We start from the raw sequence: 136,737 nt of genomic DNA, 5'->3' as shown, positions 1-136,737 counted from the left end.
CAAGCTAGAGTCATCTGCAGGCATGTGTTTATTTAAACATATTCAAGCGGAAATAAAAACCTTCTACTTCACTGTGTGCCAACTGCTTTTACTCAATGCCAGTAGCACTTCAAGTGATTGTGACTTTTTTGGGGGGGGAAAGTTCAGAATGTTACCTTTCAAAAGAGCACAAGACCATACTTGTTTGAGTCCATGGGAATGTGCTATGTTCAGTGTGTGTATGTGCGTGATGGTGGGAAGAGGGGGGAGCTAAGAAAGAATATTTAGTTTCATGTAGCGTTATCAGTTTAACGCGTTATTAACGGCGTTAACGCAAACCCATTTTAACGCCGTCAATTTTTTTATCGCGAGATTAACGCAGAGCTGCCAACTCTCACGCTTTCGCCGGGTGAAACACGCTTTTGCATGTTGGTGGTTGACTAAGTCACAATAATTTTTAAAAACATCATCGTATCAGGCCGTCATTAAGTACAAGGAGCGGACGAGTGTGTGTGTGAGTCTGTGTGTGTGTTTGTGTGGTTCCAGATAGCGCACCATAGCCACGCCCCCTGCCCCCACGCACTCGCTCAGAGAGACACAGTGAGGTCAGAGCTCAGTGACTGACTGCTTCTTAACTATGGAAACAGTGAAAACACAGAGTTTCTCTGGTCTCAGCTGATCAGAGATCAGCGCCTCAGCTTCTCGATCAGAGCAGAAGCTGCAGTTGGTTCCTACCGAGTTTCAGTATCTGTGCTCGCCTCCAGTCTGACCTGCTCTCGCTTTTATTTTAATATTTCGCCAACTAAAATACATATTTTTAAGCTACTAGGCTGCAGCTATATGTTTTTATTTATTTAAAAACAGGGTACTTCTTATTTCATACATTTTCCACAAATATGGGGAGGACTCAAATAGCCCTACACAGTTCTGTGTTTAATTTGTTCCAAAGTAGGCCGACACTTGCTAAATTTGCGATTAATTTTGAGTTAACTATGACATAAATGCGATTAATCACGATTAAATATTTTAATCTTTTGACAGCACTAGTTTAATGCTTTACCCTTGAAAACAAAGTGTTGTTGACCGAATGCTTTAACTTGTCCCTCTCATTTAAAAAGGTTAAAATAAAAGACTGACACAAACCCTGTAATCAATTCTATATTTAAAGTTGCTCATTCTGGTGCCAATAGTGCGTTTGATGTCTCGACAATCAGACTGCTTCATGTGGGTGTAAAGAATAAACCGACATCACCGTCTCTTAACCCACTGACTATCACAAAGAACGACTAATCAATTTCAACAGTCACCTGCCTTTTGAAATTACAGCCTGCTGCTCTTTCCCCATTTCACCAGTCAAATGATTTACAATATCTCGGCATCAATTTCCTTATTTTCTGCTCCTAACAAGCCGTTAGAAAAAAAGACCCGTGTGTGTGAAGATAACTTTTAGGGAATCGCCAGTTGTTTCTTTTCTTTGGGAACTGGTGTGGAAAAAAACTGCAATTAGAAACACGTTGAGGTAAAAGTGGTGAAAGGGATGAAAAGGAAAAGGAGACGCTGCCACACACTGAAACTTCCAATCTCCTGAGGTGTTTGTTAGTGACACGTTTTGACCTGTGTCAGGCGTAAACAACCATGTGAGCAAAAAGCTTCACTTGGTAGAAATGAATGATGACAGCTCTGTCCCTCTCTTTAAAGAAATGAAAAGTAATATGCTGGATCACGATGTTGTTTACACAATGTTAAAGTGAGAGAAGATGTTTAATGACCTTCGACAAGGTTTTGTTTTCTTCTGCATTCGTTTATTTGTTCACAGCAAAAAAGATATTTGACAGATTTCAATGACTTTAAGTGGAAAGATGTTATGAGTCAGAGAAAAAAACATTTAAAAAAAACGAATTCCGTGTCTTTAACATTGTGAGATTGAACACTTTTCAACAATTCCATTGATTCCTCAGTTAATTGTGTATGTATATTGATTTAGAAATTCAGACATATTATCAACTATCAATTAATCTGTGCAAATTCCATGCAGATCCAAATAAAAGTCTGGATCTAGTTTACATGGGGTTTCAGGTATGTTTACCGCTGTACGGTAACTAATCGTGTTTAAAATCACATAAAACAATATATTTTCTATATTAAGACAATGACAATATCTTTATGACGTTTCTGAAGTCCTAAAATTGAATCATAGGTTTAGATTAGTCAATTATTAATGAAGCTTGGTATATGAGTGCAGTTCCTTTTTTTTCTTTAACCTACAAGCAGATACAATAGAAATTTAGCAGGGAAGCTCAGCTTTTATCTTTTCACTCTCAGCTTCTCTATTAATTCTTTTGCAATCTTCTGCTGCTTCTTCTTCTCCTGATGCTTCTTGTCTTTCAGCTCCATCTCTCTTTTATCTTTCTCGATCTTCTCCTGCTTCTTCTGAACTTTTCTTTCTTCCTCCCTTCTTTTGGCTTTGTCGCTGTCTGACATGAGAGCCAGCTCCTGAAAAGACAGAGATGACATGTGTTTCATTATTTTCACTCCAAACCTCTAAATCTGAAACAAACTCACAAGCCAACAAGTTATTGTTCAAACAAAACTGAGCTGATGTCACTTACCTGAAGCTTAATAGACTTCACGATGAGGAACTTAATATCCTCCTCCATCTTCTGAACATTGGGTGGTTTCACTGTGGTTTCAACCAGACTCTCCAGCTCCTTGGTTCTTTGAAGGCAGGTCTCTTTCTCCACCTGCTCGCTCCTGAGCTGAGCCTCCAGAGTGTTGACTTTAAGGTCTGAGGTTTCAACCAGACTCTCAAGCTCCTTGACTCTTTCAGAGCAGACGGAAACCCGCAATACCAGACCTTTGATGTAGTCGGTGTTGAGGTTACAGGCAGCCTTGCAATCGTCGATCAGAGTCTGTGCGGTGCACATTTTTGCCCTGAGCTCAACATTCTTTTGCAAGTCCTCCTGCACGTTGAGCCACTTCTTCTCTGTGGTTTCAACCGGACTGTTCAGCTCTTTGATCTTTTGAAGGCAGGTCTCTTTCTCCACCTGCTCACTCCTGAGCTGATCCTCCAGAGTGTTGACTTTAAGGACTGTGTCAGACTCAAGCTGATGAATTTGAGTCTGCATGGCCCTCAGTTTTTCCGTGAGCTCAACATTATTTTGCAAGTTCTCCTGCACGTTGAGCCACTTCTTCTCTTTGGCTTCAACCAGGCTCTCCAGCTCCTTGGTTCTTTTAAAGCAGATGGAATTCTCCGACTGACCCTTCCATATCAGACCCTCAAGGTAGTCGACTCTGAGGTTACAGGCAGTCTTGCAATCACGGTTCTGATTCTGTGCGGTCTTCAGTTTTGCCATGAGCTCATCATTCTTATTGACCAGCGCAACCTTTTCACTTTGTAAAGTAGCGATTACTTTATCTCTTTCCCTGCCGTCATCCTCCTTCATTATCAACATGCTGTCCTTTTTCTGCAGCTTGGACTTAAGTCGTCTCTGTACCTGCTTGAGAGCTTGGTTCTCCAGCGACAGCTTCAAATTCTTTGACTTTGAGCCTTTGAATTGTTGCAGGAGGTCCGCCATTGCATTCACTGAGTTTGGCTGCAAGTTGCTTTTGGAGCGTTTGTCTAGAATCATGATTTGCTCAGCTGTTGACAGATGGAGTTGTTGTTGTGTTCCTGATGTCTGACTTGTAGAGCTGTCTTGACTTGTTGTCATGTTGAACTGTTTGAGTAAACTGAGAAGTGTCTCTTCAGTGGTCAGTTAAGTAACCTGCGGATTAAAGATGGCGCCAATGTCTCTGTTCTCTCTGGTCACCAAAGGAACTCAAAGGAAGTAGCTGCTGATTAAAGATGGCGCCAATGTCTCTGTTCTCTCTGGTCACCAAAGGAACTCAAAGGAAGTAGCTGCTGATTAAAGATGGCGCCAATGTCTCTGATCTCTCTGGTCACCAAAGGAACTGAAAGGAGGTGTTTCACTGTGTGGTTGTTTTGTTTCTTTTATATAAACGTTTGAGTGTAAAATTAGCCTATTTAGCCTGGTTGGTTACCATGGTTACAAAGGGTCCTTTGGAGTCTCCAAATGGCCTTTGTGGAAAACGCCTAGACATGCCCTTAGGAAAAGATCTGTCACATATACATTTTCTGTCGTATTGTTATCAAATTTGAACTTGGTCTATTCAAGGCTTCATGCTAGGGTTCCATTTTGTTTTCCAGCTCATAAGTCCAAGCTAGAGTCATCTGCATGCATGTGTTTATTTAAACATATTCAAGCGGAAATAAAAACCTTCTACTTCACTGCGTGCCAACTGCTTTTACTCAATGCCAGTAGCACTTCAAGTGATTGTGACTTTTTTGGGGGGGGAAAGTTCAGAATGTTACCTTTCAAAAGAGCACAAGACCATACTTGTTTGAGTCCATGGGAATGTGCTATGTTCAGTGTGTGTGTGTGCGTGATGGTGGGAAGAGGGGGGAGCTAAGAAAGAATATTTAGTTTAATGTAGCGCTGTCAGTTTAACGCGTTATTAACGGCGTTAACGCAAACCCATTTTAACGCCGTCAATTTTTTTATCGCGAGATTAACGCAGAGCTGCCAACTCTCACGCTTTCGCCGGTTGAAACACGCTTTTGCATGTTGGTGGTTGACTAAGTCACAATCATTTTTAAAAACATCATCGTATCAGGCCGTCATTAAGTACAAGGAGCGGGCGAGTGTGTGTGTGAGTCTGTGTGTGTGTTTGTGTGGTTCCAGATAGCGCACCATAGCCCCGCCCCCTGCCCCCACGCACTCGCTCAGAGAGACACAGTGAGGTCAGAGCTCAGTGACTGACTGCTTCTTAACTATGGAAACAGTGAAAACACAGAGTTTCTCTGGTCTCAGCTGATCAGAGATCAGCGCCTCAGCTTCTCGATCAGAGCAGAAGCTGCAGTTGGTTCCTACCGAGCTTCAGTATCTGTGCTCGCCTCCAGTCTGACCTGCTCTCGCTTTTGTTTTAATATTTCGCCAACTAAAATATATATTTTTAAGCTACTAGGCTGCAGCTATATGTTTTTATTTATTTAAAAACATTGTACTTCTTATTTCATACATTTTCCACAAATATGGGGAGGACTCAAATAGCCCTACACAGTTCTGTGTTTAATTTGTCTCAAAGTAGGCCGACACTTGCCAAATTTGCGATTAATTTTGAGTTAACTATGACATAAATGCGATTAATCACGATTAAATATTTTAATCTTTTGACAGCACTATTATAATGCTTCACCCTTGAAAACAAAGTGTTGTTGACCAAATGCTTTAACTTGTCCCTCTCATTTAAAAAGGTTAAAATAAAAGACTGACACAAACCCTGTAATCAATTCTATATTTAAAGTTGCTCATTCTGGTGCCAATAGTGCGTTTGATGTCTCGACAATAAGACTGCTTCATGTGGGTGTAAAGAATAAACCGACATCAACGTCTCTTAACCCACTGACTATCACAAAGAACGTCTAATCAATTTCAACAGTCACCTGCCTTCTGAAATTACAGCCTGCTGCTCTTTCACCATTTCACCAGTCAAATGATTTACAATACCTCGGCATCAATTTCCGTATTTTCTGCTCCTAACAAGCCGTTAGAAAAAAAGACCCGTGTGTGTGAAGATAACTTTTAGGGAATCGCCAGTTGTTTCTTTTCTTTGGGAACTGGTGTGGAAAAAAACTGCAATTAGAAACACGCTGAGGTAAAAGTGGTGAAAGGGATGAAAAGGAAAAGGAGACGCTGCCACACACTGAAACTTCCAATCTCCTGAGGTGTTTGTTAGTGACACGTTTTGACCTGTGTCAGGCGTAAACAACCATGTGAGCAAAAAGCTTCACTTGGTAGAAATGAATGATGACAGCTCTGTCCCTCTCTTTAAAGAAATGAAAAGTAATATGTTGGATCACGATGTTGTTTACACAATGTTAAAGTGAGAGAAGATGTTTAATGACCTTCGACAAGGTTTTGTTTTCTTCTGCATTTGTTTATTTGTTCACAGCAAAAAAGTTATTTGACAGATTTCAATGACTTTTAGTAGAAAGATGTTATGAGTCAGAGAAAAAAACATTTAAAAAAAACAAATTCCGTGTCTTTAACATTGTGAGATTGAACACTTTTCAACAATTCCATTGATTCCTCAGTTAATTGTGTATGTATATTGATTTAGAAATTCAGACATATTATCAACTATCAATTAATCTGTGCAAATTCCATGCAGATCCAAATAAAAGTCTGGATCTAGTTTACATGGGGTTTCAGGTATGTTTACCGCTGTACGGTAACTAATCGTGTTTAAAATCACATAAAACAATATATTTTCTATATTAAGACAATGACAATATCTTTATGACGTTTCTGAAGTCCTAAAATTGAATCATAGGTTTAGATTAGTCAATTATTAATGAAGCTTGGTATATGTGTGCAGTTCCTTTTTTTTCTTTAACCTACAAGCAGATACAATAGAAATTTAGCAGGGAAGCTCAGCTTTTATCTTCTCACTCTCAGCTTCTCTATTAATTCTTTTGCAATCTTCTGCTGCTTCTTCTTCTCCTGATGCTTCTTGTCTTTCAGCTCCATCTCTCTTTTATCTTTCTCGATCTTCTCCTGCTTCTTCTGAACTTTTCTTTCTTCCTCCCTTCTTTTGGCTTTGTCGCTGTCTGACATGAGAGCCAGCTCCTGAAAAGACAGAGATGACATGTGTTTCATTATTTTCACTCCAAACCTCTAAATCTGAAACAAACTCACAAGCCAACAAGTTATTGTTCAAACAAAACTGAGCTGATGTCACTTACCTGAAGCTTAATAGACTTCACGATGAGGAACTTAATATCCTCCTCCATCTTCTGAACATTGGGTGGTTTCACTGTGGTTTCAACCAGACTCTCCAGCTCCTTGGTTCTTTGAAGGCAGGTCTCTTTCTCCACCTGCTCGCTCCTGAGCTGAGCCTCCAGAGTGTTGACTTTAAGGTCTGAGGTTTCAACCAGACTCTCAAGCTCCTTGACTCTTTCAGAGCAGACGGAAACCCGCAATACCAGACCTTTGATGTAGTCGGTGTTGAGGTTACAGGCAGCCTTGCAATCGTCGATCAGAGTCTGTGCGGTGCACATTTTTGCCCTGAGCTCAACATTCTTTTGCAAGTCCTCCTGCACATTGAGCCACTTCTTCTCTGTGGTTTCAACCGGACTGTTCAGCTCTTTGATCTTTTGAAGGCAGGTCTCTTTCTCCACCTGCTCACTCCTGAGCTGATCCTCCAGAGTGTTGACTTTAAGGACTGTGTCAGACTCAAGCTGATGAATCTGAGTCTGCATGGCCCTCAGTTTTTCCGTGAGCTCAACATTATTTTGCAAGTTCTCCTGCATGTTGAGCCACTTCTTCTCTTTGGCTTCAACCAGGCTCTCCAGCTCCTTGGTTCTTTTAAAGCAGATGGAATTCTCCGACTGACCCTTCCATATCAGACCCTCAAGGTAGTCGACTCTGAGGTTACAGGCAGTCTTGCAATCACGGTTCTGATTCTGTGCGGTCTTCAGTTTTGCCATGAGCTCATCATTCTTATTGACCAGCGCAACCTTTTCACTTTGTAAAGTAGCGATTACTTTATCTCTTTCCCTGCCGACATCCTCCTTCATTATCAACATGCTGTCCTTTTTCTTCAGCTTGGACTTAAGTCGTCTCTGTACCTGCTTGAGAGCTTGGTTCTCCAGCGACAGCTTCAAATTCTTTGACTTTGAGCCTTTGAATTGTTGCAGGAGGTCCGCCATTGCATTCACTGAGTTTGGCTGCAAGTTGCTTTTGCTGCGGTTGTCTAGAATCATGATTCGCTCAGCTGTTGACAGATGGAGTTGTCGTTGTGTTCCTGATGTCTGACTTGTAGAGCTATCTTGACTTGTTGTCATGTTGAACTGTTTGAGTAAACTGAGAAGTGTCTCTTCAGTGGTCAGTTAAGTAACCTGCGGATTAAAGATGGCGCCAATGTCTCTGTTCTCTCTGGTCACCAAAGGAACTCAAAGGCAGTAGGCTGCTGATTAAAGATGGCGCCAATGTCTCTGATCTCTCTGGTCACCAAAGGAACTCAAAGGAGGTGTTTCACTGTGTGGCTGTTTTGTTTCTTTTATATAAACGTTTGAGTGTAAAATTAGCCTATTTAGCATGGTTGGCTACCATGGTTACAAAGGGTCCTTTGGAGTCTCCAAATGGCCTTTGTGGAAAACGCCTAGACATGCCCTTAGGAAAAGATCTGTCAAATATACATTTTCTGTGGTATTGTTATCAAATTTGAACGGGCTATTCAAGGCTTCATGCAAGGGTTCCAATGTGTTTTCCAGCTCATAAGTCCAAGCTAGAGTCATCTGCAGGCATCTGTTTATTAAAAAATATTCAAGCGGAAATAAAAACCTTCTACTTCACTGTGTGCCAACTGCTTTTACTCAATGCCAGTAGCACTTCAAGTGATTGTGACTTTTTTTGCGGGGGAAAGTTCAGAATGTTACCTTTCAAAAGAGCACAAGACCAAACTTGTTTGAGTCCATGGGGATGTGCTATGTTCAGTGTGTGTATGTGCGTGATGGTGGGAAGAGGGGGGAGCTAAGAAAGAATATTTAGTTTCATGTAGTGCTGTCAGTTTAACGCGTTATTAACGGCGTTAACGCAAACCCATTTTAACGCCGTTAATTTTTTTATCGCGAGATTAACGCAGAGCTGCCAACTCTCACGCTTTCGCCGGGTGAAACACGCTTTTGCATGTTGGTGGTTGACTAAGTCACAATAATTTTTAAAAACATCATCGTATCAGGCCGTCATTAAGTACAAGGAGCGGGCGAGTGTGTGTGTGAGTCTGTGTGTGTGTTTGTGTGGTTCCAGATAGCGCACCATAGCCCCGCCCCCTGCCCCCACGCACTCGCTCAGAGAGACACAGTGAGGTCAGAGCTCAGTGACTGACTGCTTCTTAACTATGGAAACAGTGAAAACAAAGAGTTTCTCTGGTCTCAGCTGATCAGAGATCAGTGCCTCAGCTTCTCGATCAGAGCAGAAGCTGCAGTTGGTTCCTACCGAGTTTCAGTATCTGTGCTCGCCTCCAGTCTGACCTGCTCTCGCTTTTGTTTTAATATTTCGCCAACTAAAATATATATTTTTAAGCTACTAGGCTGTAGCTATATGTTTTTATTTATTTAAAAACAGGGTACTTCTTATTTCATACATTTTCCACAAATATGGGGAGGACTCAAATAGCCCTACACAGTTCTGTGTTTAATTTGTTCCAAAGTAGACCGACACTTGCCAAATTTGCGATTAATTTTGAGTTAACTATGACATAAATGCGATTAATCACGATTAAATATTTTAATCTTTTGACAGCACTAGTTTAATGCTTTACCCTTGAAAACAAAGTGTTGTTGACCGAATGCTTTAACTTGTCCCTCTCATTTAAAAAGGTTAAAATAAAAGACTGACACAAACCCTGTAATCAATTCTATATTTAAAGTTGCTCATTCTGGAGCCAATAGTGCGTTTGATGTCTCGACAATCAGACTGCTTCATGTGGGTGTAAAGAATAAACCGACATCACCGTCTCTTAACCCACTGACTATCACAAAGAACGTCTAATCAATTTCAACAGTCACCTGCCTTCTGAAATTACAGCCTGCTGCTCTTTCCCCATTTCACCAGTCAAATGATTTACAATACCTCGGCATCAATTTCCTTATTTTCTGCTCCTAACAAGCCGTTAGAAAAAAAGACCCGTGTGTGTGAAGATAACTTTTAGGGAATCGCCAGTTGTTTCTTTTCTTTGGGAACTGGTGTGGAAAAAAACTGCAATTAGAAACACGCTGAGGTAAAAGTGGTGAAAGGGATGAAAAGGAAAAGGAGACGATGCCACACACTGAAACTTCCAATCTCCTGAGGTGTTTGTTAGTGACATGTTTTGACCTGTGTCAGGCGTAAACAACCATGTGAGCAAAAAGCTTTACTTGGTAGAAATGAATGATGACAGCTCTGTCCCTCTCTTTAAAGAAATGAAAAGTAATATGTTGGATCACGATGTTGTTTACACAATGTTAAAGTGAGAGAAGATGTTTAATGACCTTCGACAAGGTTTTGTTTTCTTCTGCATTTGTTTATTTGTTCACAGCAAAAAAGATATTTGACAGATTTCAATGACTTTAAGTGGAAAGATGTTATGAGTCAGACAAAAAAACATTTAAAAAAAAAGAATTCCGTGTCTTTAACATTGTGAGATTGAACACTTTTCAACAATTCCATTGATTCCTCAGTAAATTGTGTATGAATATTGATTTAGAAATTCAGACATATTATCAACTATCGATGAATGTGTGCAAATTCCATGCAGATCCAAATAAAAGTCTGGATCTAGTTTACATGGGGTTTCAGGTATGTTTACCGCTGTACGGTAACTAATAGTGTTTAAAATCACATAAAACCATATATTTTCTATATTAAGACAATGACAATATCTTTATGACGTTTCTGAAGTCCTAAAATTGAATCATAGGTTTAGATTAGTCAATTATTAATGAAGCTTGGTATATGTGTGCAGTTCCTTCTTTTTTCTTTAACCTACAAGCAGATACAATAGAAATTTAGCAGGGAAGCTCAGCTTTTATCTTTTCACTCTCAGCTTCTCTATTAATTCTTTTGCTATCTTCTGCTGCTTCTTCTTCTCCTGATGCTTCTTGTCTTTCAGCTCCATCTCTCTTTTATCTTTCTCGATCTTCTCCTGCTTCTTCTGAACTTTTCTTTCTTCCTCCCTTCTTTTGGCTTTGTCGCTGTCTGACATGAGAGCCAGCTCCTGAAAAGACAGAGATGACATGTGTTTCATTATTTTCACTCCAAACCTCTAAATCTGAAAAAAACTCACAAGCCAACAAGTTATTGTTCAAACAAAACTGAGCTGATGTCACTTACCTGAAGCTTAATAGACTTCACGATGAGGAACTTAATATCCTCCTCCATCTTCTGAACATTGGGTGGTTTCACTGTGGTTTCAACCAGACTCTCCAGCTCCTTGGTTCTTTGAAGGCAGGTCTCTTTCTCCACCTGCTCGCTCCTGAGCTGAGCCTCCAGAGTGTTGACTTTAAGGTCTGAGGTTTCAACCAGACTCTCAAGCTCCTTGACTCTTTCAGAGAAGACGGAAACCCGCAATACCAGACCTTTGATGTAGTCGGTGTTGAGGTTACAGGCAGCCTTGCAATCGTCGATCAGAGTCTGTGCGGTGCACATTTTTGCCCTGAGCTCAACATTCTTTTGCAAGTCCTCCTGCACGTTGAGCCACTTTTTCTCTGTGGTTTCAACCGGACTGTTCAGCTCTTTGATCTTTTGAAGGCAGGTCTCTTTCTCCACCTGCTCACTCCTGAGCTGATCCTCCAGAGTGTTGACTTTAAGGACTGTGTCAGACTCAGGCTGATGAATCTGAGTCTGCATGGCCCTCAGTTTTTCCGTGAGCTCAACATTATTTTGCAAGTTCTCCTGCACGTTGAGCCACTTCTTCTCTTTGGCTTCAACCAGGCTCTCCAGCTCCTTGGTTCTTTTAAAGCAGATGGAATTCTCCGACTGACCCTTCCATATCAGACCCTCAAGGTAGTCGACTCTGAGGTTACAGGCAGTCTTGCAATCACGGTTCTGATTCTGTGCGGTCTTCAGTTTTGCCGTGAGCTCATCATTCTTATTGACCAGCGCAACCTTTTCACTTTGTAAAGTAGCGATTACTTTATCTCTTTCCCTGCCGACATCCTCCTTCATTATCAACATGCTGTCCTTTTTCTGCAGCTTGGACTTAAGTCGTCTCTGTACCTGCTTTAGAGCTTGGTTCTCCAGCGACAGCTTCAAATTCTTTGACTTTGAGCCTTTGAATTGTTGCAGGAGGTCCGCCATTGCATTCACTGAGTTTGGCTGCAAGTTGCTTTTGGAGCGGTTGTCTAGAATCATGATTCGCTCAGCTGTTGTCAGATGGAGTTGTTGTTGTGTTCCTGATGTCTGACTTGTAGAGCTATCTTGACTTGTTGTCATGTTGAACTGTTTGAGTAAACTGAGAAGTGTCTCTTCAGTGGTCAGTTAAGTAACCTGCGGATTAAAGATGGCGCCAATGTCTCTGTTCTCTCTGGTCACCAAAGGAACTCAAAGGAAGTAGCTGCTGATTAAAGATGGCGCCAATTTCTCTGATCTCTCTGGTCACCAAAGGAACTCAAAGGAGGTGTTTCACTGTGTGGCTGTTTTGTTTCTTTTATATAAACGTTTGAGTGTAAAATTAGCCTATTTAGCCTGGTTGGTTACCATGGTTACAAAGGGTCCTTTGGAGTCTCCAAATGGCCTTTGTGGAAAAAGCCTAGACATGCCCCTAGGAAAAGATCTGTCAAATATACATTTTCTGTGGTTTTGTTATCAAATTTGAACTTGGGCTATTCAAGGCTTCATGCTAGGGTCCCATTGTGTTTTCCAGCTCATAAGTCCAAGCTAGAGTCATATGCAGGCATCTGTTTATTTAAACATATTCAAGTGATTGTGACTTTTTTGGGGGGGGAAAGTTCAGAATGTTACCTTTCAAAAGAGCACAAGACCATACTTGTTTGAGTCCATGGGAATGTGCTATGTTCAGTGTGTGTATGTGCGTGATGGTGGGAAGAGGGGGGAGCTAAGAAAGAATATTTAGTTTCATGTAGTGCTGTCAGTTTAACGCGTTATTAACGGCGTTAACGCAAACCCATTTTAACGCCGTCAGTTTTTTTATCGCGAGATTAACGCAGAGCTGCCAACTCTCACGCTTTCGCCGGGTGAAACACGCTTTTGCATGTTGGTGGTTGACTAAGTCACAATAATTTTTAAAAACATCATCGTATCAGGCCGTCATTAAGTACAAGGAGCGGGCGAGTGTGTGTGTGAGTCTGAATGTGTGTTTGTGTGGTTCCAGATAGCGCACCATAGCCCCGCCCCCTGCCCCCACGCACTCGCTCAGAGAGACACAGTGAGGTCAGAGCTCAGTGACTGACTGCTTCTTAACTATGGAAACAGTGAAAACAAAGAGTTTCTCTGGTCTCAGCTGATCAGAGATCAGCGCCTCAGTTTTGATCAGAGCAGAAGCTGCAGTTGGTTCCTACCGAGTTTCAGTATCTGTGCTCGCCTCCAGTCTGACCTGCTCTCGCTTTTGTTTTAATATTTCGCCAACTAAAATATATATTTTTAAGCTACTAGGCTGCAGCTATATGTCTTTATTTATTTAAAAACAGGGTACTTCTTATTTCATACATTTTCCACAAATATGGGGAGGACTCAAATAGCCCTACACAGTTCTGTGTTTAATTTGTTCAAAAGTAGACCGACACTTGCCAAATTTGCGATTAATTTTGAGTTAACTATGACATAAATGCGATTAATCACAATTAAATGTTTTAATCTTTTGACAGCACTAGTTTAATGCTTTACCCTTGAAAACAAAGTGTTGTTGACCGAATGCTTTAACTTGTCCCTCTCATTTAAAAAGGTTAAAATAAAAGACTGACACAAACCCTGTAATCAATTCTATAATATTTAAAGTTGCTCATTCTGGTGCCAATAGTGTGTTTGATGTCTCGACAATCAGACTGCTTCATGTGGGTGTAAAGAATAAACCGACATCACCGTCTCTTAACCCACTGACTATCACAAAGAACGTCTAATCAATTTCAACAGTCACCTGCCTTCTGAAATTACAGCCTGCTGCTCTTTCCCCATTTCACCAGTCAAATGATTTACAATACCTCGGCATCAATTTCCTTATTTTCTGCTCCTAACAAGCCGTTAGAAAAAAAGACCCGTGTGTGTGAAGATAACTTTCAGGGAATCGCCAGTTGTTTCTTTTCTTTGGGAACTGGTGTGGAAAAAAACTGCAATTAGAAACACGTTGAGGTAAAAGTGGTGAAAGGGATGAAAAGGAAAAGGAGACGCTGCCACACACTGAAACTTCCAATCTCCTGAGGTGTTTGTAAGTGACACGTTTTGACCTGTGTCAGGCGTAAACAACCATGTGAGCAAAAAGCTTCACTTGGTAGAAATGAATGATGACAGCTCTGTCCCTCTCTTTAAAGAAATGAAAAGTAATATGTTGGATCACGATGTTGTTTACACAATGTTAAAGTGAGAGAAGATGTTTAATGACCTTCGACAAGGTTTTGTTTTCTTCTGCATTCGTTTATTTGTTCACAGCAAAAAAGATATTTGACAGATTTCAATGACTTTAAGTGGAAAGATGTTATGAGTCAGAGAAAAAAACATTTAAAAAAAACGAATTCCGTGTCTTTAACATTGTGAGATTGAACACTTTTCAACAATTCCATTGATTCCTCAGTTAATTGTGTATGAATATTGATTTAGAAATTCAGACATATTATTAACTATCAAAGAATCTATGCAAATTCCATGCAGATCCAAATAAAAGTCTGGATCTAGTTTACATGGGGTTTCAGGTATGTTTACCGCTGTACGGTAACTAATAGTGTTTAAAATCACATAAAACAATATATTTTCTATATTAAGACAATGACAATATCTTTATGACGTTTCTGAAGTCCTAAAATTGAATCATAGGTTTAGATTAGTCAATTATTAATGAAGCTTGGTATATGTGTGCAGTTCCTTTTTTTTCTTTAACCTACAAGCAGATACAATAGAAATTTAGCAGGGAAGCTCAGCTTTTATCTTCTCACTCTCAGCTTCTCTATTAATTCTTTTGCAATCTTCTGCTGCTTCTTCTTCTCCTGATGCTTCTTGTCTTTCTGCTCCATCTCTCTTTTATCTTTCTCGATCTTCTCCTGCTTCTTCTGAACTTTTCTTTCTTCCTCCCTTCTTTTGGCTTTGTCGCTGTCTGACATGAGAGCCAGCTCCTGAAAAGACAGAGATGACATGTGTTTCATTATTTTCACTCCAAACCTCTAAATCTGAAACAAACTCACAAGCCAACAAGTTATTGTTCAAACAAAACTGAGCTGATGTCACTTACCTGAAGCTTAATAGACTTCACGATGAGGAACTTAATATCCTCCTCCATCTTCTGAACATTGGGTGGTTTCACTGTGGTTTCAACCAGACTCTCCAGCTCCTTGGTTCTTTGAAGGCAGGTCTCTTTCTCCACCTGCTCACTCCTGAGCTGAGCCTCCAGAGTGTTGACTTTAAGGTCTGAGGTTTCAACCAGACTCTCAAGCTCCTTGACTCTTTCAGAGAAGACGGAAACCCGCAATACCAGACCTTTGATGTAGTCGGTGTTGAGGTTACAGGCAGCCTTGCAATCGTCGATCAGAGTCTGTGCGGTGCACATTTTTGCCCTGAGCTCAACATTCTTTTGCAAGTCCTCCTGCACGTTGAGCCACTTTTTCTCTGTGGTTTCAACCGGACTGTTCAGCTCTTTGATCTTTTGAAGGCAGGTCTCTTTCTCCACCTGCTCACTCCTGAGCTGATCCTCCAGAGTGTTGACTTTAAGGACTGTGTCAGACTCAAGCTGATGAATCTGAGTCTGCATGGCCCTCAGTTTTTCCGTGAGCTCAACATTATTTTGCAAGTTCTCCTGCACGTTGAGCCACTTCTTCTCTTTGGCTTCAACCAGGCTCTCCAGCTCCTTGGTTCTTTTAAAGCAGATGGAATTCTCCGACTGACCCTTCCATATCAGACCCTCAAGGTAGTCGACTCTGAGGTTACAGGCAGTCTTGCAATCACGGTTCTGATTCTGTGCGGTCTTCAGTTTTGCCGTGAGCTCATCATTCTTATTGACCAGCGCAACCTTTTCACTTTGTAAAGTAGCGATTACTTTATCTCTTTCCCTGCCGACATCCTCCTTCATTATCAACATGCTGTCCTTTTTCTGCAGCTTGGACTTAAGTCGTCTCTGTACCTGCTTGAGAGCTTGGTTCTCCAGCGACAGCTTCAAATTCTTTGACTTTGAGCCTTTGAATTGTTGCAGGAGGTCCGCCATTGCATTCACTGAGTTTGGCTGCAAGTTGCTTTTGGAGCGTTTGTCTAGAATCATGATTCGCTCAGCTGTTGACAGATGGAGTTGTTGTTGTGTTCCTGATGTCTGACTTGTAGAGCTATCTTGACTTGTTGTCATGTTGAACTGTTTGAGTAAACTGAGAAGTGTCTCTTCAGTGGTCAGTTAAGTAACCTGCGGATTAAAGATGGCGCCAATGTCTCTGTTCTCTCTGGTCACCAAAGGAACTCAAAGGAAGTAGCTGCTGATTAAAGATGGCGCCAATGTCTCTGATCTCTCTGGTCACCAAAGGAACTCAAAGGAGGTGTTTCACTGTGTGGCTGTTTTGTTTCTTTTATATAAACGTTTGAGTGTAAAATTAGCCTATTTAGCATGGTTGGCTACCATGGTTACAAAGGGTCCTTTGGAGTCTCCAAATGGCCTTTGTGGAAAAACGCCTAGACATGCCCTTAGGAAAAGATCTGTCAAATATACATTTTCTGTGGTATTGTTATCAAATTTGAACTTGGGCTATTCAAGGCTTCATGCTAGGGTCCCATTGTGTTTTCCAGCTCATAAGTCCAAGCTAGAGTCATCTGCAGGCATCTGTTTATTAAAAAATATTCAAGCGGAAATAAAAACCTTCTACTCCACTGTGTGCCAACTGCTTTTACTCAATGCCAGTAGCACTTCAAGTGATTGTGACTTTTTTTGCGGGGGAAAGTTCAGAATGTCACCTTTCAAAAGAGCACAAGACCGAACTTGTTTGAGTCCATGGGGATGTGCTATGTTCAGTGTGTGTATGTGCGTGATGGTGGGAAGAGGGGGGAGCTAAGAAAGAATATTTAGTTTAATGTAGTGCTGTCAGTTTAACGCGTTATTAACGGCGTTAACGCAAACCCATTTTAACGCCGTTAATTTTTTTATCGCGAGATTAACGCAGAGCTGCCAACTCTCACGCTTTCGCCGGGTGAAACACGCTTTTGCATGTTGGTGGTTGACTAAGTCACAATAATTTTTAAAAACATCATCGTATCAGGCCGTCATTAAGTACAAAGAGCGGGCGAGTGTGTGTGTGAGTCTGTGTGTGTGTTTGTGTGGTTCCAGATAGCGCACCATAGCCCCGCCCCCTGCCCCCACGCACTCGCTCAGAGAGACACAGTGAGGTCAGAGCTCAGTGACTGACTGCTTCTTAACTATGGAAACAGTGAAAACAAAGAGTTTCTCTGGTCTCAGCTGATCAGAGATCAGCGCCTCAGCTTCTCGATCAGAGCAGAAGCTGCAGTTGGTTCCTACCGAGTTTCAGTATCTGTGCTCGCCTCCAGTCTGACCTGCTCTCGCTTTTGTTTTAATATTTCGCCAACTAAAATATATATTTTTAAGCTACTAGGCTGCAGCTATATGTTTTTATTTATTTAAAAACAGGGTACTTCTTATTTCATACATTTTCCACAAATATGGGGAGGACTCAAATAGCCCTACACAGTTCTGTGTTTAATTTGTTCCAAAGTAGGCCGACACTTGCCAAATTTGCGATTAATTTTGAGTTAACTATGACATAAATGCGATTAATCACGATTAAATATTTTAATCTTTTGACAGCACTAGTTTAATGCTTTACCCTTGAAAACAAAGTGTTGTTGACCGAATGCTTTAACTTGTCCCTCTCATTTAAAAAGGTTAAAATAAAAGACTGACACAAACCCTGTAATCAATTCTATATTTAAAGTTGCTCATTCTGGAGCCAATAGTGCGTTTGATGTCTCGACAATCAGACTGCTTCATGTGGGTGTAAAGAATAAACCGACATCACCGTCTCTTAACCCACTGACTATCACAAAGAACGTCTAATCAATTTCAACAGTCACCTGCCTTCTGAAATTACAGCCTGCTGCTCTTTCCCCATTTCACCAGTCAAATGATTTACAATACCTCGGCATCAATTTCCGTATTTTCTGCTCCTAACAAGCCGTTAGAAAAAAAGACCCGTGTGTGTGAAGATAACTTTCAGGGAATCGCCAGTTGTTTCTTTTCTTTGGGAACTGGTGTGGAAAAAAACTGCAATTAGAAACACGCTGTGGTAAAAGTGGTGAAAGGGATGAAAAGGAAAAGGAGACGCTGCCACACACTGAAACTTCCAATCTCCTGAGGTGTTTGTTAGTGACATGTTTTGACCTGTGTCAGGCGTAAACAACCATGTGAGCAAAAAGCTTCACTTGGTAGAAATGAATGATGACAGCTCTGACATCACATGAAACTCTGTCCCTCTCTTTAAAGAAATGAAAAGTAATATGTTGAACGGAACCGAGTTCCTGCACGAGCACCTGGATAATTCTAAAGGGAATACATGGGGAATGTGCTCACGTTGATTAAGTCCCTGCCCTTTGTACAAACATCTCTACTTTAGTGAGGTACTCGGATCGGCCCCGCCAGAGTTGGTCACGGCCCTGGCGGAGCGCCGAGAAGACGATCAAACTGTACTCTCTACAAGAAGTGAAACTCCTCTTAAGAAAGTTTCTGAAGGTGAACCTGCGGAGGGATCATCACCGGTACAGCCTGCTCGACCCCGGTCGACCAAGGCAGTCGGACAGACCTCCGGACGCTGAGGGTCTCGCACTCAGGAGAAAAAACACTCAACTAAAGTACAGGTATTTGAAAAATATTGTTTCTGGGTCCAGTCGAAACACAAGCAGGTGAACAAAATACCTACTTCTCCATGAAATGCTGCAGGCACACTCTAGTAAACGGCTTTTTTCGTATTCTTCATTTGTATCTGACATGTGCACCTAAATAACTAAACTCTAGATGCCTCCTGACATTAATGTGTTTCTGCAGAAGCTTACCTTGACTGGCTCTAGGAGAACAGATCATCAGCAGCAGGATCAGGCTCCGCTTCATGTTGCAGGTGTCTCGTTCCTCCCTGACATCTCACATTCTGATGGAACTTCCTTTACAACACAAGGCAATCATGGCCTATGATTCAATGACAACCTCGAAAACACTGCAGAGCATCGTGTGTCTGAGATTCTAACATGACTCACTGCTTCCACCTATAGACCAAAGATGATAATCACAGCACGAGCCCCTGACTGAGGTGGATGCAATTTGATTGATTGTTTACAGTCATGCTATTCACACTTATATAGCAAGGGAATAAAACAAAATTATCAATCAAGTCATAAACGTTACATCAATATTATTTTAAAGGAAATACTGAAAAATGCAGAAGCAATGTCTTCAAATTAAAACTATGAGAGAAAGTTATAGTGATGGAAAAAAGAGAAAAGTTGGAAGCAGAGGATGTTTAACATTTAGGTGAATAAAGACTAGAGATAAATAAAAGGAATGATGTTGCACCTTGTTCTGAGACAAATTGAGATTTGTGAAAGTGGGCTGTACAGATAAAACATAATAGATTGATGCTGTCTCCACACCTTTATGAAACTTTGAGACGCTTAACACCTAAATATTAATGTCAATATTGATGCATTATGGCCTAGGAAGTTGGTTAAACAAATTGTCTTTACAAAATATCTTGCAATGTTACACAGAGTAGAAAAAAATAATCCATGTTTCCACCTTTGTTCAGACCCAAACTTTTATGGGTTCTTTCTTTGCCCATGTGTCTACCTTACTCCAAGTTATGTGGAAATTCACTCATGCGCTTTTATGTAATCCTACTGACAAACGTAGGTGAAAGCATAACCTCCTTCACAGAGGTAAAAATACCCTTTAGACAGAGGGAGACACTGAAGATCAAGATATTCACTTGACTGTCTTTCTAGAGTCTCTGTGACAAAGTAACAGATCAATATCTGAGAAGACAAAAACAGGAATTGACGTTTATTTTTCTTCAAATGTGACAACATTTCTAAAATTTCTTCGGAGCCACTAATCAATTAATCCTCTAACTATTCCATTCACTATTAGCCATCGAAACTGAGTAAATGATCTGTTGTTCAATAATCAATAACTCTGCTGTCACAGGACGTGGTACAGTGTCCAGGTCGAGTCGGTGCAGAGCTCGGGCCTTTGTGCCCAGAGGGCGTCTCTCTGCTGGAGCCGCGTGGTTGCACCAGATGTTCAACATCTCTGGACTGATTGATGTAGAGTTCACTGCCTCCATGAATTCAATATTCTATATTTTCATGTGTGGAGTCAGAAAAGTCACAGGTTTTTAGAGAGGTGATGGGCAGCTCCACTTGTTACAGCACTGCCATCTAGTGGGGAAATAAACAGGATTCATATTGTTCCTGTTGGTTTCGAGCACTGAAATGTTTAGTGGACCATTAGTATTAGATCATAGTCACTGGAACACCAGTGCAACTGATCATTATTAGTCAGTTTAAGTGTTTTTGCACCAGCTGCCTATTTTTTTTGAAGATGTTATTGAGGACCTTTAAAATCCTGCACCACCGTCTTTTTCAGGTCTTAAACTGTAAATGAATTAATACCCCCTCTTGTCATTTCCTAATTACCTCGGTTCCAGCAGGAATTGTTAGAAACGCCCTTGTCAGTGCCTCCAGCTTAATCCAACTTTACTGTGAGCTCATTGGTTCATCAGACAGGAAGTGAAAACACACCGCTCTCGTGCTGATGAGGTGAGGCGGCGACGACATAATATAAAAATGGCTCCTTCATCTTTTTGTCTTTGTTGCCGAAGCCGACACTTGAAACTTTTTCTTGAAAGCTAAATACTAATAACTGTCAGTTATTTGTCGGCTGAACTCTGATCTCAGTGTTTTGTTTTTAAGAGAAGGAAATGAAACCTAATCAGAGACTTGAAGTTCTGAGGAAAAACGTCACAGAAACAGTAGCGATTCAAATGAGCACTTTATTATTAATCATTGTTTAATTAAGGGTGAGGGAGGAGGGGCGGACCATGCTGCTCACCTGTCAATCACAGGTGAGCGGACCATGCTGCTAACCTGTCAATCACTGTCGATAAATAAAACATAAAGCACAAATTCAGAAACAGCGTCACAGGTTTATGAACAAAACAACATTTGAATAAAGGCACAAACGTCCTTCAGCTGTTAAACCAAACTGAGCTTTTATCTGGATTCCATTTACAAGTTTTATAACATTGGCAGAGGTAATTACTTTGAGTCTCAGCTCTTTATGGACTTTAATTTAATTACCTTCTGGGCTCTTGCACAGCAACGGAAGCGCACGTCGTTTAGGGCGGTGTCATCCTCTTCCCCCTGGAGTTCCTCCACCTTGGTCTCGATGCCGCAGATTCCTCCGTTGACACAATCCTGGCTCCACCTGCCGTACCCCCCCCAGTCCAGGCCGCTGCCCTCCAGCTCATGGCCGTTGCTGCAGCGGAACTTGATGTTGTTGACGGCGGTGTCGTCATCGTTGCCCTGAAGGGTCGCCACGCGGAGCTGGAAACAGGTGAGCACGCCACCCGGGCAGTACTGAGGGTTGGACCATTCACCCCAGCTGGAGACGAGAGCAGGAAACACAGCAGAGTGAATCAAATCTGAATAAGAGCCAAGGTTTGGTTTGGAAACACGAAGACGAGACGTTTCAACATCTGAACCCTGAACTTGAAATCCTGGAAAAATAATGTTTTGATTTCCATGATGTGGAAACTGTCTCCAGCTTCCTGCTGCTTCCATAACACCTTTTTTGAAAACCTTATTCTTATTAAACCTTCACAGGACCGACAGGTTAGTTCCACCGAGACAGACGATCTGACCAGCTGAATAATTAAAGACATTGATAAAAAACACCTCAGTGACTCAAAGAAATAAAGAGTTTCTACTGATAAGTTCATTTCTGTCCAACATCAGATTCTCTGCTGCTAAATACCAGCTCTCCACAGGGACAGCTGTATTTTAAAGAAGTTAAAGTAAGAAAACCATAATGTGACAGAGCAGTTTACATAATGTTGTTTCATGCTACAACTGAAAATCAAGTGGATTTACATCTGGGTCACATGAGTTTTTATATATTTCACAACTACTCCCTGTGAAAAGGCAAATTTAATTGGTTCTATGTAAATTTTTCTAATAACTTGACTGGTTGTCATAATTTCTCGGAATCTGTCACATCTTTGTAAATAACTATTTTATGATCATTGTTATCAGCACCAATGTTTGGTTTTATTTACTTACAAGCCAGGGTGAGACTCCACAATGTGCGTCCGGTCCCCGTCTTTGCCGCAGATGAGGCGGATGCCGTTCATGGCCGTGTCGTCACCTCCGCCCTGTTTGGGCTCCACCTGAGGAAACAGAGTTCAGTTCCCTGAAGTAGATCAGATTAAAACAGTTTTTATTTGTTTAATTGCTGAACCAGCAACAAGTGCACATGATGTCACAGGTCAGAGCTGGTGAAGAAGTGTGTTGTGTATTCTGCGTAAGCACACAGAGAGCCACTTTTTAATATGTCAAATTCCTTGTTTTTGAAAATTTACTTGGCCAATAAAACTGATTCTGATTCTGAAAATCATCTCCGGTTGTTGTAAATTGTTGTCAGTGCATAATCAGGATTATTATGATCATTCGTAAGGAACCAGTTAATCCTCATGACTGCAAACACAATAAAACAAACTTTTACCTTTTTTATTTACTTATTATATTGATTTTTGTCCCATTATGTTGGAATAATAGAAATGAAGGTGTCTCTTCACAGCCAGTTTGAGTCAGAGGGACAATTCCATTACTTACTGTGACTTTGTGAAACAACTTGAACAACAACAACAATGAAAAGCTGCACAGTCGGAACTCTGATGTATTCATATTTTTAAAAGTTTCCTAGTTTACCTTCAGGATAAGAAAAACAAAAGCCACGAAAATGATAAAAACACAAACAAAGCTTAATTTCTACATTTAAGGTAAAAATTTGTTGAATAACTAAATTAATAATTATATATATAAGTTATGATTTCGCAAAAGTGATTTAAGTAGCTTTATTTGCATCAGTAGATTTAAGTTAAATAAGAAATAACTCTGATAAATGTTAGAAATCAGTGTCTTTACCCTGGTGCTGAAGCCAACTGCAAAGTACTGGTCAGGACACATCTCAGGCCTCCTCCATGTTCCAAACTGCTGTCCATTTGGCACAGTCAGCACAGATGTGTACGGCCGGTCGGCCACAACAGCTCCCTGCTGGAACAACCCCAAGAACAACACGGCCAGCACGGCCATGGCGCGGAGCAGACTCTCCATGTTGACAGGAGTGAGTGGAAGGTTTCAACGAGAAAAGCCAGCTGATGAGTTCTGGAGGGGGTTCGGCCTCAAAAAGCTCTTATATAGTTTACGTGTTGATCGAGGAACAGACAACTCGTATCAGCGTGAATCATTTACAGAGATGCAGACGAAGTGGATCTGATGTGGATTTAACATTTCCACATCTCCAGAGAGCTGAGAATCAATGGGTCAATAGGACATTTCTCCACCAAGGACCAACAGCCTCCCGTAAATTACATGTATTAAAGTCTATACAAAGATTAAATGAGCAGGGCCAGGAAAGAGATAAAGAGGAATTTTGGAAAAACACGTTTGTTTTTCATGGACATGCAGAGATCAACTTTACCGTCAGATAAGAAGTGAAAGTCACTCGAGGTGAACAGCCTCTGAAAGGTATCAAAACAGGAGAGTAAGGTTATGACTGACAGCTGAGACTCACTCACGATTGGTCGAACACGTGTTTCATCGGCCTCAGCTTCTCCCAGGAAACGAGAACCGGCCTCCTCTACCGAGCCATCTTCGGCTAATGTGCAGTCCCCTGACAACAAGCTGGACGAACTTCATAGCAGGATGGCTCTTCAACGGGACATCAAGTTTTGTAACGTGTTGGTTTTCACGGAGACTTAGTTCGATCCCTTGATCCCGGACTCCACTGTTCCAGAGGGGGTCTCCATTCATCGCAAGGACCGGACAACAAACTCAGGTAAGAGCAAGGGAGTCTGCTACATGGTGAATAATCTGTGGTGCTCTGATGTGAGGATTATTTCTTCAGGCTGCACTCCGGACCTGGAGCACCTCATGATCAGATGCTGACCTTATACATCCCTAGGGAGTTTACGTTGTTCATTATAACAGCGGTGTACATTCCGCCCAGCGCTGACGCTAACCAGGCACTGGACGAGCTGCATGCGGTGATCGACAGGACAGAGACATCACGGCCCGAGGCTGTGTTTATCGTGGCCGGGGATTTTAACAAGGCCAAGACGAGGAAAGTCCTGCCGAGATACTACCAGCACATCAGCTGTCCGACGCGCGAGACGAACACGCTGGACCGTGTTTACACTCCCTTCCGGCGTGCGTATAAGGCCCTCCCCCGCCCCCCATTCGGCATATCAGACCACGTTTCCGTTCTGCTGCTGCCTTCCTATAGGTGACAGACCGGTGACTCGGACCATTCAGCGGTGGACCGGCTCTTCAGGACTGCTTCAGCACAACGGACTGGTGCGTGTTCCAGGATGATGACATCAACACGTACACAGACGCGGTCATCTCCTACATCCGCAAATGCATCGATGACGTCGTACCCAGGATTACTGTGCGAACATTTCCAAACCAGAAGCCCTGGATTAATGGTGACGTCCATGCTAAACTCAAAGCATGGACTGTTGCCTACATCTCAGGGGAGCTGGAGGAATACAGGAAATCTAGGTACGCGCTCCGGAGTGCTTTTAGCAGTGCTCAGACACTCTGCAGGGACAAAGTGGAGTCCCATTACAAGGACTCAAACATGTGGACCGGACTGAGAACCATCACAGACTACAAAGCTAAAACCAGCAGTGCTGATGTAGTGTCTGCATCTCTCCCAGAGGATCTGAACACTTTTTATGCACGCTTTGAGTGTAACTCCCCGTCTGCTGAGATCGAAGAGGCCCAGGAGGACCGCTGCCCCCCCCGTCATATCCAGGGCAGACGTGTGGAAATCTCTCAACCGGATCAACACACGAAAGGCACCTGGACCTGATGGGATCCCTGGCCGAGCTCTCAAGGTTTGTGCAAATCAGCTGGCAGATGTGTTCACAGAATCTTCAACATGTCACTGCTCCAGTCTGTTGTCCCTGCAAAAATCCTCTGCCTGAACGACTACCGCCCAGTAGCACTCACTTCCATCATCATGAAGTGCTTTGAGCGGCTGGTCCAACCATTCATCACCTCTTCCCTCCCTGACTCTCTGGACCCTCTTCAGTTTGCCTACAAGTCAAATAGGTCGACTGCAGATGCCATCTCCCTCACCCTCCACACTGCCCTCTCCCACCTGTTCCAGAGGGACACATATATGAGAATGCTGTTCATACAGATTACTGAACTTTCTGACGGGCAGACCACAAGCGGTGCAGATCGGCAGCACCACATCCTTCACCCTGACTCTCAACACCGGTGCCCCCCAGGGCTGCGTGCTCAGTCCTCTCCTGTACTCCCTGTCAACACCATCGTTAAGTTTGCTGATGACACCACTGTCATAGGGCTGATCACCGGCGACGATGAGAAGGCCTACAGAGAGGAGGTCAGAGCCTTGACATCTTGGTGCCAGGACAACTACCTCCATCTGAGGGTCAGTAAAACGAAGGAGCTGATCGTGGACTACAGGAAGAGACAAGGAGTGGAAAACGCCCCCCTCTCCATCAACGGGACCACGGTGGAGATAGTCAGCAGCTTCAAGTTCCTTGGGGTCCACATCACTGATGACCTGACCTGGACCCATCTCACAGACTCCGTCAGGAAGACGGCCAGACAGCGGCTCTTCTTCCTACGCAGGCTGCGGAGGCTCCACATGAACTCCAGGATTCTCTGCAATTTCTACAGGTGCACAATAGAGAGCATCCTGACTGGCTGCATCACCGCCTGATTTGGCAGCTGCACCGCCCTGAGCCGTAAGGCTCTACAGCGGATGGTGAAGTCTGCCCAGCACATCATCAGGATGGCGCTACCATCCATAGAGGACCTCTACACCCAGCGGTGCAGGAAGAAGAGCAGTCGGATTATTAAAGACCCCTTTCACCCCAGCCATAAACATTGTTGCCTGCTTCTGTCTGGCCAAAGGTACCGCAGCATCCGGGCCCGCACCACCAGACTCAAAGACAGTTTCATCCCCCAGGCCATAAGACTTTTAAACTCCTCTGAAATGCAATAACTCCACCAAACTAGCACCGTAACATATTTGCACAATTGCACCATTGCACAAGTTGCACTATTGTTGTCTTTAGCTGTTTTTATATATATTTATACTTTATTTTCTAATTTAAATTTTGATATTCTATTTCATTCTATTTTATACTATTTCTATTTTATTTTTTAGGTTGTAATTATTTGAGCATTGCTAGAAGAGAGCCTGTGACCCAAGCATTCCACTGCCACTGACTGCTTAATGTTATTGTTGTGCATTTGATAATAAAAATCTTGAATCTTGAATCTTGAATCTCGTGCTGATGAGGCGAGGAGGCGACGACAAGGTGTAAAAATGGCTCCTTCATCTTTTTGTCTTTGTTGCCGAAGCCGACACTTGAAACTTTCTCTTGAAAGCTTATTATTAATAACTATCAGTTAATTTTCGGCTGAACTCTGATCTCAGTGTTTGTGTTTTTAATAAAAGGGAATGAAACCTAATCAGAGACTTGAAGTTCTGAGAAAAAACGTCACAGAAACAGCAGCAATTCAAATGAGCACTTTATTATTTGTCATTGTTTAATTAAGGGTAAGGGAGGAGGGACGGACCATACTGATCACCTGTCAATCACTGTCGAAAAAAACAAAACATAAAGCACAAATTCAGAAACTGCAAAGAACAGAGTTACAGTATTATGAACAAAACAACATTTGAATAAAGGCAAAAACGTCCTTCAGCTGTTAAACCAAACTGAGCTTTTATCTCGATTCCATTTACAAGTTTTATAACATTGGCAGAGGTAATTACTTTGAGTCTCAGCTCTTCCCGGGCTTTAATTTAATTACCTTCTGGGATCTGCCACAGCAAATGAAGCGCACGTCGTTGAGGGCGGTGTCGTCCCCTTTCCCCTGTCGGGCCTCCATCTTGGTCTCGATGCCGCAGATTCCTCCATGGCCACAATCCTGGCTCCACCTGCCGTACCCCCCCCAGTCCAGGCCGCTGCCCTCCAGCTCATGGCCGTTGCTGCAGCGGAACTTGATGTTGTTGACGGCAGTGTCGTCAGCAAAAATGCCCCGAAGGGTCGCCACGCGGAGCTGGAAAGAGGTGAGCACGCCACCCGGGCAGTACTGAGGGTTGGACCATTCACCCCAGCTGGAGACGAGAGCAGGAAACACAGCAGAGTGAATCAAATCTGAATAAGAGCCAAGGTTTGGTTCGGAAACACGAAGACGAGACGTTTCAACATCTGAACCCTGAACTCGAAATCCTGGGAAAATAATGTTATGATTTCCATGATGTGGAAACTGTCTCCAGCTTCCTGCTGCTTCCAAAACAACTATTTTGAAAACCTTATTCTTATTTAACCTTCACAGGACCGACAGGTTAGATCCACTGAGACAGACGATCTGACCAGCTGAATAATTAAATACAATGATAAAAAACACCTAAGTGACTCAAAGAAATAAAGAGTTTCTCCTGATAAGTTCATTTCTGTCCAACATCAGATTCCCTGCTTCTAAATACACTGCTCAAAAAAATTAAAGGAACACTTTGAAAACACATCAGATCTCATTGTGAAAAAAAAGTATGTTAGAATTTATACTGATATACACAGTTTAATGTCTTAGGAACAAAAGGATGCCACATCTTTGATGGAAATGAAAGTTTTCAGCCTACAGAGGGCTAAATTTTATAGACACCCCGAAAATCATAGTGAAAAAGTGATGTGGCAGACTTGTCCATTTTGCCACAATTAAATTTCTGCAACTCAAAATGCTTCTCAATATCTTGTGTGGCCCCCACGTGCTTGTTTGCATGCTTGACAACGTCGCAGCATCATCCTAATGAGACAATGGATGGTGTTTTGTGGGATGTCCTCCCAGATCTGTCTAAGGGCATCAGTGAGCTCCTGTAAAGTCTGAGGAGCAACCTGACGGCGTCTGATGGACCAAAACATAATGTCCCAGAGGTGTTCTATCGGGTTTAGGTCAGGCGATCGTGAGGGCCATTCAATTGCATCAATTTCTTCATCCTCCAGGTACTGCCTGCATACCCTTGCCAAATGAGGCCGGGCATTACCGTGCATCAGGAGGAACCCAGGACCTACTGCACCAGCGTAGGGTCTGACCATGGGTTCAAGGATTTCATCCCGATACCTAATGGCAGTAAGACTGCCGTTCTCTAGCCTGTAGAGGTCTGTGCGTCCCTCCATGGATATGCCTCCCCAGACCATCACTGACCCACCACCCAACCGGTCATGCTGAACGATGTTGCAGGCAGCATAGCGTTCTCCTTGGCTTCTCCAGACCCTTTCACGTCTATCACAGGTGCTCAGGGTGAACCTGCTCTCATCTGTGAAAAGCACAGGGCGCCAGTGGCGGACATGCCAATTCTGGTGTTCTATAGCAAATGCCAATCGAGCTCCACGGTGCTGGGCAGTGAGCACAGGGCACACTACAGGACGTCGCGCCCTGAGGCCATCCTCATGAAGTCTGTTTCTGACTGTTTGGGCAGAGACATTCACACCAGTGGCCTGCTGGAGGTCATTCTGTAGGGCTCGCGCAGTGCTCAACCTGTTCCTCCTTGCACAAAGCAGCAGATATCGGTCCTGCTGATGGGTTGAGGACCTTCTACGGCCCTGTCCAGCTCTCCTAGAGTAACTGCCTGTCTCCTGGAATCTCCTCCATGTTCTGGAGATTATGCTAGGAGACACATCAAATCTCCTTGCAACGGCATGCATGGATGTGCCATCCTGGAGGATTGGACAATCTGTGCAACTTCTGTAGGGTTAAGAAATTGCAAAACCACTCCTGTATTGGGGGTCGTCTCATTGTTGCCCCTCTAGTGCACCTGTTGTTAATTCCATCAACACCAATGCAGCTGAAACTGATTAACAACCCCCTCTGCTACTTAAAGGACCAGATAATTTTCAAAAAGGTGCAATTGAATTCATGCCATACCCTGATAAAAAAGTGTTCCTTTAATTTTTTTGAGCAGTGTACCAGCTCTCCACAAAGGGACAGCTGTATTTTAAAGAAATTAAAGTAAGAAAACCAAAATGTGACAGAGCAGTTTACATAATGTTGTTTCATGCTACAACTGAAAATCAAGTGGATTTACATCTGGGTCACATGAGATTTTATATATTTCACAACTACTCCCTGTGAAAAGGCAAATTTAATTAGTTCTATGTAGAGTTTTCAAATAACTTGACTGGTTGTCATAATTTCTCGAAATCTGTCACATCTTTGTAAATAACTTCTCTTTTTTATGATCATTATTATCAGCACCAATGTTTGGTTTTATTTACTTACAAGCCAGGGTGAGACTCCACAATGTGCGTCCGGTGCCCGTATAAGGTGCAGATGAGACGGATCCCGTTCATGGCCGTGTCGTCACCTCCGCTCTGTTTGGCCTCCACCTGAGGAAACAGAGTTCAGTTCCCTGAAGTAGATCGGATTAAAACAGTTTTTATTTGTTTAATTGCTGAACCAGCAACAAGCGCACATGATGTCACAGGTCAGAGCTGGTGAAGAAGTGTGTTGTGTATTCTGCGTAAGCACACAGAGAGCCACTTTTTAATATGTCAAATTCCTTGTTTTTGAAAATTTACTTGGCCAATAAAACTGATTCTGATTCTGATTCTGAAAAGCATCTCCGGTTGTTGTAAATTGTTCTCAGTACATAATCCGGATTATTATGATCATTCGTTAGGAACCAGTTAATCCTCATGACTGCAAACACATAAAACAAACTTTTACCTTTTTTATTTACTTATTATATTGATTTTTGTCCCATTATGTTGGAATAATAGAAATGAAGGTGTCTCTTCGCAGCCAGTTTGAGTCAGAGGGACAATTCCATTACTTACTGTGACTTTGTGAAACAACTTGAACAACAACAACAATGAAAAGCTGCACAGTCGGAACTCTGATGTATTCATATTTTTAAAAGTTTCCTAGTTTACCTTCAGGATAAGAAAAACAAAAGCCACGAAAATGACAAAGACACAAACAAAGCTTCAGTTCTACATTTAAGGTAAAAATTTTTGAATAACTAAATTAATAATTATATATATAAGTTATGATTTGGCAAAAGTGATTTAAGTAGCTTTATTTGCATCAGTAGATTTAAGTTAAATAAGAAATAACTCTGATAAATGTTAGAAATCAGTGTCTTTACCCTGGTAATGAAGCCAACTGCAAAGTACTGGTCAGGACACATCTCGGGCCCCCTCCATGTTCCCCACCGCTGTCCGTTTGTCACAGTCAGCACAGATGTGTACGGCCAGTCGGCCACAACAGCTCCCTGCTGGAACAACCCCAAGAACAACATGGCCAGCACGCCGCGGAGCAGACTCTCCATGTTGACAGCACTGAGTGGAAGGTTTCAACGAGAAAAGCCAGCTGATGAGTTCTGGAGGGGGTTCTGCCTCAAAAAGCTCTTATATAGTTTACGTGTTGATGGCGGAACAGAAAACTCGTATCAGCGTGAATCATTTACAGAGATGCAGACGAAGTGGATCTGATGTGGATTTAACATTTCCACATCTCCAGAGAGCTGAGAATCAATGGTTCAATAGGACATTTCTCCACCAAGGACCAACAGCCTCCCGTAAATTACATGTATTAAAGTCTATACAAAGATTAAATGAGCAGGGCCAGGAAAGAGATAGTGAGGAATTTTGGAAACACACTTTTTCATGGACATGCAGAGATCAACTTTACCGTCAGATAAGAAGTGAAAGTCACTCGAGGTGAACAGCCTCTGAAAGCTATCAAAACAGGAGAGTAAGGTCATGACTGACAGCTGAGACTCACTCACGATTGGTCGAACACGTGTTTCATCGGCCTCGGCTTCTTCCCCCGACTGCTCCTGCTCAGACTCTGGCTCCAGATGACGTCATCAGTGTAAGATGGCTGCATTCCTATCCTGGATACTTACTCTGAGGGAAGACTTTTTCACCCTCTCCCCCCTCCTGGGCGTCAGCTCCAGGTAGGATTGGACCTGGAAGCTCCAGTCCTCGTTGGCCAGGACGTCAGTGGACGATACGTCGCTGGAGACCTCCACCCCGTCCCTCAGCCAGCTCATCTGCACTTTCTGAGGGTAGAAGCCAAAGACGCTGCAGTGGAGGATGGTCCGCACCCCGTAGTCAGCCGGCTCGGTGTGATGGACCCTGACAACCGGCGACACTGGAGTGTGGAGAAGATCAGAGCAAAACATTAGCAGCTAAATGACCTGCAGAAGACTGAGACACTTTTATTTAATCCATTGAATTAAACCACAGGGAGAGAGACCTAGAAGCAAATGAAGCCAAGGAAGTGTGAACTAAGTATGGTTGACAAACTATTTTGTATTAGGATAGTAAGTTTTTGCAGCCTTGTCTAAAATACTTTTATGACCTTTATCTACATATATCAAATTATTCCAGCTCTTTACTAACTATCAAAACTGAGTCAATTATCTGTTGTTCAATAATCAATAACTCTGCTGTCACAGGACGTGGTACATTGTCCAGATCGATCGGTGCAGAGCTCGGGCCTTTGTGCCCAGAGGGCGTCTCTCTGCTGGAGCCGTGTGGTTGCACCATATATTTTCATATGCGGAATCATAAAAGTCACAGGTTATTAGAGAGTTGATGGGCAGCTCCATTGGTTGTTACATCACTGCCATCTAGTGGGGAAATAAACAGGATTGAGATTGTTCCTGATGGTTTCCAGTAAATTCTCCTCCTGCTGATATGAGCGTGTCCGTGATCCTGGCAGATCACCAAGTGCACTTGAGCTTCAAACCCCAGATAAGAGGTCAGCTGAGTGTATTTCTTACCGGAGCGGAGAGAAACTCTGCGGTTGTGTGTATCAAACTCGAATCGCTTTGCCTCGACTTGCAAAATCATCTGAAAACCATTAAGGCAAAGTTTGATCATATCACTTTCGACCAGCCGCACCCACTCCGCCTGCAGATTAACTGTAAAGCGATTAATTAATACAATTACCTCTGTGTGTGCCAATCTGTGTCTTATCAAGCATTGTCAGGCCTTAAACTGTAAATTAATGAACACCCCCTCTCGTCATTTCCTAATTACCTCTGTTCCAACAGGAATTGTGGGAAACGCCCGGGTCAATGCCTCCAGCTTAATCTGAATTTACCGTGAGCTCATTGGTTCATCAGACAGGAAGTGAAAACACGCCGCTCTCTTAACATGTGGAGGACGGCGCAGAGGAAGGCTGCTGTGTCTCACGCTCTCCCACAGCTCTGCTCTTTTTTTCTCTTTTTTTCTATCTTGTTGTTATTTATTCTATTTTATTTTGTATTGTGCACTCCGGTAAAGCGAGCCCTGTCATCATATATGATAGAGAACAACTTCTGTCCATCGGGCTGACGCTAAAAAATACTTTTTCACCGCCACCAACAACAAACAAAGGAGACTTGTCATGGCGCTGTTTACCTGCCGTACCTGGAACACGGAGGAGATGATGAAGGAAACGAGGGTCGTTGGCCGGCGTCCTGGTCCGGCTGAGGAAACGTGAGAACCGGCCTCCTCTACCGAGCCATCTTCGGCTAATGTGCAGTCCCCTGACGACAAGCTGGACGAACTTCATAGCAGGATGGCTTTTCAACGAGACATCGAGTTTTGTAACGTGTTGGTTTTCACGGAGACTTAGTTCGATCCCTTGATCCCGGACTCCACTGTTCCAGAGGGGGTCTCCATTCATCGTAAGGACCGGACAACAAACTCAGGTAAGAGCAAGGGAGTCTGCTCCATGGTGAATAATCTGTGGTGCTCTGATGTGAGGATTATTTCTTCAGGCTGTACTCCGGACCTGGAGCACCTCATGATCAGATGCCGACCTTATTACATCCCTAGGGAGTTTAGGTCGTTCATTATAACAGCGGTGTACATTCCGCCCAGCGCTGACACTAACCAGGCACTGGACGAGCTGCATGCGGTGATCGACAGGACATAGACATCACGGCCCGAGGCTGCGTTTATCGTGGCCGGGGATTTTAACAAGGCCAAGACGAGGAAAGTCCTGCCGAGATACTACCAACACATCAGCTGTCCGACGCGCGAGACGAACACGCTGGACCGTGTTTACACTCCCTTCCGGGGTGCGTATAAGGCCCTCCCCCGCCCCCCATTCGGCATATCAGATCACGTTTCCGTTCTGCTGCTGCCTTCCTATAGGTGACAGACCGGTGACTCGGACCATTCAGCGGTGGACCGGCTCTTCAGGACTGCTTCAGCACAACGGACTGGTGCGTGTGACATCAACATGACATCAACACGTACACAGACGCGGTCATCTGCTACATCCGCAAATGCATCGATGACGTCGTACCCAGGATTACTGTGCGAACATTTCCAAACCAGAAGCCCTGGATTAATGGTGACGTCCATGCTAAACTCAAAGCATGGACTGTTGCCTACATCTCAGGGGAGCTGGAGGAATACAGGAAATCTAGGTACGCGCTCCGGAGTGCTTTTAGCAGTGCTAAGAGACTCTGCAGGGACAAAGTGGAGTCCCATTACAAGGACTCAAACATGTGGACCGGACTGAGAACCATCACAGACTACAAAGCTAAAACCAGCAGTGCTGATGTAGTGTCTGCATCTCTCCCAGAGGATCTGAACACTTTTTATGCACGCTTTGAGTGTAACTCCCCGTCTGCTGAGATCGAAGAGGCCCAGGAGGACCGCTGCCCCCCCGTCATATCCAGGGCAGACGTGTGGAAATCTCTCAACCGGATCAACACACGAAGGGCACCTGGACCTGATGGGATCCCTGGCCGAGCTCTCAAGGTTTGTGCAGATCAGCTGGCAGATGTGTTCACAGAATCTTCAACATGTCACTGCTCCAGTCTGTTGTCCCTGCAAAAATCCTCTGCCTGAACGACTACCGCCCAGTAGCACTCACTTCCATCATCATGAAGTGCTTTGAGCGGCTGGTCCAACCATTCATCACCTCCTCCCTCCCTGACTCTCTGGACCCTCTTCAGTTTGCCTACAAGTCAAATAGGTCGACTGCAGATGCCATCTCCCTCACCCTCCACACTGCCCTCTCCCACCTGTTCCAGAGGGACACATATATGAGAATGCTGTTCATACAGATTACTGAACTTTCTGACGGGCAGACCACAAGCGGTGCGGATCGGCAGCACCACATCCTTCACCCTGACTCTCAACACCGGTGCCCCCCAGGGCTGCGTGCTCAGTCCTCTCCTGTACTCCCTGTAAACACCATCGTTAAGTTTGCTGATGACACCACTGTCATAGGGCTGATCACCGGCGACGATGAGAAGGCCTACAGAGAGGAGGTCAGAGCCTTGACATCTTGGTGCCAGGACAACAACCTCCATCTGAGGGTCAGTAAAACGAAGGAGCTGATCGTGGACTACAGGAAGAGACAAGGAGTGGAAAACGCCCCCCTCTCCATCAACGGGACCACGGTGGAGATAATCAGCAGCTTCAAGTTCCTTGGGGTCCACATCACTGATGACCTGACCTGGACAAATCTCACAGACTCCGTCAGGAAGACGGCCAGACAGCGGCTCTTCTTCCTACGCAGGCTGCGGAGGCTCCACATGAACTCCAGGATTCTCTGCAACTTCTACAGGTGCACAATAGAGAGCATCCTGACTGGCTGCATCACCGCCTGATTTGGCAGCTGCACCGCCCTGAGCCATAAGGCTCTACAGCGGATGGTGAAGTCTGCCCAGCACATCATCAGGATGGCGCTACCATCCATATAGGACCTCTACACCCAGCGGTGCAGGAAGAAGAGCAGTCGGATTATTAAAGACCCCTTTCACCCCAGCCATAAACATTTTTGCCTGCTGCCGTCTGGCCAAAGGTACCGCAGCATCCGGGCCCGCACCACCAGACTCAAAGACAGTTTCATCCCCCAGGCCATAAGACTTTTAAACTCCTCTGAACTGCAATAACTCCACCAAACTAGCACCGTAACATATTTGCACAATTGCACCATTGCACAAGTTGCACTATTGTTGTCTTTAGCTGTTTTTATATATATTTATACTTTATTTTCTAATTTAAATTTTGATATTCTATTTCATTCTATTTTATACTATTTCTATTTTATTTTTTAGGTTGTAATTATTTGAGCATTGCTAGAAGAGAGCCTGTGACCCAAGCATTCCACTGCCACTGACTGCTTAATGTTATTGTTGTGCATTTGATAATAAAAATCTTGAATCTTGAATCTTGAATCTCGTGCTGATGAGGCGAGGAGGCGACGACAAGGTGTAAAAATGGCTCCTTCATCTTTTTGTCTTTGTTGCCGAAGCCGACACTTGAAACTTTCTCTTGAAAGCTTATTATTAATAACTATCAGTTAATTTTCGGCTGAACTCTGATCTCAGTGTTTGTGTTTTTAATAAAAGGGAATGAAACCTAATCAGAGACTTGAAGTTCTGAGAAAAAACGTCACAGAAACAGCAGCAATTCAAATGAGCACTTTATTATTTGTCATTGTTTAATTAAGGGTAAGGGAGGAGGGACGGACCATACTGATCACCTGTCAATCACTGTCGAAAAAAAAAAACATAAAGCACAAATTCAGAAACTGCAGAGAACAGAGTTACAGTATTATGAACAAAACAACATTTGAATAAAGGCACAAACGTCCTTCAGCTGTTAAACCAAACTGAGCTTTTATCTCGATTCCATTTACAAGTTTTATAACATTGGCAGAGGTAATTACTTTGAGTCTCAGCTCTTCCCGGGCTTTAATTTAATTACCTTCTGGGATCTGCCACAGCAAATGAAGCGCACGTCGTTGAGGGCGGTGTCGTCCCCTTTCCCCTGTCGGGCCTCCATCTTGGTCTCGATGCCGCAGATTCCTCCATTGCCACAATCCTGGCTCCACCTGCCGTACCCCCCCCAGTCCAGGCCGCTGCCCTCCAGCTCATGGCCGTTGCTGCAGCGGAACTTGATGTTGTTGACGGCGGTGTCGTCAGCAAAAATGCCCCGAAGGGTCGCCACGCGGAGCTGGAAAGAGGTGAGCACGCCACCCGGGCAGTACTGAGGGTTGGACCATTCACCCCAGCTGGAGACGAGAGCAGGAAACACAGCAGAGTGAATCAAATCTGAATAAGAGCCAAGGTTTGGTTCGGAAACACGAAGACGAGACGTTTCAACATCTGAACCCTGAACTCGAAATCCTGGGAAAATAATGTTATGATTTCCATGATGTGGAAACTGTCTCCAGCTTCCTGCTGCTTCCAAAACAACTATTTTGAAAACCTTATTCTTATTTAACCTTCACAGGACCGACAGGTTAGATCCACTGAGACAGACGATCTGACCAGCTGAATAATTAAATACAATGATAAAAAACACCTCAGTGACTCAAAGAAATAAAGAGTTTCTACTGATAAGTTCATTTCTGTCCAACATCAGATTCTCTGCTGCTAAATACCAGCTCTCCACAGGGACAGCTGTATTTTAAGGAAGTTAAAGTAAGAAAACCATAATGTGACAGAGCAGTTTACATAATGTTGTTTCATGCTACAACTGAAAATCAAGTGGATTTACATCTGGGTCACATGAGTTTTTATATATTTCACAACTACTCCCTGTGAAAAGGCAAATTTAATTGGTTCTATGTAAATTTTTCTAATAACTTGACTGGTTGTCATAATTTCTCGGAATCTGTCACATCTTTGTAAATAACTATTTTATGATCATTGTTATCAGCACCAATGTTTGGTTTTATTTACTTACAAGCCAGGGTGAGACTCCACAATGTGCGTCCGGTCCCCGTCTTTGCCGCAGATGAGGCGGATGCCGTTCAGGGCCGTGTCGTCACCTCCGCCCTGTTTGGGCTCCACCTGAGGAAACAGAGTTCAGTTCCCTGAAGTAGATCAGATTAAAACAGTTTTTATTTGTTTAATTGCTGAACCAGCAACAAGTGCACATGATGTCACAGGTCAGAGCTGGTGAAGAAGTGTGTTGTGTATTCTGCGTAAGCACACAGAGAGCCACTTTTTAATATGTCAAATTCCTTGTTTTTGAAAATTTACTTGGCCAATAAAACTGATTCTGATTCTGAAAATCATCTCCGGTTGTTGTAAATTGTTGTCAGTGCATAATCAGGATTATTATGATCATTCGTAAGGAACCAGTTAATCCTCATGACTGCAAACACAATAAAACAAACTTTTACCTTTTTTATTTACTTATTATATTGATTTTTGTCCCATTATGTTGGAATAATAGAAATGAAGGTGTCTCTTCACAGCCAGTTTGAGTCAAAGGGACAATTCCATTACTTACTGTGACTTTGTGAAACAACTTGAACAACAACAACAATGAAAAGCTGCACAGTCGGAACTCTGATGTATTAATATTTTTAAAAGTTTCCTAGTTTACCTTCAGGATAAGAAAAACAAAAGCCACGAAAATGATAAAAACACAAACAAAGCTTCATTTCTACATTTAAGGTAAAAATTTGTTGAATAACTAAATTAATAATTATATATATAAGTTATGATTTGGCAAAAGTGATTTAAGTAGCTTTATTTGCATCAGTAGATTTAAATTAAACAAGAAATAACTCTGATAAATGTTAGAAATCAGTGTCTTTACCCTGGTGCTGAAGCCAACTGCAAAGTACTGGTCAGGACACATCTCAGGTGACTCAAAGAAATAAAGAGTTTCTACTGATAAGTTCATTTCTGTCCAACATCAGATTCCCTGCTTCTAAATACACTGCTCAAAAAAAATTAAAGGAACACTTTGAAAACACATCAGATCTCATTGTGAAAAAAAAGTATGTTAGAATTTATACTGATATACACAGTTTAATGTCTTAGGAACAAAAGGATGCCACATCTTTGATGGAAATGAAAGTTTTCAGCCTACAGAGGGCTAAATTTTATAGACACCCCGAAAATCATAGTGAAAAAGTGATGTGGCAGGCTTGTCCATTTTGCCAAAATTAAATTTCTGCAACTCAAAATGCTTCTCAATATCTTGTGTGGCCCCCACGTGCTTGTTTGCATGCTTGACAACGTCGCGACATCATCCTAATGAGACAATGGATGGTGTTTTGTGGGATGTCCTCCCAGATCTGTCTAAGGGCATCAGTGAGCTCCTGTAAAGTCTGAGGAGCAACCTGACGGCGTCTGATGGACCAAAACATAATGTCCCAGAGGTGTTCTATCGGGTTTAGGTCAGGCGATCGTGAGGGCCATTCAATTGCATCAATTTCTTCATCCTCCAGGTACTGCCTGCATACCCTTGCCAAATGAGGCCGGGCATTACCGTGCATCAGGAGGAACCCAGGACCTACTGCACCAGCGTAGGGTCTGACCATGGGTTCAAGGATTTCATCCCGATACCTAATGGCAGTAAGACTGCCGTTCTCTAGCCTGTAGAGGTCTGTGCGTCCCTCCATGGATATGCCTCCCCAGACCATCACTGACCCACCACCCAACCGGTCATGCTGAACGATGTTGCAGGCAGCATAGCGTTCTCCTTGGCTTCTCCAGACCCTTTCACGTCTATCACAGGTGCTCAGGGTGAACCTGCTCTCATCTGTGAAAAGCACAGGGCGCCAGTGGCGGACATGCCAATTCTGGTGTTCTATAGCAAATGCCAATCGAGCTCCACGGTGCTGGGCAGTGAGCACAGGGCACACTACAGGACGTCGCGCCCTGAGGCCATCCTCATGAAGTCTGTTTCTGACTGTTTGGGCAGAGACATTCACACCAGTGGCCTGCTAGAGGTCATTCTGTAGGGCTCGCGCAGTGCTCAACCTGTTCCTCCTTGCACAAAGCAGCAGATATCGGTCCTGCTGATGGGTTGAGGACCTTCTACGGCCCTGTCCAGCTCTCCTAGAGTAACTGCCTGTCTCCTGGAATCTCCTCCATGTTCTGGAGATTATGCTAGGAGACACATCAAATCTCCTTGCAACGGCATGCATGGATGTGCCATCCTGGAGGATTGGACAATCTGTGCAACTTCTGTAGGGTTAAGAAATTGCAAAACCACTCCTGTATTGGGGGTCGTCTCATTGTTGCCCCTCTAGTGCACCTGTTGTTAATTCCATCAACACCAATGCAGCTGAAACTGATTAACAACCCCCTCTGCTACTTAAAGGACCAGATAATTTTCAAAAAGGTGCAATTGAATTCATGCCATACCCTGATAAAAAAGTGTTCCTTTAATTTTTTTGAGCAGTGTACCAGCTCTCCACAAAGGGACAGCTGTATTTTAAAGAAATTAAAGTAAGAAAACCAAAATGTGACAGAGCAGTTTACATAATGTTGTTTCATGCTACAACTGAAAATCAAGTGGATTTACATCTGGGTCACATGAGATTTTATATATTTCACAACTACTCCCTGTGAAAAGGCAAATTTAATTAGTTCTATGTAGAGTTTTCAAATAACTTGACTGGTTGTCATAATTTCTCGAAATCTGTCACATCTTTGTAAATAACTTCTCTTTTTTATGATCATTATTATCAGCACCAATGTTTGGTTTTATTTACTTACAAGCCAGGGTGAGACTCCACAATGTGCGTCCGGTGCCCGTATAAGGTGCAGATGAGACGGATCCCGTTCAGGGCCGTGTCGTCACCTCCGCTCTGTTTGGCCTCCACCTGAGGAAACAGAGTTCAGTTCCCTGAAGTAGATCGGATTAAAACAGTTTTTATTTGTTTAATTGCTGAACCAGCAACAAGCGCACATGATGTCACAGGTCAGAGCTGGTGAAGAAGTGTGTTGTGTATTCTGCGTAAGCACACAGAGAGCCACTTTTTAATATGTCAAATTCCTTGTTTTTGAAAATTTACTTGGCCAATAAAACTGATTCTGATTCTGATTCTGAAAATCATCTCCGGTTGTTGTAAATTGTTCTCAGTACATAATCCGGATTATTATGATCATTCGTTAGGAACCAGTTAATCCTCATGACTGCAAACACATAAAACAAACTTTTACCTTTTTTATTTACTTATTATATTGATTTTTGTCCCATTATGTTGGAATAATAGAAATGAAGGTGTCTCTTCACAGCCAGTTTGAGTCAGAGGGACAATTCCATTACTTACTGTGACTTTGTGAAACAACTTGAACAACAACAACAATGAAAAGCTGCACAGTCGGAACTCTGATGTATTAATATTTTTAAAAGTTTCCTAGTTTACCTTCAGGATAAGAAAAACAAAAGCCACGAAAATGACAAAGACACAAACAAAGCTTCAGTTCTACATTTAAGGTAAAAATTTGTTGAATAACTAAATTAATAATTATATATATAAGTTATGATTTGGCAAAAGTGATTTAAGTAGCTTTATTTGCATCAGTAGATTTAAGTTAAATAAGAAATAACTCTGATAAATGTTAGAAATCAGTGTCTTTACCCTGGTAATGAAGCCAACTGCAAAGTACTGGTCAGGACACATCTCGGGCCCCCTCCATGTTCCCCACCGCTGTCCGTTTGTCACAGTCAGCACAGATGTGTACGGCCAGTCGGCCACAACAGCTCCCTGCTGAAACAACCCCAAGAACAACATGGCCAGCACGCCGCGGAGCAGACTCTCCATGTTGACAGCAGTGAGTGGAAGGTTTCAACGAAGAAAGCCAGCTGATGAGTTCTGGAGGGGGTTCGGCCTCAAAAAGCTCTTATATAGTTTACGTGTTGATGGCGGAACAGAAAACTCGTATCAGCGTGAATCATTTACAGAGATGCAGACGAAGTGGATCTGATGTGGATTTAACATTTCCACATCTCCAGAGAGCTGAGAATCAATGGTTCAATAGGACATTTCTCCACCAAGGACCAACAGCCTCCCGTAAATTACATGTATTAAAGTCTATACAAAGATTAAATGAGCAGGGCCAGGAAAGAGATAAAGAGGAATTTTGGAAACACACTTTTTCATGGACATGCAGAGATCCACTTTACCGTCAGATAAGAAGTGAAAGTCACTCGAGGTGAACAGCCTCTGAAAGCTATCAAAACAGGAGAGTAAGGTCATGACTGACAGCTGAGACTCACTCACGATTGGTCGAACACGTGTTTCATCGGCCTCGGCTTCTTCCCCCGACTGCTCCTGCTCAGACTATGGCTCCAGATGACGTCATCAGTGTAAGATGGCTGCATTCCTATCCTGGATACTTTCTCTGAGGGAAGACTTTTTCACCCTCTCCCCCCTCCTGGGCGTCAGCTCCAGGTAGGATTGGACCTGGAAGCTCCAGTCCTCGTTGGCCAGGACGTCAGTGGACGACACGTCGCTGGAGACCTCCACCCCGTCCCTCAGCCAGCTCACCTGCACTTTCTGAGGGTAGAAGCCAAAGACGCTGCAGTGGAGGATGGTCCGCACCCCGTAGTCAGCCGGCTCGGTGTGATGGACCCTGACAACCGGCGACACTGGAGTGTGGAGAAGATCAGAGCAAAACATTAGCAGCTAAATGACCTGCAGAAGACTGAGTCACTTTTATTTAATCCATTGAATTAAACCACAGGGAGAGAGACCTAGAAGCAAATGAAGCCAAGGAAGTGTGAACTAAGTATGGTTGACAAACTATTTTGTATTAGGATAGTAAGTTTTTGCAGCCTTGTCTAAAATACTTTTATGACCTTTATCTACATATATCAAATTATTCCAGCTCTTTACTAACTATCAAAACTGAGTCAATTATCTGTTGTTCAATAATCAATAACTCTGCTGTCACAGGACGTGGTACAGTGTCCAGATCGATCGGTGCAGAGCTCGGGCCTTTGTGCCCAGAGGGCGTCTCTCTACTGGAGCCGTGTGGTTGCACCATATATTTTCATATGCGGAATCATAAAAGTCACAGGTTATTAGAGAGGTGATGGGCAGCTCCACTTGTTACATCACTGCCATCTAGTGGGGAAATAAACAGGATTCAGATTGTTCCTGATGGTTTCCAGTAAATTCTCCTCCTGCTGATATGAGCGTGTCCGTGATCCTGGCAGATCACCAAGTGCACTTGAGCTTCAAACCCCAGATAAGAGGTCAGCTGAGTGTATTTCTTACCGGAGCGGAGAGAAACTCTGCGGTTGTGTGTATCAAACTCGAATCGCTTTGCCTCGACTTGCAAAATCATCTGAAAACCATTAAGGCAAAGTTTGATAATATCACGTTCGACCAGCCGCACCCACTCCGCCTGCAGATTAACTGTAAAGCGATTAATTAATACAATTACCTCTGTGTGTGCCAATCTGTGTCTTATCAAGCATTGTCAGGCCTTAAACTGTAAATTAATGAACACCCCCTCCCGTCATTTCCTAATTACCTCTGTTCCAACAGGAATTGTGGGAAACGCCCGGGTCAATGCCTCCAGCTTAATCTGAATTTACCGTGAGCTCATTGGTTCATCAGACAGGAAGTGAAAACACGCCGCTTTCTTAACATGTGGAGGACAGCGCCGAGGAAGGCTGCTGTGTCTCACGCTCTCCCACAGCTCTGCTTTTTTTTTCTCTTTTTTTCTATCTTGTTGTTATTTATTCTATTTTATTTTGTATTGTGCACTCCAGTAAAGCGAGCCCTGTCATCATATATGATAGAGAACAACTTCTGTCCATCGGGCTGACGCTAAAAAATACTTTTTCACATCCACCAACAACAAACAAAGGAGACTTGTCATGGCGCTGTTTACCTGCCGTACCTGGAACACGGAGGCGATGATGAAGGAAACGAGGGTCGTTGGCCGGCATCCTGGTCCGGCTGAGGAAACGTGAGAACCGGCCTCCTCTACCGAGCCATCTTCGGCTAATGTGCAGTCCCCTGACGACAAGCTGGACGAACTTCATAGCAGGATGGCTCTTCAACGGGACATCAAGTTTTGTAACGTGTTGGTTTTCACGGAGACTTAGTTCGATCCCTTGATCCCGGACTCCACTGTTCCAGAGGGGGTCTCCATTCATCGCAAGGACCGGACAACAAACTCAGGTAAGAGCAAGGGAGTCTGCTCCATGGTGAATAATCTGTGGTGCTCTGATGTGAGGATTATTTCTTCAGGCTGTACTCCGGACCTGGAGCACCTCATGATCAGATGCCGACCTTATTACATCCCTAGGGAGTTTACGTCGTTCATCATAACAGCGGTGTACATTCCGCCCAGCGCTAACACTAACCAGGCACTGGACGAGCTGCATGCGGTGATTGACAGGACATAGACATCACGGCCCGAGGCTGTGTTTATCGTGGCCGGGGATTTTAACAACGCCAAGATGAGGAAAGTCCTGCTGAGATACTACCAGCACATCAGCTGTCCGACGCGCGGAGCTAATACGCTGGACCATGTTTACACTTCATTCCGGGGTGCGTATAAGGCCCTCCCCCGCCCCCCATTCGACATATCAGATCACGTTTCCGTTCTGCTGCTGCCTTCCTATAGGTGACAGACCGGTGACTCGGACCATTCAGCGGTGGACCGGCTCTTCAGGACTGCTTCAGCACAACGGACTGGTGCGTGTTCCAGGATGATGACATCAACACGTACACACAGACGCGGTCATCTCCTACATCCGCAAATGCATCGATGACGTCGTACCCAGGATTACTGTGCGAACATTTCCAAACCAGAAGCCCTGGATTAATGGTGACGTCCATGCTAAACTCAAAGCATGGACTGTTGCCTACATCTCAGGGGAGCTGGAGGAATACAGGAAATCTAGGTACGCGCTCCGGAGTGCTTTTAGCAGTGCTAAGAGACTCTGCAGGGACAAAGTGGAGTCCCATTACAAGGACTCAAACATGTGGACCGGACTGAGAACCATCACAGACTACAAAGCTAAAACCAGCAGTGCTGATGTAGTGTCTGCATCTCTCCCAGAGGATCTGAACACTTTTTATGCACGCTTTGAGTGTAACTCCCCGTCTGCTGAGATCGAAGAGGCCCAGGAGGACCCCACTCCACACTGCCCTCTCCCACCTGGACCAGAAGGACACATATATGAGAATGCTGTTCATACAGATTACTGAACTTTCTGACGGGCAGACCACAGGCGGTGCGGATCGGCAGCACCACATCCTTCACCCTGACTCTCAACACCGGTGCCCCCCAGGGCTGCGTGCTCAGTCCTCTCCTGTCTTCTCTGTCAACACCATCGTTAAGTTTGCTGATGACACCACTGTCATAGGGCTGATCACCGGCGACGATGAGAAGGCCTACAGAGAGGAGGTCAGAGCCTTGACATCTTGGTGCCAGGACAACAACCTCCATCTTAGGGTCAGTAAAACGAAGGAGCTGATCGTGGACTACAGGAAGAGACAAGGAGTGGAAAACGCCCCCCTCTCCATCAACGGGACCACGGTGGAGATAGTCAGCAGCTTCAAGTTCCTTGGGGTCCACATCACTGATGACCTGACCTGGACAAATCTCACAGACTCCGTCAGGAAGACGGCCAGACAGCGGCTCTTCTTCCTACGCAGGCTGCGGAGGCTCCACATGAACTCCAGGATTCTCTGCAACTTCTACAGGTGCACAATAGAGAGCATCCTGACTGGCTGCATCACCGCCTGATTTGGCAGCTGCACCGCCCTGAGCCATAAGGCTCTACAGCGGATGGTGAAGTCTGCCCAGCACATCATCAGGATGGCGCTACCATCCATAGAGGACCTCTACACCCAGCGGTGCAGGAAGAAGAGCAGTCGGATTATTAAAGACCCCTTTCACCCCAGCCATAAACAATGTTGCCTGCTGCCGTCTGGCCGACGGTACCGCAGCATCCGGGCCCGCACCACCAGGCTCAGAGACAGTTTCATCCCCCAGGCCATAAGACTTTTAAACTCCTCTGAACTGCAATAACTCCACCAAACTAGCACCGTGACATATTTGCACAATTGCACCATTGCACAAATTGCACTATTGTTGTTTTATTTTCTCTTCAGCTGTTTTTATATATATTTATATATATATATATACTTTATTTTCTAATTTAAATTTTGATATTCTATTTCATTCTATTTTATACTATTTCTATTTTATTTTTTAGGTTGTAATTATTTGAGCATTGCTAGAAGAGAGCCTGTGACCCAAGCATTCCACTGCCACTGACTGCTTAATGTTATTGTTGTGCATTTGATAATAAAAATCTTGAATCTTGAATCTTGAATCTCGTGCTGATGAGGCGAGGAGGCGACGACAAGGTGTAAAAATGGCTCCTTCATCTTTTTGTCTTTGTTGCCGAAGCCGACACTTGAAACTTTCTCTTGAAAGCTTATTATTAATAACTATCAGTTAATTTTCGGCTGAACTCTGATCTCAGTGTTTGTGTTTTTAATAAAAGGGAATGAAACCTAATCAGAGACTTGAAGTTCTGAGAAAAAACGTCACAGAAACAGCAGCAATTCAAATGAGCACTTTATTATTTGTCATTGTTTAATTAAGGGTAAGGGAGGAGGGACGGACCATACTGATCACCTGTCAATCACTGTCGAAAAAAAAAAACATAAAGCACAAATTCAGAAACTGCAAAGAACAGAGTTACAGTATTATGAACAAAACAACATTTGAATAAAGGCACAAACGTCCTTCAGCTGTTAAACCAAACTGAGCTTTTATCTCGATTCCATTTACAAGTTTTATAACATTGGCAGAGGTAATTACTTTGAGTCTCAGCTCTTCCCGGGCTTTAATTTAATTACCTTCTGGGATCTGCCACAGCAAATGAAGCGCACGTCGTTGAGGGCGGTGTCGTCCCCTTTCCCCTGTCGGGCCTCCATCTTGGTCTCGATGCCGCAGATTCCTCCATGGCCACAATCCTGGCTCCACCTGCCGTACCCCCCCCAGTCCAGGCCGCTGCCCTCCAGCTCATGGCCGTTGCTGCAGCGGAACTTGATGTTGTTGACGGCGGTGTCGTCAGCAAAAATGCCCCGAAGGGTCGCCACGCGGAGCTGGAAAGAGGTGAGCACGCCACCCGGGCAGTACTGAGGGTTGGACCATTCGCCCCAGCTGGAGACGAGAGCAGGAAACACAGCAGAGTGAATCAAATCTGAATAAGAGCCAAGGTTTGGTTCGGAAACACGAAGACGAGACGTTTCAACATCTGAACCCTGAACTCGAAATCCTGGGAAAATAATGTTATGATTTCCATGATGTGGAAACTGTCTCCAGCTTCCTGCTGCTTCCAAAACAACTATTTTGAAAACCTTATTCTTATTTAACCTTCACAGGACCGACAGGTTAGATCCACTGAGACAGACGATCTGACCAGCTGAATAATTAAATACAATGATAAAAAACACCTAAGTGACTCAAAGAAATAAAGAGTTTCTACTGATAAGTTCATTTCTGTCCAACATCAGATTCCCTGCTTCTAAATACACTGCTCAAAAAAAATTAAAGGAACACTTTGAAAACACATCAGATCTCATTGTGAAAAAAAAGTATGTTAGAATTTATACTGATATACACAGTTTAATGTCTTAGGAACAAAAGGATGCCACATCTTTGATGGAAATGAAAGTTTTCAGCCTACAGAGGGCTAAATTTTATAGACACCCCGAAAATCATAGTGAAAAAGTGATGTGGCAGGCTTGTCCATTTTGCCAAAATTAAATTTCTGCAACTCAAAATGCTTCTCAATATCTTGTGTGGCCCCCACGTGCTTGTTTGCATGCTTGACAACGTCGCGGCATCATCCTAATGAGACAATGGATGGTGTTTTGTGGGATGTCCTCCCAGATCTGTCTAAGGGCATCAGTGAGCTCCTGTAAAGTCTGAGGAGCAACCTGACGGCGTCTGATGGACCAAAACATAATGTCCCAGAGGTGTTCTATCGGGTTTAGGTCAGGCGATCGTGAGGGCCATTCAATTGCATCAGTTTCTTCATCCTCCAGGTACTGCCTGCATACCCTTACCAAATGAGGCCGGGCATTACCGTGCATCAGGAGGAACCCAGGACCTACTGCACCAGCGTAGGGTCTGACCATGGGTTCAAGGATTTCATCCCGATACCTAATGGCAGTAAGACTGCCGTTCTCTAGCCTGTAGAGGTCTGTGCGTCCCTCCATGGATATGCCTCCCCAGACCATCACTGACCCACCACCCAACCGGTCATGCTGAACGATGTTGCAGGCAGCATAGCGTTCTCCTTGGCTTCTCCAGACCCCTTCACGTCTATCACAGGTGCTCAGGGTGAACCTGCTCTCATCTGTGAAAAGCACAGGGCGCCAGTGGCGGACATGCCAATTCTGGTGTTCTACAGCAAATGCCAATCGAGCTCCACGGTGCTGGGCAGTGAGCACAGGGCACACTACAGGACGTCGCGCCCTGAGGCCATCCTCATGAAGTCTGTTTCTGACTGTTTGGGCAGAGACATTCACACCAGTGGCCTGCTGGAGGTCATTCTGTAGGGCTTGCGCAGTGCTCAACCTGTTCCTCCTTGCACAAAGCAGCAGATATCGGTCCTGCTGATGGGTTGAGGACCTTCTACGGCCCTCTCCAGCTCTCCTAGAGTAACTGCCTGTCTCCTGGAATCTCCTCCATGTTCTGGAGATTATGCTAGGAGACACATCAAATCTCCTTGCAACGGCATGCATGGATGTGCCATCCTGGAGGAGTTGGACAATCTGTGCAACTTCTGTAGGGTTAAGAAATCGCCTCATGCTCCCAGTAGAGATAATGACTCTAGCTAAAGCCAACACTAATGGAAAACCAGTCGAAGTGATCAAGAGGGAGAAACTTGAAATGGCCTACACATGCAAAACCACTCCTGTATTGGGGGTCGTCTCATTGTTGCCCCTATAGTGCACCTGTTGTTAATTCCATCAACACCAATGCAGCTGAAACTGATTAACAACCCCCTCTGCTACTTAAAGGACCAGATAATTTTCAAAAAGGTGCAATTGATTTCATGCCATACCCTGATAAAAAAGTGTTCCTTTAATTTTTTTGAGCAGTGTACCAGCTCTCCACACAGGGACAGCTGTATTTTAAAGAAATTAAAGTAAGAAAACCAAAATGTGACAGAGCAGTTTACATAATGTTGTTTCATGCTACAACTGAAAATCAAGTGGATTTACATCTGGGTCACATGAGATTTTATATATTTCACAACTACTCCCTGTGAAAAGGCAAATTTAATTAGTTCTATGTAGAGTTTTCGAATAACTTGACTGGTTGTCATAATTTCTCGAAATCTGTCACATCTTTGTAAATAACTTCTCTTTTTTATGATCATTATTATCAGCACCAATGTTTGGTTTTATTTACTTACAAGCCAGGGTGAGACTCCACAATGTGCGTCCGGTGCCCGTATAAGGTGCAGATGAGACGGATCCCGTTCAGGGCCGTGTCGTCACCTCCGCTCTGTTTGGCCTCCACCTGAGGAAACAGAGTTCAGTTCCCTGAAGTAGATCGGATTAAAACAGTTTTTATTTGTTTAATTGCTGAACCAGCAACAAGCGCACATGATGTCACAGGTCAGAGCTGGTGAAAAAGTGTGTTGTGATGTGTATTCTGCGTAAGCACACAGAGAGCCACTTTTTAATATGTCAAATTCCTTGTTTTTGAAAATTTACTTGGCCAATAAAACTAATTCTGACTCTGAAAATCATCTCCGGTTGTTGTAAATTGTTGTCAGTGCATAATCAGGATTAGTATGATCATTCGTTAGGAACCAGTTAATCCTCATGACTGCAAACACAATAAAACAAACTTTTACCTTTTTTATTTACTTATTATATTGATTTTTGTCCCATTATGTTGGAATAATAGAAATGAAGGTGTCTCTTCACAGCCAGTTTGAGTCAGAGGGACAATGCCATTACTTACTGTGACTTTGTGAAACAACTTGAACAACAACAACAATGAAAAGCTGCACAGTCGGAACTCTGATGTATTGATATTTTTAAAAGTTTCCTAGTTTACCTTCAGGATAAGAAAAACAAAAGCCACGAAAATGACAAAAACACAAACAAAGCTTCAGTTCTACATTTAAGGTAAACATTTGTTGAATAACTAAATTAATAATTATATATATAAGTTATGATTTGGCAAAAGTGATTTAAGTAGCTTTATTTGCATCAGTAGATTTAAGTTAAATAAGAAATAACTCTGATAAATGTTAGAAATCAGTTTCTTTACCCTGGTGCTGAAGCCAACTGCAAAGTACTGGTCAGGACACATCTCGGGCCCCCTCCATGTTCCCCACCGCTGTCCGTTTGTCACAGTCAGCACAGATGTGTACGGCCAGTCGGCCACAACAGCTCCCTGCTGAAACAACCCCAAGAACAACACGGCCAGCATGGCCACGGCGCGGAGCAGACTCTCCATGTTGACAGCAGTGAGTGGTTTCAACGAGAAAAGCCAGCTGATGAGTTATGGAGGGGGTTCGGCCTCAAAAAGCTCTTATATAGTTTACGTGTTGATCGCGGAACAGACAACTCGTATCAGCGTGAATCATTTACAGAGATGCAGACGAAGTGGATCTGATGTGGATTTAACATTTCCACATCTCCAGAGAGCTGAGAATCAATGGTTCAATAGGACATTTCTCCACCAAGGACCAACAGCCTCCCGTAAATTACATGTATTAAAGTCTATACAAAGATTAAATGAGCAGGGCCAGGAAAGAGATAAAGAGGAATTTTGGAAACACACTTTTTCATGGACATGCAGAGATCCACTTTACCGTCAGATAAGAAGTGAAAGTCACTCGAGGTGAACAGCCTCTGAAAGCTATCAAAACAGGAGAGTAAGGTCATGACTGACAGCTGAGACTCACTCACGATTGGTCGAACACGTGTTTCATCGGCCTCGGCTTCTTCCCCCGACTGCTCCTGCTCAGACTATGGCTCCAGATGACGTCATCAGTGAAAGATGGCTGCATTCCTATCCTGGATACTTTCTCTGAGGGAAGACTTTTTCACCCTCTCCCCCCTCCTGGGCGTCAGCTCCAGGTAGGATTGGACCTGGAAGCTCCAGTTCTCGTTGGCCAGGACGTCAGTGGACGACACGTCGCTGGAGACCTCCACCCCGTCCCTCAGCCAGCTCACCTGCACCTTCTGAGGGTAGAAGCCCAAGACGCTGCAGTGGAGGATGGTCCGCACCCCGTAGTCAGCCGGCTCGGTGTGATGGACCCTGACAACCGGCGACACTGGAGTGTGGAGAAGATCAGAGCAAAACATTAGCAGCTAAATGACCTGCAGAAGACTGAGAAACTTTTATATAATCCATTGAATTAAAGCACAGGGAGAGAGACCTAGAAGCAAATGAAGCCAAGGAAGTGTGAACTAAGTATGGTTGACAAACTATTTTGTATTAGGATAGTAAGTTTTTGCAGCCTTGTCTAAAATACTTTTATGACCTTTATCTACATATATCAAATTATTCCAGCTCTTTACTAACTATCAAAACTGAGTCAATTATCTGTTGTTCAATAATCAATAACTCTGCTGTCACAGGACATGGTACAGTGTCCAGATCGATCGGTGCAGAGCTCAGGCCTTTGTGCCCAGAGGGCATCTCTCTGCTGGAGCCGTGTGGTTGCACCATATATTTTCATATGCGGAATCATAAAAGTCACAGGTTATTAGAGAGGTGATGGGCAGCTCCACTTGTTACATCACTGCCATCTAGTGGGGAAATAAACAGGATTCAGATTGTTCCTGATGGTTTCCAGTAAATTCTCCTCCTGCTGATATGAGCGTGTCCGTGATCCTGGCAGATCACCAAGTGCACTTGAGCTTCAAACCCCAGATAAGAGGTCAGCTGAGTGTATTTCTTACCGGAGCGGAGAGAAACTCTGCGGTTGTGTGTATCAAACTCTAATCGCTTTGCCTCGACTTGTAAAATCATCTGAAAACCATTAAGGCAAAGTTTGATAATATCACGTTCAACCAGCCGCACCCACTCCGCCTGCAGATTAACTGTAAAGCGATTAATTAATACAATAACCTCTGTGTGTGCCAATCTGTGTCTTATCCAGCATTGTCAGGCCTTAAACTGTAAATTAATGAACACCCCCTCCCGTCATTTCCTAATTACCTCTGTTCCAACAGGAATTGTGGGAAACGCCCGGGTCAATGCCTCCAGCTTAATCTGAATTTACCGTGAGCTCATTGGTTCATCAGACAGGAAGTGAAAACACGCCGCTCTCTTAACATGTGGAGGACGGCGCAGAGGAAGGCTGCTGTGTCTCACGCTCTCCCACAGCTCTGCTCTTTTTTTCTCTTTTTTTCTATCTTGTTATTTATTCTATTTTATTTTGTATTGTGCACTCCGGTAAAGCGAGCCCTGTCATCATATATGATAGAGAACAACTTTTGTCCATCGGGCTGACGGCAGAAAATACTTTTTCACCACCACCAACAACAAACAAAGGAGACTTGTCATGGCGCTGTTTACCTGCCGTACCTCGAACACGGAGGAGATGATGAAGGAAACGAGGGTCGTTGGCCGGCATCCTGGTCCGGCTGAGGAAACGAGAACCGGCCTCCTCTACCGAGCCATCTTCGGCTAATGTGCAGTCCCCTGACGACAAGCTGGACGAACTTCATAGCAGGATGGCTTTTCAACGAGACATCGAGTTTTGTAACGTGTTGGTTTTCACGGAGACTTAGTTCGATCCCTTGATCCCGGACTCCACTGTTCCAGAGGGGGTCTCCATTCATCGTAAGGACCGGACAACAAACTCAGGTAAGAGCAAGGGAGTCTGCTCCATGGTGAATAATCTGTGGTGCTCTGATGTGAGGATTATTTCTTCAGGCTGCACTCCGGACCTGGAGCACCTCATGATCAGATGCCGACCTTATTACATCCCTAGGGAGTTTACGTCGTTCATTATAACAGCGGTGTACATTCCGCCCAGCGCTGACACTAACCAGGCACTGGACGAGCTGCATGCGGTGATCGACAGGACATAGACATCACGGCCCGAGGCTGCGTTTATCGTGGCCGGGGATTTTAACAACGCCAAGATGAGGAAAGTCCTGCTGAGATACTACCAGCACATCAGCTGTCCGACGCGCGGAGCGAATACGCTGGACCATGTTTACACTTCATTCCGGGGTGCGTATAAGGCCCTCCCCCGCCCCCCATTCGGCATATCAGATCACGTTTCCGTTCTGCTGCTGCCTTCCTATAGGTGACAGACCGGTGACTCGGACCATTCAGCGGTGGACCGGCTCTTCAGGACTGCTTCAGCACAACGGACTGGTGCGTGTTCCAGGATGATGACATCAACACGTACACAGACGCGGTCATCTGCTACATCCGCAAATGCATCGATGACGTCGTACCCAGGATTACTGTGCGAACATTTCCAAACCAGTAGCCCTGGATTAATGGTGACGTCCATGCTAAACTCAAAGCATGGACTGTTGCCTAAATCTCAGGGGAGCTGGAGGAATACAGGAAATCTAGGTACGCGCTCCGGAGTGCTTTTAGCAGTGCTAAGAGACTCTGCAGGGACAAAGTGGAGTCCCATTACAAGGACTCAAACATGTGGACCGGACTGAGAACCATCACAGACTACAAAGCTAAAACCAGCAGTGCTGATGTAGTGTCTGCATCTCTCCCAGAGGATCTGAACACTTTTTATGCACGCTTTGAGTGTAACTCCCCGTCTGCTGAGATCGAAGAGGCCCAGGAGGACCCCACTCCACACTGCCCTCTCCCACCTGGACCAGAGGGACACATATATGAGAATGCTGTTCATACAGATTACTGAACTTTCTGACGGGCAGACCACAAGCAGTGCGGATCGGCAGCACCACATCCTTCACCCTGACTCTCAACACCGGTGCCCCCCAGGGCTGCGTGCTCAGTCCTCTCCTGTACTCCCTGTCAACACCATCGTTAAGTTTGCTGATGACACCACTGTCATAGGGCTGATCACCGGCGACGATGAGAAGGCCTACAGAGAGGAGGTCAGAGCCTTGACATCTTGGTGCCAGGACAACAACCTCCATCTTAGGGTCAGTAAAACGAAGGAGCTGATCGTGGACTACAGGAAGAGACAAGGAGTGGAAAACGCCCCCCCCCCCCCCCTCTCCATCAACGGGACCACGGTGGAGATAGTCAGCAGCTTCAAGTTCCTTGGGGTCCACATCACTGATGACCTGACCTGGACAAATCTCACAGACTCCGTCAGGAAGACGGCCAGACAGCGGCTCTTCTTCCTACGCAGGCTGCGGAGGCTCATCATGAACTCCAGGATTCTCTGCAACTTCTACAGGTGCACAATAGAGAGCATCCTGACTGGCTGCATCACCGCCTGATTTGGCAGCTGCACCGCCCTGAGCCGTAAGGCTCTACAGCGGATGGTGAAGTCTGCCCAGCACATCATCAGGATGGCGCTACCATCCATAGAGGACCTCTACACCCAGCGGTGCAGGAAGAAGAGCAGTCGGATTATTAAAGACCCCTTTCACCCCAGCCATAAACATTTTTGCCTGCTGCCGTCTGGCCAAAGGTACCGCAGCATCCGGGCCCGCACCACCAGACTCAAAGACAGTTTCATCCCCCAGGCCATAAGACTTTTAAACTCCTCTGAACTGCAATAACTCCACCAAACTAGCACCTTATTTTCTTTTCAGCTGTTTTTATATATATATACTTTATTTTCTAATTTAAATTTTGATATTCTATTTTATTCTATTTTATACTATTTCTATTTTATTTTTTAGGTTGTAATTACTTGAGCATTGCTAGAAGAGAGCCTGTGAACCAAGCATTCCACTGCCACTGACTGCTTAATGTTATTGTTGTGCATTTGATAATAAAAATCTTGAATCTTGAATCTTGAATCTCGTGCTGATGAGGCGAGGAGGCGACGACAAGGTGTAAAAATGGCTCCTTCATCTTTTTGTCTTTGTTGCCGAAGCCGACACTTGAAACTTTCTCTTGAAAGCTTATTATTAATAACTATCAGTTAATTTTCGGCTGAACTCTGATCTCAGTGTTTGTGTTTTTAATAAAAGGGAATGAAACCTAATCAGAGACTTAAGGTACTGAGAAAAAATGTCACAGAAACAGCAGCAATTCAAATGAGCACTTTATTATTTGTCATTGTTTAATTAAGGGTAAAGGAGGAGGGGCGGGCCAAATTGATCACCTGTCAATCACTGTCGGAAAAAAAAACATAAAGCACAAATTCAGAAACTGCAAAGAACAGAGTCACAGGAAAAACGACATTTGAAAAAAGTCACAAACGTCTTTCATCTGTTAAACCAAATTGTGCTTTTATCTCGATTCCATTTACATGTTTTATAACATTTGCAGAGATTTAATTACCTGCAGGGTTCGGTCACAGCAACGGAAGCGCACGTCGTTGAGGGCGGTGTCGTCCCCTCCCCCCTGTTGGTCCTCCATCCTGGTCTCGATGCCACAGATTCCTCCGTTGACACAATCCTGGCTCCATCCGCCGTACTCGCCCCAGTCCAGGCCTTTGCCCTCCAGCACAGGGTTGCTGCTGCAGCGGAACCTGATGTTGTTGGCAGTGGTGTCATCACCTCTGCCCTGATTGCCCTCCACGCGGAGCTGGAAAGAGGTGAGCACGCCACTGGGGCAGTACTGAGGGCTGGACCAGTCGCCCCAGCTGGAGACGAGAGCAGGAAACACAGCAGAGTGAATCAAATCTGAATAAGATTTGATTCACTTCTGTCCTCATCTCAAGTTTGAGATGGGGACAGAATAAGGGAACATTATAGTCTGAATAAACGTGATTTCGATATTTTCCAAAATAATCGTGATTAGGATTTTTTCCATAATCAAGCTACAAATACAAATCACTATTATTTAACAAAAGTATTATTGCAAAAAACTGCAGATTTGATGATTAAAATACACACAGTGTATAACTGATCTTCAAAGCGTCAACACATTTTGATACTGGATTTATTTGTTGTCCAGTTTGTGAAAGGTGCCTGATTGGAGACTGGTACCAGTGCAGAACACTTACAAGCCAGGGTGAGACTCCACAGTGTAAGTTGAGCTCTGGTCTTCGTCTTTGCCACAGATGAGGCGGATGCCGTTCATGGCTGTGTCGTCGCCATCGCCCTGTCTGGACTCCACCTGAGGAAACAGAGTTCAGTTCCCAGAAGCAGATCGGTTTTAAACCAGTTTTTCTTTTGTTTAACTTCTGAACCAGCAGCAATGAAGGTGTCTTTTCACAGCCAGTTTGAGTCAGAGGGACAATTCCATTATTTACTGGGAGTTTGTGAAACAATGTGAGGAATGAAAAGCTGCATGGTCGAATCTCTGATGTATTTATAATTAAAAAGTTTCTTATTTTACCTTCAGGATAAGAAAAACAAAAGTCACGAAAATGATAAAAACCCAAACAAAACTTCAGTTCTACATTGAAGGTCAAAATTTGTTGAATAACTAAATCAATAATAATATATATATATATATATATATATATAAGTGATGAAGAATTTAAAATGTATAATACATGAATTATGGACAAGCAGAATGTCCATTGAGTTAAAGGCCTTCAGCTTTTTAGCCAGTGTACTACCTGGAAAGCAAAAGTTAGTATTGGACTTAGCAATGGAAAGTTATTTTATTTGCTTCAGTAGGATTAAGTTAAATAAAAAATAACTGATAAAATGTTAGAAATCAGTTTCTTTACCCTGGTACTGAAGCCAATAGCAAAGTACTGGTCAGGACACATCTCGGGCCACCTCCATGTTCCCCACCGCTGTCCGTTTGTCACAGTCAGCACAGATGTGTACGGCCGGTCGGCCACAACAGCTCCTTGCTGGAACAACCCCAAGAACAACACGGCCAGCACGGCCACTGCGCGGAGCAGACTCTCCATGTTGACAGCAGTGAGCGGAAGGTTTCAACGAGAAAAGCCAGCTAACGAGTTCCGGAGGGGGTTCTGCCTCAAAAAGCTCTTATATAGTTTACGTGTTGATCGCGGAACAGACAACTCGTATCAGCGTGAATCATTTACAGAGATGCAGGCGAAGTGGATCTGATGTGGATTTAACATTTCCACATCTCCAGAGAGCTCATAATCAATGGGTCAATAGGACATTTCTCCACCAAGGACCAACAGCCTCCCGTAAACTGCATGTATTAAAGTCTATACAAAGATTAAATGAGCAGGGCCAGGAAAGAGATTAAGAGAGAGTAATAGGAATTTTGGAAACACTTCATTTGTTTTTCCTGAACATGCAGAGATCAACTTTACCGTCAGATAAGAAGTAAAGTCACTCAGGGTGAGCGGCCTCTAAAAGCTATCAATACAGGAGAGTAAGGTCATGACTGACAGCTGAGACTCACTCACGATTGGTCGAACATGTGTATCATCTTTCTCGGCTTCTACCCCCGAATGCCCCTGCTCAGACTCTGGCTCGGTCTCATGGACCCTGACAACCAGCGACACTGGAGTGTGGAGAAGATCACAGCAAAACATTAGCAGCTAAATGACCTGCAGAAGACTGAGTCACTTTTATTTAATCCATTGAATTAAAGCACAGGGAGAGAGACCTAGAAGCAAATGAAGCCAAATTCTCCAAAGCCCACGTACTTCCCGACCCGGGAGTCGTACAAGGTGCTGAGCTTCTGTTGAATACATTTTTCACCCAAAAAAAACACGTCGGTGATGTTGTCTCCATACTTGCAGTCGCATATTCCATGAAACACGTAGCTACCTTCAGAAGAGAACACAACAAATAAATAGAGGACTTTACGAAATACACAAATAAAGTAATAAAGCAAAGTAATAAAAACGTATAAGAAATTATTTGTTATGCAATTATTTGTGAGCACAACACAAAAACCCCACTCTTAAATCTCTCGGACCCGTGCTTCCGTCCACAACGAAAAATCTAGGAATTATTTCCGGCACAGACTCCCATTGGGTGTCATGTTAATTTTGACCGAAATTCCTGGAAATAGCAAAACGGACAATAAGTCCAAAACCGCTCCCACGGCCCCATTTCTTAACTCTCACCAATACAAAAGATATCTGGTTGTTCATAGAAGTCTGGGGATTCACAAAATGGTTTCATTTTACAGATAAAACTGTCAATGATTTAGAACAACAACGTGATGGATCAGTAAGTAGAGCTATGGGACAGTGACTGGGATGTGGGGAATTCAAGTCCAGGTGTTGGCAGAACTTTAATATTGATTTGTTTCTTTGCCTTTCAGAGGGGGACTTTTGAACTCTTTAAATAAACAACTGTCATTGATTTAGAACAACAATGTGCTTGTATCAGTGAGTTCAAAACCAACTCAAGCCAAAAAATATACAAAAATTCTTACATGTCCAATTGCACTCAACTTCAATATTGACTCATCATTATAGCGCCATCTATATTGTGAAAATGAAGTGTGAGCAAACGTCCAGAAAGCAGATGTTGTGTCTGTGCTCGAGCTGAACTGAGGCCTCAGACACCAGACACCATCCAAACTGCTGCTAAAAGTTTGACTTTGGTGTTTCTGGGTCCAGTTGAACACAAGCAGGTGAACAAAATACCTACTTCTCTATAACAGATCATCAGCAGCAGGATCAGGCTCCGCTCCATGTTGCAGGTGTCTCGTTCCTCCCTGATAGCTCACATTCTTTACAACCCAAGCCAATCAAGAACTGTGATTCATTGACAACCTCGAAAACTATGGAGGACCATACATGACATAAGTAAAAATAAATAAATAAATAAATGTATAAATAAATACAGAAATAAATAAATAAATGAATAAATAAAAATGGAAATAAATAAATAAATACAGAAATAAATAAATAAATATGTTAATACCAAAAGAAATGTCAAAAGAAATGTCTTAAATATATTTTAACATTTATTTTTTCCCTGATACATTTCCTTTGCATTTGCAGTGTCCTTATGCTAATGAGAAAGGCGGGCCTAACCGCAGTCTCATGCAGGATTGGTCACAGGAGTGTAATGATCCAGCCCTACTACTTCTGCCTTTCAATGCTGGTGTCCAGTAGCTGTTTGGGACGTTGAGCCAGTTCACACTTAAAATGAACTAGTTCAAGTTCAGAGGGTTAGTTAAGGTTATTTTTTATTGGGATGATTTAGGTGTCAGTAGTCCTGACTGTGAGCGACACGTCTCGTGTTGTAATGAGCACAAGGAGCGAGCCGAGAGGAGGAGGAGGAAACAGAAACTCCAGCTCGGTACAAACCACCTGCCGCCTCTGCTCTGAACATGAAGCCGCTGATCTCTGAGCAGATGTGACCAGAGAAGCTCTGTGTTTTCACTGTTTCCACTGTTCCACAGAGTCACTAACTGGCTGTTGCACGGTGAAGAGCTCAAGTCTCAGTCACTGCCCGTGTCTCTGAGCGAGTGTGTGGCACAGCGCAGGGGCTGTGTGTGTGTGTAGCTCAGTTGACCAATCCTGCTCGAGACTGAGGTTAGGCCCGCCTTTCTCATTAGCATAAGGACACTGAAATCGAAAAATAAAAGTTGGAATAAATGTGGAAATAAATAAATAAATATGGAAATAAATGCAGAATTAAATAAATCAATGTCTTAAACTTATTTCCACATTTATTTATTTATTTCCACTTTTATTGCAACTTTTATTTATTTCCACATTTATTTATTTCCACATTTCAGTGTCCTTATGCTAATGAGAAAGGCGGGCCTAACCTCAGTCTCGAGCAGGATTGGTCAACTGAGCTACACACACACAGCCCCTGCGCTCCGCCACACACTCGCTCAGAGACACGGGCAGTGACTGAGACTTGAGCACTTGAGCCAGTTAGTGACTCTGTGGAACAGTGGAAACAGTGAAAACATAGAGCTTCTCTGGTCACATCTGCTCAGAGATCAGCGGCTTCATGTTCAGAGCAGAGGCTGCAGGTGGTTTGTACCGAGCTGGAGTTTCTGTTTCCTCCTCCTCCTCTCGGCTCGATCATTGTGCTCAGTACAACACGAGACGTGACGCACACAGTCAGGACTACTGACAGCTAAATCATCCCAATAAAAAATAACCTTAACTAACCCTCTGAACTTGAACTAGTTCATTTTAAGTGTGAACTGGCTCAACGCTGCAAACAGCTACTGGACACCAGCATTGAAAGGCAGAAGTAGTAGGGCTGGATCATTACACTCCTGTGACCAATCCTGCATGAGACTGCGGTTAGGCCCGCCTTTCTCATTAGCATAAGGACACTGCAAATGCAAAGGAAATGTATCAGGGAAAAAATAAATGTTAAAATATATTTAAGACATTTCTTTTGACATTTCTTTTGGTATTAACATATTTATTTATTTATTTCTGTATTTATTTATTTATTTCAATTTTTATTTATTCATTTATTTATTTATTTCTGTATTTATTTATACATTTATTTATTTATTTATTTTTACTTATGTCATGTATGGTCCTCCATAGAAAACACTGCAGATGATCGTGTTGCTGAGATTCTAACATGACTCACTGCTGCCACCTATAGAGCAAGGATGATAATCACAGCACGAACCCCTGACTGAGGTGGATGCAATTTGATTGGTAGTTTACAGTCCTGCTATTCACACTGTTATATAGCAAGGGAATACAAATAAAATAAAAAAATAGGTAAAAAATGATACTGTTATGAGACAAAGTGTTATTTTTGAAAAAAGGGAATACAAATGCAAATGTATTGATAGATTGATTGCTGTATCCACATGAATATGAAACTGTCAGATGTTCAAGACCTATAAATTAGGCAGCGCTATCCAACACCATCATCAAATCATCAAATCAGGGAATGATTTGAAATAATATAGCTAGAATGATACTCAATAGACAGTCTTAAAAAATTTAATCAAGCTGCAAACATGTTTACATACTGTAAATCATAACTGTAAATATGACAGCTTTTTAAAAATCAATATTCATCCATTATTTCCTTGGAAGTTGGCTTAATAAGTATTTTAAAAGGATCATGCAATGTTACAGAAAGTGTAACATTGCATGAACCCATAACAAACTTGTATGGGTTCTTTCTTTGTGTCATCCTTTTTTCAAATTTTGTAGAAATTCACTCATGAGTTTTAATGTAATCCTACTGACAAACGTAGGTGAAAACATAACCTCCTTCACAGACGTAAAAATACCCTTAAGACAGAGGGAGACACTGAAGATCAAGATATTCACTTTACTGTCTTTCCAGTGTCTCTGTGGCAAAGCAACATGTTGATATCTGAGAAGACAATAACAGGAATTGTCATGTTTTTAGTTTCTTCAGATCCCCTAATCAATTAATCGTCTAACAATTCCAGCTCTTTGCTAACTTTCAAAACTGAGTTAATTATCTATTGTTCAATAATCAATAACTCTGCGGTCACAGGACGTGGTACTTGTTACATCACTTCCATCTAGCGGGGAAATAAACTGGATTCAGATTGTTCCTGATGGTTTCCAGTAGATTCTCCTCCTGCTGATATGAGTGCATCCGTGATCCAGGCAGACCAACAAATGCACTTGAGATTCAAACCCCAGTAAAAACACCCTGAGCCCAGATAAGAGGTCAGCTGAGTGTATTTGTTACCGGAGCGGAGAGAAACTCTGCGGTTGTGTGTATTAAACTCTAATCTCTTTGCCTCGACTTGCAAAATCATCTGAAAACCAGAGACAGAGTTTGATACATCACGTCGACCCGCCGCACACACTCCGCCAGCAGATTAACTGCTCAGCGATTAATTAACACAATTCCCTCTGTGTGTGCCAATCGGTGTCTTATCAAACTTTGTCAGGCCTTAAACGGTAAATTAATTAATACCCCCTCTCGTCATTTCCTAATTACCTCTGTTCCAGCAGGAATTGTGGGAAACGCTCGTGTCAGCGCCTCCAGCGTAATCTGAATTTACTGTGAGCTCATTGGTTCATCAGACAGGAAGTGAAAACACGCAGCTCTCGTGCAGATGAGGTGAGGCGGCGACGACACGATGTAAAAATGGATTCTTCATCTTTTTGTCTTTGTTGCCGAAGCCAATACTTGAAACTTTCTCTTGAAAGCTTAATATTAATAACTGTCGGCTGAACTCTGATCTCAGTGTTTGTGTTTTTAATAAAAGGAAATGAAACCTAATCAGAGACTTGAAGTTCTGAGGAAAAAACGTCACAGAAACAGCAGCGATTCAAATGAACACTTTATTAATTGTCATTGTTTAATTCAGGGTGAGGGAGGAAGGATGGACCAAGCTTCTAAAAAAAACATAAAGCACAAATTCAGAAACTGCAAAGAACAGAGTCACAGGAAAAACGACATTTGAATAAAGTCACAAACGTCTTTCATCTGTTAAACCAAATTGTGCTTTTATCTCAATTTCATTTTCAAGTTTTATAACATTGGCAGAGATAATCACTTTGAGTCTCTCAGCTCTTAATGGACTTTAATTTAATTACCTTCTGGGCTCTTGCACAGCAACGGAAGCGCACGTCGTTGAGGGCGGTGTCATCCTCTTCCCCCTGTGGGGCCTCCACCTTGGTCTCGATGCCACAGATTCCTCCATTGACACAATCCTGGCTCCACTGGCCGTACTGCCCCCAGGCCAGGCCGCTGCCCTCCAGCACATGTCCGTTGCTGCAGCGGAACCTGATGTTGTTGGCAGCGGTGTTGTCACCGTTGCCCTGAAGGCCCTCCACACGGAGCTGGAAAGAAGTGAGCACACCACTGGCGCAGTACTGAGGTTGGGACCAGTCGCCCCAGCTGGAGACGAGAGCAGGAAACACAGCAGAGTGAATCAAATCTGAATAAGAGCCAAGGTTTGTTTTGGGAAACACGAAGTCGAGAGATCTTGGTCACATGACTTTTTATTTATTTCACAACTACTCCCTGTGAAAAGGCAAATTTAATTGGTTCTATGTAGAGTTTTCTAATAATTTGACTGGTCATCATAATTTCTCTGAATCTTTGTAAATCACTTCTTCTCTTTTTTATGATCATTATTATAAACACCAATGTATGGTTTCATCAAATGTCTTTACTTTAATTAGATGGATTTCGTAACTTATATACATACAAATACAAATCACTATTATTTAAGAAAAGTATTATTACAACAAAATGCAGATTTGATGATTGAAATACACACAGTGTATAACTGATCTTCAAAGCGTTAACACATTTTGATACTGGATTTATTCGTTGTCCAGTTTATTAAAGGTGCCTGATCAGCGACTGGTACCAGTACAGAACACCTACGGGCCAGGGTGAGACTGCACAGTGGTTGTGGAGCTCTGGTCCCCGTCTTTGCTGCAGATGAGGCGGATGCCGTTCAGGGACGTGTCGTCGCCTTTGCCCTGGCTGCGCTCCACCTGAGGAAACAGAGTTCAGTTCTTAGGAACAGATCAAATTAAACCAGTTTTTCTTTTGTTTAATTGCTGCACAAGCAACAAGCGCATGTGATGTCACAGATCACAGCAGGTGAAGAGCAGCGTAGTATCTGGTCCAACAGGAAGTAAATACATCTCTGTTTTTTGTAAATTGTTCTCTGTACAAAATCAGGATTCTTGTGATCATTCATTAGGAGCAAGTTAATCCTCATGACAGCAAACACAGTATAATGTTCTCTCAGCTGAATCAGAATCAGAATCAGAATTCTTTTTATTGCCTTGTATATTTTCACATACAGGAAATTGCCTTGGTGTGGTTGGTGCACTTTACAAACAACAATATAAAAACAACAGTATAGAGCAATATAAACATCAATATAAAAAACAACAATATCGAAAAAAAAAAAAAAAAAAAAAAAAAAAAACAATATTATTGCAGAACAATAATAGCAACTTTTACCTTTTTCATTTACTTATTTCGTGGATTTTTGTCCCATTATGTTGGAATAATACAAATGAAGGTGTCTCTTCACAGCCAGTTTGAGTCAGAGGGACAATTCCAGTACTGACTGGGACTTTGGGAAACAACGTGAGGAATGAAAAGCTGCACGGTCGAATCTCTCATGTATTTACCTTCATGTTAAGAAAAACAAAAGTCATGAAAATGATCAAAACAAAACTTCAGTTCTACATTTAAGGTCAAAATTTGTTAAAAATTAAATCAATAATTATATATAAGTGATTTAGAATAAAAAAATGTATAATACATGAATTATGGACAACCAGAATGTCCAATGAGATAAAGGCCTTCAGCTTTTCAGCCAGTGTACTACCTGGAAAGCAAAAGTTAGAATTGGACTAAGCAGTGGAAAGTAGCTTTATTTGCAAAAGTAGGTTTAAGTTAAATAAAAAATAACTTTGATAAATGTTAGAAGTCTGTTTCTTTACCCTGTCCCTGAAGCCAATAGCAAAGTACTGGTCAGGACACATCTCGGGCCCCCTCCATGTTCCCCACCGCTGTCCATTTGGCACAGTCAGCTCAGATGTGTACGGCCGGTCAGCCACAACAGCTCCCTGCTGGAACAACCCCAAGAACAACACGGCCAGCACGGCGCGGAGCAGACTCTCCATGTTGACAGCAGTGATTGGAAGGATTTACTGGGAAAAGCCAGCTAACGAGTTCTGGAGGGGGTTCTGCCTCAAAAAGCTCTTATATAGTTTACGTGTTGATCGCGGAACAGACAACTTGTATAAGCGTGGATCATTTACAGAGACGCAGACGAAGTGGATCTGATGTGGATTTAACATTTCCACATCTCCAGGGAGCTCAGGATCAATGGGTCAATAGGACATTTCTTCACCAAGGACCAACAGCCTCCCGTTAACTGCATGTATTAAAGTCTATGCATAGATCGAAACGAGCCGGGCCAGGAAAGAGATAAAGAGGAATTTTGGAAACACACGTTTGTTTTTCATGGACATGCAGAGATCAACTTTACCGTCAGATAAGAAGTGAAAGTCACTCGAGGTGAACAGCCTCTGAAAGCTATCAAAAGAGGAGAGTAAGGTCATGACTGACAGCTGAGACTCACTCACGATTGGTCGAACACATGTTTCATCGGCCTGGGCTTCTTCCCCCGACTGCTCCTGCTCAGACTCTGGCTCCAGATGACGTCATCAGTGAAAGATGGCTGCATTCCTATCCTGGATCCTTTCTCTGAGGGAAGACTTTTTCACCCTCTCCCCCCTCCTGGGCGTCAGCTCCAGGTAGGATTGGACCTGGAAGCTCCAGTCCTCGTTGGCCAGGACGTCAGTGGACGATACGTCGCTGGAGACCTCCACCCCGTCCCTCAGCCAGCTCATCTGCACTTTCTGAGGGTAGAAGCCAAAGACGCTGCAGTGGAGGATGGTCCGCACCCCGTAGTCAGCCGGCTCGGTGTGATGGACCCTGACAACCGGCGACACTGGAGTGTGGAGAAGATCAGAGCAAAACATTAGCAGCTAAATGACCTGCAGAAGACTGAGACACTTTTATTTAATCCATTGAATTAAACCACAGGGAGAGAGACCTAGAAGCAAATGAAGCCAAGGAAGTGAAACTGATTGATCCATAATAACCTTCTTCAGTAGAAAACACAGAAATGTACCTGTTCTGTCCAGCGTGCTCCGTCTGAACAGCCTCGCGTTGTATCTGCAGAGAATTTCCACTTGAACTCTTCATCAAGGCCATTTTCCAATCCTGAGTGTTGAAATGTTTTGCTTTTTTCATGCCAAATTCTCCAAAGCCCACGTACTTCCCAACCCGGGAGTCGTACAAGGTGTTGAGCTTCTGTTGAATAAAAGTTTTTCACCAAAAAAAACACGTCTGTGATGTTGTCTCCGTACTCGCAGTCGCATATTCCGTGTAACACGTAGCTACCTTCAGAAGAGAACACAACAAATAAATAGAGGACTTAACAAATACACAAATAAAGTAATAAAGTAAAGTAAAAAAAATCGATAAGAAATTATTTGTTATGCGGTTATTTGTGAGCATGTTAAATTTCTAAAACCGCTCCCACTGCCCTATTTCTTAACTCTCATCAATACAAATGATATCTGGTTGTCCATGGAAGTCTGGGGATTCTCAAAATGTTTTCATTTTACAGATAAAACCGTCAGTGATATAGAACAACAACGTGATGGATCAGTAAGTAGAGCTTTGGGACAGTGACTGGGATGTGGGGTATTCAAGTTCATGTGTTGGCAGAACTTTAATATAGATTTTTTTCTTTGCCTTTCAGAGGGGGACTTTTGAACTCTTTAAATAAACAACTGTCATTGATTTAGAACAACGTGCTTGGAACAGTGAGTTCAAAACGTACTGGAGCCCAAAAATATATGTTTTTTTTCTTACATGTCCAATTGCACCCAACATGCTCAAAGCCCTGACCTGAAGAGACCTATTAGTCTGTATGCAGTGTTAGTGATAGCACCACCTACCGGATTTTTTTTTCTCTCTCTCTCTTTCTCTCTCTCTCCCAAAAATGAATCGAACTAAAATAAAAAGATCAGTGTGATTCTGTGTTCCTACTTTTTAAATTAAAGTTTGTTTTAAAAGGGAATAACTCTGAGGCTCAAAGATGACATAATATCAGTAAAAACTTAACACAGTCCAATAAGCAGCAACGTTCCTCTCACCTACGGCCACTGTGGGAAAGTTCTCTCCCTCTGCAGCACGTGGGAGGTTGTACTTGCAGGTACAGGGCCGGCCTTGGCAATGTTTCAGATTGGCGCCCCCCCCACACACACACAGCCAAACTTGTTAAAGACCCCCCCATTTCTAATAATTAAACACTTTTTATCTTGTAAAACTTTAATGACAACACTTTAACTCTGTGAATAACAATAAAATAAATTATAAGTTAAAACCAGTCACAGATAACAAATGACAGTTATTATACAGAAATATAAATACTTAAGGAAATGCTATTCAAGAACCTTTTGAACCTTTGGAAATTTAGTGCAATAAATGTTTGTTAAACAAACAAATATGTATACATATATAACAATATATAACAATTAACAGTAATAACAATAGCCAATACTTCAACACAACAAAATTCAAATAGGCAATAAGTGCAAAACTTCAAAACTGAACGGGCCTTGACTTCTTTGTGGCAAAGTCATCAATGACCACATCAAGTGAGACTTTCTGTGACACATCATGGTTTATGCTTTCACTGATAGTCCACTGTGACGCTCTTGGGCCATGGTAGACCTCAATTATGTCTTGATCAGTTTAAGCTTTGAAAAACTCCTCTCTGCAGCTGCCACAGTCACAGGGATCGTCACAGATATCCTGAGTGCCACCCACATGTTTGGGTAGATCTCTTGCAGTCGCTTCTTGTGCAAAAAATCCAAGATCTCCATGGCTGTTATGTTGATTGATGGTAGGTTTGGGAAACTTTTCAATGTTGTTTTCCGTCTATGTCTGACTGTCCACCATAACTTAAAGTGCTGCTCAGCACTTCACATTTCTGCTCCATCTCTGCCTTTGTCATATTGGAGAAGTTCACAAGCACACCAAACACCTCCTTAACCTCGCCCAAGGTCTTGAAACTCTCCTGCAGAGACCCTATGGCAACATCCACCACAACATTAAAAAATGTAGCCTCCTCAGTGCATCACTTATGGGCTCATCCGGACATTCATATGTGAATTGTCTGCATTTGGAGCATAGCCTCTTCTCTCTCAGGACTGCATCCACATTCATGTTCTCACACATCTCTCCTGCCGAAACCTGAGCTGAAGCAAAGCCGGTGAGTCTGTAATTTTGTAAAAAAGTTTTTGCCTTTCCAAACAAATCCAATACGACATCCAGTTGCATAGAGGTAGACTGCATCAGATTACTCACTCTTGCAATGCTACTGAAAATATCGTACCAGACAACTGAGCTGATGGTAAAGTGAAAGGATCCAATTTCCTCGGCTAACGCCTGGGCCTCAATTCTTACTGCAGAATCTGTTGCCTTCTCTTTGACCTCCAACAGAGCTTCTCTCACTTGTGGGGTCTGATACCTTAGCGCCTCCACACTATTAACACGGCTCTCCCACCTAGTCTCTGACCATAACTTCAGAGTCATTTCAACATGGTTTTTTAAGATGGACCATCTCTGGGTGGATGCTGAAAACAGAGTGAACATCTAATGTAAATAGCCAAAATAACCATTCGCCTCTTGTGAGTTTCGTGCAGCATCTGCCACAACCAGGTTTAATGTGTGAGCTGCACATGGCACAAATAATCTCGGGTTGATTGCCAGTAATCTGGCCTGTACACCTTTCCTTTTACCCTTCATATTTGCACCATAATCACATGACTGCCCTCTGCAGTCATCAAAAGGTATGTTCAGTTCTTCCAGCCTCTTCAAGATGAGAGCCGATAGCCCTTCTCCTGTGGAGGCTTCAGCTTCAAGGAAGCCCATGAAGTGCTCCTTCGCATGTGGCTTGTTCTCCACGGACACAGTCCTGAGGATAACTAAGAGTTGCTCGGTATGGCTTATGTCTGGGGTGCAATCCAGTATTATTGAGAAATACTTGCTGAGTTGGATCTACCCTACAATTGCCTCCATGATCTTCCCATTAATGGCACTTATCAATTCATTTTGTATGTTTTTTCCAAGGTTAGTTGCCATGCTCCCTACTCCACTCTCAAGTATCTGTAAATGCTGTTTTAAAACTGGATCAAATTTGGCCATAAACTCCACTTCTTTTAAGAAGTTGCCATTGTTGTGTTTGTAGATTGTGTCCGTGGATCCTCTCAGGGCCATATTTCTCTCAGCAAGGGACTGGATTATTGCCACTATCCTTGTCAGCACTTCACACCACCTCTTCCTCTCTGTTTCAATCAGGGCCAAATATAATCCCTCTCAACCTTATAAGGTCGTCTGATGATTAATTCTGTCCTAACATTAGCAGAGAGGGCAGGCCAGTCAGCAGGATCCATTGGTGGTGGTTTGACAGGCTCACCATCAGCAGGGGTAGATTAAGAAGTAGCAACTGTTGGCACTGTGGATGCATATGAGCAGCTAGTGTCCTCTTCAGTAAAAGTTGAAGTAGCCAGAGAGCTTGGTGTTTCTTCAGAATCAAATTGCGAAGAGGTAGATGGAGATGTTGGTCACTTGGGGCCGGTTGAGATGAGGTCGATGGCGATGCTGAAGTCCCTTGTAGGTACTTCATCAAAGAACCTGTTGGAATATGGAGGATGCAAGAAATGAGACTTTACCACATAAAGTGTTTGCTCTCACACAAATATACACACACACACACAAACACACACACAAATACAATATTTCCTTCACTCTAGAGGTTACATTCATTAGTTAATAAAACAAGTCAACAAAAAAAAATGTAAATGAAATACTGGATGTGTAAAAACTGCACATCAGAATCAATTATTTGTTTGCATTAATGCAATATGAACAAGGTTTGATTTATGATTATGTAATACGTGAGGAAATGCTGTAAATGATTTACTTCACATGCTTTCAAATAGCCTGTCAAATTGTCATGCACCCCCAACAACTTTTGGACTGTGTACAGATGCACACACGGACAGACAAAAATGTAGGTTAAAAAAATAAACAAGTTAGCTAGCTATTCATGTCGACAAAAATAAACACTAATGATGTACACAATCGTGGTGACTCTTACCTCTATCCTCTTCTTTGCGGCGCTTTCTAAATTGTGCACCAGAGAGTTTTGTCTGTTTTTGACTCATTTTTGTTACTGTAGCCGCAGTCTAACCCCGCAGCGTGAATGTAGGGGGCACAGCGTAGGCGGAAGCGCCAACTCTCGTGCGAGCTGCATCGGTTCAGAGGTAAATCTTGGGGATGATCATGATGGTGTTTTGTGTCAATACAGAATATTGTATGCAACATATCTGTACAGCCCGTACACCGTATGACGGGTCCAATCGTGCTCCTTAAAATCGCCTGGTAATTTTCCCCTTTTTTCCTAAACAAAGCGAATTGTTACAACTCTATTTGATATTATAAAACAGATCCCGAAACCATCAATTCAGATTGCGAGCCTGCCACGGCGCTTTCCAGCGCATTCAGGCGTTCCCAGGTGCTTCACGGCGATTTAAGGCGCTAGGAGCCGGGAGCCCAATTGATTAACATGGGCGCGGAAAGGATGCGGACAGCGGGGTGAGAGGAGGACAATGTGACGTTACTGCCATTGTCAACATTGCCTGTATCACGTCATGATTATCAGCCTCTTGTGGCGCCCTCTCGCATTTTGCACCCTAGTCTTTGGGTTGCCGTTTGTTAAGCAGCTCACGCTGAAAATAACAGCAACATTTTGTCACATTTAACTTCAAACCATGTTTAAAAAACTGGTGTGAATTTTTGAGAGTCACTTTTTTGCACATTTACAACAATATTTGTCAACTTAGAGATATTTTAAATATTAAATCCAAATGTTAAATGTTAAATTAAATGTTAAATGTTAAATGTTAAATGTTAAATGTTAAATGTTAAATGTTAAATGTTAAATCTAAATGCTAAATCTTAATGCTAAATCTAAATGCTAAATCTAAATGTCAAATTTAAATCTAAATCTAAATGTTAAACCTAAATCTAAATGTTAAATTTAAATTTAAATCAAAATCAAAATCAAAATCAAAATCTAAATGTTGAATCTGAATCTAAATCTAAATGTTAAATCTAAATTTTAAATCTAAATGTTAAATCTAAATCTAAATGTTAAATCTAAATATTTCGGGTGAAACTACATATTTAATTAATATGCAAATTAAAGCTTGAGGAGGTCAGAGTGTGTTTTTTAGTGGCAAATAAATAATAAATCGTATCCGGGGAAATGGACTCTTGGACATGGATTATCGTGATATTAACTACATAAAATAACAAACACGTTTGGAGAAACTTTATTTGAAGAGTACTTTGGGTTTTCAGTGTCACTTTTATGAAGGATGCGGTACTTATGACCTGTAGCCACTATAGCCAGCCACAAGGGGGCGCACTTTGACTGATTTGTCATGTCTTTCTCACTGCAATGACTTTATCATTTAATGTATCTGATCAAATTCTGCTCATCCCAAAATTCAGATATGGGTAATTAGAAATTTTAAGTACTTTTTTCCAATTACTGATATATATTTTCCCCTCTTTTGTCCATAACATCATGTAATCTAGTTCATACAGTGTCACCTTCCACAAGTGAAAGTGAGCTCATCAGTCAAGGGAATGAAATTGAGAGACTGCAATAAAGTCCACCACGTCAAAGAAGAAGTAGGTTAAAACACTTGTCAAATCTGGACTTGGTTCCCGGGTACAGTGATCTTAAGACTTTGAAAGTCATGTAGTGTGACCAAAGCTTAACGTTAAATGCCAACCTGACAGAATTTAAGCACCAGTTTGATTTTTGTTTTGTCAGCCTCAATTGGATCACTGTAAGCAACCTGTAAACTGTATTTGGATTGGATGTCTTGATTCATCTACCTACAAGTCATTATAAGAGCTGTAGACTGAGCTTAGTAGCACAATTCAGTCATTTGTACTGAAAGGGAGAGGCAACTCTCAAACCTAGCTCATCTCATTCAGTTTTGCTTCACCCTAAATGCTTAAAGGCTGCCGTTTAAAGGAAACACACTTAAAAAGATGGAATTAGGGTTGAGTTGCACTTAGATAAAATGAGATTAACATTATTACAAAAATATTTCCCTATGACCTCCTTTCTTTATGCTGTGCAGAGTACAGTGCCTTCACCACCGAGGGACAGTGAGGCCAGATGTCAGGAGACAGAGAGCAGCACTCGAGAGAGTGAAAATCAGGGCCAGGCAGGGGACCGGAGACAATTGTTTCCTTATAATGTGGCAGAATTTGTGTAAGATATTGTTTGGGCTTCATAGAAATACAGCAGTGTAGATGGTGGTCTATTTACATTATGAACCTCTGATATAAGTCTCTCTCGCTCTCTCGCTGTCTCTGGGCTTTCTGCTGAATTTTCTGTTGTCCCTGTTTATCTTTGTTTGCTCAGCCCTGTTTATCTGGAGGAAGATGAGGCTCTTGAAGAGGTAACTCTGACCTCCTCAAGCTTTTATTTTGTTACTTCCTGTTACCGGCATTTGAATTTGCATATTAGTTAAATATTTAGTTTCATCCGAAACATTTCGATTACATAACATTTAAAATTTGGATTTAAATATTTAAAATATCTCTAAGTTGACAAATATTGTTATAAATGTGCAAAAAAGTGACTCTAAAAAATTCACACCAGTTTTTTAAACATGGTTTGAAGCTAAATGTGACAAAATGTTGCTGTTATTTTCAGCGTGAGCTGCTTTACAAACGGCACCCCATACTAAGCAACCACCTATGTCGCCTATGCCAGGAGCCGCCCCTGTCCAGGTTCCCAGGGACACGTATGCAGATGTAGTGTCTGTGCTCGAGCTGAACTGAGGCCTCAGACACCAGACACCATCCAAACTGCTGCTAAAGGTTTGACTGTGATGTTTCTGGGTCCAGTTGAACACAAGAAGGTGAACAAAATACCTACTTCTCCATGAAATACTGCAGCCACACTTGTAGTAAACAAATCTTTCTTGGTATTCTTCATTTGTATCTGACTTGTGCACCTGAATACAGAACTCTAGATGCCTCCTGACATTAATGTGTTTCTGCAGAAGCTTACCTTGACTGGCTCTAGGAGAACAGATCATCAGCAGCAGGATCAGGCTCCGCTCCATGTTGCAGGTGTCGCGTTCCTCCCTGACATCTCACATTCTGATGGAACTTCCTTTACAACACAAGCCAATCAAGGCCTATGATTCAATGACAACCTCGAAAACACTGCAGAGGATCGTGTGGCTGAGATTCTAACATGACTCACTGCTGCCACCTATAGAGCAAAGATGATCATCAAAGCACGAGTCCCTGACTGAAGTGGATGCAATTTGGTTGTTTACAGTTCTGCTATTATGGTTGCAAAATTCCGGGAATATTAAAAGTTGTAAACCATCCATGGGAATTAATGGGAATATACAGGAAATTGTGTGGGTAATTTATACTAACTGTATTTACCTTGTAATATACAGACATAAATATAAACATTTAGTTTTGTCATAGGCTGATTTGAGCTCTGAGGAAACTTTGGGCACTTGACTATATGCTTCTGCATCTTTGTGTCATTCTCAACATAGGTCTTTGCACAGTATTTGCAAGTGTACACAGCCTTTCCTCACATTGGCTGGGGTGAAATGTCTCCATACAGGAGATAGTGCACGTGGCATTGTTCTTTAGAATAAAGTGAGAAAAGAGCTTGTAAAAAACAACAACTAATGCAATGCCAGAGATATAAATAGTTGGCCAAACAATTGGAATCGTCTTTAAAAATATTTTACAATTGATGGATAAATGAATAGTAAGAGGATAGATGAACAGATGAACAATCCTCAATCAGCATGCTAATATATTTTCCCCAGTAATATCATCGAAACTTACCTGACTAGTCCTGATCAATACAGCAGGCCTCCATAGCCCTGCTGTAGTGTGCAGGATGCTGGGAATTATCTGTGCATGTGATGGAGAAATGCACAGTGCAGGGTTGAAATTCAACATGCAGCATGTGCTGCATTCCATCTTTAAAATAGAGTATTGAATGAGGTTTTCAAAACTAAGTAAATTATGTTGATCAATAAGAACTGAAGTTCAGCAACACAAGCCAAGTTGTAAAATACAGCCTCAACTAGAATCTTACTCTGTAGATCACAACAGATAGTTTAGCAAGATCCATGAATTATTCACTGGGAAATGGATGAAAATATAAAAAGAACCAGCATCTTACAATGTTAAAGGAGGGATCTGCCCTCTAATCCCAATCTAATTGAATCACATCATTCCACCAAGCTTCGTGATAATCCGTCCAGTAGTTTTTGCGTGATCCTATTGGACGGGGAATTTCAACATGAATGGAAAAACTAGTCAGTCAATAGAAAGAAACCTTAAGACCAAATTCAAACTCTTCTACAGAAGTGAATATTTTAATAAACACAGTTGTCAAATGAAGGTATGATTCTGGGAGAACAACCAAGACAGGAATGAGGAAATGACGGCATGTTAAAAAACAGGTAACTCAAAAAATAAACAGCAGAAATACAATAGTTTGTGCAATAGCAAATACAGTTTAAATATATACAAGCATATCTTCATTCGCTGAACATTCAACAACAGCTTTAACTACGCATTGGACTGTGTGGACTCTCCCGTCTCTTTACAGGAAACGTGTGGCGGCGTTCATCTTCAGTTTATTCAGTCAATTCCCATTGTTTCCAGAAAGTGCTCAGCATCCCAACGATCGGTTTTCAGAATCCTTTGACCCAAGTGCGACAGATGTCTTCAACCCTTCACTTGTGTGGGGATTAGAAACCTGCTCTGGGACCTGATGACATTCAGCAGCCTGTGTTGTTCCCGTTCGATGTGAAGGACAAACGTTGAGAACAACACCAAAGCTGAGCTGCTTTCAAAATACTGAAGACAGACAGTAATTCAATCAGGGTCACGCTCAAGTCTGAAAACGCTTGCTTAAGACTTTGGAGGAACGGTGCAGCCACGTAGATCAAGACAAAATAAATAAGGAAACTCAATTGCAAAAGTTGAAATTACAGTATTTTAACATATATCTATACTGTATTATAAATCCACCTTGTTTTCAAACAAGAACGAGAACTACAAGCTGTGAAAGAAAAACTGTTGCATGAAGCTCAATGTCGAGCGAGGGAGATTTATGGCTGTAAACACAACTCGAGCTGTAACCAAGTTTAACTTTTGACCGGAATAGGCAGAAAACATGGGTTTCATTTACTGCTCAACAGACCTGCGGACATGCGGAGGAGTCTCCTTCACAACAAGTAATTTATCCCGAATAATCACACAGTAATTCACAATCTGGATCATTAAGGCCGAGTCTAAGGGGGTTGGTCTAAAGATTAAGTGTGCCAGAAGGCCAAGATGTTAAAAAAAGCTAGGCTCCTGACCAAAACAGTTGCTAGTTCAAATTCCAGTAACATCTGAGGAAATGTGGGTGAAGAAAACAAATAAATAACGACTCTTCCAGTCCCTCACCACCAAAGGCCAACCAAAGCAGAGTTTGGGGGCTTTTTTTTTTTTTTACTCCTCCGCTTCCCTCTTTGGGGGATCACCATAAAATTCTTCTTTATAAAAGAAACATAAATTTGTACAAGTATTTACAAAGGGGAGGAGAGGGGAACCAAGGCATTTAGTGTTTGGGTTCTATATTGATCCACAGGGACATTGTTTCACATCCCTCAGTCCCACATTCAAAACATTTTAGGTTTTTTGTTGCCATGGTGTCTAATATCTCAGCCCACTACGGTTTCAGGGTGTGTTGTGTCCTGGGCCAGCCCAAGTCCCTGAGTTATTAGTGTTTTGTTTTTTATCCCACTTCTAGCCGCTGCCTGGGATCTCAGCCAGAGTCTGAATCGCTGGTGTCTGAGGACGACGATGAGGAGGAAGAGGAAGAGGAGTCGGAGCTGGAGCTGCTGCCGCTGAGGCGGGCGGGCTGCGCGTTGGTCTCGACAGCACTGGGCTTCTCTGCTGAGGGAAGGAGGAGTGGGTTAGATCTGGAGAATCTGATTCTACAGCTGCACCAGCTACAGATGAAAAGAATCTTTTATGCACATGTAAAAGCTTCATGTGCATAAGACACACATTCAGAAGACACACATTCAGAAAGGGAAGATGCACAGGCTCACCTTTAGCTTTCGTAGGTTTCTTGACAGAGTTGAGTTGTCCGCTGACGTCCTGCAGCCTCTTCTCCAGCTCCCTCCTCTTCTCCAGAGTCAGCTCCTCTTTAGATTTGCCAATACTGCCTTTGCCCGCTGCAGGTGAACAAGGACAAGGCTGTTACACCTGACATCCACTTAGACAATACAGCTGCAATTACTGTTACTGAAGATGTGCTAAGAGGGGGAGTGGTGTGTAAAGGGAGCTAGTGTTTGGTCTGTAAACATGACAAAAATATGAGATGTGCCCATAACAAAGGCCCAAGGTGTGTTTTCAAATTGCTTTCAGTGTTTCCCTAAGAATTACATCAGTTTTAATGGTCCACTGACACAGGACGGCGAAACAGAGGAACAGACGGACACAGTGACTGAAAGGGAAACAGCGAGGCAAAGAGCGTTCCACGGAGATCTATAACGGCACAGAACAAAGTTAGAAACCTCAGAATATTTAGGTTTACCGCTATCTTCAAACTAACAATGGTTGCAGGACACCCCAGTGTAGGTAAACAATGGGAGACACCACTGCATTATTTCGTCCTCAGTTCGGGTGTTTAGTTTATTTGAGACTAGAAAACGATGCAAGGGCAAAACTTCCACGACGCTGTTGAGTGAGACAAAGACAAATACACAATATCCTCAAAAAATGATGATTAATAAATAAATGATCCAAATAGATGCAAACCTGTTACCTGTGATAGACTGATCATTTCATCTCTACACATCATCCCAGAGCTGAAGTACAAGTTGCACCATCATCCTGCAGCTTCGTAAACAGCTGACTTTAACGTTTTAATCTGGTAAGGTAAGTAAAGATATGACCATTCGTCATGTTGACATTATCAAATTACAGTTAGTGGTTAACAGGAGGAAATGAACCTCAAGAAAATGGATGAAGCTACTAGTCATTCATGTGGAAAACCTCCCGAAAGGCCTCAAATATAAGGACTTCCATGACATGTCATTGATTAAATGCTTTACGCTTCAGTGCAACACAGTGCATACTAACTCAGCAAGTTCACAATTTTAATTTTCCACATGGGATAAGCTGCTCGAGACCAACACAGCAGCGTTTACTCAGGAGGAGAACTAGCTCTTGGTCACCGAGGAGAGATGAATAAAGGATGTGGGTGCAGAACCAAAGTGAAGTGCATGAACAGGCTGAGAAAACGTCATTATATGCCTGTCGGTTTGGTGCAATACTATGGTTATACTTTTATATCTTCAGCAGTCCGGTCAGGGTGAAATCGAACTTTGATATAATACGATTGCCTCGTCATGCCGCTTCTTATTTGGCAGGCCTTCCCTGTTTTCTAAATTTCATATCGAAAAGCATGTGGTGCTTTACAAAGATCAGCTGCTTTGAGATGTGTTGCTGCTCGAGGGTGTGGAAATTGTCCTTGCAAAGCAATCACAGTGAAAATCAGGGGAACATAAGTATCTGCAGATTTGGTGTGTTTGTATTGCCAGAGCCTGAACATCAGCTTGGTGCTGCCTAAAGGTCATTTTGATCACATGCTGCTGTCCATGAATATAATTAGATAATAGGGAGGTTACAAAGAAGACATGTTTTAGTCAATATGCTTTTCATGTTTCATCTACCTGGCTCTCCGTAAGACTTGCGGGGCTTCTTCCTCAGACAGGTCATGACGTAGCGCTCCAGCTCTTTCAGTGTCGATGGTTTCAGTGTTTCGAAGTCGATCTCAATCTCCTCTGGGTTGGTGTCCCTCAGGGAAGGCTCCCTGGACTGGATGATGTGGACCACGCGACCCAGCTTCTCCCCCGGCAACTTGTTGATGTCGAGGCTGAGCTGGCGCTTCTCGTCGTACGACATGGGCACGAACTCCTCCTCTTCCTCCGAGTCGTAGTGCGGCAGCATGGAAGGAGCCACCGGCGGCTCGAACGGCTTCTTTGCGGTCCTAAGGAATTGAGTCAAGAGATCAAATCAGTACAAAGGTAAATATTATCAGCCGGTGCTAAATATCTCAAACAACTTGAAGATACGATAAAGCTTTACAATAACTGATAAGGTGGGTAATCATTTTACTACTGACTTGCTGTTCTTGTTACTCTTCTTCCCCTGGCTTTTCTTGGTCTGCGAGGCACCTGCTCTGGCCGACTTGCTCTTCAGGATTTTTCCAGGCATCTTCCATTCCTCAGAGCCCGCTCTGCTTCTGTTGCCTCGACTCTTCTTCTCCAGCTTCTTTTTTTTCTTCCTCTCCTTTTTCTCCTTCTTCTCTTTTTTCTTCTTGGTCTTGACTATGGGGCCTTGAGAGAGGGCGGCCAGCTGCTCGTGCATGGCTCGGAGCTGAGGGAAGATTCAAAACAACAAAGTTATCACAGTGAAAAACATTTTGTTTCCCTGTGAATTGTGTTGTAACCCTTGAATAACTAAATAGCAACTGGAGGCCTTACTTGTGTGCACACCTGATCCTGCAACTCAGCCAAGCGATGAGCTCGCTCCTCTTCACTGTCAGAGCTGGGGCTGCTCTCGCTCTCCTCACTCTCGCTGCTGGGCTCACTCTCAGAGTCAGAGGACGATGACGAGGAAGAGGAGGAAGAAGAGGAAGAGGAGGATGTTGGGTTGCCACTCATTGACATGTTTGTATGGTCCATGCGTGGCTCGTCGGGCATCTTGGCAAAACAGAACTCAAAAATATCCTGGGGCACGAAAGAAAGAGCCCAAATCAAAGATGAGAAATGGGAGGAAACTTTAAATACAAAGACTCGTGCTGAATGTTTTAAAAGTCAAATGAGAAAGCGAAGCTCACCTGCAGATTCCGAGCCATGCCTACAACATCGTGGTCAGGTGGGTTGTACTTGTAGCAGTTGGAGAACATGAGTCGGACATCGCTAGCAAACTGCTGAGCCTCCCTGTATTCACGACAGTCCATCTTCCTCTGATAACACATGGGGAAGAGGAATTTTAGTGATTCATGCAGGCAAACTTTTGACTTTCAGGATGTTACATTTAAAGCCATTACAGAAATGTTATTTTTATCCAAAGCAACATATATTCAATGTTTATTACTATTTGATAGTATTTAAAGTATGTGAGATGTCACCTTGATGGAGCTGAGGTCCATGGGGCACTTGATGATGTCGTGATAGTCGTGAAGTCCCAGGGCGGCGGTGTCCACAGGTGTGTAGAAAGGCCAGGCGAGCGCTGCGTGTTTCTTGGACAGCATGTCTTTCAGCAGCCCGCTGCAGTACCTCAGCTGAGGACTCAGTTTGCTCTTCTTCAAGGCCTGAGGCTGGACAGAATCGGGCAAGTCCTTCTTGGGGGGTTTGATGGGGCGTCCGCTGCCGACCCTGCGTCCACCACCGGCCATCATTGGCTGGAGGAGGACAGGACCTCCAGCGCTCCTGACCAGGCCCATCCCAGGTGGAGTGTCTAAGCCCATGCCCCCCATGGAGATGGTGTGCATGGAGGTGTCGTGTACTTGGCCCCCGTGTCCTCCTTTCCCTAAACCTACCATGTGGGTTGCTCCAGACATGCCCACACCCGAAATGCCCACAGTAAAGCCCATGTTGGAGGGGGTGGTGGTGTCTGCCTTCCTTTTCACACCTTTCTTCTACAGAAAACAATACAGAGGTTGGAAGTTACTACAATTATTTAACTCATTAGTCCTTTTTGAACTTTTTCATTATAATAGGAATTAGTGTTTTGGTTGTGTTCTACCATATGATACTGACTAGGTATTTTCTAAATACCTTGGTTGTGGGCTGTGTAGGAGGCAGACCCATGATGTTGGCAGGGGGGAGGCTTTTGGTCAGCACAGTCTGGGGAGAGTTAGCGAGCATGGACTCCCCAGTGTCTGAGGAGGAAGGGGAGTAGGCCGACTGTGACACTGCTGGAACCTGCTGAGCCCTGGATGCTGAGAAACCAAGTCAACTTTTAAAATAGGAGCTGAAATCAAAATCTTAGCTGCATATTGATATTCGAGAATAACATTAAAACCAAGAAATATGGGGGAAGCATATTATTCATAACAGAAAACCACTGAATATTTCCTCTGGTTAAAACAGTCCAACAACAACTCTGTAAGAATTTGTCATTAACTCACAACTAGACTTGCGACCTTTTCCCTTGTTGTTTTTGTTTCGAGGAGTTGGAGGTGTGAGCTCCACTTCCTCTTGGGGCATCTGGGCCACTTTCTGGAGGAAGATCTTCTCTAGGGACTGGGCCATCAGCACAATGTCGTCTGTTGGCTAAACACAAAAACAATTCATTAACATATGAGAAACACAAATAAGCATTGATGGTAAACAAAAGTGATGCATTGTAATTTAAACATAACTTATTGTAACTCAAATTTCCTTGTTTTCTAGGTGCTTCAAATATAAGCTGTTGGGGAAGAAAACCTTTGAACACTTGTATCTTGAGAAATAATGTATAATGAAACCTTTAACACATTTTCAAAGTAAATAAAGCTGCTTCCGGTGCTTCTCTGAATGCCTTGATCTTTATATAACCCTCTGTTATCACTGCTGCGACTAGAGTCAGCTTGTATAACATGTTTATAAAAAGGGAGGGGAAATGTTATTGGGGAGGGCATGAGAGAGAAATGAAAAAGAAAGCAATAACAGGATGGACAGAGCTCTGGTCTCTACCATTTAACCTACCTTGTTGTAGATGTAGCAGTTGGTGAACATCGTGTTGAAGTCCTGTATGCACTCACTTGCACAGCGGTAGAAGCTGTTCTCAAGGCGCTTTTTTATGGTCCCCATGTCCATGGGCTGTTTAATGATTTTATGGTAATCCTGAAAAAGAAAGAATGAGACACTAATTTTTTTTTTATGTATGGGTTCACAAAAACACTCAAAAGCCGATTGGGGATATTTGCTTTGCACAGATATGAATAAAATGCATCAAATGAAAGTAGAAAGTGAACTCACTGGTAGGCTGAGCCTGTAGGCATCCACAGGCTCATGGAAAGGCCAGGCAAAGTGGTGCCTCCACAGACTCTTGATCAGGGTCCTCTGGAGGTACTGCAGCTGGTTGGTCATCCGGCCTTGACGGCTGGGATCCTTGACCAGGGGCTGCATCGGGGCTGGGGGGCCCGGGGGCATGGTGTGCGGCAGAGAGGGGCTCTCAAAGTCCTCGTACAGCAGGGAGGGCTTGCGAATTCGTTTGCCCGAGCTGCTGTGCTGGTCCATCCCGCCACTGGACAACCCGACTAGGGAGCTAAAGTTTAGTGAAACAGAAGGAGCAGAGGATGGAAAAGTGAAAACACTACTGGGAATAGAAAAGTTCAGGAACAGACATACTATCTCTTAAAAACACACACAGAAAACGATACCTGCTATTCTCACAGTCGACTCTGCTTAATCAATTTTTCTACCATTATTGAATGAAAACATTGATTCTGATCTGACATTCACTAGAATCAACTTGTGGATAATCCACAGCCTATACATGCTTAATATATGTCACCCGTATGACCAGTGAAACCATGGCTCCGTCTCCCATTCAGCTAAAGGTTATCTAGGGAAACTAGAATGCAATCAACTGCCTGCTACTTTTAAAACAGCAATGGGAACCATCATCCCATGGGTTCTCACCAAAAAAAAAGTGATAAACCACCAAAAGCTGAGCAATATGTTATCCTCTTTTTCTCATGCGAGTATTGGAAAAAGCTTAACTTTTAAACTGTCTCTCAGAAACACATCATGAATATGTCACATTGTAAAGCTGCAAGAATTAATAATAAATGCACAAATTATTTAACTTAAAAAGCATTTTGAGCAAATTGTTCATTTCAAGTTATGTCCACATGGAATTTATTTTGGCATTATACCAAATGATCAATGTTTTACTGTTGCTTGAATGATATACAAAACATTTGACAACAGGGTTTTAAGAAACTGATAGTTGTTTCACTGCTCATTGCACTGATCATAGAATGATCATAATAATAATATGCCCCATCATGTGAACTAGATGCTTTGTCATTCCTTGACAATCATGCTGAATCAGCTGGTTTCATTCTAAACAGTGATTTGTGCAGCCACTATTGAACAAAAACTAATGTTTTTGGTATTTTTGTGGTATTTTTTGTATATTTATTACTCATTTGAGAGAAAGAATGGATGAAACACAAAAGGACAATCTTGGCATTGGAAATAAAGACTTAAGCAAATTTAAAAAAGGGAGATGATGCAGACCTCAAAATTCTCTTAAAAGAAAAGTCCCCCCCATCTTCAGTGTAGCCTGTGATTCAATGAGACGACATAAGAGCATTTACTACACGGCTTAACAGAGTTCTCTCGGTCCACATAGTCAAAGGAACCCCCTCTGAGCAGAGCACATGCACCAGATCAGGACCCACACACACAGACACACACAAACCTGCTCCACTGACACACAAACCCCGGCAAACCCTGTGAGCTGATTTTCTCCATCAGGCAGAATCCCAGCAACACAAAGAAGGGCTCAGGGGTGTTTGTGTTAGGAAAAGCATGACACTGCTGTGTAGTAAATACAACACAATACAATTCCAGTCTTATTTGGGCACCGCATATTGTAGCCTTTTGTCATTTATCAGGTAATATTGTAAAAGAAGGCATTAGACATTGCATTATGAATAAAATGGGTTATATCAAATCACTTAGATCTCCAACACAATGTAAGCATATTAATTAGCAGTGCAATGATTCACAAAATCAAGGGAAGGACCTCAAAAGTGTGATTTGTTTTGTAGGGGGGGGCCTGCTGGTGCATGAGCCCAGCTGATTGTAAGTTTGGATATGTTGTGTACAAACATCATGGACGAGTAAGGTGAAGTTTCCCTTTGGCTATAGAATCACTTTAAATGCAAGTATTCCTGTAAACACCTCCTGCTGTTAACCTCTACAGATAATTACATCATGTCAGATGAATGATAAACTCTTCACAATATGCAAGATATGACAATTAGTCTGAGCCCAAGCATGATCCTTAGGAAACACGTGAATCCTGAAGGCTTTGTGATCTCATATAGGCAAACCGATGCACCCGCACACAAACACACACTTTCATGACACCGAATCCAATTCTGCTCCCACTAACACACACCAGTATGCCTACATTAGATTCTAAAAACAACGTATTTTCACTAAAGAGGAACTGATGGAGGAGAAATAAAAAACACACGCGGCTCTACAGCAGAGGATCGCGTGGATGGGACGCCCCGCCCTCCCTGTTTGTAAACACTGGCCTCACAATGACAGCAAAAGGAAAACGGACACATTTTTATATAATTTATCTTAATGCAAAAGATGAAATAACCAAACTGGGGTTTCACGGTGCTGCAGCAGAGACGGATCCCAACACCGTTATCCGATGATCCGGGGTCGTTATTGCACTCAGCATGTAGCCGCTGCTAGCGGAGGGCTAGCTGGCGTCACCAGATTTCAACCAAAACATGACATAAATATATAGATTTGACTGCAACCTAAATAAATAGGGGTAAATGAAGTGTATTAGCAAAGCGGAATGGATATTAAGAAGCGGTTAGCGTTAGCCTCACGAGCAGCGGGATTACACGGGCAATGAATGACATGGAGCCGGGGAGGGGGGGCAGCTGTCATGCACGGTCCCTTCCACAGCTTAAAGATACACAAATAAATAATTAAAAAGGTTTTTAGCAACAAATCGCGATTAGCAGCGCCGCGATGGGAAGCTAGCTAATTGGGTGGTGAGACAAGCTAGCGCCGCCGTTGGGAGGCTAACGGGATGGATGGACATTTAACGCTCCTCCGCCTCCATGGCCGCTGCGGAGCCGATTTAAACCCTCCGCCCCCCTAACCGTGAGTACTGGAAACCCCTCGCGGGTGTCTACCTGTCGTGAGGCGGGTTGACAGCCGCTTCCATCCGGCTGAAGGCGGAGCGTCGATCGCGGGGGTTCCAATTCTCCCAACGCCCGCTGACACTTTCCGCCCGGAGAAAAAAAAAAACACACCAGCCGAGCTCCCACCGCAGCGAAATGGCGCCCGTTCACTTCCGTATGTCGCTATATAAACCCCCCCCACGCGGTGCTGTGACGTACTTCTTGTGGCAATGGGCCGGCTCTGCTCTCCGATTGGCAGCAAGGAGACGTCCGTCAGCTGGAGCTCCAAGCCCCGCCCCCCTGCTCAGTACATGTTGTCCTCGATCAGCTGTTGAGTGAAAACAATGGAGGCCGCGTCGCACTGCGCTTCACCGCGCGGATTTCTACGTGTTTTAGCTTCTTAAATGCGGGTTTGTCTTTTCAGGCGAGTGTCCGTGGGTCTGCGGGGAAGCGGGTTGTGATGCTCCCGTGTTTTGTGCCTCATATTGCGGATCACTTGCAGGGAACGGCCCCTGATCTGTTTTAATGTGTAACTATTTCCATCTGGATTTTGTGTAGTGATAATTCCAGGGCTGTTATCAAACCGCAGAATTTATCAAATAATTATAAAGTTGCATGCAAGAGTAGAGACACTACAAATTGGAAAAGCATTAACAACGCAGACGTAGAGACACTACACAAGGCAGTGTTGTTTTTTATCAAATGATCACGGGGGCTCTCAAAATGATCTTTATCAATAGGCTCAAAGGGGTTGATTTCATTCAAAATCTATTAATTGTTGGGCGAATAAAATGTTAAATTATTCCCTAAATATTAAAATAGAATTAAAATTTTTACAGTATTGTAATATTTGCTCTACCCCAATCACTATTTCTAACATTCTCATTCATTCATTCATTCTACTCAGTAATAAATTTATAATATAGATTTGAGGTGTTAACTTTTTTCTTTTTTTGTCAGAAAGTGGTGAACATTTTATTAAATAAATGGGCGTGGTAAAATGGATCAATTGCGCCTCGCGAGCCCCCCTGAACGCGTTCATATTGACCGAGCGTCACAAAAGTCGATTCACAGGTGGGACAGAATAGACTGAACGGCCTCTTCATGCTTTCCATTGCAAACCCGTTCGTTCATGGACTGGTGGATTTAAACAGCAAAGTCATCGAGAGGTTTGCTCAAGCAAAGAACCGCCGCGCCAACTTCCTTTTTAAGTGATCGGCATTGGTGAGTCAAAACTTCTAACCCTAACCCATTATATTTTATTACTTTAGTTTTATATATCTTTGTTTAGCTTTTGTATTCTATTTTTGATTTGTTTGCTTCTGTGGTTTTTCGAATTGTTGTGCACATAACAAATAAAGTCTTAAAATCTTGTATTTGCCTTTTTATTTGTCTTACTTTCAAGTGAGCTTTTTCTGTCCAACGCAGACGCCAACAGTGAAAACCCCAAAATAATGAGTTTACTACCAAAGGAATCTGGATAAACAATGTGGTCTGTTCAGGACAGCTTGAATTGGAATCTTCTCAACTCAAAAAGCTGCAAAACATATGTAATCTTACATATGTAACAAAAATACCAAAAATTATTTGCCATAAAATGAAACACTTCAATCACAGATCAATAGTTTTTTCCTTATGAAACTGAAACACAACACATGGTCGACAACGTTCAAATTATTTATTGTCATAACTAAAGGGAGGCAAACAAAGTACTAACTTTAATTTACTTACAAGATTAATACAGGGAAAAGTTGGATAAAACATTTGACAAATATAAAAAAAAAAATACATATATATACAGCCAAAACGTTTAGGAAAACTAATTTGTAAATAGTGCAATATGAAACATCATAAACAACTCTAGAGTGCATTAAGATCATAAATTATGAAAGTAGATAAAGCAGATCAACCCTCAGCTCCTTCTGTCATGCACCTTTGGCTAAGAAAAGGCAAGGCACAATATTTACTACCACAGGCTGGAGTGTTAAAGGGCGGAAAGTTGAATGGAAAAATGCAGCTGTTGATTCTCATTCAAAACCAACCTCATTTATATCATGGAATCATATAATTAAGTGTAAAATTATAGATCTATAACACTATCTAAGTTGGTTCTTCCTCTTCTTCAAAGGTGCAAGGAGGTACAAGGAGGCACAAATCTCTACCAATACAATAAGCGTTGTTTAACAATAAACTTAAAGTGTAGCTGGAGGTTCAACAGCTTCACGTCCAGACTTTCAACCAGCAACCCCTCTGCAGCTTGACTTCTCTGGCTCCTTGGGGACCCAGAGGTATCATGACTGTGCATTGTTCCTCTCCACCTCTTTGCGCTGAAAGCCCATATTGTACTTTCTCACCATGTCAGCATAGAGGCCGCCTTTCTCCAGCAGCTCACCATGGCTGCCCTCCTCCTGTATCACCCCCTCACTGAGGACCACTATATGATTGGCCTTCTCTACTACATTCATCTGGTTGGAAATCAGCAGCACGGTGCAGCGGTTGGTTTGGTTCAACAAAGCTTGGTAGACCTGTTAAGTACAAACATGACTTGCTGTTATATGAAGAGAAAAAGAGACAAATCAGGAGCAAAAACAACGTGTGAAACACAATCATTTCCTACCTGGTGTTCATTCTCTACATCCAAGTCACTGGTGGCGTTGTCCAGTATCAGAATTTTGGGACGTCTGATTAAAGCTCTGGCAATGGAGATGCGCTGCTTCTGGCCTCCAGCTACCTGCCCCCCCTTCTCTCCGGCATCTATCCAACAGAACGACAAACTGTGTTCATGTACTTACTTGGGGAACAGTGTATATTGAATTCTGAAAGATCACAAGAACCACAGTGCTTTTGGTTTCAAGTGCACTTAATTAAATGCATTAGTTCCTCCACTGCTGTCAGCAGGGTTTCTGCAGGTCTCATAGTTTCTATAAGGCTTTTTAATACCACATAGAATACAACTGAATGACAAGCAGTGACAATAGTGCCCAGAATTCGATATTTTCCTGTACTTCTTCCTGTACTACTATAATATTTAATAGTATGTGTGAAGCAACCTGTGTCCAGGTAGGTGTCAGAAAACTGATAGATAGACTAACCCAGAATTTATTAATTCAATTTGTCCCTTTTTCCTTTACCTTCGAACAAAACCCAGCATCTCAACCACCCGCTTCTCTTGTTGAGGGTTAAGGACAAACAACCTTGTTAAGCCCAGAGAGACAAATTGTGATTTGTGAATATGGGCTATTTGATTGCTTGATTGAGACACTCTGGTCCGACAGCTTGACGGAAACACTTCCTCATCATTACAGGCATATGTTATATTTTCTGTGCAAGCATCTAAGAATTTAAATGAACATGAAAAATCATTCCAATTTCATCCAGAAAGTAGAAAGTCCCGCCCTGAACCTGTGTCATATTGATTTGGCAGCCCCATGATGAAGTCGTGGGCGCTCGCCAGCTTGGCAGCGCGGTGCATCTCCTCATCAGAGGCGTCCTCGTAGCCGTACTTGATGTTCTCCCGCACCGAGCGACCAAACAGCACACAATCCTGGCTCACCACGGCAATCTATGAACACAGAGGATGAGGAGGGAACAGTTAATGGCTGTTTGGTCATCGCAGCTGAAGCTAAGATATGTTAACAGAGTAGAAGGATCCGATGAATTGTAATCCACCTTCTCAATTCCATCTTCTTTCCTTATTTACAGCTCTGAGCGACTGAAATTTCCTTTTAAAATATCAATGTTTGCAATATGATGACGTATTAAAAAGTGTTGCATGTTTTTGTTTTTTTCCTGGTAATGTAGGAATATTTACACAAATTTACTCTATTTAGAAAATTGATCTCCACTTTGTAAAGAATGACAACTACTCACAGGCTTAAATCGACTCATCTAACTAAACTCTCTTCAGAAACCAGCTGAACTTGCTGCTGACCCACCTTGTCGTGTAGATACTGGTCTTTGTAGCTCTGCAGGGGTTTTCCATCCAGCTGGATCTCCCCTGCTTGGGGCTGATAAAACCTCTCGAGCAGTTTGACACAGGTGGTCTTCCCTGATCTGTTGAGCCCGACAAGGGCAGTGGTTTGACCTGGTTTTAGCTCCAGCGACACATCCTATTGGAAGAGGGGATTATGTTTAATTGAAGGAGAAAATCTGTTAAATTGTTAATACAATTAATGCACAGGAGATAAACATAATTACACACGCACCTTCAGCACAATTTTCTTTTCATCGGCTGTGACAGGGTAAGAAAATCTGACATTCTTGAATTGAATGTGTCCCTGAAGAGTTTCGGGGGCCAAGGTGCCGTCTGGGGGTATCTGAGGTTTCCGATCCAAATACTCAAAGATCTTTTGAGAGCCACCGATTGCCTTCCTCACATCCGGGTAAGCACGCATGACGCCCTGGAAGAGAAGTGAAGGTCAAGCAAAACTGGTCACTTGCGGATATGAATGTGGACTACTCTGCACAAAATGATTAGCTCCCTCTTGGCATGCGGCTCACCTCAACAGCAGAGGCAAACTGGAGCTCGTAAAGGATGAAGGACACCAGGTCCCCACTGCTGACAGTCCCTCTGGTCACAAGAGTCCCTCCGTAGTACAGAATAAACACCTTCAGGGCCAATGTGGTGATCTGGGAGAACATAAAAGACAAGTATTCCACTGTGGACGGCATGCATTTCAAGATCTTAAGAGTCTCAATGGCAAGTTGCAGGCAGCAACCCCACTGAGTTATTTCATTCGACTCACGCTGTTGGACCAGGTAGAGGCCGCATAGCCAACAGCTTCCTTTTTGTTCAGGCTGTAAGTGTCCTCCAGCTGCCGTCTGTACCTCTCTGTCTCGCCGTCCTCGTTGGCAAAACTCCTCACTGTCTTCATGTTGGAGAAGGTCTCTGTGGCCACCTGGTTGGCCTTAGCCAGTGACTCCTGAACTTTTACAGCAATACTCTGAGACAGATTAAAAAATGAATTAATAATGTGTTTTAAGAAATGAAATCCTCTTTTGTGATGATAATTGTATCTACACTGCATTCTGGGGACTGGTATTTATGTGTGTATGAAATTAACTTCAATTTTATGGGGAGTGTCGGGCCTTGGTGGGAGGAATTCACTCTACATACAATATATAGCGTAGATTTATGTTCACCTGGTAGAATTGTCCGATGAGTTTTGGTATGACCCAGATGATTGGCAGTCCCATGCAAGTGAACAAGGTCATTTTCCAGGACTGGCTCACCATGAAGAACAAGAGGAAGAGAAAACGTGCTGTGTACCACATCACAAGACTGAGCTCCTCGCTCAGCGCCTCGCTCAATTTATTGGCGTCTGTGGTGATGCGGGAAACCAGTTCACCTGAGAGGAAAGTTGGGTTGTTAGTTTTATTCACAATGGTCGATTGTGCGACGGGCTTTCATTTAAAGATAACTTTGTGTGGTCAGTCGTTTACCAGTCTTATGGGCATCAAAGAAAGTTATATCCTGTTTCAGCACGGCCTGGAAGACAACTTCCTGCACCGAGGTGTGGATGTTGCTCATGGTGACATTGTAGATGAGGTCACCTACAAACTCCAGGACAGCGCTGGAACATACGACAGGAGACACATTACAGCGTAAAGTACACAACACATATATATATATAGAATATATAGAAATACAGCAAATTAGATTCCCCTTCTAAGACATGAGTTGGCAGATTTTTTACATGTTACACACAAAGCTCGACAATTTTAGGTAGTAAATCTAAAAATACTGTACATGATTATATGAAAATGCCTTATATTATATTATATGATAATGCATTTTTTTATATGAAATAAATCAGAAGTCAGTAACATATATTTAAATAAACATAATTATTATACTTCACCTAAATGTCTACCTGAATAAAAAGAGACAGAGACCTAAACTTTACAAATTCTGGTATTTTATAAAGATATAAGGCTTAAACATGACATTACCTGGCGAAGGTCATTAGAGTCATGAAGATGATCGCCTCTGTGAATGCATCAGGTGATTCTTCATTAGAGATCCAGTCAGCCATGCGGCCGCTGTACTGAGGGATAGCCATCTCACCTGAGGTCAGAAGATTGTTATTCATTTCTTCAGTCATGAGATCAGAACCGATCAGAGCTCGTCGATAACACGGTCATTGATCATTTGGTCCCACGGCCTGTTTTAATATCATAGTACCAAACTATGTCGAAAATAAACGACACATCTTTTATCTAAATCAAACTGTTGTGTCACTTACCGTAAGAAGAAACAAACACGAGTGACAGAACCACAACGAAGCGCCACTTATATGGCTTCAGGTATCCCATCAGTCTGTTCAGGAGGGTGATGGTTTCCTGTTCAGGCTTCTCAGAGGGCGTCCTCGTGAACAGAGATGAGATGTATCGGCCTGAGGAGAGCAGAAGAGAAGACGCGTATTGGCTCCAGTAGAGCCAGGCCACCGCTGTCACAACATAACCCTGTAGCACCTGCAGAAAGAAATCACAGGTTTAATACTCGATATGAAAACACAACCCCTCTCTTTCTGCGCCTCCCAAAAAGGAAGGATAAAGAGGAAATGCATTAAAGTTATAAACAGTCTTCTTGGTTCCAAAGTTTATCTTGTATCATCCACAGAGTGGTTAATATCGTGCTTCTTATCTTATCGGGCCAAATTTCACACTGGTTTTGTTTTGTTTTCAGTCTTGTTCCTGCTCAAGACTCAAGCTGTGATTGGCTCCAAAGCTGTTTCACAAACAGTCGTTGTCAGGAAATCTCTGAAGCAAATAGCATTTACAATATTCTGTAAACTGCCAAATTGAAACACAATAAATGATCTTATGCAGAGTTTTAACAAGCCAACAAATCCACCCACCCTTTCCCATGAGTGCCACCCCCACAGTTCCTCCATGGTGGACAGCCCGAGCACCCACAGAAGAGTTGTGTATATTGGAAAGTGGAGGCAGAGGACCCCTAAGCTCTGGAGCCCCCCGAAGCTGCTCATCCACTGGGCTCCAGGGTGGGCGAAGGTGAGGGAGATGAGGAGGAAGGCCCGGATCAGCCCGGCCCCCCACAGGGTGAGGAGTGGGTGGGAGATGAAGAGAGGCGAGAGCTGGGCCAGGCTGATGGCGTGCAGTGCACACACGTCCAAGCCCACCAAGAGCAGGGGGAAGAAGTAACTCATCTTCTGCATCATGCCCAGGTCCTGCAAATATTACCAACACAACTCTTTTAATTACATTACATGAACACAGGCTGAACTATGTCAAAAAGGGTTAGGGTTTGATCTACAGGGCCACAAAAAAGTTAAAAACAGAGGTGCAGTACACACACACACACACACACACACACACACACAGACACACACACAATACAGGGTCCATTAAAGTGCATAAGGAGATAAAGATGACTTTTTAAATGACTGCACAGGATCAGCAAACCTGACCAAAACAGTCTATAAATACGTTTTAAATAGTATAATAAATATTGAATAAATGTGCTGCTACATGTTGATGTGTACTCAGAGATTTCACTTTCCAATTTGCACATTTGTAAGGACATGAACAAAACTTCACACTTTGCAGTTTAATCCACTTGACTGACAAAGGTACTTTCTGTTTGCTGCTGCTCGGTTACTTTCATTTTCTCCTGCACTGCTGATTTCTGTGAAACGGCTGCAGCGCGCACACACACGGACACACACACGCACACACACATGTATACACACGCACACACATAAACATCTTATTCCTTAAGAGGGTTAATTCAAATTAAGTGTTTCCTCTTATAGAAAAGGTCCCACGGAGACAACCAGAATACACTCACACACACACACACACACACAACACGCACACGCACACATACTTCTTATTCCTTATTAAGGGTTAATTCAAATTAAGTGTTTCCTCTTGTAGAAAATGTCCCACGGAGACAACCAGAATATACTCACTCACACACACAGACAGACACACACACAGACAGACACACACACACACACACACACACACACACACACACACACACAAACACACATCTTATTAAGGGTTAATTCAAATTAAGTGTTTCCTTTTATAGAAAAGGATCCACGGAGACAACCAGGATACACACACACATACACACATACATGCACTCACACACACACACACAAACACACACACACACACACACTTCTTATTCCTTATTAAGGGTTAATTCAAATTAAGTGTTTCCTCTTGTAGAAAATGTCCCACGGAGACAACCAAAATACACTCACTCACACACACAGACAGACACACACACACACACACACACACACACACACACACACACACAAACACACACAAACACACACAAACACACACAAACACACAAACACACATGTTATTAAGGGTTAATTCAAATTAAGTGTTTCCTTTTATAGAAAAGGATCCACGGAGACAACCAGGATACACACACACATACACACATACATGCACTCACACACACACACGGACACACTAACTGTATATTACTTCCTGAAGTCACACTTTATGCTACTTCACAGTCCATGTAGCATTGTTAGCTAGCGAACTAAACCTTCAGCACAACGACATAAGATGAAACTTACCTTCTCGAGCTCGTGAAGTCAGTCGCGTGTTTCTCGCCTGATATTATTTAAAATAAAACACTGAGGATATTATTCGGAGCAAATATAAACCTGGTAGTTCCACGAGCAGCTGCCTGCTCGGTAGAGGCAGAGGAGTGAGTGTGTGTGTCTGTCTGTATGTGTGTGTGTGCGTGTTTGTGTGAGTCGGGAGTGAAACCGAAAGTTAACCGTTTTTACTCCCTCTCCTCGACGGGAAGTCCCTTCGATGTCTGACAACGTGGAGGACGAGGAACCACCAGGAGCTTGTTATTGATTATTGTTCTTCAGTTTAATCTGTTACTGCTTTAATAAAACTATGTAATTAAACCACCACGCTGTTGTGTGTAGTTCTGTTACTCCGGTCAGTTCATGTGTTTGGCGTGCACCTCCAAGCGCTCCGACAGTGACATCGTGTGGCCAGAAGCTGCAACTGCCGGAGCGTTACAGGCCCTGTTCTCATGTTCAGACATTTTGACTTAATAATAATAATAATAATAATAATAATAATAATAATAACAATAATAACAATAATAATAATAATAGGTTCCATTCAAGGCTCCCATTAATTGTATTTACACCTGTGCTTTTCATGTACTTTCGCATGTTTTAATATAAAATTAAATGTCCTTACTCCCCTTGTCTGTTCATTTAACAACAAATCTACCCTCATCTTTGTAAATAGTGGATTTCTATTTAACACTAGTTTATATTCATTGATTTTGTCAAAGACTGTCTTTATAATATATATATTTATGTCTTTGTGTTCTTATTTTTGTGTCAGATCTGGATAAACCAGGTCAGGCTGCTAAAAACTCTGCTGTCTGGTCTCTAATTACACAACCACCACCTCCGGAGTACAGTAAACACACATCTCTGTGTACGGTAACTTCATTACTTCATTATAGACCCAGCAACCAGCCACTACTCCCATAAACTGAAATATAGTTTAACTACTCAGCTAATTTAATGAGCTGATCCTGTAGAGAAAGTGAATCGGAAAACGTTTTGACATTTAGCTCATTTTGCATGGAAAAAAAACATTTCTCAAATGGAAGTAATGTTTTTTTCCTGTCTCTTGCTTTTATTTTGTTATAAACTGCAGCAAACAAGTCAATTACTACTTAGTATGTCACCTCCTCTCAAGCTACAGCTGCATGTGGCCATTGCTCGGAGGTCTGATCTGACCTTGAGTTGCATTAAGACACTAAAGTGTGAGACTGAGACGTCCAACAGATACTTTGAACTCCCTGATAGCTTCCTTCCTTCTCCTCTGCTTTCATGTGAGAAGAATGGGATGAACAAGTCTAAATTTGTTCTCACTATTTTAAGAAGTCTCCATAAATCACAAATGTTTCCTTTTACGTATATTTTAGAAACTTCTATCTGATGTGTATGATAGGTGTCTTAATCAATTAAAAATTACAAATTTGGAGGTGGTTTTACTTAATATATTTTATTAGCTTTACTTTACTTATCTTTCATTTCTGATACTTTATAATTACAGTCGTCTACATTTCAGATACAAAGTTCCAGTTTACTCCGCAATATTAATGTGACACCTATACTTTCTTCTACGGAAAATGTTATATATTCAGTAATACTGTTGGGGTCAACCCGGTGTTGACCAATTCCACAATTTAGTTAATAAGTTAAATTGCAGTTCTACCACAGCAATGCTCCAAACGAGTTGATCAATAAATCAGCTGTTCTTATATAATCTAATAAATTCTTAAAAATAAATCACAGAGCGTAAATGCCACAATATAAATATTATTTATATAAATTTTCATCTGTCAGAACAGACAGGAAACAGATTATTGATTGGCCAATATATTTTTTTATTGGATACTGTATTGATTTTATTCCTTTTTAGCAATTGATTAAATTATCAATCAGCTAACATTATATCAGCTGATTCAATCCATTTTCAGCGCTGCTCAAATGTAAATGAAACCCAGGTCTCCAGAACCGGAGGACATAGCCAGAAAGAAGTCCAGAGCTGCCGAGCCCCTAACGTGGAAGCAAAGCCGACAGCAGCTGCTCAGAGTGGAGGGGGAACATTACATCAGCAATTGAATTACAACACAAATGAAAGGTGGAAGCCAGATGTTTGAAAAGAACAACACAACCAGGTGCTCACGTTTTTATTAAGTCTCTTCTGTCCTTGAAAAATAAATTTTTTATTCTGCGACTTGAATAAGCACAAATCGCAGAAGAACTTTTCTGAGGCAGAACGTTCACAGTCAAACTTTTTCAGACTCAGCAGCTGGATAAGACAGATGTGTGCGTACGTGGGTCTGCAATTGTTTGAAAAGGTCAAATTCAAATGATGCTGTCCGCTCACACACTGAATGCTACAAAAAAAAATCACTCGTCCAACACACACAAACACACGCACACAGGGTCGTCTCCCTCCTATTCTTCTCCACACAGTGGCAGGAAGTTGTCCAGATATCCGCAGGGCCTCTGAGAAAAAGGGGGAAAAAGAGAGCGAGTGAAGCGAGAGGGCTGGGTGGTGTCAGAAGGTGTCGGAGGCGGTGGTGATGGAATTGGGCGACTTCAGACCAGAGTTAACTGTTCATTGTGAGCAGAGGGGTTCCTGGCTTCACGGATTCCCAGCAGCGTGAAGCTCTGTGAGTCAGAGCCGAGCTGCTGCAGGTCACAGACACAGGTTTCACCGAACATCTGGACGAGTCAGGAGAAGAAGAAGAAGCAGAAGAAGAAGAGGAGGCCCACATCTGGCGGCCTGGAGATGTTGGCTCGGAGGTTGTTTCTTCTGCTGGGACTGAGCTGGACGTGTGGAGGTGAGTCAGTCACTTTATTCTCAACAGATGCATCCTTTTGTTTTACTTATTTTTATCCAGATTCAAAGGAGTTGAATCTAGCGACATGTTTGCTCCCCAAACTGTGTTGAATTCATTTTTACTGTTTTTAAGGACTTTTAAGGAACCTCCAACTCATGTAGTTTGTATTTTAATTTCATAATATTATACAGAATAATGGATTCCTTAAAACTTTTTTTCAGTTGAAGTGTTAATATCTTGATTTACTTGATATTTCTTAAATTATTATGTATTCATGTCATAATTATATTTGTATGTATTCCTGTATTAATTTTAATATAAATTCATATATTTTTTTATTCATCCTGCACCAGAAGGTCTCTCTTTGCTGATCTGAAGTATTAAACATTCAACTTTTAAACTTATTTCAACTCTATTGTCCGAATCATTTTTGTCTGCTCTGAATTCGTGGTCCCGCTCACACCTGCCAACCCCATTGTCCGACTCCATCACATTCCCCGCCGCCGTGGTGAGGACCTTCGACCTTTATCAAGTCCCCGGCCCACACTCCATTTCCTGTTGCTATTCGTTTCTCCTGGTAACTTCCTGTTTATGTCAGCCCCGTTTCCTGTTCCCTTTAACGGCCCGTATCAGGACCCACCTTTCGTGGCTTGACCTGCATTGTTATGAGTAGCTGCTAACGCTGAGAAACAATGAGGGGTTTGAACGAGGGGCCGAGCTGCTGCTGCGATAAAACACTTATTGAAAACAGTTTGCATGTTCGGTTTAATTACTGTGCAAGAGGGGGCATGAAAATAAGCCGAAATAATGGATATGTTGCTTTGTTTGCTAAGTGAGTAATAATGAGACTGTGCAATATTATATAGAGAAACCTAACAGTGCAAACAGTCAGCAAGCATTTGGCAACAGGAAGAAACAGACCCAGACTCAGGGTGGACGTCATCTGCCCGAACACGTCTCGGCTGAACCGCATTTTACAACATTTTGAACTTCAACAACTTCTTAAAAGTACCACACTTCTATATGTTTCTGTGTTTGTGTCTGCAGCTGTGTCTGAGGATCCATGGGGTCGGTGTCCAGTCGTCAGAAAGTGTAAGGACAAGTTCGGAGACGGGTCATGTGACAGAGACTGTATGGAGCCCGAGTGTCTGAGAGACGGCCTCGACTGCATGAAGGACAGGGGCCACTGCAAGTAAAACGCCTTTGTTTTCATCCACATAGTTGTTGTTTTGCTTATCAGGGTCAGTTACGTTTTCCTTTTGAATTGTCATAATTCTTATTTGTATTAATTCTTTATTCCTTTAGATTAAAGGATGTTTTTGTTGGTGGTTAAAAACCAAACAAGAGCTACTGTCATCATATTCATTATTAAGTATTTAGTGTAAAGTAGCAAGTGTAAAAATAAGTCACAACTTATTTGTACACTTGCTACTTTACACTAAATACTTGTGTATAATAAACATGGATTCCCTGGTACCTGCAGCATGTCATTTTATAATCTGAATGCTAGGTAAATGCTAAATGCTCGTTTTCACATGCTGGGGTAAAGAAAGATTGTAAACAGACATTAAGTTACTGTCTAATATTTATATTTCTTTATTTCCTCTCATCCATCCAAATCGTGGCTCCCAGTCCGGACCACATCAAGTACTGCCGCGATCACTACGCCGACTCCCACTGCGGCCAGGGATGCAACAGCGCCCCCTGCGGATGGGACGGCAGCGACTGCTTCACCCATCAGAGCCCGCTGTGGGCCAAAGGAACGCTGGTGCTTCACACCAACATCCCACTGGAACGCGGCACCTTCTCCAACAGCTCCCTGCTCTGGGCGCTGAGTGTCCTCCTCCAGTCCCCGCTCAAACTGAGAGGCGCCACCCAGCTCGCCACCAACACCAACCTGTTTGACATTGACGCTCAGCAGCTGATCGAGCTGCTTGCTCAGGCAACTCCCGCCGACTCGAACGGGTGCGTGTTTTGATTTAAATGTTACAGCCATTATGATTAGATGCAGATTTGAATTCCATTTGGGAGCAAAGATCATCATGTTCATAAGTAGTTTTAAATCCATGCACAGTAACACTGAAATAAGGTAAAGTCTAAACAAAAGTAGGCCAAACACAGAACCTTGGGGAACTCCAGCAAGCCAGTCGGAATAGCAGGGCCTCTGATATAAATAAATGTATATCAAACTTATTATCAAATTATATTTTGCAGATTTTTCTCTAGGAGGATAATAACAAGTGTCAAAATAAATGTTGAAATAATTTGTTCCAGATTTGTGGAAAGTTACAGATTAAATCAAACGTTCTTCATAAATCTGGCTTCAAAACTGACGTGGTTTCCACCTCCTGTCTCCCCCACCAGCTCCCTCCTCTTCCTCCAAGTGGACAACAGGCCGTGCACCCGTCTGCCCCTCACCTGTTTCCCCGTCGCCACCGAGGCCGCCAGTTTCCTACGCGCCGTCATGTTGCTGAAGCCCAGCTCGTTCCCCGCCCTCCCGGAGCTGAAGGCCGTCGTCAGTGTCAGAGGCGTCCGAGAGGAAATAGGAAGCAGGGAGGTGGAACTGGTGAAGGAGGAAGTCAAAGGTAGGCTAACGTGTCCTGTGTCCCCCCCCCCCCTCCCCCCCACACACAGAGACACACACACACAGGTTTGTGTCATCCAAACAAAACATTGTAAAACACTCCATTTCCAGTGTGTAGACGTGTTTGGTCATGACTCCAGCTCCTGTGTCCTCATACATATCTTTATTGTGAGATGATGCCATTTGTTGTAACAGGCTGTAACGTGTCATCAGAGAGAAGTCAGGTTTAACTCCAAGAATTAGTTGAATCTCTCGCAAGTTTAGGATTTTTGTGAGCTGCAACCCAATACAACTATTTGACTCACTGTTCAAAACTTTACTTTTTATCAGATGTGGGTTTTTTTAACCAAAATTCATCATTATCATTATCGACTTTATTAAAATTGCCAAATCCTTCTTTCAAAGAGCGGAAACCTGTGTGGCTGTGGGTCGTGGTTGCCATCGCGGTGGCCTTGCTGCTGGCGCTGCCCGTGGCGGTGTTCTTGGTGGTGAGGAGGGTGAGGCAGCGGCGGGTGGAGAGGGAGGTCACCAACAGGGTGAGACACCGGTCGACCGTCACCGACAACGAGCAGGGCAAAGCCAAGGCCTGGACGCCGCACGCAGCCCAGATAGAACCACGGGTCAGGTCCAGCAGAGACAAAGACAAGATCAGCCTACGGAAGAAGAAGAAAGCCAAGGAAGCGGAGAAGAAGAGGAGGAGGGAGCCACTGGGCGAGGACGCCATTCGAATGCGGTGAGAGGAGATGACACCAGAGGATGTTTTGTCTGCGGCAGGAATGATGTCATCTGGACGAATGTTGTTTATTCTAAAACAACAGAGTTCATCCTGTACGACTTTTTGTCCTGGGACATTTCACAAAGTTTTACAACAGCAGCCTATTAGTAGCTGCAGAAGAGAAAACTTTCATAAACTTATTAATGTAACAATTTTAACCTGGAACGATAAGCAAAGGTAAAACTCTCTGCCCACTGTCCATGACAGTTATTCTTCCTTTTATGGGGAACATTTGTGCTTCAGTGATTAATTGTAATTAATTGATTAGATGAAAATTCAGCCTAACAAATTGTGATAATTAACTTATCAAGGACACACATTAGAGTCTCAGTTTGATTGGAGCAGGACGTTGTGTTGCTACTAGCCCTCCTTCCCCTCTCCCTCCCTCTATTCATTTCCTGTCTCTCTAAACAATGGCAAAAAAAAAGGGCCCCCTGATTATGCTGACTTTCCCAAAAACTTCAACGCACTGCATCTTTAGATTGTACAAAAACAAACCTTCGTGTTTGGGCGCGCTGGCTGCAGAGCTCGTTGGTGACGCACGGGTCAAATTTAAAAGAACAGGAAATTACCACGGGGGGGGGGGGGGGGGCGCTGGATGCTTCTTAATACGCAGCTTCAAAAACACCTTGCTTTTGTTTCCAGGCCTCTCAAACGGGACCAGGACATAGGAAGCGACACAGACTTTACCCAGAGTTCAATGGAAGACATCAACGCGAGATGCTCCAGGCGACAGGAGGACACGTCCATCTGCGACCACAGGACCCCGGACCAGAAACAGTATCGAGCTGGACCCTCCCAGTCCCGCAGACCCATACAACGTAGGCTTTTCAGTGATTCAGACGAAACCAAAGATTCATTACTGTTACAATTCACATGATTGCATGCTCTTTACACGCATGTTTGCATATGTAGTATTTGTTAAACTCCTTAACATCCTTCAAGCATGATTATTGTGCTCTCGCAGCTCCACCTAGAGGATGGGAGAGGAACGCCATGCCGCCCCCTCTGCTCAGTCCTCCTCAACAGGTCTGTTCATGTGCTTATTTCATTTTATGTCGTTATTTCAGTATTAAAGTCTCTTTGGTTTCATATTGTTTGTGTTATTATTGTGCAACTTTAGAAGTTATTTGTCTGTTTAGTGTTAAAAGTGTTATATATGTGTGTATGTACTCTATGAGGTGTATGTTTATCACGGTGCTGGGGTGTTTGCAGTCGGCAGAGTGGTGTGGCCCGGATGGGTCTGTGGTTCTGATCCGAGCCGTGCGTAGCGGACTGGACCGGGTGGTTCTGGAGCTGCTGCGAGCAGGAGTTCCAGTCAACAACACAGACCACACTGGTAATGTTACTCATATTACTACAAACCTGAAAGTCTGACTAAACCACAAAGCCAGTTTTCCCTGGGAACAATAAGAATTCAAGGAACCATCGATAATGCTATTTATATTATAGCTAACAATAATAGTTTTGTATGGAAATGTAGTTTCAATCCTTACCTGTGCAGTTCAACCATTTTTTTCAACCACGAATTAGTTGAAGAAAAAGATGATCAAAGGTATTTTTCTTATGAACAAAACTGATCGACAAACTTAAAATCCGAAGTTTTGTAGTGATGATGCTTAAAGGGTTAGGGTTAAAGGAAAAAGTTAAGGGATCACTAAAGTCACTCATGTGGGAATGGAGCCATGTTTCATTTCAATCCACCCAAGAATCTACATTTCAATCCTTCGAGCCATATTTGTATCTCATGCATGAACAGGTGAACTTGGAGAAAGAGAACATGCACAGCCCATTTTTTTCCTGACACTTGTACACTGAGGAGTTGAGTAACTGCTGTGACTTACCCCCGTCTCTCTCACGCCCTCCTTTTGTGTCCCCCCTCTCCCGTCCTGTCCTCTCTCCCCTCCATCCATTTTCCATCTCTTCCCTCTCCCTCCTCCTCCTCCAGCTCCCTTGCTGCCTTCCTCTGACTCAGAGCCAAGTTAATGTGCTGTAGAGCTCCAACTCTGGTCGATGGACATATTAGCTTTTTGGTTCATCCTCTTTCCTCTTGCTTTTGACGTCTCTCAAACCTCTGTCCTTCTCTCTTCTCATACGTTTTCTGTATTTATTTATTTTTTCCCGTCCCTGTTGACTCTCCAGCTGAAGCAGTTCATCTCCTCACCAGCCCCCCCCCCACACACTCCCTTCATTCTCCCTCTCTCCACCATCTGGGCTCGACTCTGTTGTGTAATGGTTGTTCATTGGCTGACTTACTCCCTCCCTTCTTCCCCCTCGCCTCCACTCACACTGTGTCTCTCAGGGAGGTCGGCCCTGCACTGGGCATGCTCAGTAAACCACCTCTCCCTAACGAGAACCCTCATTCGCTACGGGGCCGCTGTGGACCTGCAAGACAACAAGGTAAGCTCCTGAAAGTGTCTTCATGCCAAAACACGTGGAGTGGGTTGAATATCCTTCAATCACCTTGGTTCTATGTTATAATTCATGATTGTGTCCATTAGGGCGAGACCCCGCTCTTCCTCTCCGCCCTCCACGGTTGTTACGACACTGCCAGACTCCTCCTCCTTCACGGCGCCAACCTCGAGCTGCACGATCGAAGGGGCCGGCGGGCGATCGACGTGGCCCGAGAGGGGATGCGTCACCAGGTCCTGGAACTCCTGCTGGCTCACCAGATTCAGAGAGGGCCCGTCACCGTAGACTCAGCCAACGACATGATGTGGGATGAGCGTGGTCTGATGTACTCGCCGTGGGTCGGATCCCAAGGCCTGCCGGGAAGAAGCGCCTCCTTCTCCGGGATGGTAGCTCATCGAGATATGTCCCCGCCACCACAAAAGTAAGGCTTCAGAAATGTGCTCGCTGATACCACAGTTCATATTTCTTCTTAAGGACCCAGTCTAATTTCACTCTCTTGTCTTGCCAGTGATTGGTCAGTGAACAGAGTGCAGTACCCCTCCCCTCAGAACTGGCGGCCTCAGCTCAACCAATCAGCGACAGCGTTGGTACCTCCGAGAATCATGGGCCGCTCCCCTCGGCCAATCAGCACCTTGCAGGAGGTGACCTCAGAAGACGAGGATCGCGACAGGCATCACGACGTCCCCAGAGCTGCGACGCCTCACTTCCTGTCCCCTCAACCCGCACCCCGGCAGCGCTCCTTTTCCTGCACCCAGCATGCATTGCAGCGTCGCTCCAGTGCCCCACAGCCAGAGCCAAACTATATCATCGTGACAGACAGAACAGCCAATGAGAGCATAGAAAGAGCGGCAGTTTTGCTTCCCACAGAAGCTGCCGCCCAATCAGAACGCCAGCCCGTCGTAAACAGCGAGAATCCCAGTAGATCAGAACATGCAGTGGTGGGTTCATCGAATCCAGAGCAGAAATCCAGAGGTGAGAGGTCGAGCCACACGGCCGACTCCACCCATACGGCCTTGTAGAGGTGATGATGACTCACAGTGGTTTGAATAAAGCTACGTCCACAGGGTTTTTTATTTGTTTGTCTCAAACCAAATCAGTAGCTCAACAGCTGGAAGGAGTCCGGCCTCCACTTGTTATTGATTCATCTACTGGGTTTCACCTGGTAGATTTTCTTATCCTGTCAAATGAAAACAGACAGGAAACACCACCCCGTCACCTTCGCTCAGCCGTTTATAAATTATTATTATCATCACCTCCATTATAGAAGTTATGTTTCCATGACCATTTGTCTGTCCGTCTGTGTGACTGTCGCAAAAACTACGAAAACACAATTTACATCAGACATTTTTTACTCCAGAGGAGAATATTGTCAAATGTAAAATGTCTGTGACAACATGTCCGACACAACAGCCCGTCAGTCTGAAGCTTCACTCCAGTGTATTCACATTGTGTTAATGTGTAACAGGTTGTATTCTGATTATTGCAGAAATATTTAAAGTGCTCATGTGTTGCACAAAGACGTCAGAATTCTGTTGATGCAATAAAATGACTTTTCATTCGCAGATTTTTTTATTTTATTTGCAGGCTCATTGACACTCTGTGCCATGAGCGTTCACCACAGCCACTGTCCCACTATGACAGTAAGTATATGTTCACGGCCTTGTCAAAATGAAATACTCTATTCTTGTTATATATTTTATTATTATATATTTTATTCACATTTCATACAAATTCAGATGCTACCTCCAGAGTTTAAATTTAAAGTCTCTGTGTTTGACACTAAACGCTCATTTTAGAAACTTTGAAGATTTGAATAGTAGAAATATGTACTTTAATCAATAAATATATATATATACTGAATAGCTTCTTACTCTATATGACAACTTTCACGCCAGAGGATTCATTGAGCTGTAAATCACAGTCATTGATCGCAGCTTCATGCAGAGCTTTGATCCACGGTGGCTCGTGCCTGAAACCCCCCTCGCACGTGCCACTGTAGATCAAAGTGTTCCGCTGGATTTACAGTTTAACGCCCTTGAAACAAATGTTCGTCTCCGATCGCACTCATTTCATTTGGACCCTTTAGCTTAAAAACAACTCGGGTAAATATAAATAATTTTCAGCTTTTCCACATAGGATTGATGATTAATAATAAATTAATACATTTCCTGAACCAAATCTGTCTTAAAGATGATTACAGTCTGTGTGGAGGGGTGAGGGGGAAGTGGGGGACGTGGGGTGGAGGGGTGGGTCTCCAGCCCTTTCTCGTGGGAAAAGGGGAAATGGCGCAGCATTTACAACTTTATTACGTGTTAAAGCTGATACACCAGTGAGGACGGTGACACAGGGAACAGATACTCCCGCCGTTCCCACGCGCGTTCACATGAGATTGAGGTGCGAATGAGACTGAAGAGATCTGTGGCACGAAGACCAGAGCGCTTCCCACAGTTTTACGCACGTTGCCAAAAAGGCCACATTCTTCCACCAGGAAACAGCGACGTTGTTCATTACAGCGGTTGTTTATTCTCAGGCTAATCTCATTTAAATGGACTGAGCATTATTTACTCGATATCGATGTTTATGCAAGAAAAGTTGTCATTACGCACGGGCATGACACCTTTTACGCACGGATTAAACTCTAGTTCAAATTTCTTGATGCCTCCGGCCTTTGACGACCAGCCACGTATAAATATGTGTTGAGTTTGACCACCTGAATGTATCTTATAGTTTTTCCTCAGTAGCGAAATGGAAATTATAAACTGTGTGAAATGTCCCCGCATGGTGCCGCTCATCCTCACGTGTGGAATCACGAGTCCACACCTCGCGCTTCTCGAGACACGTGCCAAAGATCAAAGAACACATATGCAAACCTGGTGATTTTTCATTTTTGTTTATTTAACAGTGACAAATAAATTAAAATTAAGGTGCGAAGATATTTCATACATTAGACAGGTATTACGAGTTGGTCTGCACAGGCAGTAAATAGCAGCACTTGATGAAGGTCATAATAATCAATTTACAATATTTACAGATTCATCAGAAGTTACAGCGAGCAGCAGGCCCGTGGGAGATACATTGCACTGGACATGTCTTTGTAGAAAGACGAATGGAGAACACGCGTTCATCAGCATGTTAGAGTCATTGCAGTAGAGTTCAGGGCCACGGCCTCCACAGAGCCTGGCTGGCCGGGTGGCTTTGAGACGGGCTCTGCTTGGTGGCTCTACTCGCCCCTTTGTGGGCCTGTGGGGGGCTTGAGGGAGACCGATGTGATTCCACTCGGGTCTGAGCTACATTTAAAGCAGGTTTGCACAGATTGGACCTGTTTATGAGCATCCGGAGAGTAGAGACGGACGACTTCCTGAGGAGCAGAGGGCTGGTGGAGCTGGTGGGGGACCGGACCTCGGGGTTGCTTTGGACGCATGTGGGTTCAGGGTCCGAACGGGCGAATTGGGCAGAGAAGGAAGCGTCCAGCGAAGCTCCGGGCCACAGGCCTTTCCCCTTAGGCCCCAGGAACTGAGCTGCTCGCTGCAGACAGGAGGAGACGCCGTCTTGGTAGGAGTGTCTCTGAGCTCCACCACATCCCAACCTGTCTCCTCTGGCGGTGCTCTGGAGGAAGAGGACCGTGCGCTCCAATATCTCAGCTTTCTCCACTCTGCGTTGAGTCTCCTCCTGAAGGACACAAACAATCAGTCAATACACATTTCTCACAGTTTCCAGTAAAATAACGCGTCTTATCTTCTAGGATGGACCAGTTGAAATAAGGCTTTTACCTGTTTCTGAAGCAGCAGAGACTTCAGGATTTCCATGCTTCGGTTCATTCTCTCTCTCCTGCGTCTCTCGACCTGAGGCTTGAGACTCTGCGGGAAACAGGAAGGAGATAACATTAATTAAACGAGTCTGCGAAGTGAAGTTGTCGTTCGATCCACACGCACAGATGTGTATCTCAAGTGAGACAATAAGATAAAGTATAAAAAAGTAACATGAAGAAATAAATCATACAAGTACCTTCTTGTCGGCCCTCGTCTCCTCTGGTTGTTGATGCAGTTTCATGATTCTAGTCCAGGAGCTTTCCAGCGGTTCACAGCAGCTGATTTGACAGAAGAGTCGAATGAAGCTCTGAGGTCCAGGCGAGGGTCTTTATCCACTAGGTGGGCGTGAGCCTGGAGGGCTCCTCCCACCAGCCTGGTCACACACTTCACTTCACTTCAACCCCCCCCCCCCCCCCCCCCCGTCAATAAACTTAATTTTACTGCTGTGAAAGTCTGTAAAACCTTGACTGTTGCATGAGACCCAGTTTCCTGTTGATATCCTGCTTGTCCTGTAGTTTGCTGTTGTCTTCAGCTGGTCAGAGATCCACTAGTGAGAAATATGAAAAATTAGCCAAATCATAATGTTAATGCTGATAACCATTTGCAGTGAAATCAATAATGTAAAACATGACAATTTCATATATTTCCTTCCTTAAAATGTTTTGCCTTAAATGTCTATGTCAACACTTATTTGGCAGAGACCTGAAGGTGAATGAAACTTGGATCACGCGCAATTAGGACCCTTCTCTGATCCGGAGCCACGCGCAGCTGTCCTGCCGGCACGCGCCCGCAAGAGGTGTCGTCGGCTCGCGTGACACTTTTTCACATGTGCGAGAGACAACAGAGCACATCCGCCAGAACAGCGGGACGCTCAGACAAATGACTGTGGGAGACTCGCGCCATTATTATGGACGTCGAGAAGTGTGTCGGGGTGTCAGCTGGTGGCCTCGGGTCAATTGTGATGTAAACAGGGATTCTGGAGCAGACGAAAACAAACATTTGTTGAATAAGATCTAGTTTATTGATTCACTATAAACTGGGGCAGTGCAGTTAGAATGTACAAGAAGGAAAATGTTGTGATGTGCGTAAAATCATTAATTCCATGCTAAACTTTGTAAAGTGTTTTCTGTTCGGTTGTGAATTTAAAACGCAAGCACGTAGAAACCAACTGTGGAATTCAGTTGATTGATAATTTAATTAAACAGTGTTTCTTCATAGGGAAAGTATCTGCAAAAATCCACTGAATATCCCCAATATGTGCCGTGCGTAAAAAAAACTTTACGCGCGTCTGTGACATTGTGATATTTAAGCCAAATGGCTGTGTGGCATCGTTTCGAGAGGATAGCGGGTGGGATCCCAACATCCACCTCTGCTCCACACACTCTTTGTTACGATGTATCGATTCTAACAGGTAATAAAGTGTGAAGGGAGCTCGCTGCCCGATTTTCCCATGGGAGAGAGCTGAAGGAACAACTCACACGCTTCCCTTCACAGCTGAATTGGGTGCAAATATCTGCCTCTCACCCCTTAAACGAAATTTAATTAATTTGAGCTGTTGTCAGATTCTCCACCGACTGGTATCTTGGTCTAGCTAATTTCAAGCAGCCTAACAAAACATTAATTATTTATGTTAAGGTGCATCATGGTGCGCGTAAAATCTATCCTTTTCGGTGCTACAGTGTCTAATTATATTATTAAAACACAAATAAGACCCATGTTCGACTCTTGTCACTGCTTGTGAGAGATACTGTGCATGTCTGAAGTGTGCCTGTGGGAACCCGAGAGCCACCTCTCGCCCAAACACTTCATTTGTAAACGAAGTATCGGTTTTAACAGGTAATAAAAGTGAGGACGAAGCCTCCTGCTCCACGTCCCGGTGATGGGAAGGAGCCGGAGAACCGTGTCCCACCGTCACACGTTATCCAACGTTTGTCGCTGCGTCTCGTGGCAAATGTGCAGCCGCTAAAATATCCATGTATTTATTGCCAATCCTTTTGGAAACGCGTGAACATTCTCTGTTGTTCTTTTCACTAACCTGCCATCGCCGCTCCGCACACAAACACTGGGCTGAAAAACACAAGTTGAGGGTTGCAGGGGGAAAAACTAACGTGGGATGATATATTTATATACTCCTGAGTAAACGTAATGATGATTACAATGTAGGTACAACCTGTTGCATATGGGCACATTTTTGTAAAAGTACAAAAGTATTATCAGCTTATCAGCTTTTCACAACATTGCATATATTACACCATCCTCAGTTTCACAAGAGAAATCAGACGATGAGATAATCAAAGTGGGAAGAAAGAAGAATTTGTTTATCATTCTGTATTTAATTTAATGAATGATTGTCCCTTTGTGTCCAAGCACATGATATCTGGACCATGACAGAGGTGCTCACAAGCCAAATGGTTGGGAACTTGGTTTAATCTTAATAGTGTGTTGTTTTATAACCTTGTCATGTTTGCATATGAATCTTAAAAGCTTATATTATATTGGAAACACCATTCTTTGCGCTCTTGTTTCATGATCACCATTTACTTTTGGAGTTTATATTTCTCTTCAGAAAGGCCAGGTAACTGCTGCTGTCTTTTCACACGTCTCCTCTCACGAGGCGAGCGTCTCTCTGCCTCATGAGACTTTTACACCCTGTTCAATTCAAAGCCATTGATCTCCTCCAGACACGCGCTGCAGCTCCAGCAGCACGCGACCACTTCACACCTCGACGCGCGCCGGCTTCACAAAAGCTTAACGAGAGAGCGACCAAAAAAAAAAACACTCCGATACGGTTATTTAATCAAATTTACAACAAGTCGTCGTCTTAATAGACTGAGTTTAATGAGACAGTGGGTTAAGAAGCACGTCTGTACCCTGCTGGTGCTGAATGGAGAGATCCTCTGGCACAATAACGATTGATTCAATAAAGACTTTGCACAAATATCTCAGAGAAGACAAAACTAAAAATATCAGCAAACAACCACAAGTGAAAGGAACATTCTACGTGGATCTGCTGGATGGATAAACACGAAGCGTAAAACCAACGTCTTCCTCGTGCCTGTGCTTTGGCAGCGTGATTTTAAACCAACACACAGAGCGATGGGGTCGTAAAGCTGAAAGTTTTCTTGCGAAACGTTAACATGAAACCGTGAAATTGAGGGTTGTATAGACAAAATCTCAAGGAGCTCAACACACGACCCCTTCTGTGCGTAAGAGAAGCAAGCGACGCGTAAAGTTTGGTGCGTAATTTGCATTCGTGTAACAAGGGTGTGCCATGTGTCTTTCACCCCCCCCCCCCCCCAGCCACACACACGCGCTTCTTTTCATTATGTACTAATTCTCACAGATAATAAAAGTGCAAATGGAGTTCCGCTGTCCTGTTCCCATGAGAACGATCCAGAGAACCGTCTCCCAGGCTTCGGCACTGACACCACTGAGCACAATTAAAATAAAGAGCTGTTGTTTCTCTAATGTCTCCCACGATGTAGATTTACGCAGAAGTGTAATTTCAGCCAAACTCGGTCAGTAAATAAGTTTGACCGCAACATGTATTCACCATGTCGCTCTGTTGCGGTTCATTTGTTGTGTGCCAGCAATGTTTTTTCCTCCTGGCATCGACTGTGGTTGTCCACACGTTACCTTCGAGTTTGATTCTTGACTTATTTTTTTTCTCACACAGCCACGATGCGTCCGGACATGAAGATAATCGATCAATAACGTACAGGTAATCTTTACTTTCTTTATTTGTTTGTTTGAACCAAAGGGACACAGTCAAAACCTTCCCAGCATGCAACACTCCCTGGCTGCCTATGTTAAATTGTTTTCATTTGGGTAGTGCCATCCAGTGGATAAACTTTATACAGCAACAGAAAACATTAAAAACAATACTATGTGGGTTAAAAAAATGCGTAAATGGCTGTTACAGGCTCTCTGGACAAATGTGTATAATAATCTTATCGTAGCCATAATAAAATGTGTGAAATAAACTAGAGTGTCAGGAAACGAGAGCTCTGCAGACGACACGAAGCACCAGGAGCTTCAAAGGGCCACCGGAGGTGTGAAGACACGTTTTGTTTCCGGGGATCTGACGCCTGACGCGCGTGAAGGAGAAACGCCCTTTGTTTAGCAGCTGGAGGGCGAAGTGTCTGAGAGAATGAATACTAATCCCAATGAAAACAGAGGCTTGAGCTGCTTCGATGTCAGGTGATTCATATAAAGGAAGAAAAAAGCAGGCAACTCCCTTTTTAGAAAAGCACAAGATACATCACATATGAATACATATGAGAACTTGCAGATAGTAACAGAAAATGGGTTCATTTATAAGAAACTAAAGCTTATCATGTAGGTGGGGCCTCTTAAAGTGCAGAGAGGTAAACAGGAACTGAGCACAGGGTGAAATTCAGGGTTAAAACTATTTAATATTCAACATTTGTAGAGTTGAATCTTTCACACATGCTGCTCTGGGCTATATTATATATTTTTGTTTTATTCCAAAAGGCTTCCAAGCTGATGGAATCATGTGTGAACAGGCCTATCCTCTGATGTCTTTGATGCCAGAAGCTGCTACTGCAACTCCTTCACCCCCCGGCCAGACTTCACACCTGCAGGGATGTCGCTCCGCAGGAGGCCGAGCCCCACGCCTCAGGCCAAACTAAAAAGAGCTGTCAGAGGCAGCCGGCACTCTCATGTTGTAAAGAACCAGACACCAAGCAGTTCAATTTTGAAGAAATGTTTTTATTATATAAAAAACAGAATACCGAATAAATTAATGTGCAAAATAGACAAGATAAATATTTAAAGAGAATAGACGTCGTGTGGGACTCGGAGCCCCGGATGTCTCTCATGTCAGCAGACGGGTGAATGTGAGCGTCCTCCCAGCATCGAACCCCGAGGTGACAGACCTGGAAATGTGATAGATACACTCAGTCATTATCCACGTCTTCAATCAGGATTACAGGTGAAGCAGGTGTGTTTTTTGTGTGTGCAGAATACGATGGAGGAGGCTTGTGTTCTGTTTTACTCACCTCTCAACTCACTCTTCGGCACAGCAACAGTCCCAGCTGGACAGCACGGTCCGGCTCGGCTCGGCCCGGCCGGCTGAGTCCCTGTGTGCCTGTCAGCAGACCACATCACGGCTGCTCCTCTGACTGAGCTCATTCAGAAGCAGAGAGCGAACTCTATCACACATGTTCACCTGAGATGATTGCATTATTTACAGGCTGGGGGTGATTACAACTCTTATGAGTTATCAAAGAGCAGATATTCTTGACTCCTGCGAATATGAATCATATTGACAATCAGTCAGTCATTTATAAATTGAGTTGCAGAGAGTTCACTGCCTGGTGATCAGGGCCAAGGCCTCCACACGGTCTGGCTGACTGGGAGGCTTAAGCTCTGTTTGCCTCCTCGACTCGACTCTCTGACCTCAAGTTGACTTTGTGTCTGAGAATCTTGTGGCACTCTGGGAGACCCAAGCTGCTCTGGACGTTGGTATGGATGAACCGAACTGTTCACACCTAAGGTCTCTGTTTGCACCCTGAGCTTCGACTTCTGCCTGAGCGTCCGAAGAAGGGACTGGGTCTGAGGGAGAGAGCTGGAGCAGGACCAGGCTTCGGTTCTCAGCCGGAATCCAGTGGGGTCAGAGTCTGAAGAGGCGAAGCGAGGGGAAAAACGTGCATCCAGCGACGCTCCGAGCCGCAGGCCTTTCCCCTGAGGCCCCAGGAACTGAGCCGCTCTCTGCAGGCAGGAGGAGAAGCCGTCTTGGAAGGAGTGTCTCTGTCCTCCGCCACCTCCTCCTCGAGCTCGCATTATGTCTCCTGTGGCGCTGCTCCGGAGAAGGAGGACCGTGTGCTCGAGGATCTCCGCTTTCTCCAGTTTTTGCTGAGCCGCAGTCTGAAAGAAAACATTAGCTTGAGTTAATGGAGTTTGCCGGCTGCAGTCACAGGTCAGGAATGATCAGCTGTCTTTAAAATACAGCTCAATCATTTTGATCTAAACCAAATACAAACTATTATCACCATCTATTGGTGAAATCAATCTTTTTGCGTTGCATTAAAACATATTTCTTCTCTTAAACACTTGATAACAGATCAATCTGATTGCATTAAAGTTTTCTCTTTACCAGTTGTGGAGGCTCCTGCAGCAACATGGTCCTCAGATGCTCCAGACTGCAGTTCATTCTCTCCCGTCGACGTTTCTCCATCTGGGATTTGAGGAACTAGAAAAGAAAGAACAATCATGGTCAGGTTGACAAGGTATTCACTGAAGTTGCTCCTACTTTTAACCGTACTAACATATAACATATCTAAATAAAAGCAGCAGCAGAGTCTTTTATTTACCTTTCTGTCTGTTGTTGTCTCCTCGGTTCCCTGTAACATCTTCATCGTGGCTGTTGGTTTCAGAGGATTCTTCTCGGTCTGCAGATGATCAGTAAATAATGCTCTGGTCCCTGGGAACCCTCTTTTATCTTCTCCCAGCCAGTCCTTCAGACTCCTCCTTCTCTAAACACCCACGTTTTTACAATCCACTCCCACTCTCCCACCCACCTCCCACTCAATAAACCCATTAGACCATTTTAGATTGAATTCAGTTAATTCATCCTGTGATTTACTGAAACGAAGAATCGATCTTATTATTAAAAACAAATTAGTTTGTTCTGAAGATTTATAAAAAACACCAACAAAATATTGTATTGTAATAATTGATATTACCTTCTTTTGGATGGAATCAGAGGAGGTTAGTGAAGTAACTCAGATTAACCAGTAACCTCACCTCCCTCTGATGCAACAGGGAGAAACATTTCAACCATAGCAAAAGTTTGTAATTGTACACTACATATGTGTCATATTGTTGTTTATTTCTCTTTCTGGATGAGTTATGACAATTGTGTCACTGCTTAAAAAACAAGAACGTGGATTGTTTATTAAGTAGATTTTCGTAAATATTTCCTGCTGCTATCCCATCTGGTTTTGCGCACAGTTAAAGTGGTTTGGGCCAATTTAACAGGTCATTCCTGAAGATTCTCGGTTTTCCTGTAACACCAGTTGACAAATGTAAAGATTGGACCACGAAGAGCGCACGTGAACGTTTGTGCCTCGTGAACCATTTAAGATGCCTGCCCGTGCATGAGTTCACACCTCGGTCCATCTGTGCTGCTGTTTAGTTAATGCACCGAAACATGTGGCTCATGTCCTCCAGGGTCCAACCCACGGTCAACCGGATGTGACCAACATGAGAAATCATAACTCTGCCATTAGGATCAATATCAAATCTTTAATTAGACGTTTGTCAAACTGCACATTTAAACGTTTTCTTGCTTTAATGTGTCTTTTCTTGTTTTTTTGGTTCTCTCTTCTCCATTGAAGTCTCCTGTGCGGTCATTTGCAGCGGGTGCAGACACCTCGCCATCCGTGCACGCTTGACGCCTCTGCACATGTCTCTCAGTCCGCGGGGGGGGGGGGGGGGGAGACAATGGTTAAACATTTTGCGTTCACACCTCGCCACGCGTGCCATTTGGGTCTCGTGCGGACTGTCGCAGTTGTTCCACATTTGCTCGTGAGGAGTCTTTGATGTCTCCTGGGGACCGTGGGAAGCACGAGTGGAAGCTTTGATTCAACCAGTGGATCCCCGAGAGGAGCCTCAGGGGCCCGCCACGGCCTCGCATTAATTAAACAGCCTTTTAACGATATTGAATCAGTGGCACGTGGTTGTAATCCCATTGTGGGCTCTTAACTCCAGACGCTGTAAAACCTTATCTCAGTTTAACAGTCTGGCTGAAGACAGACCTTAATTTTACTTCGTGAAACAGATCCACGTGTGCTTTATGGCAAAGAAACACAGACAAATGGAGGAGTTGGTTTTATCTGGTCAATATACATTTGTTTATGGTTTTATGCATTATGCTACTGCCGGTGTGTGCGTGTGTTTAAATACAATCTTATACATGTACATACAGGCTTTTGAATCATTTTAGGAGGTTTGTGAAATATCCTGTTGACCTTTACCTCATAACAGGCTCATGTTTTCTAACCTATACTCAACATTTCTATGTAAAAGTTCTGCCTGTGAAATATGTATTTTGAAGTTCTTATTGCTTTGACTTACACACAAACATTTTCCATTGCAATTTCCTGTATATATTTATATTTAAAATTTAAGAAATGATTTTTGGTTCTACTCTTGGAATCAGTATCTTAAAATCTAAGTGCTTTTCAGTATTTGTGACAATTCCAGTGAAAACTATTCATAACATAATCAGTAAATTGGCCATTTTTTTATTCGGGTAGATATGTTGCTGTTGACCATTCTGCGATTTAATGAAAGAACTATGAATTAAATTCCATTCACTGCAGTGGCACTAAGGCACAAACCTCCGTCAAGGTATTACAGTAATTATTTAACTACACTCGGTTCTTTCCTTTAACAACAAAATCGATTAATCTCGTGACAAAGGAACAGCAAAGAAATCACAACCTCCCTGGTGAAGGTAATTAAAACGACTAAATACAGCTAAAACATTAGATGTTTGGAGTCTTAAACCATGACCCACTCAGCAGCTGGATGTGAATACAGAGTCTTTATTGTAAAAGAGGTAGAGAGAATACAGGTGTTTCACTGTACAGAAACAAAGAACAGCACTATTGATATACTCATTCAAACCACTGATGTGGACTCAAACTCACCTCGCTCATTTTACAGGGACACATAAGTCCGGTAGAAACACAAAAAACAGAACAGAGAAACAAACGCACAAAATCTTTGGATTTTTCTCTATTGCCCCCTCATTCGCTAAATGCATTCGCTCTCTTTCTGAGCTGTTAAAATGAAAACATTTGTAGCATGAACAATAAAACAGCAATAATATTAATAATAACGATATATAGTGTGCTCAAAACAACGGTGATGCGACCCCCCCCCCCCTCCATCCCAACCACAACACCTCAGTAACATGTCAAAAGTAGTGGAAAAGAAACCTTACAACCCCGATAATAAAACCACACTTGCATGCACACAACACACACACACATTTTCACTCTACCATCCGTGCACTCTGCTAGTCATACAAAGATAATAATGCCCCCCCCTCCCCCTCCCCTGAGCAGTAAGAAAAAGAAACAACGAACATATAAAATAATCAAACCAACCACACATACAAAACAACTGCAGCCAAGTGGGAAGTGTGATATCATTCTTTCTGTCTTTTTCCATCGTCAATCTCTCCGTCGCTGTCATTCTGTGCCAGTGGGCGGGGCCATCAGTCAGAGTTCTCAGAGTTGTCGCTGTGGGGCGAGGTGCCACCCGGGGGTGAGTTCCGACCCGGCCAGTTCCCATTTGCCTGAGCAACGAGAGAAACGGAAAGAGGAAACAAATAAACAAAAGGGAACAGTACCACAAATTTGCCCACTTTATTCTACGACCTCAAATTGTTTGATTAATTTCTGTTTTTTCTGGGCAGCTCTCAGGGTCAGTTTATGTATGAATATAAATCCAAAAGACTTGAAACTCATCTCAGAACTTGTCAAAGTTGTGTTACAGTGGACAGCATCTCTTTTGAAATTGCAAGGGTATATAAAATACATAAACAACAAATAAGCATGGATAAAACTATATTAAAGAGATAAAACATTTTAAAACATGAATACGATGTTAACGCCAAATTTGGCCGTAGAATATTCTGACCATTAGTCATTCTAGAAATAGGTTTTAACTTGAGGTCAAGGTAAAATGTTGTTAGGTAATAGTTGTATTAATTTACCTGTGCTCCCAGTTGGTAGGCGGAGTGCTCTCCATTTACCGGTGGAGCCCCGAGGAAAAGGTCAGCTGACCCCGACAGAGAGAAGGATCCAGATCCTGAGGAAAAAACTCTGTGTGTTAGAAACGTCATCAACTCGCTCCCCGTGAATCGTCCAGACATGCCCCTGCTGTCCTCTCACATGGGCTCACTCGACATGGAACAGACATTAAACGATTTAACAATGGTGACAGCAACTGACACACTGAGTCATTTGTGTCTGGATCATAGCAGGAGTGTGTCTGGAGTTCAGTGCAGGTCTGAAAGCAGCTTTATTCCCTAGGAAATGTGGAGAATGAAAAATGTAGAAAGAAAACCTGCAATAACAAAAGCTGACAAAGCAGCAGACGTGTTTGAAAAACACTTGAAAAGTTTAGATGGATATTTTAGCTGCAAATAGGCTTCTTTCCAGATGCTCTTTTTCATTGTCTGTGACGGCTTCATGACCGCCAGTTACCTCAGCCTCAAACCAGAGTTCACAAGGGCAGCTCATTGTGAGCTTTAACAAAGTCAGGGTGGAGACTCACTGAGTCACAGAAGACTGGAGCTAACACCATTTTCCACTGCCTCGAGGCTAAGGCTTCTCAAGTCCTCGCTTTCATTTGGAAGTCGTACCTGTAGAGTTGGGAGTGTGCGGGGAATCGTCGCCCGGTCTGACCACCAAGGCCGTCTTCATGGCATAGAGGTTGGCTTCCTCTTGGAACTTGCCAATGTTCTTCTTGTAGCGGATTCTCTTATTGCCAAACCAGTTGCAGACCTGATAAAAAAAAAAAGAAGACAATATTCAGTATTCGCTCCTATGTTGAAAGATAACAATGAGAAGCAAATTTAATTGCCGGTTATTACTTTAACCTCGAGATACCCTGGAGATATAAATGCTTCGTCTTTGAGACAAGTTCTAGTACAGATTCTGATTGTTCAAACTCCATTACACTCACAACTCACGACTGCTTGTTCCTGCATGTACAGACGGCTCTGTGATTTACCTGAGAGATGGTGATTGAGCAGTTTTTGGCAAGTTCCTCTTTGGCTTCTTCACTGGGATAAGGGTTGGACAGGTGGGAGTAGAAATACTCGTTCAGGACCTCTGTGGCCTGTTTGCTGAAGTTACGCCTCTTGCGCCTGATGACACACAAAGGGGGGTCGAGCATGAGAGATTTAATTTCACTTCTGATTATTTCGCTGAAGCATAGACAGCACTTGTCAAATTAGGAAATATATAATATTTAGATGAATAAATCACAAACACACACCTAGCATCGAGGAATCGGGACCTCAGGATCATGACAGCCTCACACGTGCTCTGCTTCAGCTGAGTCTGGATCGAGCTGAACTTGCGGTGAATGATGGCCACCATGCGTTCGATCTCCCGCGGGGTCACGGGCCGCGTGCGCGACTGCTCCCTAAGCAGGTTCATCACATGGGTGGTGAATTCGGTGCACGCCTGGGGGGGGCGGGACAAGAGAGGACAGACAGTGAAGGACAGAAGTGTGCAAGGCCGGGAAGCTGTGAAGAATTATTTGTCACAGCCTGTTCTGAATCTAGAGGGAAAAAATGTCACGTCACAACAACATGTACCTAGCATTTCATTACTGTACTATTCCAATATAATCCAATTTAATGCAACAGATTATAGTTTTCAATTCCTAAGTTTATAATGTTCAGGTTTATAATGATCACAGTTAAAAGTGAGGTTGTACAGGACTAGATCCTCTTTTCTAACATTATAATATTAGAAACACCAATAAAAAGTATAAACAAGTATAAACATAAAAGAAATTTACTTCAATACAACTATACAGAGGAAAGATGTGTGTTTGCCTATGTGTTAAATGTGCAGTAAATTGTATTTAACTAATGGGGAAATAATTTATTTTGTGTTGCAGGAAAAATGTATGTCATAACATATTTGAAAACCATTAGGACTTGTGTGCATTGGAATTAGTGTTGACATGAAGCTTGTACCTGTCTGGTGTGTTTTGATCAGCAACGTAAAGATAAAGGATTATTCCCTGGCAAGGAAAAGTGATCTGCTGTGAACTCTAGGACTAACATGCCAGGGGTTTATGTTTCTGGTGAGCAGTTCTAGTACAAGCAACGTGCACAGGCAATGTCAGTGCTCATCTCCTGTTGCGACACGATACCTGCTCATACTTCTCCAGCTCAGTGTGGTAGATACCGCGAATCTGGCTCAACTTGCTTTTGTAGTCGGAGTGCTCGAGCGTGCTGTCGGGTGACATCCCTCCCGAGCTGGTGGCAGCCGACACGGCGGCGGCGGCACCGCCCCCTTTCTCCGGCCCCGCCACACCCTCCGCCAACAACATGTTGTCCAATCGGACAAGCTGAGGATCTTGAGAATCCTCCTCCTGGTTGTTCCTCATTGACAAACCTGTCAATAATACAAAGGTCAAAGCTTGTTGGTTGTGTTTGGCCAACACTGACAGAATGAATGGAACTGTTGAATTCACTAAACGCCATTTTCTTAAATTAAAGCCTGATGCTGTTCTTGTGTCCCTGCAACTCCATGACTCTGAAAACCTTTGTCCTTCAAATGTGCACCGTCAGCCAACAGAAACAATGATGCACTGCGTTTGCAAGTGGAGAGGTTGTTATTCTATTTGCCATCATATTTATTTATATCACTCGCATCAGTACATCCTGTTTCTGGGCTCAGCGAGATGCAGTTTTGTCGAAGTGAAAGTACGTGATCACATTTTGTCAACAGCCTGTTCTTGATCTATTTTAATCTATTCTTGAATTCATACTGTTAAAGAACAGCTTCCTTTTAACTAGAAAAAAGGACACAAATAAATTTTCCTTTACAGTAATTCATCAAGTAAAAATAAAAGGTGTTGTTACAGTTTAATTATAAAACAGATTACAAGAAACAACTGTTTGAATGTAATGCCTTAAAAGAACGCTGGGTCACCCTGATATGACCTTCCATAGATTTCTATTACATTACATTTGTTCTTTACTTCTCACCAACATAAAATAAAGTCTTCTCTCTATCTTTGGATGGATTTTACATTTGGCCATTACAAGATGATGGGCTTCAAAGAGAGCAGCACAGTGTTTCCTACAGGTCTTATGATGCTAACAGAAAAACATGAATTGAAAACTGAATTATAAATAGAGCAGATTCTGGAACCAAACCCAATTTATGGTTTATAAGTTTGTAATATCCTCCTGGAAGCACTCGTAGAAAACAAAAACATTATGTAAATGACCATGCTGCCTGTGCCATGCAAAAGAAAGTAGTTTGAAAATTAAATGTACAACTTTACCTAGAAAGATTTGAAAGGAAACTGATAATCCTGATAATTACACGGCAGCATTGCTCATAAGCATCTTATCGATCACCATCATACACATTTGCAGGAAATCGCCTATAAGTTCAACTCTGGTTCAAGCAACCAGCAGTAACATGTATTCCATTTCCCTTTCGGCAGCTTGTGTCTGTTTATCCAGCTGTTGTCTTTTGCATCTATTTTTAAACCCAAGTTTACATAAGAACTGTGCGATGATGATGATGTTGATGCTCCTGTCAGTTTGTTTCTGAGGCTGCAAAATAACAATAATGAGTTTTAATGACAAACAGAGTCCTACTCCTTTGTGTGTTTGTTATTAGTGACTCGGTGTGATGAAGGAGCTCGACACTGACAGCGTCAACATTGATGTAAAACTCAAACAACAACAACAACATGCAAGTACCAGTTTTCTCCTTGATCTCGCACAACACGCTGAATAACGCGGGTTTCATTCGGTGGCAGTTGAGTGCGTGTTTCCTGTGAATGAGACAATGAAACACGTGTAAGTTTAAAGACACAAACAACAAACACAGATCGACTGACAGAACGACTAGCTTTAGCATGGCTAATGTAGCACACGTTAGCTTGTGTGTTAGCCTCGAGCCAAGAGGGCGAATGGGTTCACTGGTGACCATCATGTACACGATAACCAGCTGGTTAACTCATTCTCATTTATTAAGGATATAACTAACGACTTGTAAACCTGTAATTTAGTGTTTGAATTAGCTTACCTTGCAGCTAGCTGTTAGCTGCTATAGCTAGTTAGCTGATCAGGCTAACAATGGCTAGCTCGTAGACCAAAGCTGCTAAAGGAAGAAATACACGCGTGTGTGTAAACAATAAGCGCTGGATGACGTGGCTGCACTTTTATTTGAATTGGTCACATTAATATGAACTTTGTTTTCTGTAGCTACAGTGAGCTAACACAGCTAGCTACAGGCTAAACAACCCAAACAATGGACTGAAGTTCAGGAAACGTTGCCTTCGACAAAGCGGCGGAGCGAAAAGCGAGCGAAGCCTCGGAAACAAGTTGTAAACCACAAGTTGTCACTAACTTCGCTTGGGCCTCGTCCAAACTTTGGTCGGTGATCGTCATGATCTGCTGCAGTATGTCGCCGATGTCTCTGCGGGACTCAGGGTGTCCGTTCTCCGTGCCCTCGAGGCCCGCGTCCCCTCCGTCGGAGCGGCGCCGGGACGCCGGGTGAATCGAGTTGAGAGCGTGCATCCCGGGGTGGCCGCTCAACCCGAGGCCCCGGCCACTGGAGGGCCCGTTGCCCGTCAGAGGCTGCGGCTGCTGCTGCTGCAACATCTTCAGCGACGCACAGTGGCGACGACTGCTGCTCACAGACCGTGATCACAGACACACACCGCGACCAGAGACATCTCACAGGGCTGGGTCCCCTAGCGATGGACGGGAGGAACAGGTACAGGGTGGTGAGCTCACTGCAGCGGATGGAGGAGCGTGCATTTGTGGGACAGCAGAGGAGAATGTAAACAACAACAACAGCAACAACACAACAGAGAGTGCATGTGTATGTTTGCATGAGTAGGTTTTTTATTTTTTAAATATGTATTTTTATTTGTATTTCAATCACCTTATACTTTAAATATTTGTGTTGTCAATATCTCCATTAGCACATACTTATTTTGTAGTAGTTCTGGAGGCTGGACTTTCATCTCACTTCAGTGAACTTATCCTTGACCTATATCTGTCTGTCTATCTATCTATCTATCTATCTATCTATCTATCTATCTATCTATCTATCTATCTATCTATCTATCTATCTATCTATACATACATATCCTCATTTTGAAACCATATACAGTTTGAAAATAGCACCTGCCTTAAATTAATTTCTCAGGTTTAAAGTGATAATCTCACTTCGGCTGCTTCTCTAACTGGTTTGAGTCAACTTCTCCTTTTAGCTACAAGTCAACAGGATGTGAGCCCAAACCACAACCCCATCAGAAAACTGTGCGCCTGTTTCAACACGTTCCACTCAGGTCTGACATAATCAAGTGAGCAGCAGTAAAAAAAAAAAAAGCGGCAACTGCTCAAAGCTGCTCTCACAGCTTAAACTTCATCTCAAATGATTTAAACAAACGGTGCTCTGTAGCATAAGGAGACTATTCGAGCACACAGTGGAGATTTGTTCCGCATTGAGTGGGGATAATTCACATTAGCATGACTTGCCAGGGGGCCAAATAGGGGTGGGCTTTGGTAAGAGGAACAGGAAGAGAGGAGTCGACAGAGTGAAGGTGGAAAGAGCAGACACACGGGCGAGAGCTTGTCACGTCGGCGTGTGAAAGCCTTCATACTCTCTTCTTCAAACAGATATTGGCACGGCTCTGGTCAACAATGCTGTGCTCTGTCTGTTGTGACTTCAAGAGATGATGCTTTGAACGGACGCATTTTTCAAAAAACAGGTAAGAAAGAACAGAATACTGACTGTGTTGGTTCACAAACCTTTTGGGGGCAAAAGAATGTGGGAATACAAGTGTCAACAAGATTTAGAGTGAAATGCTTTGTAAAATCTACAAAAATCTTTCGTCAGTGACTGGAAGTCCCCGGTCTCATTGTCTCACACACTGTTGTTGACACAGGTAACAGGAATACACTACTTAAGGTTGGATTTTCGGCTTAAACACATGTAGTCAACAAGCTGGAACCTGCCAAACTCGTTTCTTGTGAATTTCCTTGCAAGACAAAGGCACAGCTTCTCCATAGCTACCCTCATGTAAAGTCACTTCAGTGTTGTTATATTTAGTGATTGTTGATTTATTTTTCTCAGACGGATTTACAGTGAGTCTTTGACCCCAATTATTTGATCCCAACCTCTGTCTCTTTGTGTTTTATTGGCCAGCGTTTTAACAGGGAGATTAAAAGACTTCACCGTGACGAAAGCTGAAATGGCTGAAGAGAGGCTGCTGTGTCCTCTCGTCATCACCGAAGAAGGAGATATAACCGAGGGTGTTGCTGAAAAAGGCGCAACAAGCAGCCTGGCTGAATTCGCTCCCGGCTCCAGTGCAGAGTCGGCTCTGAGAGAGGAAGAGGAGCACACAGGGGAGGACAAGAATGAAGAAGTCGTAGTCAGCAAAATATGTTTAGAAGAGCAGGGCTCGGGGAAACTGCACAGCAACACAGAGGGTGACCAGACAGGAGGGGAAGGAGAGGTCAAACGGGAAGAAACCGAGAACATGAATAATGGACTGAGAAGGGAAGCGCAATCAGCTGAAGTGATGAGGATTCATGAAAAACCTGAGAAGCCTGGTGTCACAGAGGAGGGACATAAGCCAGATGACCCTCAACTGGACGTCAAGAGGTCAAACGTGTCCAAGCAACAACATAAGGGGACACGTAGCCGAGATGAGGATTCGAAAGAGGTTTGTAACTTGCTGTGTTGTGCCTTGTGCCCTGTGATTGCCTCTATTAGTTACTCACTCAGTAGTTCATGCAGTGAACAGAAAGTAATGTGCTTGACTTTACCACCAGCCACCGTTTACTCTACGTGAAAAACAATGTTGTGGTGGAAAAACAGCAGGTAACACTTTTCTACTGAGCATGTGGGAGTACGTAGGAGTCAAGTGAATTATTTTGCTTTGCCAACAAACAGTCTGTGCCACTTACTGAGAAACCCTTTCCTCCCGCCCTCATTCTTTATTTTTTTTTAACTTTTTCTCCTGCCACTTACCCACATTTATTTCCAGGCTCACCAGTTAACCCCTGACTTCCCTGATGCTCTGTACGAGCTGCTCTGCACCCTTCAGGAGGGGCGACGGCTCAATGACCAGCGCTGCTCCTTCATGCTGGAGGGTGGCCCCGGGAGGAGGAGGTGCCACTCTGTGCCAAGCACGACCAAACCAGCGCACAGAGGTGAGAGCACTTTCTCTTTTTTTTGTAGTAAAGTGATTAAACCAACACAGCTGTTGAATTTGATCGTTCCCATGTCGAGACTGTTCGTGCTGACTCACGCTGAAACAACACAAAACTACAAAGTGACTCAAGAATGTTTTGTTCAGCTACACCATGTTGTCAAGTCTTTTCTGAACCACAGACCATTTAAAGTCTCCTGCTGTCCCGTCATCAAAATCTCTTTTCTCTCACTTCTCCCCAGTCGTCTTTTCGTCCATGACTTCACTGCAGAAAGAGGAGTTTTTCGAGCAGGTGGCCACCGCTCAAGCTCGCCGCCTTGATGACCAGAGGGCGCAGCTGGAAAGGTCGCTGCCGCCAAAACCAAAAGCCAGGACTTTCAGAGGCAGCATTAAGCAACTGTCTTTTGCAAGAAAGCCTGCGCCAGTTCCTGTGCCCAAAGAGGATCTGTATAATATGATTCTCACAACACAAGTAAGCACAACAGAACTTGATTGTTTCAATGCTTTTATCACGATAGAAGAGGTTTTCAGATTCTCAAGTCTACACCCGTGGCAGACTTGTTTACTGGGGCATATTTTATTTTTTATATATAATTTCAGGCTTTCACGGTCTTGTTTTCCTTCCACCCACAGGCCCAGGGCAGACTGGAGGACCAACGCAGCAGAGCTCCAGGTCCCATGGACGATGAGGACTTCTTCTCCCTGCTTCTTAGGGTCCAGGGTGGACGCATGGAAGAGCAGAGGACTGAACTACCGCTCATGCTGGAAACCTGAGATGGAAAACAAAAAGAAAGACTGTGGCTGCCATTCCAGTATTGTAGCCTTTTTAGTCAGACTTCCTGTTAAAAGAGCGGTGTTTGCTGACCCTGATGACGCTGTGTTTTAGGGAATAATTAGTCCTCTTGATTGTGTTTATCAGTGTTAAAACTGTTGAGAACAAAAACGCTTGAGCAATGTTCTTGATGAGATTGTGAGTTCTTTCATTCAGCAGTTATTCTTTCTTTTGGACAAACTTCGCATTGTGTTGAGAGTCTGCAGCGAGTGGCTGAAAGGTTCTGCGTGTGTGTTCCTGTTCTCGATGTGGAGGAGGCAGTCTACTGATCTCAGTTTGTTCTCCTTTTTTGTACAGACGATATAAAAGGAGCAGTTGTGTGAAGGAGATAAAAGCTCCAAGGCCGCACAGGGCTTCAAAGCATGAGGATGATTCTCCTCCAATGATAAACAGAAATGTACCTGAGCCAACTTTTTTTTTAATTTGTCAAAACTGGATCTAACACACACTCTTATTAGGATATCATTTGATCATTAGAGCATGTGCTCTTTCATTTTTATCTTATTTTTGTAACTCCTTTACTGCAAGCAGTGACGCTAACTCTAAAAGGGAGGTGTAAAACCTGCTCTGTAATTTTTTTTATCATTAATCATAATCATTCACAAACTAGATCCGGTTTAATCTTTCAAAAACATCCTGATGCAGATACATCAAAACATTCACACTTAAATAAAGGACCTTTTGTTGTCCAATTTACAGGTGTTAACAAATGAGGAGTAAAAGATAAATGTGTTAATTTTTAACAGAATAAATTGACAAAAAACAGGTTGTTATCTCAAACTTCCTGATTTTGGTTTAAACGACTGATCCCAAAGGCAAACAGTGACTTTTTTTTAATTTGTCAAAACTGGATCTAACACACACTCTTATTAGGATATCATTTAATCATTAGAGCATGTGCTCTTTCCTTTTTATCTTATTTTTGTAACTCCTTTACTGCAAGCAGTGACGCTAACTCTAAAAGGGAGGTGTAAATCCTGCTCTGTAATTTTTTTTATCATTAATCATAATCATTCACAAACTAGATCCGGTTTAATCTTTCAAAAACATCCTGATGCAGATACATCAAAACATTCACACTTAAATAAAGGACCTTTTGTTGTCCAATTTACAGGTGTTAACAAATGAGGAGTAAAAGATAAATGTGTTAATTTTTAACAGAATAAATGGACAAAAGACAGGTTGTTATCTCAAACTTCCTGATTTTGGTTTAAACGACTGATCCCAAAGGCAAACAGTGACTATTTATTTAAGCAGATACATGCAGAGAGAGAAGGACAACTTTACACAAGGAGGTAGTTGTAAAAACTTATTAATGTGTGTATTTTGTATGATTAATATAGACAAGGGGACTTTGTCAAGCCACCGTTGACATAAATAAGTCACTAACTGTGAAGTTCCCAGTCGATAACTCTGCTTATATTTGCTTCACGATCCATCTTCCTGTTTTTAAAGGCATATTAAGTAACTTGCACAATTTCACACATGCAACAACCAGGTCTGTGTCACCGGGCAGAAGTGGCCTCCTGTGACCTCCTCTGGTCTGATGTGAGCTCAGAGGACTCAGTTCATTTTTTGATTTTGAATGGGTATTTTAATGCACAGTGAAGACAGACAGGAAATGTGGGTTAAGATATAAAGGTGGTGATGTGGAGCAGGACGTCCAGGTGATTACTTTTTGTTTCATTATTTAGTAAGTAGTAAGATAAATAAGGGTGAGCAATTAATATGTCAAAAACCTTTATAGCATCGTTTCTGTCACATGACCTACTTTTAATGTCTGCTCCCAATCATCCAGTCAGATGAGAGGCAGTGAACCTGTCAGAAAAAGGAGAGGGGCGGAGGGGGAGAAGAGGAAAAGCAGGTGACAATAAAGAAACCACTGTTTTTTATTTATCTAATATTGTTTAAAGGTGAAACTTGAATAAACAACTTGCAGGTTGAAGTTCTAATCAGGTTTAAGTTTCACTCCTAATGTGGAAATCTACATTATTTGTTCAATAATTATAAATAAACGTGCAGTAATCACACACACTCGATTTGCAGTTAGCTTTGGTTTTGTATTGTATTATTATCTTTGATCTCTTTCTACTTTGCTTTTCTTTAATTTAACTATCACACTGCTGAGCTGACCGGTTTCTTCTTGTCTGACATCTACTGTTGACCCGCTGTTAACTTGCATATGACAAATAAAGTTAAAACCTCATGCTAAGGTTGGACATGTAATTAAGGAGTTTGTCAAGCCAATTATTATTATATTATATTATATTATATTATATTATATTATATTACATTACATCACATTATATAATATTATATTTAGATATTCTATTACTCTATTCTTCATTTTATTATTAGGGCCCGAGAACTGACAGTGGGAGGCCCAATTGAAATTGTAATGATGATTATTATTATTATTATTATTATTCAGGCATATTAATTGGCTTTCTGAGGGCTTTAACATGCTCAAATTCTTACCAACATACCCACATTTCAGAAAGTTAGAAAGTGGGGGAAATTTATGTATTCTGGAGGAATTTTCAATGGGCGTTGCATATTACCCCGGAACGTGTTCACATTGACCGATCTTCACAAAAATCTCAGCAAACATATCGTTAGAGCCGGAGAGTGAAGGGGAAACAAGAGAGAACTGACCGACTGGATAATGGACTTCTAACATCCTCACAGAGCAGCACATATATATCTATTTATCTCAAATAGATATATAATAGATATTTTAGTCAAGTATATGACTAAAATCAAGGATATAGTCATATACTTGATTTTATTTTACTTACTACATAACTCAAGTAAATCTAAGGTTTACATGGTCCGTTAATAGAAATTCATCACAAGATAATGTCCATTTCATGATGCAATGCATTTTGTGTGCACATACATTCTTCAGAAACTCTTTCAGGCAGGGACATGTTCACAAATCCAACAATAATGTCAATAAACTTTAAAGTTCATCATTTGTTACAACATATTTCATTTTATTTTGAGCTACAGGATATTTACATTTCAGGAGTGTGGGTTTGGATTAAGTTCACAACACTTGAAAGGTCAAAAACAACATTCAGCAGTGATTCTCAGCATTTCCTGTCTAACTGCAGATCATATATATTTAGATTATATAAAATGTTATTAAAACAATCACTTTTCATTCACACTATTTACATTTTAAGTTGCAAAATAAGGATTTTAACCGTTTATCCCTCATATTTTTCTAAGTTCACTATTTTCCCAAAAACCTTTAATTAACAGTTGTAAATATTCATATATAAAATTTTAGCTCAGTAATGTAACTTCTGTGTCTTCTTGCTAACTACTTTTAAAATACTTCTAATGGAAACACGCATGGTTTTGTTGTAGCTGCAGAAGGTTTGTTGAACAGCTTACATTAATGTAGATTTACGGCTATGACCTATTTTGCTTAACACATGAACTCTTCAGACTCTCTGTGATGACTTATTGTGAATATAAACTTCCTCAGGCCCGAGGTAGCTGTAAAAAGCAGGACGAGAACATCTCAGGTCAAATCCTGACGTTAGAGTAAAGACTCTCATCTTGGTGTGAGCTGCTGGAGTCTCTGTTGGTCGTCTGACGTCGGGGCGTCGCTGTGAATCTCACTTTTGGAAAGTTCAGCTCCACTTCACCTTCACTGGTGTGGTCGTCAAAGAGATTTGGAGATGTTGGTGCGCGTGCAGCTGCATTACTAATGTTTCCATAGTCCTGCAGGCTCTCTGGTTCATTCTAGGATGAGAGCAGAGGAAGTTTATAGATTATTTATGGTACAATTTCTTGATGTAATTCACAATTAAGTTCATACAAGACTCACATTCGGGGTCTTCGGAGGCTATGTCATATCACCATTAAAACACATTTGACTAAATATGATTGAAATTATGACATAATATAGCATATTTAGAAGAATAAGTGGTTTTAAAGCTGTACAGCATTTATGCTGTTTTGAGAAAAAGAAGCTCTGTCATAAACGGGTCAGAAGTGATCAGAGGCTTAAATATCCTGAATCATATACCTGTACTCTCCAAAGTCACTGTTTCCTACAATTTCCAATATACAAATAGCCAATTAGAAATAGATTTAGAAGTTTCAATAACTGGTAGTTAAATAATATTAAAAATCTATTGTGTTAAGACAAGGTTCTGAAAACAAGACACCGTGACCAGACACTTTGGAAGTAGAGTGGATTAAACAAATGTGTCATTACCGATAAACCAGAAGGGGATTTGATGTTTGTTTTTCCTTGTAGAACCGATTTCCTCCAGTATCTGAAAACATAGAGGGACATGATGTGGTAAGACAAGCCAGACCATCTCTGAAATGTATTTATTTAATTTGATCAGATTAACTTGTTATTCATTCACCTTAAATTTACAACAATTACACTGATAATCATCAGGAGAAGTAGAGCAACAACGAGGAACCTCAGGTTCTCCAGATAGTCTCCTGTGGTCAGAAGAGAGAGAGCATCACATAGACACTGAGTTGTGAACCTGTAGAATTAGTTTCAACTTTATTCTGTGTGCAGATATTTATTTAAGACTGAACTAGAATTTTTTTTAGTTTACCTCCATCAACCAAGAGTCTGATGAGGCCACTGTGACCTTTGACCACTGATATCTAATCACTTCACATCTTTGAGTTATCATCGAAAGTTGAGGAATCTCTCTAGAGGCGGTTTTGTAAAATTACTTTAAAGAGGCCAAGATTCGTGTTTTGTGAGGCCACTGTGACCTTGACCTTTGACCTTTGGCTACCAAATCCAATCAGATACTCCTTGACTGTAATTGTGTGTTTGTGCCAAATGTGAAAGGATTCCCTCAGGGCGTAACGTGGAAATTGCTTTTACAAGGCAAAAGTATGCTTTGTTGGTTCACAGTTTGGTGAGGACACAATCTTAACCTTTGACCTCCACATTCTTATCATTTCAACCCTGAATCATATATATATTTGTAATCAGGGTATTTACTGTAGATACAACTTCTGAAAAACTATATTTTACTCTAGTATGGTAATATCACGAGGAGATAAATAACCATAGAAGCTTGTTCTTACCTCAGAGGACCCACTTGTATCAGTCTGTCACACACAGCCTCATTCCGAGAATGAGACTTTACAGAAAAAGGGAGTATTCACACTTTGAAAGGGGATGCAAAACAAATGTGCTTACTATCATGCAAGCCAGAAAACAGCTACTTGTAGGTTTTCTGATTAAAGTGATAGCGTTCGCAGCATCTCACCGTATCTGCATTTAGATGCACTTCATCCCACTTCCTCTTTTTGTCATTGTTTGTTGGGAAGTCTAGTTCTCAGGCACAGAGCAGTTTTCAGTATGACATGTTTATTTGGAGAATTTATGCTCACATAGTATTTACAGTGTCTCTATTTAAAACATTATCTAACAATGAGAAACGTATCTAAAGGGTTTGCACAAGTCCGCAGCTCTTTAAGTCTCCACGCCACTTGTGACCCTTCACATGTCTTTAGTTGTTCAGGAAAGCATGACCGAGACAAATACCTTAAACCAGGGGTCTTCAACGTTTTTCAGGCCAAGGACCCCCAAACTGGTGGAGAGATGGAGCAGGGACCCCCTACTATATATATTGTATAAAATGGTGTTTGATATTAAACTAGGCCTAGTGCCATATATAATTATAGCTACCCTGTTATTGTGCATTCAATACTAAGCTATTCAAATATTACACAGGTTCATATATTCATGTTTTTAATTTAAACATGTGCACGGTACAGGATGGCCATGCCACTGCCATTTAGAAACATAACTCTTGCATACAAAACTGAGCTATTAAAGTAATTCACAGATTCATGTTTTAATTTTAAACATACATTTAGTAGAGACAGTGAATCCTCAAGCCATCTACGGATGCCACACATACTTCCACATTAGTGAGATGTCGGACCCTGATGGGTAGCACGCAACTTATCTAACAACCGGATGGAGGTTGTCAGGCAGAGGGTCATATCAGCCTCACAATATGTCCAATGCATGTTAATGTGTATTTAAACACATTTAAATTTGTGGGAATTTTTTTTGTTAGAAAATAAATCAAACATTATAAAAAATATAAAAAAAATTCTAATCAACCAAACATTTTGCGACCCCCCTGCAGTACCTCCGCAGACCCCCTAGGGTTCGTGGACCCCCTGTTGAAGACCTCTGCCTTAAGCTGAAGTAAATGAATCAGCTCAATGCAGGTCCGAACCTCGGTATAATTTAATATTGTATTTGTTGCTTGAAAACACGGCCGCGCCCACTGCGTGACGTCATCGACGACATGAGTGAATCGTAGGTGTTTATACAAGGAGGAGACACAAGCGAGGCCATTTCCGGGTTGGTAAAAAAAGGCTAAACACAACATTTTCCCGTCATTTGTTTCCTACACGATTCGCTGTTGTTGTACAAACTCACCCGCTCAGTTTATTGTGTATTTTCTATTGTAACTGTTGTTGTTTTTGTGGCTGTTAGATTGTCGTTAGCCAGCTTGTCGTTAGCCAGCTTGTTGTTAGCCAGCTTGTTGTTAGCTAGCTTGTTGTTAGCCCTACGTCAGTGTCTCATCCTGCTCGTGACGACTCGGGTCTAAAAACCCGGATGTGGCCGAAGATGAAACTTGATTAAATCTCAGGTTTGTAAACTTCTCAGATTCGTTTAATTTTAAAAAACAAGAGAAACAGATCGAGGAGGAAACCCGTCGTTCATTCAGAGGTGAGATTTAAACTTTAACATGTGAGGCTGTCGTTTCCCTTCGTGGTTCCACAGGTTGTGACGAGGCATCAGGATCTTGAGACGTATTCAAGTTGTACAAAAGTTTTCACTACACCTTGTAGTGAAGAACTTTATTCAAGTACTACCTTTAAGTTAATTTACTTCACTATACCTCAGAGGCAAAGTAGACTCACATATTTTAACTTGTGCGTTTAATCACTTTGGACATTAATAAATCCGTACACCTTTGACTTTCTCAAACATTTAATTAGTGAGTTATAACTTATTACATGTTATAGTTTAGATTTAAACAGCTATATAAATATATTTTAAGTGTTAACTGATGTATTTTACCACAGTTATTAAGACGACCTATTCAAAAGACAGATTTAATATTATAATAACAGATGTTTTACCATGTTCAATTTTGAATTGGTTGGAGAACTTAACTTGCTATTTAATATTCTGTTCCATTTAATTAGATCTATCTTAATAAATGTTGGAAAAATCCTTAGAATTATGAAAGTGATGTAAAAATGCTACAGTACATTAGTTGGATTTTAATATTTAGGAAGGTCTCACTGGTTACTGAAAGTAAAGACAATTTAAACTAAAAAAAATTACTACAAATTTAAGTCTTCCAGGTTTTAAAGGTTGTGTTCACAATTTCTTTCTTGTGTCTTTCTTCAAATAAAGGAACTTTTGCAATTCGTACTGTCCTCAGAAATCAGCTGAAGTTAACCTTAGTCTATTAAAAATCAGAATTGGACTAATGAAGCAGAGACACGGTTCCTGAGACACAACAGGGAAGTTGTGACTGAAAGATGCTCACTTCTGCCCGGGAGCGGAAACCCTATGTTAACCTCAGAGTAACTTCACATTGCACTTTCTGCAAAAAACAAATACTGTGGATTTTGTTCCCCAGTTCTTACATCTGTTTTATGGAATCTGTCTTCAGCCAGTACAAACAAAAGAAACCATGATCAGTAACTTACTGTATCGTCACATCAGTGCTGTTTTCAAATAGACTTTAAAAAAACAATTCCCAAGTAGCTGTGTTAATTTAAATCTTTTCTCCAGATGTTTCTGTTCCTGTCCGTGCTGATCTTCTTCGGGCCAGTAGAGGGTGGCAGCTCACCAATCAGCTGCTACAATGACAATGGAGAAGCTGTGGACTGGTAATTCAATATTTACAGTCCTGCACAAAATAAGCGTTTACATAGACACAGTTATGTTTCAGAAATCCTTCAAAATCCGGTAAAGATGAAATAGCAATTTGAAACTCAATTTACAGGGTTCAGACGTGCAGCAATGAAAGAAGTTCCAACATTTAAATCCTCCAAACGTCTCCCTCTCGCTGTCTTTCTCTCCGAGTTAGGTTCTATCTGTACAAGCTGCCTAAACAACACAGGGAAAAATCTCCCACGAGAGGGGAACTGTATTTACTGTTGGACAAAGGGAGTGAAGGGTGGACCGACGGGAAGGTGACTGTGAACGACACGACGGGAGCCTTGGGCCGGACGGTCGGACAGCTCTACTCACAGGGAAAGGTCGGCTTCTATCTGCTGTAACAACTCAATACAATCATTTCTTGTTTTCATTTCTTGTTTTCATCAGCATAGAAGTTTATGGTCCAGGAAATCACAGAGAGGAAAGTGCGAAAGACAGATGCTTTCTAAAATGACTTGACAGTTTCCAGTTCCTTATTATTTATAAAATAAATATGATTAGTAATGTGAAATGGTTTTTAAAAAAAACTATTTTTGCCGTCACTTTAGTATTATTTGTTTATTTATTTGGATCCTCGTTAGCTCACCGCATTTTCCTAAGCAACACGAGCGGTAAATACACAACACATCTCCCAGACATCAGCAGAATATCAAAAGCAGATGTTCTTTATTTTTTAACCCACTTCTGTTTTTTGGTCTGCAGTCGTAGACAGACTTGTTTCTCTGTTAATTCCCCTGGATCAGAATCAGAAACTGAGAATAAGAACTGTATTTTCATCCAGTCTTTCTCGCTGCAGCTGTGGAAACCACAATACAACAGTTTCAACCACTAGATACAAAACCACTAGTTTATTTTTTGATTCCAGCTAAGTGGGTTTCTTCCCCCTTTTATTTTGCTTGTGACCAAGTATAATGGTTTTTAATTTCAGCTTAAAAAGAACAAATCTCTGTCCTCTCCACAGAGCACGGAGGTAGCCTATGTCCTCTACAACGACCAGACGCCGAGTAAGAACCTTGGTGGCAGATGGAAAGACAACAACGAAGGGGGTCACACGAAAGGTGAAAACCAGAACTGCTCCAATGCTCCTACAGCCCAGACAAGCTGCTGAAGATTTGTTAGTCAAAACCAGGAAATAAGCACGACCAATGTTCCTAGGTCGCATTTCCTTCCAGATTCCAATACCTAGACTTTGTGTATCTGCAGATACAGAGTACCTAACCAATACCAGTGCATTTTAACAATTTAAGTCCTTTCTTTTATCCCGAATTGTTTGTGAAGTATTTTACTGACGACATTTACTGACATGTCTAATGTCTCTGCTCCTCAGGTGTTGTGCTGCTTGATAAAAACCAGGGCTTCTGGTTGGTCCACAGTACCCCTCACTTCCCCCCTGTACGACAGGCGGGAGAGTTCTACTACCCGGACAGCGGTGTGAACAACGGACAAAACTTCATCTGCGTTACCTTCCCGCTCGACCGCTTCCAGACCATTGGTAAGACTGGAATCCACCTCTGTGGACTTTTAGCACTGATGAAGTTATAAAGAGGCTGTCCGCCCTGATGGCTGTTTAAACAGATGCTGTTATCACTTCAGAGGTACGATCAGGCGGCTTATGAGGATTCCTGCTCTGCTCTTGTCCACTTTTACATAATTCAGACTTGCTGTAATTAGCAAGGAAAAAAAGAGTTCGTTTTTTAATTCATGGCTTGAAGGATCAGTATTTAATTGTTGTGCAGCAAATTAAAATATAATTTTTCTCATAAGGTTTGAAATGCTGCCATTTTGCGTATAAGATTATAGATATAAATAGGCCCATACTGTGGTTTTGCTGTTCATCTGTTAAGCTTTCTTATCATTTATATACATGAGCCAATCATGAGCCAATCATGTTACCTCTTGCCACACAATCTCTCTAAATCCTGCAGTCAGTTCCTCGGCTGCTGATTGGTTCATTTCTCTGCCTTTAAGTGCTCTTCAGATAAAAAAGAAGCTTCAACACATTCAAGTGGTTTTAGTTTCCTCTGTTTCCAAGGTTATTAAACCACAAGTTGTGTTTTCAGTGGAGGTATGAAACCATTATTTATTCTCTCAGCCGTCATCGCCTTATTGTCGCACTTAATAATCCAGTCAGGTATCGACACAACAACAGCCGTCCAAGACAATCAGCGCAAACAGGTGTCACCACCGTGTCACCGCGCTGCCTCTGCCGCTCCCTGGCAGCCCCGGCAGTTGGCACAGTTGCTATAGCAGTGCCGGGGGTAATGTAATTAGATTGAGGTTTGTAACCATAGAGATATTGGCCCTCACACTGCGGCAGGCACTCGCTCCGTCAGATCCTCGCCTCTCCAGCTGGGATGTTGAGAGTGTGACAGTTTCTGTGGCGTCGCGGTGTCGGGCGGCAGAAGGTGACTGCAGCCTGGTCATGTTTCATTCTGAGCACCTTGCAGCATGAATTTGCACATTAATGAACCCAATCCTGCAATTTAACACTCCTGTGATCATGAATACTACCTATGCATGATACGAGGACTAAAACATTAAAAGAAAACGTATTTGTTACTTTGTTAGAATACCAATATTGTGACTATTCTATCTGTTGAGGCATTTCACAGCTGTGAGTCAGGAGGAGAAAAGTCAGGAGCTCACCAAGGTCAGCAGAACACATCCTGTGGCGATCATGATGTTCATACAACATTTCTGGGCAGTGCCTCCAGCTACTGTGGCTAAAAAATAATAACATTTTCCGGTTCCAGCTTCTCAAATGTGAGAATTTGCTGCTTTTCTGTGTTTTGTACCTAGTTCAAATGGAGGTTTGAACTGTTGGCCGGAAAATACAAACTGTCAATCATGAGCTGTGGTGCACATAAGTGAATGCTCAGCGACATGTTATAGAACAAAAGATGAGTCATTTAATTAGAAAATAATGGAGTGATTAAATAACAATGAAAAGTAATCATCAGCTGTATGTATAATTGAAACTGAAGAGCATAATGTGTTGAGGTCAAAATCCGTGAAGTGTTGCAACCACAATCGTGTACTGGTTTGTTTTTAGCAGGAGAATGCCAATGGTAGCTGTGGTTTTTAATTCACCCACAATAACTGACCAGAAAACCTGGGATTGACACAAGTTACTATCCAGTCAAGAGAACATTGGCCTTTTGTATCACTGCTGGTTTTAAACTACAAATAATACAGGGAGAATTTTATTAGGCAAAGAAGACGGTGAACATATTGTTTCCACTTATGTGCAATGAGCAAGAAATAATTCTGAGAAATGTAGGAAATTACTACTTGAACTAAAAGACACGTGGATATTTCTCATCCCTATATCTATGTGTTATCCTAAACCTCTGTGCAGTGTTACAGTCATTTGTCCATACGCCTCTAAACCAGTATTTAGAGGCGTTAACTTTATTAACTTTACTTAACAGATTTCTTGTAGCGGTGTTTTCCTAAATCTAATTTGTTTTGCACCACAGGCGAGCAGCTGCAGATCAATCAGCCTCACGTGTACGACTGCGATGTCCCAGAGTCCTTGGCGTCCCTGGTGCCTTCGCTGGCGTCCCTCTGTGGGAAGAAGCATCTGTCCGGTCACATCTTCCCACACGTCGAACCTGTGTCTAACCGCAGCGTGACTTTGACCTCGAAGGGTGGAGACAACTTCCTCAGCTTTGCCAAAGGAGCCTCTTTTAACAATGGTACAACTTAGAGAAGTTCAGGTGACCTTGTATCAGCTTCACGTTCGGCTTTTGTGCTGATATAAATAGACCAGTGTTTCTTGACACTGTCTAATTTGGGATATTCTAATACTCTAGTATCTTTTATCTACATTTTCCAGTTTTTATGTTGCCTTAACTGATAAAACACCTCTGTTTTGTCAGACCTGTACCACTCCTGGGTGGCCCCGAGCCTCCAGTCAAACCTCCTGGTCCAGTTCTGGATCCGCTCCAGGGGCATCCTCCCCTCCGACTGCTCGCTGGGCTGGAAGGTCCTGGACATCGAGCTCCTCAGCCCGGGGAAGAGGTTCACGTTCAAGGCCAGCCAGGACCACTCCAAGTGGGCCGTCAGCACCCAGGCGGCCGGGAAGGGCGTCGGGGGGGGTTGGGTGTGCGTTGGAGACATCAACCGGAACGAGGCGGAGGAGAAGCGGGGGGGAGGCACGGTGTGTCTGCGGAACCCTGTGGTGTGGAAGGCTTACCGGACAGCAGCTTTACAGTGTGAGGATTGCGGAGGAGCCATCATCCCGTGCCCTGCTGGAGACGTGGTGGGGTTTTAAACGAAAGAGCTCAAAACAAGTTGTAGTTACTTCTGAAGCCTCTCATTCAACATTTCTTTCATCAGTTTCTGTGAAAAATTAAGGGTGCTCCTGGGATTTACTTTTCATATTCGAAGACAAATCAGTTACCATCAGAAAACAATACTTTGATATTCTAACAGTTAAAAGACGATTATTCAGTAAAACAATACGAGCACCACAGACCCGGGGCTTGTGTTAAAAGCCTTTTAAATTGTTGTTGCTGTTTCAAACGTTCCACAGTGTTCAGTTGTCTCTGTCCTGCTCTTATTACAGACGTGTCTGAACTTACCACAGTCCTGCAAATCTGTTCATCCCACGATTATGTGGTCTTATGGAAAGTGCTGTTTTGTTAAAGGCAACTGAAAACAAATATTGAATGTTTAACGATAAAGATGAAAACTACTGTTATTATCTTAACACACCTGAATCAAGCCACACACAACACTGATGAGAAAGTTTCTAGTCTAAGGCTGGATTTCTAGTATTGGTGTAATCACACATGTTTTTGGGATTATGAATGAGGTTTTCTTAGTTCTGAAGCAGAAGCTGGCATTAACGGTTTCATTATGTCTCTAAAACATTAAATATTCATGACAACAAGCAAAATTAAAAACAATTTGGGTAATTTATAAAGAGCCAATTGTACCAAAACATGTTAGTATGGACTGCAGGGCTGTCGATTGGTAAAAAATACAAGTGTGTGAGAACCCATGACTCACAATAAGAAGCTGATAGAGAAAATAAGAGCCTTTAAGTCACAAAAAAAACCTTTAACCAGTTCAGAATGATCTTAATCTGTTGTATAAAATGCTGCTACACTGGAGGAGGAGGAGGAAACAATCAGTTCTCTGGGAACTACGATGTTCATTTTGAAAAACACAAAACCCTCAACGTGCCTCACATTTACCAAGAACTGACAAAGATCCAGCCTTGACACAGAGCTTGTGAAATGAAAGCATCACTTCGAGTGTCTTTTCAGCCGCCGGCTAGTTTTAACTGAAACTGAAGAGAGAATTTGCAAAGTGAACGAGTGCTGCTTCATAAACTGTTGTGGGTGTGTTCTCAGGGAAGCTTTGCTTGTAGAAACTAGGAAAATGGGATTGGAACTTACAGCGTGGGATAAATTGCACTGCAGTGATATGTGGGGAATGGTTTAATACTTTGTGTTGAATGAATGTTTGTCTTTTAAACTCAGTGCTTTCTTGATAAAACCAGAAATATTTTGGTTTTGTTTCTAGTTCTCATCCATTCGTTCAGATCTTGAAATTTGCTTGAAGATAAAGACGCTGGCTGTCTTGAATCTAAATAAAAAAAACAAAAGACTCAAACAGAGTTGTGTTTCTGTAGCTGCTGTGTTGTTTTCCTTATCCATGAGAAAAATAGAAGTGTCACAGAATATGACATGTGTCGACAGTTTGAATTCTTTTAATGTGACGCGCCGCAGTGCTGAGAAATACGTCTCTATTGAACCCTTTTAATGTGTCCCAGCAAAATCAGACCAAAGCAATTAATTCATATAAAAGTAAATTTATTACCACAAAAATAGGACATCCTGTATGTAGTGCATAAATAGCTTTGATGTGAGACGACGCAGCCCTGGAGGCGACCGCGTGTCCACCGCATGTGCTGCATACATTCTAATGCAATCATGGGGGAAAGGTGAGCTCCCTTGTGGAGAAAGGCACAGAAAACAATCATTAAACGCTAGCACACGTCATCCATTATTATTACCCAGAATCCTCTCCCTGGTCCAGCCATGCTAGTGCCTCGGCCGATGTACAACAGGCGTCACCAGCACCGAGCGGGGGAGCGTGGCGACCAGAGGTCACAAGACTTGTGTGAAAGTTTGAGGTTATGCGTTTGAGGTGAAGTTGACTCACGACATAAAAGAAGAGCTGAGGCGTTGTGCTGCACGTAAACAGGAGTAAAGATGGATCCTGCTGAGCTGCTGGGAAACCAGTGGTATCTTTTAGTTTGACTTTCCTCATTGTCCTCAACAGGGAAGTGAAGCCACTAAGTTTGAAAGAGCTGCAAGTTGTAGTAATAGCCATTAAATGTTTGGCCACTATGGGGCAGAAATATACCAAAAATAATAATTTTATCATTTTATTGCCTTTAAATTTGTTTTGGCTAACAGCTGCCAACACTTCCATCCATCCTGAGACGTGTGTCTGTCCAAATGTTGAACGCTTCTTTTAGCTCTTGTTTGGTGTCTAGCATAGACTGGATGTAAAGATGGACGAAGTGTCTCCACTTCCTCCCACTATCCAGTCACTTCGACACAGAGACAGCTTTTAGCTTCACTTTTGGGGATTTGTTGTGTCGGCCATCTTTGTATAGAGTCTATGGTTGTGTCTGAAATCACCCACTCATTCACTGTTCCCTACTTTCGGACACTACTTGGTGCTGACTATCTCGCCGTTATCGGGGGATTATAACAACAAAGGCTGGTGGAAAATATCAAGGTAAATTTAAACCTTCATTTTACACTTGGCATTAATACTTAAAGGTAAAAAAAACCCCTTTAAATTATCCTTTTTAAATGTAGAAATAAATTTGTGTCCCACCCTTTGTGCTGTGCTGCTCTGCTTCTATTTACATTTATACGACAATTTCCGTCTCTCTCAAACCAGCACAATGCATTGTGGGAAACAATGAGCTCACCACTACAAAATGGCGGACTGATCAGTGAGTGATTTCGGACACAACCTGTGAATTCTGGCAGAAAGTCTCTGGCTGGATGTTTGACTTGTTCACTGTCTGTTTGCTCCGTAGTGTTCTGAAGCTTCGAGCTTCACCTTCACAATATCAATAGTCAAACAATCAGTGTAATAGAAAAACAGGGATCGATGCCGTTTTAAAGTTTGAAGCTGAAATCCATATCTGCTCAATCACCCACTGTGTTGATTTGCTGACCAGTTTAAATAACAGATTCCTTGATGAACTGGTTGACTTGCCAGTTTTTGGACATATCAAGCTTCTTGCCAGTGTAAACACAACGTCGACATCACACAGACGTACAAAATATATAAATATATACAAAACATATATACGTGTCTCCTATGACAACCTCCAGTGCTTTGCTACAAAGATGCATTAACATTACATCTGGTTTTCCATTCGTGCGTCTTCCTGTGTTCGTGCTGCTTCCCAGAACCAGATCTGAGGAGTTCTGCGTGTTAAGATTTCATTACAATTCTTCCTCCCCAAATAAAAAAAGTCTTAAATCCTTCGACGGCCTCATGGGTGATCGCAGACAGACCAATTAACTCTTCCTCTAACGTTGGGAAACATCCCTCACAGC

At 42.8% G+C, this 136,737-nt stretch overlaps 18 protein-coding genes and 1 long non-coding RNA gene across 27 annotated transcripts in view; 3 read left to right on the top strand and 16 right to left on the bottom strand.

The window, feature by feature from the left end:
* LOC133965567 (uncharacterized) overlaps positions 1 to 510 on the bottom strand; it is a 3,083-nt gene extending 2,573 nt beyond the window's left edge. Inside the window, exon 1 of the mRNA XM_062400185.1 lies at positions 1 to 510. This exon is cut by the window's left edge and continues 1,751 nt beyond it. The gene's annotated coding sequence lies outside the window, so the exon portion shown is untranslated.
* LOC133964788 (golgin subfamily A member 6-like protein 24) overlaps positions 1 to 3,895 on the bottom strand; it is a 10,692-nt gene extending 6,797 nt beyond the window's left edge. Inside the window, exons 1-2 of the mRNA XM_062399030.1 lie at positions 2,589 to 3,895; positions 2,289 to 2,472 (exon numbers count right to left, since the gene is read on the bottom strand). Coding sequence (XP_062255014.1) covers positions 2,289 to 2,472; positions 2,589 to 3,689 — 1,285 coding nt within the window. The 5' untranslated portion in view covers positions 3,690 to 3,895. The remainder of the gene's footprint in view (positions 1 to 2,288; positions 2,473 to 2,588) is intronic.
* Positions 3,896 to 6,288: 2,393 nt separating this feature from the next.
* LOC133964440 (golgin subfamily A member 6-like protein 25) lies at positions 6,289 to 9,094 on the bottom strand. Its single transcript, XM_062398518.1, has 2 exons — positions 6,785 to 9,094; positions 6,289 to 6,668 (listed from the first exon to the last, which is right to left on the bottom strand). Exons 1-2 carry the CDS (start codon positions 7,883 to 7,885, stop codon positions 6,480 to 6,482), a joined length of 1,290 nt encoding a protein of 429 aa, XP_062254502.1. The 5' UTR covers positions 7,886 to 9,094; the 3' UTR covers positions 6,289 to 6,479.
* Positions 9,095 to 10,091: 997 nt separating this feature from the next.
* LOC133965042 (golgin subfamily A member 6-like protein 25) lies at positions 10,092 to 12,865 on the bottom strand. The gene is made up of 2 exons (XM_062399420.1): positions 10,914 to 12,865; positions 10,092 to 10,797 (listed from the first exon to the last, which is right to left on the bottom strand). Exons 1-2 carry the CDS (start codon positions 12,012 to 12,014, stop codon positions 10,609 to 10,611), a joined length of 1,290 nt encoding a protein of 429 aa, XP_062255404.1. The 5' UTR covers positions 12,015 to 12,865; the 3' UTR covers positions 10,092 to 10,608.
* A 1,170-nt stretch (positions 12,866 to 14,035) lies between these two features.
* On the bottom strand, positions 14,036 to 16,973 carry LOC133964997 (golgin subfamily A member 6-like protein 6). The gene is made up of 2 exons (XM_062399357.1): positions 14,977 to 16,973; positions 14,036 to 14,860 (listed from the first exon to the last, which is right to left on the bottom strand). The coding sequence occupies exons 1-2, from the start codon at positions 16,075 to 16,077 to the stop codon at positions 14,672 to 14,674; spliced, it is 1,290 nt and encodes a 429-aa protein (XP_062255341.1). The 5' UTR covers positions 16,078 to 16,973; the 3' UTR covers positions 14,036 to 14,671.
* Positions 16,974 to 20,752: 3,779 nt separating this feature from the next.
* LOC133965000 (vitelline membrane outer layer protein 1 homolog) lies at positions 20,753 to 30,626 on the bottom strand. 2 transcript variants are annotated; one of them, XM_062399359.1, is made up of 6 exons: positions 30,196 to 30,626; positions 29,328 to 29,434; positions 26,859 to 27,165; positions 22,059 to 22,165; positions 21,078 to 21,381; positions 20,753 to 20,874 (listed from the first exon to the last, which is right to left on the bottom strand). In XM_062399359.1, the coding sequence occupies exons 1-6, from the start codon at positions 30,376 to 30,378 to the stop codon at positions 20,872 to 20,874; spliced, it is 1,011 nt and encodes a 336-aa protein (XP_062255343.1). In that variant the 5' UTR covers positions 30,379 to 30,626; the 3' UTR covers positions 20,753 to 20,871. The 2 variants fall into 2 exon arrangements, with proteins under 2 accessions (XP_062255343.1, XP_062255344.1); XM_062399360.1 differs by lacking the exons at positions 26,859 to 27,165; positions 29,328 to 29,434; positions 30,196 to 30,626 and adding an exon at positions 22,923 to 23,258.
* A 4,853-nt stretch (positions 30,627 to 35,479) lies between these two features.
* LOC133964998 (vitelline membrane outer layer protein 1 homolog) lies at positions 35,480 to 55,909 on the bottom strand. The gene is made up of 6 exons (XM_062399358.1): positions 55,598 to 55,909; positions 54,923 to 55,035; positions 54,256 to 54,559; positions 36,761 to 36,867; positions 35,777 to 36,083; positions 35,480 to 35,562 (listed from the first exon to the last, which is right to left on the bottom strand). The coding sequence occupies exons 1-6, from the start codon at positions 55,784 to 55,786 to the stop codon at positions 35,560 to 35,562; spliced, it is 1,023 nt and encodes a 340-aa protein (XP_062255342.1). The 5' UTR covers positions 55,787 to 55,909; the 3' UTR covers positions 35,480 to 35,559.
* On the bottom strand, positions 45,366 to 49,323 carry LOC133965002 (vitelline membrane outer layer protein 1 homolog). Its single transcript, XM_062399364.1, has 4 exons — positions 49,105 to 49,323; positions 48,236 to 48,342; positions 45,663 to 45,969; positions 45,366 to 45,448 (listed from the first exon to the last, which is right to left on the bottom strand). Exons 1-4 carry the CDS (start codon positions 49,291 to 49,293, stop codon positions 45,446 to 45,448), a joined length of 606 nt encoding a protein of 201 aa, XP_062255348.1. The 5' UTR covers positions 49,294 to 49,323; the 3' UTR covers positions 45,366 to 45,445.
* Positions 55,910 to 61,070: 5,161 nt separating the features above from the next.
* On the bottom strand, positions 61,071 to 63,538 carry LOC133965001 (vitelline membrane outer layer protein 1 homolog). 2 transcript variants are annotated; one of them, XM_062399362.1, is made up of 4 exons: positions 63,218 to 63,538; positions 62,139 to 62,251; positions 61,340 to 61,643; positions 61,071 to 61,135 (listed from the first exon to the last, which is right to left on the bottom strand). In XM_062399362.1, exons 1-4 carry the CDS (start codon positions 63,398 to 63,400, stop codon positions 61,088 to 61,090), a joined length of 648 nt encoding a protein of 215 aa, XP_062255346.1. In that variant the 5' UTR covers positions 63,401 to 63,538; the 3' UTR covers positions 61,071 to 61,087. The 2 variants fall into 2 exon arrangements, with proteins under 2 accessions (XP_062255346.1, XP_062255345.1); XM_062399361.1 differs by having other exon boundaries at positions 61,071 to 61,138; positions 63,218 to 63,535.
* A 9,240-nt stretch (positions 63,539 to 72,778) lies between these two features.
* Positions 72,779 to 82,524, bottom strand: brd2b (bromodomain containing 2b). Of its 2 annotated transcripts, none has more exons than XM_062399373.1 (12): positions 82,393 to 82,524; positions 79,469 to 79,757; positions 79,196 to 79,333; positions 78,637 to 78,781; positions 78,284 to 78,447; positions 77,635 to 78,144; positions 77,341 to 77,469; positions 76,985 to 77,230; positions 76,624 to 76,877; positions 76,172 to 76,488; positions 74,543 to 74,668; positions 72,779 to 74,384 (listed from the first exon to the last, which is right to left on the bottom strand). In XM_062399373.1, exons 1-12 carry the CDS (start codon positions 82,422 to 82,424, stop codon positions 74,254 to 74,256), a joined length of 2,481 nt encoding a protein of 826 aa, XP_062255357.1. In that variant the 5' UTR covers positions 82,425 to 82,524; the 3' UTR covers positions 72,779 to 74,253. The 2 variants fall into 2 exon arrangements, with proteins under 2 accessions (XP_062255357.1, XP_062255359.1); XM_062399375.1 differs by having other exon boundaries at positions 72,779 to 74,381.
* A 1,520-nt stretch (positions 82,525 to 84,044) lies between these two features.
* tap1 (transporter 1, ATP-binding cassette, sub-family B (MDR/TAP)) lies at positions 84,045 to 91,121 on the bottom strand. Its single transcript, XM_062399512.1, has 13 exons — positions 90,951 to 91,121; positions 89,241 to 89,570; positions 88,626 to 88,854; positions 88,333 to 88,447; positions 87,823 to 87,953; positions 87,523 to 87,728; positions 87,126 to 87,323; positions 86,881 to 87,009; positions 86,586 to 86,780; positions 86,316 to 86,489; positions 85,783 to 85,942; positions 84,998 to 85,134; positions 84,045 to 84,905 (listed from the first exon to the last, which is right to left on the bottom strand). The coding sequence occupies exons 2-13, from the start codon at positions 89,559 to 89,561 to the stop codon at positions 84,672 to 84,674; spliced, it is 2,229 nt and encodes a 742-aa protein (XP_062255496.1). The 5' UTR covers positions 89,562 to 89,570; positions 90,951 to 91,121; the 3' UTR covers positions 84,045 to 84,671.
* A 2,189-nt stretch (positions 91,122 to 93,310) lies between these two features.
* On the top strand, positions 93,311 to 101,105 carry notchl (notch receptor, like). The gene is made up of 11 exons (XM_062399725.1): positions 93,311 to 93,772; positions 94,820 to 94,964; positions 95,405 to 95,737; positions 96,137 to 96,357; positions 96,762 to 97,089; positions 97,777 to 97,952; positions 98,099 to 98,160; positions 98,347 to 98,470; positions 99,434 to 99,531; positions 99,633 to 99,964; positions 100,052 to 101,105. Exons 1-11 carry the CDS (start codon positions 93,721 to 93,723, stop codon positions 100,560 to 100,562), a joined length of 2,382 nt encoding a protein of 793 aa, XP_062255709.1. The 5' UTR covers positions 93,311 to 93,720; the 3' UTR covers positions 100,563 to 101,105.
* A 1,391-nt stretch (positions 101,106 to 102,496) lies between these two features.
* On the bottom strand, positions 102,497 to 103,628 carry LOC133965289 (transcription factor HES-2-like). The gene is made up of 3 exons (XM_062399765.1): positions 103,549 to 103,628; positions 103,314 to 103,400; positions 102,497 to 103,212 (listed from the first exon to the last, which is right to left on the bottom strand). The coding sequence occupies exons 1-3, from the start codon at positions 103,591 to 103,593 to the stop codon at positions 102,697 to 102,699; spliced, it is 648 nt and encodes a 215-aa protein (XP_062255749.1). The 5' UTR covers positions 103,594 to 103,628; the 3' UTR covers positions 102,497 to 102,696.
* Positions 103,629 to 108,379: 4,751 nt separating this feature from the next.
* On the bottom strand, positions 108,380 to 109,588 carry LOC133965642 (uncharacterized). Its single transcript, XM_062400309.1, has 2 exons — positions 109,471 to 109,588; positions 108,380 to 109,241 (listed from the first exon to the last, which is right to left on the bottom strand). Exons 1-2 carry the CDS (start codon positions 109,549 to 109,551, stop codon positions 108,696 to 108,698), a joined length of 627 nt encoding a protein of 208 aa, XP_062256293.1. The 5' UTR covers positions 109,552 to 109,588; the 3' UTR covers positions 108,380 to 108,695.
* A 2,317-nt stretch (positions 109,589 to 111,905) lies between these two features.
* Positions 111,906 to 117,864, bottom strand: pbx2 (pre-B-cell leukemia homeobox 2). The gene is made up of 8 exons (XM_062399396.1): positions 117,506 to 117,864; positions 116,854 to 116,927; positions 115,284 to 115,528; positions 114,393 to 114,583; positions 114,126 to 114,261; positions 113,755 to 113,896; positions 113,104 to 113,198; positions 111,906 to 112,683 (listed from the first exon to the last, which is right to left on the bottom strand). The coding sequence occupies exons 1-8, from the start codon at positions 117,757 to 117,759 to the stop codon at positions 112,603 to 112,605; spliced, it is 1,218 nt and encodes a 405-aa protein (XP_062255380.1). The 5' UTR covers positions 117,760 to 117,864; the 3' UTR covers positions 111,906 to 112,602.
* Positions 117,865 to 118,220: 356 nt separating this feature from the next.
* On the top strand, positions 118,221 to 123,385 carry LOC133965024 (uncharacterized). Its single transcript, XM_062399397.1, has 5 exons — positions 118,221 to 118,877; positions 119,315 to 119,834; positions 120,159 to 120,324; positions 120,566 to 120,795; positions 120,957 to 123,385. Exons 2-5 carry the CDS (start codon positions 119,361 to 119,363, stop codon positions 121,095 to 121,097), a joined length of 1,011 nt encoding a protein of 336 aa, XP_062255381.1. The 5' UTR covers positions 118,221 to 118,877; positions 119,315 to 119,360; the 3' UTR covers positions 121,098 to 123,385.
* Positions 123,386 to 124,167: 782 nt separating this feature from the next.
* On the bottom strand, positions 124,168 to 126,536 carry LOC133965021 (uncharacterized). Of its 2 annotated transcripts, XR_009923838.1 has the most exons (4): positions 126,238 to 126,536; positions 125,547 to 125,628; positions 125,390 to 125,450; positions 124,168 to 124,911 (listed from the first exon to the last, which is right to left on the bottom strand). It is a non-coding gene; the product is annotated as an uncharacterized LOC133965021 (long non-coding RNA). The 2 variants fall into 2 exon arrangements; XR_009923837.1 differs by lacking the exon at positions 126,238 to 126,536 and having other exon boundaries at positions 125,547 to 126,074.
* Positions 126,537 to 127,429: 893 nt separating this feature from the next.
* On the top strand, positions 127,430 to 134,761 carry dnase2 (deoxyribonuclease II, lysosomal). 3 transcript variants are annotated; one of them, XM_062399394.1, is made up of 7 exons: positions 127,430 to 127,534; positions 128,987 to 129,084; positions 129,285 to 129,456; positions 130,098 to 130,194; positions 130,464 to 130,628; positions 132,616 to 132,834; positions 133,018 to 134,761. In XM_062399394.1, exons 2-7 carry the CDS (start codon positions 128,987 to 128,989, stop codon positions 133,410 to 133,412), a joined length of 1,146 nt encoding a protein of 381 aa, XP_062255378.1. In that variant the 5' UTR covers positions 127,430 to 127,534; the 3' UTR covers positions 133,413 to 134,761. The 3 variants fall into 3 exon arrangements, with proteins under 3 accessions (XP_062255378.1, XP_062255379.1, XP_062255377.1); XM_062399395.1 differs by lacking the exon at positions 127,430 to 127,534 and adding an exon at positions 127,552 to 127,826; XM_062399393.1 differs by lacking the exon at positions 127,430 to 127,534 and adding an exon at positions 127,552 to 127,906.
* Positions 134,762 to 134,944: 183 nt separating this feature from the next.
* Positions 134,945 to 136,737, bottom strand: part of rgl2 (ral guanine nucleotide dissociation stimulator-like 2) — a 26,488-nt gene continuing 24,695 nt past the window's right edge. For all 3 annotated transcript variants that reach the window (XM_062399391.1, XM_062399390.1, XM_062399392.1), the window contains one exon: positions 134,945 to 136,737. This exon is cut by the window's right edge and continues 597 nt beyond it. The gene's annotated coding sequence lies outside the window, so the exon portion shown is untranslated.

The sequence above is a fragment of the Platichthys flesus genome, chromosome 11, assembly GCF_949316205.1.
Source record: "Platichthys flesus chromosome 11, fPlaFle2.1, whole genome shotgun sequence".
In the NCBI taxonomy this organism is placed as follows: domain Eukaryota; kingdom Metazoa; phylum Chordata; class Actinopteri; order Pleuronectiformes; family Pleuronectidae; genus Platichthys; species Platichthys flesus.
This window is presented reverse-complemented; position numbering and strand designations above follow the sequence as displayed.

Excerpts from the sequence above, each read along its gene's own strand:
- LOC133964440 (XM_062398518.1), bottom strand. The coding sequence starts at position 7,885 with ATGACAACAAGTCAAGATAGCTCTACAAGTCAGACATCAGGAACACAA. Across the intron at positions 6,669-6,784 it reads TGAAGTCTATTAAGCTTCAG|GAGCTGGCTCTCATGTCAGA; the intron begins GTAAGTGACATC and ends CTGTCTTTTCAG.
- LOC133965042 (XM_062399420.1), bottom strand. The coding sequence starts at position 12,014 with ATGACAACAAGTCAAGATAGCTCTACAAGTCAGACATCAGGAACACAA. Across the intron at positions 10,798-10,913 it reads TGAAGTCTATTAAGCTTCAG|GAGCTGGCTCTCATGTCAGA; the intron begins GTAAGTGACATC and ends CTGTCTTTTCAG.
- LOC133964997 (XM_062399357.1), bottom strand. The coding sequence starts at position 16,077 with ATGACAACAAGTCAAGATAGCTCTACAAGTCAGACATCAGGAACACAA. Across the intron at positions 14,861-14,976 it reads TGAAGTCTATTAAGCTTCAG|GAGCTGGCTCTCATGTCAGA; the intron begins GTAAGTGACATC and ends CTGTCTTTTCAG.
- LOC133965000 (XM_062399359.1), bottom strand. The coding sequence starts at position 30,378 with ATGGAGAGTCTGCTCCGCGGCGTGCTGGCCATGTTGTTCTTGGGGTTG. Across the intron at positions 22,166-26,858 it reads GCTGTGGCAGATCCCAGAAG|GTGGAGCCCAAACAGGGCGG; the intron begins GTAATTAAATTA and ends CTGTTTCCTCAG. Across the intron at positions 21,382-22,058 it reads GTGGAGTCTCACCCTGGCTT|CTGGGGTGAATGGTCCAACC; the intron begins GTAAGTAAATAA and ends TCTCGTCTCCAG.
- LOC133965002 (XM_062399364.1), bottom strand. The coding sequence starts at position 49,293 with ATGGAGAGTCTGCTCCGCGCCGTGGCCATGCTGGCCGTGTTGTTCTTG. Across the intron at positions 48,343-49,104 it reads CAGTTGGCTTCAGCACCAGG|GTGGAGGCCAAACAGAGCGG; the intron begins GTAAAGAAACTG and ends CTGTTTCCTCAG. Across the intron at positions 45,970-48,235 it reads GTGGAGTCTCACCCTGGCTT|CTGGGGCGAATGGTCCAACC; the intron begins GTAAGTAAATAA and ends TCTCGTCTCCAG.
- LOC133964998 (XM_062399358.1), bottom strand. The coding sequence starts at position 55,786 with ATGGAGAGTCTGCTCCGCGCAGTGGCCGTGCTGGCCGTGTTGTTCTTG. Across the intron at positions 54,560-54,922 it reads GTGGAGTCTCACCCTGGCTT|CTGGGGCGACTGGTCCAGCC; the intron begins GTAAGTGTTCTG and ends TCTCGTCTCCAG. Across the intron at positions 36,868-54,255 it reads GCTGTGACCGAACCCTGCAG|GTGGAGCCCAAACAGGGCGG; the intron begins GTAATTAAATCT and ends CTGTTTCCTCAG.
- LOC133965001 (XM_062399361.1), bottom strand. The coding sequence starts at position 63,400 with ATGGAGAGTCTGCTCCGCGCCGTGCTGGCCGTGTTGTTCTTGGGGTTG. Across the intron at positions 62,252-63,217 it reads CTATTGGCTTCAGGGACAGG|GTGGAGCGCAGCCAGGGCAA; the intron begins GTAAAGAAACAG and ends CTGTTTCCTCAG. Across the intron at positions 61,139-61,339 it reads GCTGTGCAAGAGCCCAGAAG|AAGCTTGGTCCATCCTTCCT; the intron begins GTAATTAAATTA and ends TGTTTTTTTTAG.
- brd2b (XM_062399373.1), bottom strand. The coding sequence starts at position 82,424 with ATGGAAGCGGCTGTCAACCCGCCTCACGACAG. Across the intron at positions 79,334-79,468 it reads CCTACAGGCTCAGCCTACCA|GATTACCATAAAATCATTAA; the intron begins GTGAGTTCACTT and ends TTTCTTTTTCAG. Across the intron at positions 78,145-78,283 it reads CTACACAGCCCACAACCAAG|AAGAAAGGTGTGAAAAGGAA; the intron begins GTATTTAGAAAA and ends TGTTTTCTGTAG.
- tap1 (XM_062399512.1), bottom strand. The coding sequence starts at position 89,561 with ATGATGCAGAAGATGAGTTACTTCTTCCCCCTGCTCTTGGTGGGCTTG. Across the intron at positions 87,010-87,125 it reads CCTCTACCTGGTCCAACAGC|ATCACCACATTGGCCCTGAA; the intron begins GTGAGTCGAATG and ends ATGTTCTCCCAG. Across the intron at positions 85,943-86,315 it reads ACCAGTATCTACACGACAAG|ATTGCCGTGGTGAGCCAGGA; the intron begins GTGGGTCAGCAG and ends CTGTGTTCATAG.
- notchl (XM_062399725.1), top strand. The coding sequence starts at position 93,721 with ATGTTGGCTCGGAGGTTGTTTCTTCTGCTGGGACTGAGCTGGACGTGT. Across the intron at positions 93,773-94,819 it reads ACTGAGCTGGACGTGTGGAG|CTGTGTCTGAGGATCCATGG; the intron begins GTGAGTCAGTCA and ends TTGTGTCTGCAG. Across the intron at positions 99,965-100,051 it reads ATGTCCCCGCCACCACAAAA|TGATTGGTCAGTGAACAGAG; the intron begins GTAAGGCTTCAG and ends TTGTCTTGCCAG.
- LOC133965289 (XM_062399765.1), bottom strand. The coding sequence starts at position 103,593 with ATGAAACTGCATCAACAACCAGAGGAGACGAGGGCCGACAAGAAG. Across the intron at positions 103,401-103,548 it reads AGACGAGGGCCGACAAGAAG|AGTCTCAAGCCTCAGGTCGA; the intron begins GTACTTGTATGA and ends TGTTTCCCGCAG. Across the intron at positions 103,213-103,313 it reads CTCTGCTGCTTCAGAAACAG|GAGGAGACTCAACGCAGAGT; the intron begins GTAAAAGCCTTA and ends TGTGTCCTTCAG.
- LOC133965642 (XM_062400309.1), bottom strand. The coding sequence starts at position 109,551 with ATGGAGAAACGTCGACGGGAGAGAATGAACTGCAGTCTGGAGCATCTG. Across the intron at positions 109,242-109,470 it reads TGCAGGAGCCTCCACAACTG|ACTGCGGCTCAGCAAAAACT; the intron begins GTAAAGAGAAAA and ends GTTTTCTTTCAG.
- pbx2 (XM_062399396.1), bottom strand. The coding sequence starts at position 117,759 with ATGTTGCAGCAGCAGCAGCCGCAGCCTCTGACGGGCAACGGGCCCTCC. Across the intron at positions 116,928-117,505 it reads TTGGACGAGGCCCAAGCGAA|GAAACACGCACTCAACTGCC; the intron begins GTTAGTGACAAC and ends TCTCATTCACAG. Across the intron at positions 113,199-113,754 it reads GCACACTCCCAACTCTACAG|GATCTGGATCCTTCTCTCTG; the intron begins GTACGACTTCCA and ends TTTTTTCCTCAG.
- LOC133965024 (XM_062399397.1), top strand. The coding sequence starts at position 119,361 with ATGGCTGAAGAGAGGCTGCTGTGTCCTCTCGTCATCACCGAAGAAGGA. Across the intron at positions 119,835-120,158 it reads GAGATGAGGATTCGAAAGAG|GCTCACCAGTTAACCCCTGA; the intron begins GTTTGTAACTTG and ends ATTTATTTCCAG. Across the intron at positions 120,325-120,565 it reads GACCAAACCAGCGCACAGAG|TCGTCTTTTCGTCCATGACT; the intron begins GTGAGAGCACTT and ends ACTTCTCCCCAG.
- dnase2 (XM_062399394.1), top strand. The coding sequence starts at position 128,987 with ATGTTTCTGTTCCTGTCCGTGCTGATCTTCTTCGGGCCAGTAGAGGGT. Across the intron at positions 130,195-130,463 it reads CGAAGGGGGTCACACGAAAG|GTGTTGTGCTGCTTGATAAA; the intron begins GTGAAAACCAGA and ends TCTGCTCCTCAG. Across the intron at positions 130,629-132,615 it reads CGACCGCTTCCAGACCATTG|GCGAGCAGCTGCAGATCAAT; the intron begins GTAAGACTGGAA and ends TTTGCACCACAG.